We start from the raw sequence: 119,604 nt of genomic DNA on the forward strand, positions 1-119,604 counted from the left end.
TAGCGGCAAGTTTTGGAACTAATTTATTTCTACATGGTTTCATTTTTGCTACATTTGGTAATTGGATATTAGCCAAGTTTTTAACCCAAATTAACCAAAAAAATGCTAAACGTATTTTTTTTGTTTTTATGGTGTACGTTTTTTTTGCAGTATTTTTTTCTGTTTTTCAAGTAAAATTTTTGTAATTTTCATATGGTATTTTTTCAACATTTAATAGGGGAAAAAACAACAAAAATTAAAAGCTCTTCTTAAATTTTTACCAGTTAAATATTTAATTAATGCCAGCTAAATTTAAAAAAAAATCAAAACAATTTTAAGATGTAATTTTTACTGTAAAACTGTGGAAAAAAAGATTTGCTTAAGAAAAAAAAAAAAGAAAGACCGTGCACGCTTGAATTTTTGAATTTGAATTTTTATGCGCTCCATAAACGACGTTAAGGCTCCCAGGAGACGAGGTCGATCAGGTAGGATCAGGATTAGAAGCTGTTGATGAGACGGCCGCCACTGTAGGGTGCGGACATTGTAATTCTCTTCCAATTAAATTACACTTTTTAAAGTTGCCTTCGCCCCGCAAAATGAAACACTGGTAATTCGTATAAATGTATTTATTGGCGGTGCTTTCAAATTATAGTAATAATAAGGGTACTAAAACGTACTACGCCCTACAACGAAAGGTTCTAATTATTATAGCTGATAGTAGTTTGTTGCGAGAAATGACGGAGCGGAGCAGCTATGGGCAAACATAAAAATGAATTTAACTTTATTTGCTTACTTTCTTCCATTGGCTAATTACATGATCAAAGAGATTTAAATACCAGAGAACTTTAACTAAAAATGTGGAATTGGTTTATTGGTAGCAGCATGTCCATAATCGATCAGTCTCCGACACAGAACGGGTTCTCCTACCCACACACCCACCACTTAGACGTCGTCGTGTGTCTCTATTTACTTCTTGTTGCTTATCTTATCGCGAATATTTAGCGCCTGCTGCTACTTTCTGCTTTCTGCTACACATAAATATTTATCTACAGCTGTTTGCCTGGCACTATACAATTAAATCCTGTCCACCGCCAAGCTATGCGTTTCATATCGAAGCAACGAGCGGTTTACAAATGTCTCTTAAATTTACGTAATACAAACTAAATTTAGACCTTAACTAAATTAATAACGAATTGGTAGTCTCGCCATACAGCGCGAACCTTGCCCTCCCCTCCCCATCTCATCCCCTTTTAATTTGGCAGCATCTCCGCCAGCTGGCTCGTCAGGCTGGGCGGCAGTTTGTCGGGGAACTTGATGTCAAAGGCAACTATCAGATCACCGCGTCGCGACGGTTCCTTGGGGAAGGGCAGGCCGCGGCCATTGATACGTCGTGTGGTGGTGGGTTTGATGATTTCGTTGGCTGGATTCACAGGGATGCGATCGCCTTGTAGTGTTGGTACGCTCACTGCCGCGCCACACAGGGCCTGCTTGAGGCTGACCTGTGCGGTGTATCGCAGATCGCTGCCCTCGCGCTTGAACTGGCCGTGTGGCTTGTCGCGTATGATGAAAATGATGTCTGCTGGCACTTTGTTGGGCGCCTGGTCGCCCTCATTGGGGAAGGTGATCTTGGTGCCCGCCTTCCAGCCCGGCTTGACTGTGATGCTGAGTACCTTCTCCTCCTTGCGCGAGTTGCCCGTCTGCGTCATGGACATGCGCGAGATCTTCATCTTCTTGGTGCAGCCTCTGTCGACCTCCTCGAGCGTCACATACAGGTCGTGCTCAATGGGTGGATCCTGCTGCTGCTGGCGCTTCCTACTCGGCGCCTGGGCATTGAATGACTGGGAGCGGAAGGCACCGGAATTGGGATTGAAGCCCCCAAACATATCTTCGGCGCCCATGTTCAGGAAGACTTCGTTTGTATTGCCGCCAGGGACGCCACTGACGCCACCAAACATGTTGTCGCCGCCTCCAAAGAACACGCCAAACGGATCCGCTGCGCCAAAGAACTGCGCGAACGTGGCACGTGGATCGCCATGGAACTGATACTCGTAGCCGCCGCCAGGCTGGCTCTTGCCATCTGGTCCGGGCATGCCGCCCTTCAGCCCCTCCTCGCCATACTGGTCGAAGATGTCGCGCTTCTTCTTGTCCGACAGCACCTCGTACGCCTCGGCAATCTCCTTGAAGCGCTCCTCCGCCTGCGGGCTCTTGTTCTTGTCCGGATGATATTTCAGTGCCAATTTGCGATACGCCTTTTTGATTTCATCGTCATTGGCCTTCTTGCCAATGCCCAGAATCTTGTAGAAGTCTTTGGCCATCTTGCTCAGTCTCGCTCAGCTGAAAGCAAACGCAAGAGAATACACAGAGAATTATAGTACATGTGTACCAGTAGTACTGATTACCGATTGTTTTTTTTTTCTTTTTCAACGCCACTCGTATAATGGAATTTGCTAGAAGCCCAGAGAGTTGTGCAACGACAGCCCCATCCCCAGCCATTCTGATGTGCTGATGTGTTGTCATTTTTCCCCCTCACGAGTGACGTCCTCCCGCCCCTGCACCCCTTTTGCATGTGTCCAATATATAATATTCTCCCACACACAACACACGCACAGCCACACACATTGCCGTGCTAATATGCTAATTTCGAGTGGCAATTTCTTCACAAAACTCACCTAAAATGCTGTTTTTGCTGTTTGCTAAAACTATTTTTCACTTTTCACTTCAAATTTTCGTTTCTACGTATTTTATTTATATTCAATCTGAGCAGGTTTAGATGTTCTTGAAATAATAGATGACGTTCTCAATCAATTTTCTTTTTTTTCTCTCGTTTGCTGTGTTAGCACACACTTGTCGTTTCCTCGTTGTAAAATTTTTTCTATGTTTGTCGCCCGAAAGTTGCACGCCTTTATATAGATTTTGGTCGGTCTTCGTCGAAATTTCTCGATGTTTCTCGCTGTTTAGAGTTGCTTCGTAAAGACAGGGTTGCTTCGACCAATACCATTTAAATACCATAGTTTTTATCAATAAAATATATCGCCTGACCCACAGAAATATACCCAAATATACCATGCCATTATCAAAATATACCGTAAATATACTGACGGACACTACCATACGTTGATATTCCTCGATATTGATATTCCGTTTAATATTACCAGCTAGCTGGGACTCTCAGCCCTAAACAAATAATTTTATCCGATAGATACATACATTTTTTAAGAGATTGGCAAGTTTTCAGAAGTCCTTTTTATTGGGTTATTTACATATTAAGGTTCAAACAAAAACGGCCAAAGCATAAAACGTAAATGTTGACTAAATGTGACGTCAATGTTGCTGGTCAACCAAGTATCTTCTATGCGTATGTACTTTTGTATACCTTATTTCTTTCAATGGGTGTGAAAAGTTTTGTTCCAAGCTCCAGTGAAACATTATTTATGATTTTATCCTAGATTGACATGTTTTTTACCTCTTAATGCACATGTTTGTGTGTCATAAATACATTCATCCCGGTTCTGATACCTATTATTGGTAGTCGTGAGCTGCAAAAATTTGTTAAAATCTTTAGAACAGAGACTGAGTAGTTTCTGCATTAATTGGAGCCTTACAAACAATATCTCAAGTCCATAATATCAATTTTCCCAAGGTATGCAGATTGTTGCTCATTCCGTGCCAAAGTTGCACAACAGTGCTGCTAATTCATTTCCCCATGTTGCTGAAATTTTTCCCATACAAATTAAATGTATCATACGGTTTGATGTTTATTCTACGTATGGGCTTTGGTATACCTTATTTCCTTTAATTGATGTTAAATTTGTTGTCTCAGGCTGCTTTGAAACATTAATATTGCATTTTCGTAAGATTGAGTTATTTTTTACCTATCCATGCATATGTTTTGTGTTTCATATATACATTTATCCCGGTTCTGATACCTATTTCGTTGATGTCTTTTAATAAGAGACTGAGTAATTTCATTACTTGGAGCCTGAAATTACAAACAATATCTCAAGTCCATAATATCCATTTTCCAAAGATATTCAGATTTCGTGCCAAAGTTGCACAACAATGCTGCTAATTCATTTCCCCATGTTGCTGAAATTTTTCCCATACAAATCAAATCAGCTGAGCTGAGAGAGAAAACAGAGAGAGAGAAAATATTTGAGGAAATAATTATTCTCTTCTTATTCTGCTTTGATTCTTTTTCGTGCATTTTTGCAGGCTTTTTACCAACAACATTAGAAAGTAAAAAATCCTCTCTTTTTCTCTCTCACAACGTATATTTTCTCTCTTCTTAGTATTTATAAAAATTTTAGTATTTTAGTTTTAGTATTTTATGCTAGTGCTGGTTAGTGTAAACATACAACAACAAAAATACCATGCAAATATTAAATAAAATATATAAATATATATATAAATAAATAAATATTTTATTAAATAAAATATGGGAATGCTTTCACGAATTGAGAGCAAATTTTGAAAACTCTCCACTGGGCAGAAACCCCCGGCGTGCAACCTCTCCACGAATTGAGAGCGAAAAATGTTAGTATTTTTGGTGCGCTAAATTGAGTTTGGCGGTCAATTTGAAATGTGTCTTAATATTTGGAAAAATAACTTGATTTGTTTTGTCGAGTGACCTCAGAAACCGAGAACCAGTAACCAGTAAATACAAAAAAAAAAAAATTAATACTTAATACTTTTTTTTAGCCCTTTGATAGTTATTTAATTTCGATAGCACGACTATCGTCGACTGTAATATGTCCACACTTAGGACGGGTAGCAAACATACGATAGCACCAGTGCTGTAAAGTGTTAACTGGTGAGTGTTGATACGATAGTTCTAAGCGCCTAATTCAAATTCAAACCATTTAGATCAGCTGTTTTAATTTTTTGTTTGAAATTTTTTAAACAAAAATTTTTTTAGACGGTATTGTAAGGTAGATAGTGGAATTTTTATAAATTTTTTCTTATTTTTTCTTATTTTTCTTACATCTTGGCACCTTTTCCTTGTCCAAATTTTTACCAATTTGCTTTTGAACGAAGTCCCAACTCTATTTTCATTTATCTACAAGTTTGTCCTCTGCTTCATTATTGCTCGAAAAATTTTATTAAGTGCTTGAAGTTTGCTTAAAATAAACACGAAAAACTCTCCCGGAAGTGAAGTAGAACCTGTCGCTCACTTGGCATCCGCTCCGCTCCCTTTTGCTTGTGGACGAACTTGTTGAAAATATTCCGTGCTTCTTTGACACTTTAGCAAAGCCACCCCCTGCCACCTTGTACAGCCATTTTCTAATGTCTCTGTTCGGAAAATTTGTCGTTTGCACTGGGCAAATGTTTATTTATGTATTTCTTTCGCTGTTAACACCCATGCCACCCATTCCACCCATTCCACCCATTCCACCCCTTCCTGCGGGAGGTATAGAGCTGAGGTGTGAAAATGGCGCCGACTTTAACCCTGACAAATATTTCCTGTGGTAAACTTTTTGCTGGGTTTTTACTTTTGTTTAATTTGTTTTGGTTTTTGTATTTTATCGCTCAATTAACTGACTGCGAGAAGGTGAGGTGAGGGCGAGGCAAGTGATAAAACCGAGGGGACAACGTCGCAAATAATATCTGCCATTCAATGATTCCATTCCGAGATGCCGTTGCCAGGGGGTTATGGGCTATAAAAAGTCAGATCGACGCATACACACGGTTATCGCTCATACATTTCCATTCATTAGATAGGGACAGGGACAGGGACAGGAACAGCGACAGGGACAGATGACAGTGGATGGACAATAACTATGCCCATGGCCACGCCACGCCCCATCCAGGCAATTTGTAACGCCTTTTGCTGTCATCTCCTGTCGGAACGGAATGGTAACCATAAAAGTCTCTCTCCCCCAGTCTCCAATATTCGGCAAATTGTCTCCGTTTACTTTGCCTGATAATGTCTCAATAAAATCTGTTCGGTCGGCTAGATACAAGATATAGTAAGGATATATACATAGGTGTTTGCGTGTGTGAGTGTGTGTGTGTGTGTCTGTGTGTGTGTCTGTGTGTGTAGGTGTCTGTTATGAGCCTTTTATCTGAAATATCCCATGTTTAGCTCATGTTTGGCCCAACTATTTTGTAATTACAAAAGCTGTAAACTTTAATGATATTTTTAGCTTAGCTTCTGCGAAATCCCAGCATAGAGTTGAGCCAAATTGAAGGACAGGACATATTCCAGTGAATTCTAACTGTCTGCCCCGTCAGTTCCATGAAAGAGTTTTCCATTCGTTTATGATTACACCATCATCTGGTCTTAATTGCTGCTCAGTGCAGCTTTACATTAGCCGCAGCAGCCGCAGCATATTTGACATCATTTTAATAGGGGCACTCTTATTGCCTAGACAATTTTTACTATAAGTGGGAAATATTCATAGGTACTTTTAAATTTTTATTTACACTGCCCCTGTCTCCTGCATGTAACTTTGTCATTTGCATAATCGTATGGCTCTCTTTCTTGCTCTTTTTCTTGTAAACTTCTTACTCAGAAAATTGTTGCTCTTGGAAATTTTAGTTACTTAACAAGCGACTCTGGAGGAAAGGTACTTTTGGCTTAGTTTCTCTTGAGGCTCCCTCTTAAAGAAAGAATCTGTGTGCGCGCTGCGCACTGTTCGCGTCTTTAACTTTTCAGAAAGGAGAAATATGGAATGCATCTCAAGGCGAAAATTGTTTGCTGCAGTTTTCTTATGTCGCTGCTGTAATAAATAAAGTTTTAATTGCCCATTGATTTTTCGTGGAGGGACAGGACAGGACAGCAATCTTGGCATTCATAGATCATAATTTAAGATTTAAGATTCAATTAACTATTTGCGATACGAGTATGATATGGCTAGGAATTATGCCAATTAAGTGGGATATCGATTCCTTCGTTCGACCTCATCAAAATGCAAGTCAGAGCAGCAGCTCTAGAGTTCGTGTCTAGACAACGCACGAAGAGTTGGCCCCATAATTGCCTTGCCCCTGATAAAAGTTGAGTGATTTGGTGCAGGTTGTGCCCCTTGCCACAGCTACGTGACTGGGAGGAACCCTTCACAGTTAATCGAAACTCATAAATATTAAGATAATCAATTTATGGAGCTCGACACCTAATTTGTAGGCAAACAATGCGACAAATTCGGTTTTCAATTTCCATGCTGAGTTGAGTGTGTGAAATTTTCAACAACAAGCGTATCGGTATTAAATTCCGTTTTCCATGCGACAGACAAACAAATGGAAAATCTCGAACACTCTTTTGTCCTTGTCGTTCCGGTTAGGGCTGTCTTTCCTTCTAATTTCCTTTTATCGAATTTACGATTTGTTGGTCATGTCATCAGCTTGAAAACGACGACGACGACGACGACTACGACAAGGATACAAGAGTCTTCCAGGGGAGGGGGAAGTGGTGGGGTGGTTCGTACGAAATTTGTTTTTCCCTTTTGTGTCCATATTTTTTGCTGTTTGCTGCTGTTGGGTTGGTGGTTGGTGTTTTCTTGTTGCTGGTTGCTGCATCAATCTTTGATTTACAAATTATTTTGCATTCCACACAAACGATTTGTGTGTTTTATAGTGGCATGATTCCCATGAAATGGTTTTTTGTTTTATTTTGGGTCTCCTGGGACAAATTATCGCACAGAACGAGCAACAAGAACGTGTGGCAAAAATCTAGGTCTTTCGCTTAAAGAGCAATCACTGGAAATGTTTTTGGGGATTTCTTGGGATTTATTAAAGTTTGCAAATGATCCTTGTACTTGTGGAGGATTTATGAAAATTATACTCAACAGCAAGAGGTCTGACAGCGTTTTTTATACATACATATAATAAAATAGACAAAGGAACACTGAACGAAAAAAATAGTAAAAATAAAGACATCAATATTTAAATTAAATATTCGGCTTAAAAAAAAAATAGTGAAATAAAATAGAACTCACTTTGATTTAATATAAGGTTAATGAGTCTTTTTAATATGACACATATTTAATCTAGATATAAAACACTTTTAATTAAATATATTCTATTTTATTTGTCGAAAATATAGTAATTTAAATTGATCAATTTAATTTATTTTAAATATATTTAGATAAAATATTTTCATATTAAAATTCTATTTTAATATTTCCACTCTCGGTACAAATATAATGGCATAAATATTTAATTATATAGTGCTACTATTCGGATCTCAGGGCTTTTCTCTCTGGCTTAGAAAATGTGATTAAAAGAGCAGATAGAGTGGGGAGTGTGACAACACTTTTTGGAATATATAAGAGTATATGTGTCATCCACCCATAACACTGATTTCCATTATGTGGCTTCAGCAGGTCCCAACTTTTCAACTACTTATATAGATAAAGGTGGATTTCATGCAGGGTACGTGACCTAGTGTTTTTTATTTTTGTTATGGGGACTACGATTACCGCTCAAGTGGGTATTATCCCCGCCCAGGAGGGTGGCAATGAGAACAACAAATTGTTTCGTAAGTTTAGCAGCAGAAAACTTGTCTATTGTCTTGTTTATCCTAGACATGCACACGCAGGGTGCGCAGGGTGGAAAACAGATGCAGCCGACGTCATCGTCTGTTATATGGAGACACCGCCAGAATTTGAATTTGGAGTTTTTCCTCAGCTGCAGTTTATAAATGTCAGAGGAGCACGGAGCCGGTCTGCGTGGGCGTAAGGGTGGCGGCGGAGAGGCAGAAAAGGTTATGCGGCGCCACATGACATTTGGCAGGCACTGTATGCTGGGGGGAGGAATGTGTCCAGCGGCGACAGACGAAAGATTTCTCATATTTGAATGCCCATAAATAATAAATGCGAAGGAGACAAGAGATAAAGCCAAGAGTTATTGGCAATGTGGCATTCCTGGCTTTGTTTTTCACAAAGTTCAAAAATTGAATGATGGATCGACACACTTATTGACATTTATGACTGGATAATAATGAGGATTTAAGTGATGAATACTTTTGAGCAGCCAAGTCCCGGGGCTTGGCCTTAAATTTGGAGCTCCATGTAAGCCAGAAATCTTTCATGTTTTCGAGTGCGTGGCGTGGAGTGAAGAGCCCTGACAGCCAGCCAGATTGGGGCACGTTTCCATCTCTATGTGACCGCATTTGGCAATCGTTTTGGGTCCGAGCTGAGAGTACAGCTACAGCTACCAGATTGCAGTGAGAGGCGAAATAAATGTTTATAATTCAACAGAAATGCTTGGCAAAGGAAGCAGAAAGAAAGCAGCAGCAGCAGCAGCAGCAGCAGCAGCACCCACAATGGCTGCCGTTTACAGTTACACATACAGCTGTGCCTTTTTCATGTGTGTTTGGCGATTGTTGCGCTTTTTTTGTCGGATGAGGAAACATGGGAACTGCCTTATTGCCTGCCACAGGATGTGCCCGTGCCCTGCATTCGCCAGGACTCGTACTCGGACACGGACCACACTTAAGTGAATCGACTTTAAGTTGAAAATAAATTTCTGCCAGACATAGCCCCTCACAGAGATCGCCCCACACCGATATGGAAGCAAGCCACTTGGGAATGCAAATGAAAGTGGGGTCGGGGGCTGGCTGGGTGTCCGTTCTGACAGCCCTGTTTCGGATAAGAAATTTTTTGTGTACTTCCCTGACGTAAGTCCGCAATACACCCGCTGGCAATATGCTGGGCACCAGCACCAGGACCGGGACTGGGGACACATAAAAACCAGAAAATAGAGACTAGAACATGGCTCCATCTTCCGTCATTGCGGCGCACGGCATGGCCGGAGAGATGGCGCTCAGCTTTAAAAACTGTTGACAGCAGGAGAACCAGCAGCAGCAGCAGCAGCAGCAGCATCAGCACGAGAAGCATGTCCAGCATCGGAGGGAATCCGCTAAGCTGATTTGTTTAAGCGCAGAGCAACACAACACAACACCACACAAAGCGCGAAGCGTGAAGCTTTCCACTCAATGAAAGTTGCCGGAGTAGCAACAAGGAGCACGCGGTGTCAATGACTTTGCGTCCTGGTCGTGGTTCCTCCCGCTCTTGGCTAATCAAACTGGACAGGGGTGACGGCATCGGCCCCCCCAAGCAAAAGCGCTTAAGTCAATTTGATTTTGGCTCAGAGAGCGTGCAAGACAAGAGACGAAACGACAGGACAGGACACGACAGGAGAGGCAAGTAGAGAGGGCACAGCAGGATGGTACAGACTAGGGGCAAGACAACAAAGTTCAGCTGTCCGGGCGCGTGTTTCCGCTTAAAAGTTTTCTGTTCTCGCAACTGATGTCGTCAGCAAAAGATTCGACAGAAATCCTGAACGTAGCACTGCCGACTGTGGACTGTGGCAGCAGCTAATTGAGATTTAATGACGATGACAATTTGATAAGAGGATTTGCCGCATTGTTCAGACCGCCCCAAAAACAGCAATCGCAGCCACCATTACCCGCCCCCTGATTCTGAATTGCTCCCCAAATCGAATCAGCCACTGCGATGCGATCCGATGCGATTTGGTGCGAAGACAATGCAATCCACATGAGCATTTTACGGCACAGTGAACAAAAAGAAATCTTCTATAAAGAGTCACAGCCAGAGTCAGGCAACAGGAGCAGGAGGAGCAGAAAGATGCAGGGAGCAGTTGCTAGCAGTCGCCACATCCAAGGCGCCACAGCCACAGTCACCAGACAATGGCTGTAAAATAACTGGAAAAATTGGACATGAATTGAAATAAAAGCGATTGCAATTGTAATTGAAATTGAAAACCCGAGAAATTTTGGTGTTGCTGATTCTGTCATCAAAGGGAATTCAATTTGAGCGAAATTCGTGGAAGAAAAATCTTTCCTGCTAACTGAAATTTTATTGATTGTACAAAGTACTCAAAAGCATTTGATTCGCAGAAAGAGAATTTACACAACTACTATAACAAGAAAGGGGCTTAAAATATCTAGCTCCCCCTTCAATGCCTGCAATAAAAATAAAAGCCCAGAACCAACAATTAATGTGACTCCATTAGTTTGACTTTTCACCACTAAAATGGCCACGCAATTTCCGTTCAGAGGTCAGTCGAACTGTCAATAGTATCATACTCGCATTTTCATATGATTATGATTCATGGAGAGCAAAAGGCATCAGCAGCAGCAGCAGTAGCAGACCAAGAGGCTTTACTGTACAGAAGAAACTTCCATAAATTTGACTTTTCACCTTTTCAATTTCTCGACTTTTTCCAAACCGTTTTTATGTAAAGGGAAGGGGATATTAGAACTGTCAATAGCATTATATTTTCTTTCATTTACTCAAATTCTGTTGGTTTTTATTGAGATTTAGGCCAACTCGGCTACCACGCTTTCCCCCGAGAGGTTTTGGGCTTTGATGTGGGTTGGTTGCGAGTGAGCCCTCGCATATATTTGTAATTATTATTGGCATTTTAAAGAACGAACCCAAATATTCTGCCCCGTTCTTCCCCCTCTGTTTATGCTGCTTGAACGCTTCGTTTTGACCCTTTTTTTGTGTGGCCTCATGATAGCGGTCAAAAGCGCTTTTCTCTGTGTCAAATGAGTTCTGATAAAAACAGCAAATAAAAATAAAATTTGTTCAACCATCAAAGAGCGTACCAAATGGTTTGTTTTGGCCCCAAACTGTTTCGTTGTCTGTCACATTCGCGCTTTCAATTAATGCGACAAATGTGTTTGTCTTTTGTGATGTTTTTTTTTTCTTTTTCATTTTCCCACAAGTTCTCTGGTTCTTTTTTTTGGTCCTTCCATACATGACAATACGTGACTGGCCCACGCCCTCGTCCTCTAGAGAGTCCAATGACTTTTCTAAAGTGGCTTTGTTATGCCATTTTAAAGCGGGTCTTAGGGACAAACTTGGACAGCGTGCGAATCAATTAATACGAGTTTGTTTGGCTGCGATGGGCGAGCCAAGCGAATGCCGATAAGCCAGCTTCAGCTTCAGCTTCAACTGCCACACCACACACCAAACACTAGTGTAAGCGGGCGATATGGACCACTTTGAAATATTTAATGTCCACAAACTGTCATAAACTGAAAATGCACAGTAAAAGCCATAAGCACAGCGGGGAATGGGTTCAGATGGATGCGGAACGGAACGACTACGGGGGGATGTGGTGGTGGAGCCAGCTAAAGCTGTCAGCCTCAAGAATTGAAGTTCGACAGGCTCCTACTTGGAGCTGTTCTTGGGGACTGCGTGCTGTGTGTGTGAAAATACACTGAGCGAAAAAAGGGTGCGGGACGGCAGTTGCAGTTTTTCTTTTACTCTTCAGACAAAAGAGGCTTAAGAAAAGTCGAATGCGCGTACTTTTCCAAAATTCGTTGTACAGTGGCGGAAATAATTATCTTTAAATTATTAATTCAAACACAAAGTTTTAGCATAAGTTTTTACAAGTCCTTGGGATGCTCGACCAAAAATAAAAACAAAAAATTTTTGGGAAAGTGTAGAGGAGACGACCGCAGGCTGTAAGCGATTCGAACATACAGATATACATACATATATATCTTTATATGTATATATATACAGCCACACAAAAAGTCATACACATGAATAACCCGTTGGTCCTTGCTTGGTAACCGACATATCATCGCACATTCTGAGGGCTGGTTGTAGGGGTGTCCACAGTCCTCCACAGTTCTCTCGGTAGGCGGGGTGGGGCGGGGACGAGGCTGTCATTTTCCTGCGCCTGCAGCTTTCATTAGTTCAGCGTCAATGTTGTGTTTTGTGTCTTCGCCTTGGTCCGGGTCCCGGTCCTGGATCCTGGCTCTGACGCTGGTTCCACGCTACCATTTGTGTGTCTCTTATTTGCTCTCCTGTCCCGATGGTTTGATTTTCTTTTTTTTAATTTTAAACGCATGTTGTCCTCTGTTGCTGCTGTCTTTTGTCTGTCTGTCTGTCTGTGTGGCTTTCCTGCCACCTGTCTGTGTGGAAGCTGTGTGTGGCAACATGCTGCTGATTAAATGACAGGTTCAAGCTGCAGGTGTCCTGCATTAGAAATACTCGTACCAGCACCCGCTGGGCTGGGTCTGTAACTAACGAAATGCAAATTAAAATTGCTTTCTCGTGTTTTGTGTGTAAAATGGCAAATGAAATGCAGTTCCGTGAACCCATCAATTCCATTACATGGTGAATAGAAATCAGAGCGTCCTTAAAGTAATCTTCTAAACTTTAATATGCCCCAAGAAACCCCAGAACGTGCCCCTTGGCTGGGAAGTACTTGCCACATTCTGCCATTCCGTGCGGAAGTTTGCCCCAAAATTGCGCCTATTGCCCGGCAGGCCAAAAATATACACAAAGCAGCAGCCAGCAGCCAGCAACGCAGCTGATGGCCATCCATGGCAACAACTCCTGGCCAGTCCAGTCGTATGCAAACTTTATTAATTACGCGCCCCAATAACCAAGAAGACCAGAAACCAGTGTTGTGGAGTTTCCCGCGAAACTTTTGCCGTTCCGTTTACTATTTTTTTCCAATTGGAATTCGTCTACTTCCTAACCATTTTCCACATGCAATTTGCCCCAAGAGCGAAAATCAAACAGAACAACTTTTTATTTTAATTAAAAATTCAGCACTTTTCATCTGGAGCATTATGGACATGGCAGCACGTGGCAATAACAACGGAAAACAGAAAATTAAATGCTTTAGAAATTCAGGGGATAAATGCAGTTGAGTTGCAAAAAAAAAAACAACGTACCCATAATAAAATTTAAATACATTCATAAAATCAGGTTGGCAGCCCTCTCTCACTGCAACCCTGTTTCCTTTAAGCGTCGCGTCACATGGAAAATTTATTCAATTGTATCGGAAATTAGAATTCAACTCAAGTAAAAGCTGCATTAAATTCTGGTAAGCTGAGCTGACCTGAGACATGGCACCTTTGCGGGCCCACTAACTAATTAAAGGTTTTTCGAAGCTGTCATTTGGAAATGCAAAATAATTCACAAACCAATACGCAAAGGACACAGGAAAGCCCCGTAACACCCAGTGAGTTGACGCCGCCACAGCTAACGGAGATCGGTTTGCTCACCACCACGAGAATGTCCAAGTTGCAGCAGTTGGCAAAGTTGCGGACGGGCAACCACAATGACGAGCTCTTTGTGAAGCGGCCCACATTCAGCAAGCGTGGCGCAGCCAGCGTGAAGCCAGCCGCCTCGCAGTTGGGGGGTGAATGCCTGCCAACCGTCGACCTGGTGGAGGAGGAGAACATTCGCACCATTCGCACCCAAGTGGGGGCGTTGGAGCAACGCTTCACGCACTTCATGAATGGATTGAGAGCGCAGCGCTGGATGTGGAGCGAGTTTGCCCTGTCGTTTATCGACGAGCCCATTGCGGCCAGTGTGTGCTACGATCTGGACAGGTTCATGAAGGACCTTGGTTGCATGATTACGACCCGGACCATGCCACGCCGCTGCTGGCAGATGGTGCGCAATCCGATTGGCAAGCCGCGCCGCTTCTCGCGGGCCTTCATTGCCTCGGATGGGGGCGACTGGCAGAAAGTACGTGACCTTGTGCGGCAGATGCAGCAGGGCACATTCGATATAAAGCAGCACGAGACCAACTTGCCGCTCCTGCCCAGTCGCATACCGATGCCGCTGCCGATGGACGCCAGGGTGACCGCCTTTCTGCCGAACGGATTCGGGCACGGTGTCGTTGTCAGCCACGAGCCCAAGGACAACACATATCTGGTGCGGCTGAACATTGGGGCCGAGAAGAGTTGGCTGCACTTGATCGACACCCAACTGCAGGGGGAAATGGGCTGCGAGAGTCTGCCGCTGTCCATTATGATGGCCGTCACCGACGAACCTGAGCCCGAGGAAGTTGTCTACAAGCCGGAGGAAAAGGCGGCCACCTTCTCGAGTGCCGGCTACAGCCAAACGCTGCTGGAGTCCGTGGTGACGGTCAAGAATCTCCTGAGCATAAAGGACAAGACTGTCCGCGACTTTACCGCCCTGAACAAAGACTTTGAGAGTCTCTCGACTCAGTCGTCGAGTCGCCGCGATCCGAAGGCGGAGCGCGAGCAGCAGCAGCGTCGTTTCGCGGCCCACATGATCACTTTGCATCGCGTCAACGATGATATGCTGGAGCCGTTGCGTGTCCTGCATCAGTATCTGGACGAGTACAAGGACGTGGAGGATCAGAAGGCCAAGACGCTGTCGGCACGCGAACGCTTTCAGCAGTGCCGCCTGCAGGCCGACTTAGATCTGAAGGCGGTCGAGACTCAGCTGGGGCTCGTGGTCAAAGCGGATGCCACACGGGACTTGATTCGCACCCTCCACACGATCCTGTATCTGTGCGGCGCATTGAGCGGGGAAAACAGCTCCGACATTCGCACCATTATCAATGACATTGTGGCCAGCACAATGGAGAATCTGCCGCCCGTTCTGTGTGCCCAGTTCAAGCAGATGATCTTCAAGATTACACCGCTGTGCGAGTCCTTTGGACGCGTGCCAAAGCAGCCACAAGAGGAAGAAGATGCACAGCCAATGTATGCCAACGATTATGAAATGGTTGAGGAAAATTATCGATCCTATCAGCACCAGGGCCAACAGGAAACCTTTGTACAGCGCAACGCCCAAATGCCTTCCCAGCAGGACGTTGGCGTCTTTGAGGACATGATGGAGCCACTGCTGCACAATCTATTGGAGGAGTAGAGAGAGCGTAACAGTGTTCCCAGTAGTGCGCAATAAAGCCCTGCCATAATTTATGGCATAACTAGAAGCAGTGCCCAGTGCCGCCCTGTCTTTTGGAGGAGTTTAGTGCCATTTAAAGTCTGTCCTGTACACTTTGCAATACTCCCCCAAAGTATACATATATCGATCTGTGTGGGGATGGGGGTTCCAGCACATTTCTCACGTAGCCTGCCCCTAAAATAGAAGGTGCCTCAGCAATTGACAGATTGGCCAACAAATAACTGACTTAAGTGGGTTCCAGAGTAGGTTTTAGGCTAGCTGGCGCGGCTTGAGGCTCTCCTCAGTGCCAGCCTTAAGGAATATTTCAATTTGGATATTTTCGGAAGCATTCCCAACTGAAGCAGGCAGCTCCATTGGGCACTCAGCCTCAGCCCCAGGCTCAGCTGCATGCACATAAATTCGAGTTTAAAGTGTTTTCTTTTCTAGTTTTTAATTAGCAGATAGATGAGTGCTGGGCGCTCGTAAATTGTGTGGCCAAGTGCGTGCGCTTGCCATTTGTTGGGTCCGTAAAGACATCATTAATATGCCTCCAGCTTTCCCGCCTCGCCTTGGCAACGAAAGAAAAATGATCGGGCAAAAGACCTGACAAACAATGTGTGCTGTGGGTGGACACTGGCCATTTGGCTTTCACATGAGCCACTGCGAGGCGCCCTGGATAGTGTCCACTGCTTGGGGTGCGGATTTTGCTTGAGATTGGCAACTCGTAAATATTTATAATGCATTGCAGATGCAGGGGCGTCGCCGTTGAAGCAACTCCTACAGAACTTTTCGCACAGGACAAACAAAAATCTAACAAATGGCAGCAAATAAATTGCTGGGTCCACTGCTGCCCAGGAGGACATCTCTATCTGTGTGGCTTTTGGGTGAAGTGGCCACAGATACTCGTTGTATTTACTCAGAGGGCCACGCGTGCTAAATGGTTAACAATATGCCGCGCCCGCTCCCCACACAATGCATTCGAGATGACTTAAGTTTTTTGTTTGGTTGACACTTGATCATTAATTATATTTGCGCGTGGCGGGGCATCGTTTGTGCGGAATTGAATCGATACATAACTACTTAAGTACACATACATATATAATGCGAGTAGTATATGTATACATAGCCATAGCCATAGCCCTGAAAGCAATCATATAAAAACGCCAACTTAATTGATTAACGATGGGGGCTGTGCCGCAGAAGTTGCCGCCGCTGGCATGGTATGGCGGTATGGCCTACATGGCTTACTATAATCCAAATAGCAAAGAAACTTTTGTTCCCCCTCCACCTCCACCAGCACCATTTGCTTTATTAAATTGTCATCTTTGGTGGGCGTTGGTCCTTGCTGGCATTTGGTCCCCTGGTTAAGTCATACAAAATGTCGGAATTGGGTCAGAAAGTGCGCGGCTGCCTGCTGATTAAACTGGGGAGAGTGGGCGTACCCGTGTTTGCCAGCTCCTTTATCCTGTCTTCTGTCTTATGTCTCCGCTGCTGTGTTGCCATGGGTCGAAGCATTTATCACGCTGATTTCTGCGAATGTTACACTCAATGGCCAGGGTGCAATACGCTGATCGACGAGGATGATACCTGGTATTGGATAATAAAGGAAAGTAACTCAGATCGGATCATTATTATAGCCAGAGTAGCCCCCACCTCCTCCAGCAAGAGACCACGCCACTCATTCTCTTTCCCGCTCGCACACACTCTGCCCTGTGCAATGCACGAGCGCCTTCTAGCGGAGAAGATGTAGAATATACATATGTAGATAACAGATGTAGCAAAATATTTTAAAATTCTACATAAATCACAAGCTCACAAATTTATATAATGACTGAGTACCGGTATAAAAGTAGAGTCGCGTCCACAGAAGCGACTCACACGTTCCTTCTCTTTTGGTACATTATCTCATGGCTATGGAATATGCGAAGGTTTATAGAACGCCTTCTTGGGTCGTCGAGTGCTTTTGCTTTTAATTTATACTCGTAATTGCCAACGTGTTACCCATTTGGTGTTGCATATTAAATATAAAATTGATATTCTCATCGCCTGCCTGTAGGACTAAAGGGCACTGATACTGAAGCATTTTGTGTGCCTGTAAATCAAGGCGCGTGTGTGCGTGTGGGCGTATGGGCGTATGGATTGGCTTGTGTGTTGTCCTGTGTATTGGTGTGTGGAAGATGATTTATGAAACGGGCAGCAGTTTGCGGCGGCTGACGCCGGACACCGCCGGACAGTGGCATACAAATGCAAATGTGCAACAAAAAGTGGGTGCCACAGCAAACAATTGAAGGGTAAAATAGCCGGGGCACAGCCGGCGGGCATTGATGGCACAAAGCGGAAATAATGGCTTGAGTTTGGTTTGGTTTTGGTTTTGGTTACGTTGTCGCTTACGTTATAAATTACAATCAATGATTGAATTTGCGTGTTGCGGCTGGCGCTGCTTAAATTATTCTTGAAATATATCACAAATACACACGTAATACGTGTCACGTATGTATGTGTGTGTGTGTGTTTTTTGCATGTTCTGGCGAAAGAATTGTATTAAATATTTAACTTTAGCTGAGCATTCCTGACACACAATTAGGCGGCTGCAATGCTTCAAGGCCTCAAGCTTTCAAGCTGTCTGTTGCCTGTCCGTCCATCAGCTGTAAACGGGTTACAGGACACGATATGTCAGGGAGGATACTCCGTCTGGAATTGTATCAGAAAATGGATTGCTTCTATATTTAACTAAATTTCCAAGCGAAATGAAAACCCTGCAATGCTTTCAGTATTTTTTTAGTACATTAAACATGGCTTACTACACAGAGAGAGAGAGAGAGAGAGAGAGAGAGATAGGAAGAGAGAGAGAGAGTGGCACAAACAATTTCCAACAATCGCAACGCCTTCAGTGGATATGCAAAACGTTTATTTATTCAACTGCCATGTGGCTGGCCGGTGCCCCAACCAACCAGCCTTGGGACTTTTGCTGTCTGCACTGCATAAAAGCAAACATACATTTATACATAACATATACATATACATACATATTGTATGTATCTTTATATCTGTTCAAATCTTGCATCTACCAAATGAGTTTTTGGGGGACATTTTCAGACACAAATTATAATGTGCTATAATTTGGTTTAATGTACGCACATTGAAACCCCAACCGCCGAACAACAACAACAACAGCAAAAGGCCTTTATTGCCCCCCAAGGCTCCTGCGCTGCCTGCTGTTGCTGCTGCCCCTGCTGCTGCTGTTATGTGGCATTGGTCATACGCAGCGTGAGCCGGAAGCGGGGCCATGGGCCAATGCTAGGGCCTTGGCCGGTAAGGGAATCCTCCTCACGATAAGCTTGTGCATGCTATCTGCCATTTATGTACATATGATGCGGTCGACCAAGGTGCCACTGTACTGATTGTTGTCTCTGCAGCTTAAATTTTGGAATATTTTAAAGATATTCCAAGCTTAACCATGTTCATATTGCATAGTCCTCCTTAAGTGACTCTTAAAACCCGGAATCCTGTTCCACTTATGGCCCCTAATGGCCTGTGTATCTGTGGCTGAAGAACAATCAGAGGCCTCTTGCAAGTATCCTTTTGGCTTGCATAACCACTCAAAATCGAAGAGTCCTGCTCGTGTTTCGTTGCAGGTTAAACTAGTAATCGTTGTGTCATGCCCGTAGCCTGTATTTATGGAAATCTGCCTGGAATGCTTGCTTATACTTTGGGGTGTGGTGGGGTGGGGGGCATGCTTGTGATTCATGCAACAACAAAACGTTTCAACTGTGCTAAGCATTGGGGCTAAGCCTGTGATATGCAACTCTAAAGCTGCCTTTCTAGACCCTACTTTTTGTGCCCTCTTGCCGCCTTGCCGCATAATGCTTGCTGCCCATCAGTCAGCACTCGGAGAGATTATGCCACTGGGAACAGAGTGTGTAGGGGGTAGAAAGAAAGAGAAATCTGCAGGAAAAAAGCCAATCTAATCTTCCAACCAGGGTGGCTAATGGTCGAGGCTTGCTCCACACAAAAACCCAGAGAATAGCACAGGGGAATGGGCAATACATTTTCCACAAATAATTGCGCCTTGTGACCGAAGCAGCAGATGATGCTATCGGGGGGATGATTTATTTGCAGATATCGGATAATTTAAAGTTGCCACCATGCCACCAGATAATGTCCTAAAGAGAGAGAGAGAGGAGAGAAAAACCCAGCAACATGATTTAAGCAACTGTCGATGCCCCGAGATGCCCCTCCGGGCTGCTGTCACTAGTTCCCCCGTTCGCACAGCAGAGTGGATTGTGGCAGCCACTGATTAGCATATAAATCAAGTGGATTTGAGCCTTCTTTCTGCGAAGACCTGACCTGACCGTCTCGAGGTATTAATTAGGGGCAAAACAACAGCACCCCAGGCCACAGAGGGAGGTCAAGAAATTAACTTTCGTCTCGTAAACTTAATAAAAAAGTTTCAGTTTCGGTTTCGGTTTTTCGGTTCGTTTTCCGTTTTTTTTTTTTTTTTTTTTTTTTTTTTGGTATTTTGTGTGTGTTTCTGCTGGTTTGGGGATTAGAAAAAAGTTTGGCCAAACTTTGTGCTTAAAATTCCATTTCCATTTGGCTACTTGTATTGCTCTCGATGCCTAGTCGTCGAGTGGCATTTGCTTGTTTGTTGTTGCTTCCCTTCCACAGTTCTTTTGTTTCAGGCTTGAGAATGCAGTCCATGTGGATTTGCTTTGCGCCATCCCATCCCATGCCATGCCATCCATCAATGTGTGCCCCACTCGAATAAATTGAGAGCCTGGGAAAATGGAAAAAAAATTGTAAAGCGTTTTCCACTTGGGGAAATTGAGTTAGGCTGCCCCCCTACCCAAACACGTGCCACACATACATAGGTAGAAGGAGAGGCAGGAAATGCCTAGACATTTTTCACAGGGGACAGGCATTTCAAAGGGGCGCTGTGAGTAGTAATTATAAAGGACTTGTTACCCTTTTGTGCAGACTTTGATTTGAAATTTAATGCCAGCTAATAATTGAAGACTGGAAGCCAGGATCGTTTCACCAATCTATGAATTTCATTTATATTCGATTTATGGAGAGTCCAAGTTTATATTTTCCTCTCACACAAATTACCATATCAGAGGGCGGAAATCGCGTGTTGCTGGTCTGGCAAAAGACAGAACTTCCTCTTTGGCTTTTTGCCTTTGGCCTGGAGGCAGCAGCAGCAGCTTATCCCAGCACGGTCTCTGGAGCTTCGCTCCGCTCCCTCCTGCTTGTTGGCCAATTTGCGTTGATTTTTTTGTCTTTTTTAGAGCAGTGACTTTCGGGGGGGGGAAGAAGATTTTGACCGTGGGCCATTCAACAGAAATCCGTTAAATTGCGGCAGATTTCAAAGCCAAATAGCTGGCGGGTGAATGAGATTTAATGAATTTATGTCAAGGTGGCGGCTACAGACCAGACCCTACTCCCAGCTATGGCTCGACTGGTGGCTCTACCGCAGGCCAAGTGTCGGATTTGGTCCGCGAAGGCGACAGTGGCCTGTCAACAATAAAGCCCGAATGCCATTTTAATTGGCGCATCGGGCGTTGTCTGCTGACAAATACCAAATACCCCGTCCCCCCACCTCGCGCCTGATAGAACTAGCTAAGCAGCTCCCACGGGAATGGCTACAGGAGGTGGAGAGGGGGTTGCAGCTCGCTAAATTTGGCCTTTTCTCGTTGCGCGCAATTAAAAGTTGTCCGCGAACTGAACCACGGAACCGCAGCCAGGTCCTCCCGGTCTTGGCCAAAAGTAGCAAAATGCGCAAAAGTTTTTGTGCATAAAATGCATCGGAAACGTCGGCAGTCCTGGGGAGCCATCGGCGACAGTTTAAAAGTCAGGGGTCCGTCCTGGTAAAAACTTTCAATCCAACTTTGGCTTTGTCTGCTTGAAAGAGCCAAAAGGACTCTCGGCGGCAGATTCCCAAGCTACAAGCATGCCCTGAACTTAGAGCTACAAAAGATTGAGCTCACATCGATTAGGATTCGTTTATGCCAGCACACATAAGGATCGACAATGAACTTTGCACTAACACGCAGAGTACTGCGGATGGGCGGCGGTGAGGTGCTGACGCCCAACAAATTCAATGTCCGCCAATTGCTAAACACCTTCGACACGATCGTCTACGCAGCGGACGGAGTGCTGTGGCGCCACGAGCAAGCACTCAAGGGAGCTGCCGATACGTTCAACGCGCTAAGGGGCATGGGCAAGAACGCCTTCATCTGCACAAATAACTCGGCGGCCTCGTGTCTGGCCCTGAGCAGGAAGGCCAATCAGCTGGGCTTCATGGTGGCCGAGAACGAGATCCTCTCGTCCGCACAGGCACTCGCACGCTTCATGAGGGAGCGCAAATTCCAGCGTAAAGTCTACATTGTGGGTGGGCAGGGCATCAAGGATGAGCTGAGGCTGGTGGGCATCGAGAGTCTGCCGCTGGACCTGGCCTCCATGCAGGAGAACTCGATGGTGGAGCAGGTACAGAAAATGTATTTCGATGCGAATGTGGGCGCTGTCGCCGTTGGCATGGACAAGGATCTGAATGTGGTGAAGCTGACCAAGGCCAGCATTTATCTTAGGGATAGCAAGACCCTCTTTGTGGCCACCAATCGTGATCGTGCCTTTCCCGTGGCTGCCGATCGACATGTGCCCGGTGCGGGCGTCATGGTGGCTGCCATTCAGGCGGTGGCCAAACGTTCGCCCTTCACCTGCGGCAAGCCCAGTCCCTATGTCTGCTCCCATCTGATGCGTCAGGGTGTCATACAGCCAGAACGCACTCTAATGGTGGGCGATACGTAAGTTTCATCCGCCTCCTGCCCAGATTTCCACTTCCACTTCCACTTCATTTTCATGCATTTCCACAGCATGTACACGGATATGCAGTTTGGCTATAACTGCGGCTTTCGCACTCTACTGGTGGGCACTGGCGTCAGCAGTCTGAAGGATGTGCGCAATGCCCAGGCCTCCAAGCAGGCAATGGCCTACCAGCAGATACCAGATTTGTATCTGCCAAGGCTGTCCGACTTGTTGCCCTACCTACCCTCTCGCAATCGATAGGGCCCACAGTGCGGACACTGCATAGAGCGATAGATTCATGTTTTCTTTATTACATTTTCCCCCTACACTACATTTCAGTACTTCATTTACTTCATACTCTTTAATGAAAGCGAATCACTAAACACACAAAGGGAGCGACTGTCTGGATGCTCTGGCTGTAGTACTTTTGGTTCCCCTACATTAATTTATGTACCTATCATTGTTTAATAATTAAATTTATGTGACACTGAAGAGGCTTCCAAATCACATAGTTAGCACCTCTTTCGAGGATGCTGAGTGGGGTACTGCACGCCGCTGACTTATATTATTTCTTGGTGCTGCGCTTGCGCTTTGTTGGCTATATTGGGAGTATATCTGGGTGGGAATTCGCTTTTAATTTCAATCGCTGGCTCTGCTTTTTGTATCCGTTAAGCGCTGTTTAGATCTGGCAGCAGATTATCGCAAATTAGGAAATTATTCGCACAATTTCGAGGTATTTGTTTGGTTTTTTTTTAGGCTGCTTTTACCCAGCTATTTTTGTGTATAAATCACCATCTAGTACTTACGCAGTGCAATGTCAAGTGTTTCCCTTTAGGCACACAAAATACAAGTATTATAATTATTGTTTGAATTCGGAGCCATGTTCAAGCGGAGCTGCACCGATCTGACCAAAATACCCAAAGAGCAGGTGCGCCAGTGGCTGTCCACCATTGAATCGGTAATCTTCGATGCGGACGGTGTGCTGTGGCACTTGAACCGACCCGTCGATGGGTCGGTGGAGACATTTAATATGCTAAAGTCCTCGGGCCGAAAGACCTTTGTGGCGACCAATCATTCGGGTTTTCTTACCAAGGATCTGGCGGCGAAGGCAACGAAGTTTGGCTTCGATACAGAGGAGGAGCAAATGCTGAGCTCCGCACTGTCTGTGGCCAAGTTCCTAAGCTCGAAGGGGTTCAAGAAGAAGGCCTATGTGGTCGGGGAGTCTGCCATTGTCGGTGAGCTGGCCAAGGAGAATATCTGCAGCTTTTGTTTGGGCAAGGAGAAGCTGGTGAAGCCCATGGATCAGTTTGCCAGGGATATGGAGCTGGATCCGGAGGTGGGTGCCGTGATAATCGGCAAGGATGAGGGCTTCAATGTGCCCAAGCTAATACGCGCCAGCTCCTACCTGCAGGATCCAAATGTTCTCTTTCTGGGCACCTGTCTGGATACCGCCTATCCCGTGGCCAAAGACCGTATTATTGTGGGTGCCGGTGCCATGGTGGCTGCCGTGAAGGCCATCTCTGGCCGCAAGCCACTCATTTTGGGCAAACCGAATCCCTGGATGATCGATCAGCTGCTGCAGTGCGGCATCCTCAAGCCAGAGTCCACGCTGATGGTGGGCGATACGTGAGTGCCAGATCCCAGCTATATTTTATTCCTATCTAACTTCAATCCTATGCAGTCTCTATACGGATATACTGTTTGCCAGCAATTGCGGCTTCCAATCGCTTTTGGTGGGCACCGGCGTCAGCAGCCTGAAAGATGTGCGCCAGATACGCAACGGTGAAGAGCAAAACAAAATTGAAATGCTGCCCGACACCTATTTGCCCTCGCTGGGCCACTTGCAGGAGTTTCTTTGCTAAGTGCAGAAATTCCACAGCTGTTCGAATAAATTCAGGACAAGTCCAACGCATGTACCCCAGAGGCTTCTCTTTTGCTTGCTATTTGTTTGTATCTGTATTGTATTTGATCAATACTGATGACTGATTTAACTGTTATTTTTGACACATGCTGACACCTACGTACACAAATATCTTGCCATTATTATCCCAAAATAAACACACAAAATATACAAATTAAGTGTCTGCATTCAAGTCCAGGAATGGATGCCACTGTCTCCGTCTCCTGCAACATAGGTGAGCGTTGCGTGTGTCCTGTAGCCAGTCCCCTCCTGTATGGATATTTCTTTGGATGCCTTTTAGCTTAACGTCTGCCCCCAAGGAGTGGAGCATGTGCTCCGTCGTTTAACAGAAACAACCATTGAACCAGAACGGAATGCTGAATGGTAAAATGTCCAAATATAGAAAGCGAAATCACCGAAGAGTAGTCGGCACCGGCGGCAGCGGCAGCGGCGGCAGTCTCAGCCTCGCTCTGGCGTCTTTACTGCTATTTGTGCTGTGGTTGCAGCTATGTGCCGCCCGGAAAATGCGCCTCAAAAGGGAAGCCAACGCCCATCAACCATTGTGGCGCCGTGGCTATGACGGCGATGGCACCACACACGAACAGTTGGGGAAGGTGCACTTTCCGCCCGTTAAGTACTCCCAGTTCAAGCCGATGGTTAACTATACGAAGAGAGACAATGCCACCAGAGCGTTGGATGGCCTTTTAAAATTTTCTCGCACCTTTTACGAACAAATCTTTCCAGTGGATCCGAACATACCCAGAGGTGAGAGAGCATCCAAAACTATTGATTTTGTGGTGAATATTTTACATTGGATCTGTTGCCAGGCTACCTGCAGTTTGTGGGCACGGATCAGATGAGAATGGGACCGAAGGTGGATAGGAACGATTGGGCGTCTTGGCTATCCGAATACTGGATGTTGTGGCTGTGGGTGCTCTTCCTCGTTGGCCTCATTGTCCTGATACCCTTTCTAGGGTGAGTAGATCACGTTGCGTTCTCCTGGCAAGACCATTAATGTGTAATTAGTTCATTTTGCTCGCTGGATGATGGATGATCAGTGTCCTGTACTGCTGTCTATGCTGCTGTCGCTGCAAGGAAGGATGTACGCCCTGCATTACGGTTGAAAATCGCCGGAGACGCTATATCTGGGGCGCATTTCTGGCTCTTCTCATTATATTGATCGGGTAGGTAATGCCACAACGTCCCCCAGAAATACGGCATATCTGGATACTCTTCCTCTTGTTTCTCTATGCTTCACTCAGCTTGTGCATGGCCCTCGCTTTCTACTCGAATGGCTTGCTGGAACGTGGCCTGGAAAAGACCAAGACAACAATGGAAAAGGGCAGCGTGGATACTTGCAATTTCCTGTATGATGTCGAGGCACATGTCAATCATTTGTTTGTCAAAAATTGGGAGGAACTGGAGACGCATCTCATCTCCATAATCATGAGTATAATCGCATTGCACTTAGTTATTCGATTTACACACCACTCAATCTCCATTTATATGTACAACAGATGCACCCAGGCATATGGCCGCCGACTTGAACGATGCCTCGGACGCCAATTCCCTTGTGGAATTGAATCGGATATTTTCCAATTTGGAGTATACAATAGCATATCTCGATGTGGCCGTTAACTACGAACTGGAGATCAGAGTCAATGCCCAGCGACTAAGGGATGGTATGGCTTGGATTACTGCGCCAGAGTAGACCCTTCGATTAGCTTTGCACATTTTACAGCTCTGCGGGGAGTGAAGCGCGACGTTAACTTTGCGGCAACGGTGCTTTGTGGCAGTATGGAGTGCATCAAATTTCTGGGTCACTCCGAAATTGAATTTATCGACACATCCAGATGCTTGCATCCGGAAAAGGTGTGTGTGTGTCTGTGTGCCTGCTATAAAAATTTAAATTTAATTTGCATTCGATTCAATTTAGATGCCAATTATTACTAGCATACTGGACAGCATGAAGGAACTACTCGACGATGTGCATAGACCCGCAGAGTCGCTAGAACGGCTGCATAATATAACTGTATTGATCACGGAGGAAATGGAGCGCGTTGCCGAACCCATGATCCGGGATATACGCAAGGGCAAGAAGCTGTTTGCCCAGCAGGCGGTGCGCATCAATGAAATCATCGATGTGGTCATCAGTGACATCCATTTGGCCACACTGCGTTCAACGAGGGCATTCGACGATCTCTACGACAAGTTCAATGAGACACGTTACTATGTCGTGCTGTACATCTCAGTGTCGGTGATTGTGGTAGGAACTGTGCCGTGCCTGTACTGTGCAACCCAAACCCCTCACGTAACTGAGCCTTCCCTCCCCCTTGTCCTAGATACTCGCTATACTGATTTTCGCTTTGATCTTTGGCTCCTTTGGCAAACGTGTCACTGGCATGGAGGATGGTTTTTTTAGCCAAAAGATTGGTTCGTACCTCCTGTTATTGTGAGTCACTCGCTCGGTGTTTCGTAACTTCGTTTATCCTTTACCGAGATCCTGCCTCCCCTTGCTACTTGCAGAGCCATGTTGCTGATATTCTGCGTTCTATCCGTTATGTTTATGATGGGCCTCTTCTACTTTGTGATCGGCGGTGTGGCATTTAAAGGCGCCTGCTCACCACTTTTTGCACAGAAAGCGGCGCGCCGTGCGCTGCTCGAAGGGCTTAAATCTGGCAGCGATGATGAGCGCAATTTTACGGCTGAGGCGAGGAGTGGTGGCTCCGCCGGGGAAGCGCTCCGAATATCGAAGGTCATCAATGAGTGTGAGGGCGCGAGCATGATATTTAATTATTTGCAAGTGAATCGAATCTATGACATAGACGATCTGGCACGAATAAGCGTGATGAGCCCCATGGAAACTGAACTCAAACTCTTCGAGGATCTGGATCTATCGAACTTCTCGCTGGTCACCGAAGAGGACAAAGAGTTGTACTTGTCGGTGTCGAAACAGGAGATCGGACTTATCCATCACGAACTGTGGTACGATCACCTATGCTTCGAGTATGTGCCCATCGATTTTAATAAGGTTGCTAGTGGTCTAAAGAAATTGGCCCAATCATTGCCCTGGAAAAGCTATCAATCGGCCAAGGCTGCGTTCGCGAACGAATTTATCAATCTATACACATTCTATAGAGCATACGCACCCGTTCTGAACGATAACATCGAGCTATTGGTGGATGTAATTGCAGATGTTGATTCGGCCATTTTATACGAACAATACAACTTTGGTGACACCCTGCGTATCTTATTGAAAAATATTTTAAACACTGAGATTTTTATACGGGACATGGGCCAGAGCTACCTATCGAATATTGGCAAAAATCTAACGGCAGTGGTTAACGAACAAATCAATGACTACATCAAAATGATTGTCTATGAGGCAAAAACCGAAATCGGAAGCTGCCAGCCACTGAGCTACATCTATGAGCGCAGCCTGGATAAGATTTGCAGTGAAATGGTTGATCCCATTGTGAGTATTTATTATTATTATATGTGTACATTTGTATACGTATTTATGCGTATGTGCAGATCGGCTATTGGACGGGCATTGTGCTGTCTGCGTTCCTTCTGATGATCGTCCTCTGTATTGCCCATCGTCTGCAGTGTCTGTACAAGCAGATTCAGTTGATGCCATTCGTGCCTATTAAGGTGACATCGACAAGGTTCGTTATGCGCATAAATTTCAACAAATACAAAGACTTACCCCCTACTCAATCACAGCTGTCCGTTTTGCATTGGTCGATCAGAGAGGCTAGCAGCTGGTGAGCCGGCACAATATTGTTGCTGCAATCTCCCGACGAATGGCGCTGCAGGAACGGCAATTTACGATGTGGAACAGGCGATTGGAGCAACGGCGAATCATCCCAAAACTATCAGGGATTCTGAGTCCAGTACAGACGGAAAGAATAAGTTGGACTAGCAAATGGTAGAGACATGTTCAAACGGAATTTCGAGTGTGTTGCCCTGGCCAGGCCTGGCCTGGCCGAGTGTTACGTTACGGCCCGATCAAAGCCTGTTAAGTGCATATGTGAGTGAGTATTTTGTGACATAGAATAATGACAGCCAGCTGATAAGCTACGCAAAAGCACTTAAAGTACTTGCAAAGGATAAACTTTAAGCGTTTCTTGGAAAGTATTTCTTGCCGCAGCAGCAGCAGTGGGAGTGGCAGTGAAGCCTTAACTGCACAGCTATGCCACCCAACGTTAATTACATTTTTGACGCCAAACAGCTTCGATGGCACAAAGGCAAATAATTAATTACCAAACACCATGGCAGGGTCAACACTTTGTCATCGAATCATGTCACAAAAAACCGAAATAAAAATTCGTGTCATTTGTTAAAGGTTTCCAGGGCGAGAGGAGAGGAGAGGCATGGACTGGACTCAATACTTACTTGAATTCCGAACGCTAATCCTGGCAGCATTAAAAACGCATCAAGCTGATAAAGTCTGCAGCAGAAAATACTCTTGTTCTGGCCACGCTGGCTCTGCTGTTGACATTATCAGGGGCTGATTTATTATCATCCATTGTACTGGGTGGCAGAGAACACTGTAGCTGTAGCAGACTCATTGTAGATATTGTTTCTAGCAACTATCGCAACTGCTCATCGCCGCAGAGTTGTCAAAGGATGGACACTCTCTGGGGCAATGCTCCTGCCAGCACATTTCTACTTAAAGCAATCATAAATATGCAGCTTTCATGGGCTGGGCTCCTGTATTAATCGGCTTCTACTTGTACCCTAATTATTTGTGGTTATCGCAAATCCGTGATTACCTCCTATGGGATTAGGCACAGGCCTGGCTGGGCTCACGTGCCTACCGTAATTCACTTGGCAAAGTTGCTTCCCCTATCGGCGGGGTGTGTGTGTGTGTGTGTCTTATTGTTATGGTTATTATTTAAATTCCTTTGTGTGACGTGTACATTATTACCTGGCTCGTTCTGACTTAAGTCGACATCCTGACAACGTGCTCAGCCTGCGTAAGCAAAGGTGCCAAGTCCTCAGCCATTCCCGTCCTGTTTTCGGGAATGTTTCTTTACGGCTTGACACTGCCTTGACAATTATTATCCGACAGGCAACGGCACCGCCCCGAAGTTGGCCTTAATTGAATGGCAAGTGGTCGCCGCCGCCACCGCGTCCAAAGTGCTCGTTATCATTTCCAAAAAGGCTCCGCTTGGGCACCCCAAATCCCAACTATTAGGAATGTTTTGAAATTTGAAAATCTATGAAAATAGAGTCTGCGATTTGCCCATTACGAGGAACGAGGCACTCAGGCAAATGAAACAATTTCGGATTTTTCTCATCATCATTTATTTTGCTCAATTGTTGAAATTATTTATGACGATTACGTATTCGATACAACTATACAATATCAGAGCTAAACTAATTCTAAGTAAATAGATTTATGTATTTGTAAATGGGGATTCCAAATGCCCTTTGGGTTTCGGCGTGGGGTTTCCAATTTATAATAATTATGAGTATTTATTTATTCTTTTGCTTTTATTGCATATTTTTGGACACGCTTAAAACACGTTTTAATATATGTAATTTTGTTGTATTCATTTGCAGATCTCTGGTGAGTGAGGGAACTCTGATGGGACTTTGATGGTGGTGGGCTGTGGGCTTGGCTGACTTCGAATCCCCATTCCTGGACTTATTTTCAATAGCAAACCGGTAAAGTTTCTTTGGTATCATGATCATTTATGCTTGGCATAGGACACGCTATTTCTAAATATTTACAGAAAACTCTTAAATACATTTTTTTTTTATACAATAGGAAAGATTTCATATTTTAATTTGTTTTTTTTTATTTATTTTTATTTTCATTTGATTTATTTCCTTTTGTCTGAACACCTGAAAATGTCTTTTTCTTTTTGTTGCTGCTGTTGTTATTGTTATGGTTTATTGGTAATGCAGTTGTTGCTGTTAAATTGAGCTACTTAATGGTGCGACTTACAGGGCGGAACCTCTGGAACTCTTAGAGCTGACTTTGAACTTTTGAGCAGCGTTTTGAAAACTTTCCGACAAGTTGACAGATTGGCCACGCCAACACCCCCCCCAAACGCCCGCCACTCGCCAGTTTAAAAAAATAAAAAAACCCAAAATCATCCGAGAACAGCAAAAGGAACAAAATAGCCAAAAAAAAAAAAAGCGAAAAAAGGGAAAATCATCCATCAAGTTTGGTTGAGAAATGAAATACTTTCCAAAGGATATTTAATTAAAATCACCCAAAACTTGATAATAAATAAGGAACAGAAAAAGTTTTGTCAGTGAGGGGTAAAGTGGGCGTATAGTGGGGTGGGTGTTGGCTCCAAAATGATATTGTCCGACAAAAGTTTTGCTGACTAATTTAGTGCAAAATTGAAAGAAATTCGATTGATTGAGCAGAGTGTTCTCTGCACAGCAGATGGCCACAGTGAGGGCAGGGGCTTGCTATTTGGAGGAGTTCAACTAGAAGTAAGAGTAAGAGAGGAAGTAGGAGGAGCAGTAAACACTTAACGCTTATCACAAAGTAACGCAACGCTTGGAGCGCATAGTTTGATGCCTTCACTACGGATACGGATACAGTAACATGTCTTATATTATATTATATTATATTCTATTACATAATATTCGTTTAGATAAAGCCTGATCTCTTTATATACATAACTAGTGGAGTACACCCGGTGAGAATCACTCAAAAGCCCGATGAGACATGTCCCAGCTTCTTGCTGTCCTGCAACGTCCAGTCATAGCCAATGGCCGTATTATTGTTGGTCGCCGAATTGGTGTTCGTCGAGACGGAACGCTGCATATCGCGTGCCGGAAAGTAGACCACCGGACCCGGCGACGGTGCACGATTGCGCTTAATCTTGACCAGACCGGGCGAACCGGACACCTGTGTGAGTCGGACATTGTTCAGCTGAGAGCTGCTGCCGCCACTGGCGCCGCCGCCGACGGGACCGGTTGCCACCAGATAGGTGGTGGTGGTGCTCCGCTGCGTGCCGTGTCGTGAGAAGCGGCCGGACGAACGGTGATTGATGGTGCCATCGCCGTTGTTCGATATGGAGCTCTCGTAGTGTATAAGATCCGGCTGGTCGCGACTCAGGCGTCGCTTGAAAAAAATGAGTAAAAAAATGCGCTTAAATTTCTCCCCAAAAATAATGTAAATGAGAAAGTTGACGCTGCTGTTGATCGTGATCAGCAGATTGGAGAGTTTCGTCAGCTTGTGGTCGATCAGGTTGTAGAACGCCTCGGAGATGTTCAGCACCAGGGGCAGGAAGTTCAGCATGAAGAACACCACCACCACACACAGCAGCATGGTGGCCAGGCCGATCTCCCGCTTCTCGGAGCGCGACAGTCGCTGGCGCTCCCGATTCGCCCGCTTCACCTGCCTGTAGATCAGGCAGTTGAGTATGGCCAGGGTGAGGAAGGGTATGATGTAGTTGATGATCAGGTAGCACCAGTGTATGTAGATGTTGATGTACGCCTGATTCCTGCGCAGACGCGATGGCCGCACACAGTGCAGCACAGTATCGGACTCTGGCAGCTGATAGCTGACCGTCAGCACCTCCCAGAAGCGTGGCATGTTGTACGCCAATGCGAAACCGATGCACACAATGAAGTAGATCTTGGCCCGGCCGTAGGTGCAGAGGGCGCGCGCCCGCAGCGGATGGCAGACGGCCACATAGCGCTCCAGGGTCACCGTAAAGGTCATATAGATGCTCGACGTCTGGGCGATCATGGCGATGGGGAAGACCACCGGCGAGATGAACGGATACACGTTGTTGTAGTAGCCGAAAAAGTGCCCCGTATACGGATAGATCGAGGGAATGCCGAACAGCAGAATCGAGGTGAGGATCAGCACGGTGTCGCAGCGGGCCAGGCCCGTCAGCAGGTAATTGATGCTGGAGCGCATCTGCGGCCGCGACAGGATGATCATCGAGATGACGTTGCCAAGGATGCCGAGCAGGCCGACGATATTGATTAGGACGCCGCACACCCAGAACTCGATGCGATTGTTCTCCAGCAGCGGATTGTAGACCTCCTCGCAGGTGCGCGTCCAGTTCGGCTCCAGGTCAAAGTCCGCATCGTCGTAGTGCGGATAGAGCAGATCCGTTTGCAGATCCGTGTGGTTGGGATGCGTCGTGTAGTTGCCGCTCATCGCTGGCAGCCACTGCTGCACCACCTGCTCGTACAGGGTGGTGGGCACCGTGCTGCCCAGTATGTCGGCCAGCTCATAGCGCACCGCATCCTCGTGGCTCCTGGCCGTTGCTGTGGCCGTAGCCGTGGCCGTGGCACTGGCCAGGAACTCATCCTCGCTGATGGGACCCCAGTCGTAGTCGGTTGGTGGCGGGGGCATCACACCCGGTGCGGGCAGCTCCAGGCGCAGCAGCAGCCGAGCGGCAGCACCGCTCATTACGTGGATGGTCCGCTCCGGCGGCTACTCTCTGCTGTTGTGTGGCGGCACTCTTGCTCGGTTCCTCGTTACTAGAGTGGCGACCTGGTCTGGGGCTTGGGTAACATCGAAGCAGCTAGCCCAAAACTTTTGCCCAAACATCAATCCTGCGGCCACAAGTCGCTGTTATTGTTCCACCTGTCTGTCGCGGGGGTCACTCGCTAGGAGCTTTTAGCCTGCCACTTGGCCCGGTTCCGGGGCCACGCCACGCGTCGCTGACACTTTAAGCTGCAAAATAGGAAGTGAAAAATGGAAGGTCGTTTAGTTCAGGGCCAGAAAGGTACGCCGTAGCTTACGGACTATCGATTTCCAGGCATTAAGGAAAAGGTCTCGACATGCATGCCGTTTTCACGCCAAATGTGTGAGCATATGGCTGGCAGGGTGGCGGGTGTCAATTGCTCTTGGCTATTGTCCGTGTTTAACTGGAAATTCTTGTGGGTAATTTGAGTTAATTATGTTTTAATGAGCCGAGGGTTATTTGGTTACACAATGGCTTTGTAATTGCTTATCCGCCGCAGGCTGCAGATCCTTCTGAGAAGCGGCCAGAGAAACAGCCGCCACATGACATCCGTACCTGACCCCACTTTCGGTCTCGTGTTAATACAAGACAGCGGAGAGCAGAGACAACTCTGAAGGGAACTTTAAAGCCGTCTTTAAACATTACAATTTGATTTATTTGATTATTAAATAAATTTATTAATTAATTGTGGATAAAACATGTAAAATATATACATAAATATATGTATATATAAAATAGAAATATTGCAAGTTATGTATACTTATGTAGAGCAGTGAAACGCACTGTACTATTTCCGTAACATACATCTATAATTTTCTACCCGCAAATACCAATTATCTGCGTGTCAATCTAATCATTTTTCCTGCTGCATGAATCGGTTCAACTTTCAGTACAGAGACACAAGTAAATCAGTGCATAGCCATGGTACATACATAGGTACAATGTACATATATGTAGGTATATCCTTAACAAACCCAACCACAAGCTGCAACACAAATTGTGACAGAAAACCTGTTAGTGCGAGTTTAGTTCACATTTTGCTGTTGCCTGCGTAAAATGCCATCGAAAGTGGCTTTGTTAATTACAAATAAATTGCACAGCTACACAGGAGGAGTATACAATAATCCTTTAATGCAGGGCCTGTACCTGTACCGGTCACACCCTAATAATTTCATTCACTTGCACTCGCAATGTGTGTGTTGTTCATGGCATGACAACAACAAGTGGCAGCTAGTGGCATGGGGCACTAAATCAGTTAAGGATTCGATTCCATGCCATTCCCGACTGCTGGCCATTTGGACATTATTGTGCCACGTGTAAATGTCAGAAATGTCCCACACTCTGCGTGCATTAAGTGTCACATTTTTGACACATCAATCAAGCTTAAGTGGCCGCCCAATACACACAAAAAGCAGACACTCGTAGCATTCCCGCCCACCCCCGCCAACACACACAGAGCGATGCGTTCCGACTGACTGACAAACAAAGATACGGATACGGCCACAGTCCACTGACTGTCGGACTGTGGGAGGATGACACGAACAGGGAGAGGGACAGGGACAGGGACAGGGAGATGGGAGATGGGAGACCGACTGGCCCTTATGGCTTATCAAGTGGGCAAACAAATCGGAGCACAATACATTCACGCATAATACGGTATCTATAGCTAAATGTACACTGAAAGAAACAGGCATTGATGGACAAACGATCCCGTAATATACATATAACTAGGCAGATCCCTCCACCGCCCTACATTCCCTTTCCACATGTCAGCATGAACATTTATTATCCTTATTCGGTCAATGCATAATGAATTCATTAACCGATTCGAATGCCGAATGCCGAATGCCGAAACTGATTCTAATTCTGATTGTGATTGTCATTGTGATTCACCCTGATGTAATTTACGGCCAAGCTAAGCAAAACAAAGCACCGCAATTGTATTTGTGGTTTTGTGCATTTATTCAGGAAACCCCCGCCCCCCCCTCTAACCACAGAAGGAGCTGGAGAGGGTGAGAGGATAACACGTGGCCCAGGTCCCACGTGACGTATGCGTGTTATTGGCGACATTTGCATTTGTTATCTGTGCAGCGGGCAGTAAATTACATTGTGCCCCATTCATGCTGCCACGGTGCTACGGTGCCAGGTTGCATGTTAAGTGGTTAGCGATTTGCGGTCATTGTCCAGCAGAACACGCAACTTTCGACTGCAGGTGCACCAGTGCCAGTGCCAGTGAAAGTTGAACCACCCCAAGTGGTCCACAGGTCCTGTGTCCCGGGTCCCCGGGTACTGGCCCCTGGCTCTGGCTCCTAATGCGATTATCTCAATTAGAGGCGGGCATTGAAATTCTCCTTTTGGACCAACTGTCCCAACAATTATAGCTGCAATTAGTTTTAATGCTTGTGACCCTTTTGCCACTCTTGACGACCTGCACGTGTCCCCATTCGTGTCACACCAGTTACCGCCTCCGCACAGCCGGCTCGAGCATTCATTTTTTTGATGGCCCTGACATTGGTAAATCGCCCACACGACCAGTCCCCAAATTGCTTTTTCCCGGGCCAGGCTGGCTGGCCTGGGCCTCAGTTCTCTCGAATGTAGCCAACAGTTTTACCATTCTGCTGACACCATTTTGATTTGACCCTTTCAGAGGGTATTTCGACTTTGAAACGGAGGTTTTTGGCATAGAGAAGCAAGCGGAAAGATACAGAGATATCTGTAAGGGTATCTTAAGTATCGGCCTTTGCATTGAGCCTTCCGTTTCCTTCCGTTCTGTTTTTTTTGTCTGCTTTTGTTTGTTGCATTGCCATGCGTTTTTTCTGCTGCACTTTCTTTTGGTTGAACTTTTTCACTGCCATGCTAGCAAACCAAAAAACATCAAAGAATATTTCGAATGTTTCGGGCTCGGCTCAGACGACTATGAAATATTCTTTCTTGCGGTCTATCCAGCATTAACCCAACATTGAATGGTTGACATCCTCAATATCCAGTTGGGTATGCGCAGTGCGCTCTCTCTCTCTCTCTCTCTGCCTGACTGGCTTTCCACTAACACAGCACAGATTACGTGGCTCAAATGTCACAACTCAACTGAAGTATAGATGGGCTAAAGCGGGGTACACTCGACACTCAACAGCAACTAAAAAAAAAACCAAAGTGTAACCCTTTAAGCCCAACAAAAACCACACACACCACAGCTGACTTGAGTTGTGTGAACTCTGGTTAAACCAAACATTTTTTATCCGCCGCATTTAAGGTTTAAAACGGTTTCATACACGGTATTCAAAGCATTCAAAGGGGTATATTCAATGGGAAATAAACTTTGTAATGGGCATCTGCCTATTAGAGAGAGTCTCTTCTGGGATTATAGGTCTATGGATATCCGATTTAACTACTTTTGAAGCTTACAGAAATCCCATTGTTCAGATAATTATTATTGCTAGAATAATGAGGAAAATGTAGAGTAAGTGAAATCTTTTCTTGGCACTGCCTCTGTCCCTCCTACTTCCCTTATTTTCTGCTTGCCAGAAATAATCAGCTTAGATAGTTCTCGGCTATCAGGCATGGTAATCTTCTAGTCGAAATGTCAATTGTAACCTTCCTGTAACGTGTTCCCTTTTTTTTCCCCAAGGCCAGCACTTGAATTTTGATTGTTCAAACAATTAAAGGGAATGTGCAGCATTAAATGTGCAATTTTAAATGCGAATGTTATTTACAGCTAATTTGGATTTTTGTGGAATGGAGCCACATGTTGTGCGACAAATACTCGTAGTTTCAATTAATGTTTTTAAACTTAATTATATAGAAAGCAATTTGCACGTGGAATTTGTTTTTGTGTGTTGTGTTCTGCTCTGTTTATTTAGTTTGTTTAATTGTTAGATTGTTAGCTTTTATGCTTTCTAGCGAATTGCATTTTGGATGGTTTGTCGGTCCAACCAGGCGCCAACTTGTCTAGATGTCGTTGTCTTTGCCCGCCCTCTGTTATTTGTGGATGGGTTTTCATTTTTGGCATTCGCCTGGTGCTGTATTTCCGCTCTACATTTTTCCATATTCCCTTTTTTCTTGTCTCTCATGAATTGTATTTCAGATTGAAAAGGGATATGTTTGTGTGGGGGTAGATTATTGATTTTGTACTGCAGCTGGCAATAATCAATTAGAGGATCTATAAATTATAATACATATTGCTTCCCCTCTGTATGGTAAATATCACTGCTTGCCTGGCATTTATTCTTAAATTTATTTCATTAAAGCAGCTTAAGTATATTAACTTATTCCATTGTGATTCCATGTGCCAACGGAATTTATTCTTATATGTATTTAGATATATAGACTTTCGATTCAGACACACGCGAAAACGTTGCCAGACAAGACACAGAAAGAGAGAGAGAGAGACGAGAGATGAACATGCGGTTGAGCATATAATGCCAGATAAAACATAGCCGTATAAAAGTGGTGGAATCTTGTTGGCCGAACCCAAATGAAAACACACACAAAATTATAATTATTATACTTGTAGGCATGCGGCCAGGCCAGAGACAGAGATGGAGACTGCGGTTGAGAGAGAGAAAAGCAAGCTCTTTGCGATTTATTTTTAGTTGACAGTTTCAAGGCTTTTGCTTTTGCGCGGCGGAACATAACGAAAATGAAAAGAAATGCGACTTTTGCCAGGGACCAATGATGGGGGGAATGGGATGGGTTGGGTTGGGTTGGGCTGGGATGTCCCGACTGGGACTATTAGTTTGAGTTCCTGTTTGTTGCCGCTTTTGTGGCCGGCTGTCATTTACATATTTCTGTTGCAATTTAGATTTCAATGAGCGCATCCAGCGCTAGTCCGGCTCCATTTAGGCTCCTAATTGTAGGCCTTGTTTGTCGGCATTTGATTGTTCACTGGCTCCAGGTGCTGCTGTGCTCTTGGTACTTTGGTACATAAAAGCCAGCCTAGCTAGCCTAATTTATAGCTTAATGGGATGTTCTATTCCATTTAATAGCCCTGAATGCTGCGTTTAGGGTAAATAATCGCTGCATTGTTTGTTGCCAGCAAAGTACTCGTGCCACACGGCGTATACTTAATCATTCCCACATTAAGTAGCAAACAGAAGGCAGAATACTCGCATGTAGGTTGCAAGACAAGGCCAAGCCCACAAAGATGTGGCTGCCCCCCCCCCCCAAAGTACCTGGATATTCTCAGTCCCTGATATCTGTTTGCAACCTCATGTATCCCTGCCGCCCGCCTCCTAGAGTACCGTGCATGCAAATGAACCAAGAGTTTAGCTAATTAATATGCAGTTTGTGGCCAAGAACACATTTATATCTGAATGTGTGTGTGAGTCATTTTTAAAGGCAGCACCTGAGCGTGGGCCAAAACATTTTGCCGAATTCTATGCAAATTCTTCTGAGAAATTAGTTATGGCAAAGGAAAACGAAAATGTAAGAAATAGCCTCAGCTTATGGAAAAACTTACTTACATATGTGGGCTTGAGCGGGAAAGAGATAAAAAGAAAAAGGAAATCTTCACCATATTTGTGAAAGAAAACTAAAACCTAAAGAAATGCAATTTTCAAAAGTGTTTGCTTTAACTCTATTTATTTACTTTTCATTTATTTATTTTCAGATACTTTTGCTTTCACTTGGAACGGCATCTTATAGGGCAACAACTGGAACGTATTCTCGGTACAAAGAAGCAAAATCGATATTCTCTATGAAAATGCCTTTGACAGAAAACTTTCGCGAATTTCAATTTTGTTGCCATAATGGAAAATCCCTTTGAAATTCATGCCAAGTTAATGCTTAAGCGCTGGAATATTGTCTGCGAAATTATCTTCAACAAAGTAGTAGCAAAGGAAGTTGAAAATTTATACTAAATACTACAAGTACTCCAAGGATTCTCCCAACAGTTTGAAGCGCTAAAAGCCCATATATGGATGTGCAATAATTAATTATTTGCCTTAAATACAATTTCACACAGTGAGTACAACAAATTAGTTTCCAATTCAGTTCAATAAGCTCTGCAAAAAAATTCGTGCTGGGAGTAATTATTATTTTGTTTATTTTCCATAATTTTTGATTTGAATATATAATTACTTTCCGTCTGGCCCGCATTTTGTGTGCATTTTATATCCTTTAAATGTCTGCCACACGCCTCTAATGGGTTCTGTTGTGTAGGGGAGGGTAGGTCATTAAACGATCAAGTGATAAGAGCTTTTGAACCTTGCTGCTAATTGCATGGATGCTGTAGTGAGCCCATGCACGTACTGTATATAGAAATACATATATAGGCGCGTACATAAGCGCAGTGACATAAAATAATGTTTTTGTTACACATTCCTTTGCAACAGCAACGATCTGTAATCAGCTACCAAAACTGCTGATCAGGCATTTGCCCAAACTCAGCCAGAACCCAAACGCCCTCACACTGTGGCGATGGGTCTCCTCTCCCTCTCAACAAGCCGCTCAATGCTGATCCATTGGAGTCAGTGAACTCTCTTTCTGCGATGCACATAGACAAGAACAATTGTACCCCAGGCTAAGAACAGAAATATATTCAATGAACATTCCCAATCAAGCGACCAAACTGAGTGGCCTTGTCTCACTATGGACTTCTAACATTACAATGGATTCATTAGGCATTCGTTGCCTACATCTTGCGGTCAATACATTTGGTGTTTTTGGAAAGATTAACTCCATGGCGGACATACCATACAGGATATCCTTACCACTCCCAAAAGCAGCAGAAAACCACAGAGAGAGCCATGGCCATAAATAGGAAATAGCCATGCCAATCTTCTCTCCAGCTGGATTGACATAATTGTAGGTCTAGCGAAAGCCCCTCTGCGTGTTGGTAATTAATTAATTATATCAATTATTTCCTCAACTCAATGTGTTCATTAATAGAGAGAAAATAGTTGAATATTTCTGATAATTTCCAACACATAAATTATTTTAATTACCAATCATTTGATACAAGTAAGACATAACCCTCGCTAAAAATAATAGCCAGTGTCGAAGTTAACACACTTTCAAGGAAATATGTACTTTTGCTTATACTTATGCATCGATTAATGTCAGAGCACAGTTACACATCCAAAGGATGAGACGCCGAAGTTCTACTTCTTTTCTCCCATCAATAAGTCCAATAAAAATGTCTTTGTGAAATGTTGCTGTCAACAAGCCTTAAGGGAGGCATCCCACCAGCAATAAATTAATCTTTTTAATATTCAACATTCTTATCGACATGAAAATCGTGATGATTTTTCCCCACAAATGTCAGACCCAATCCCAATCCCAATCCCGAAGCCCAACCCCAACCCCAGTCGCAATCCAAGGCCTGTCTCACGGATGATAATAAAAACAGACACTTGACAATTTTACTTTCCTTTCTTATGGGAAAAGTCATTTTTTTATGACATGTTTTCTGCTGTTGTTGTTGATTTGTGTTGTGTGTGTGTGTGTGTGTGTGTGTGTGCTTACTGTAATAATCTTATTAAGATTTATTTGCTTACCTTGGGGAATTTAATTTGCAGTGCGTGCGAACGCGTGGAATATCACCCAAAAAAATGGGAAACGCGTACTCCCCGAAATCCTCAACTCATTTGCATATAAACGTATTGGAGGGGGAAGTGTCGACACTCAATGCCAAGGAGACTGTGCAGTTCGATGGGGTTAATTATATTTGGAGACACAAACATACATATGTCACATACGTCACTCGGCCAGAAATGATCTATGATCACGATTCGATTCTGGCTGTGAATTTTCAGAGGTGTTGCGGGGGGGCTAATTTAACAATTTGTTTTCACATTTCACTGGGAATTCTTTTCGGGGGGAGCTTTTTATTTGTGTTGTGCTCTCGCTCGCTTACACTCGGGGCGGAATATACTTAATATATTTATTTATAAATTTCAATACACTCCCCGGCTACACTTTCAAACAACTTTCGATCTGCGTGGCCAATGGCAATGGCAATGGGGGAATATAATCAACAAATTATCGGGATGAATGAGCATATCTACAGGGAGAGTTTCAGGGGAGATAACACTGCACTTTCACTCTCATTGGGCCACTTTCTCTGTGCTATATATTCTCTCACTTTTCTACAGATACCATATATCTCTCTCCTCAATATATATATTTCTCTGGTGTATTTCTCTCTCTTTTCTTTATGCCAGGTGATATTTTTAAACAGAACGTTTTCGTTTTTGAATCCAAATCCGTTTACCGATTCCGTACCGTTTTAGAACCCCGTCAGAGCGCACACTGTGAATGCTGAAAGCCAACTGTGTGCCGCCAGCCGAAAGCCAAATTCCGCCAGAATTTGCGGCAGCTCTTGGGCAACAATGTTGCCTCTTCGACAGCGGCGGTGGCGGCGGCAGGATAGGCGGCAACATTGTTGCTAACGAGCATGCGCCCGCCCCAATGCTGCCAGCGTTGGCATTGCCCCACAGCCCCCCACAGCTGATTCCTGGCACTATTCATTCATAAACGCTGGCGTCTGGCGCCACTATTACTGCAACCTGCATGTTGCTGCAACACAGCCATGCGGAATGGGGAATGATAGTGGCAAGCGGCAGCGGCTGTGGCGGGGGCGGGGGTGGGTCTAGTGGGGCAATAGTGAAAGCATTCGGACTATTTATAAGGCAAAGTAAATGCCAACGGGGCGAACAATCAAGTTTTATACTCTCCATAATGACCACAGGCGCAGCGGACGACCCACTTTGAGCAATTGAAGTACGCCCGACCCGCAGATACTTAGATATATTTCGGTTCGATTGCGGAAGTGCACAACTAAACATGGAGCAGGGGGTTGGGGGACGGTGTGTTGCAAGGTAATAGAAATTTACTCTTTGTGCGCACTGCCACGCGCCTGGGGAAATTAATTTCACGTTTATTGTTTCGAGTCGGTGTCGGAACTGGTCGACGGATAAGTAAAATGAGTTGAAAAGTTGAGTACTACAAACTCTAAACAGTTCTGTGGTTTTCCAAGAGTCAAAAGTCATTAGCGGCTTTTCGTTTAATTGATTTTGAATAGCTACCACACAAAACTTTAAGACTTAGAGGGGAAATAAGTTCGAGTATGTCTATTAAAGTTAATAAAACAGTTTGATTTATAGTTATAATTAGTAGCAAAGAAGCTATTTGAAATGAATAAAAATTAAAGTAAATGAAAGGTGAATTCCTGCAGAACTTAAAACATTTACTGGGAGCTAGCAGCATTTTCTTTTTAGAGTGAAGCTCAGAACTTTACGAATTATTTTCTTCTCTTTGGGTTCAAGTTAAAACTAAACTCTATAATTACTCGCAAGAATTGTTTACAGGCAACTAGTGCGTATATCCACTGCTAAAGGTGATTATTATAATGATTATTACTATGGATATGCAAGTGCAACTCTCTGCCCAAGTGCTCCTCAATTATGCAACATTTACAAATCATTGAGTCCTGGGTTTGATCTGGCTTGGGACACTGGCATCCGCCTTCATCAACTTTGCTTTCATTCCGCATCAACTGTGGAAGCCCTTAGCGTGCCCGTGCGTTGGCTTTAATTCAATTGAAGCTGCCATTGACGCAATTTCCCATATCCGCACATACATATGTACATATATGTTCCGTTTTTTGGCTTTTCTTTTGGGCTTATACCACCCACTGGATCAGTTTTGTGGCATGTGCGTGAGCTGCTTCGGCTTCTTTTGAGGCGCCACACAGAGAGAGAGAGAGAGACAACGCGGAGGATTACTCCATGTTGATTTATTTTCTCTTTGAATTCAGTTTTTCCTGTGATTGTCAGTGCGGTATCCCAGGGCTTCTTCAGAATTCGTATTTTTTTTTGTAATATTTTCATTTCTCAATCGCAAAATGTCATTCAGTCAGTCAGTTTTCTTTGCGGTTGCAATAACTTCTGAAAGTATCCTTTGCTTTCTTGGGGCTTGTCAATCAGTTGCAATTTAAGCAAACTTTTCACCACAGAAGGATGCTGGCTAAGAGAATTAATCACCGAGACATTTCCACTTGACTGGGCTGCTCCTTGCTCCCAGCTGGACTCACTGGAATCGCGCCATTACACAACAGAAAACGCTGCCAGGACAGACCGGAGTACTGATCAGAGACCAGAAACCAGAAACCAGGAGAGCGCAGAGCGGAGTGACTGTCGATTTATTGGCAGCACCACGAAAAACTTAATTCAGCGTCTGTGGCTGTTATCCCGATAGCAAGATTTACGGACGTATTCGTAACATGAGCCCAAAAACCCGAAGCGGATCGACCGGCCCGAAGCTGAGTTATTTGTCCCAGTTGGATTCGGCTTAGAAAATCCGACCCTAGAACCATAACCCCGTCCTGTCCTGTCGCAGCCTGTGAAATTGACTTAAACCCAAATTCCCATAATATTTTCATTTTCGGTTGGGAAAACTGCAAGCCGGAAAATGCAGCAGCAGCAGCTGTCTGAGTGCTGCGACAGCAGAATCATATATAATATTTGCTTTTTGTTCTTTAAACTGAAGCAGCTCACAGCTTGGAAAATCTCGACAGATTCCGGCAGCTAGTTGGCCGGATTTAGCCCCCAACCCCGACACCCAATATAGCCTCCATCCAATGGATTGTCAAGTGGATGGAGCCGCTGCGATGCGCTTTTCGAGAGTGCCAGAGAATGGCAGAAATTGTCATAGCCAAATGTTAGACGCCAGGTGGAAAAGGCAATTGATTTGTCATTGATTTGTCGTTAAACGAAATGGACTTCCTGCATATTTATTTTGGAATCAAACTCCACGATGGAAGGTTTTAATTAATGGCATTAGGAAGCTCACAGTTATCCTTTAAATGTGAGATTGATAGTCAGTAATTAAAGTCACTTATAAGCACTCTGCTAATGGGGTTAAAGAACAGAAGTTAGCCTAATCCTTATGCCATTTGCCGAGGCATATACCTCCCACACCCCTCCAAATTAACAAGATTTAGTGTGAAGCAAGGTAAAAGGCAAGTAAAAGCGCCTTACAAATGCTTCTCTTTCCTCTCAATATCTTTAGGGGCGGGGCGAGCTGCTGGGGGTGGTCAGTCCTCTTCCTTAATCAAACTGCCAGCCAGCCAGTAGAGTAAATACTTTGAATATTCATATGGCATTCCTTTTGTTGATTGAAAGGGTCACCATCACGTCGTTTTGCCAACAAATTGAGTTTTAAAATTCCATTTGATTGATAATTTCTTTTCAATTTATTCCTGCCACGCCCCGTTGCCGACTGGTGCCTGGTGCAGTGCCATGACCCCCGCCAACTGCTCCATCATTGTCGCCAACTCCTGCCACTGCCTCTGACTCAGCCGTAACCCAAGCCAAGCCAAGCCGCAGTGACCTTTCCGCATGGCTGCTCCAGCCACATCCCCCGAGGTTGGCTACGGTTTCAGTTTCATCCTTAGACTCGCCGTGCCGTGGATGCAATAAATTCCAATTGAAATACAATAAAAAACTTGGCACATCAACAAGAAAAGAAGAATACCAGCATAAAGGCGGAGCCCATAATTAAATGTACATTTTTGTGTCCAATAAACAATAATGCAGCAAATAAATAAACTATTTGCAGTTATAAATCCAGCAACTTCAGCATAGCCTGGCCCCCTTTGCCTTTGTGCTTTTTGCAGCAAATAGTGGGAGATTGGGGGGGTGGGGGAAATTTACATAAAAATGTCTCCAGGGATTTTGGGGGGGTCGACTCCGCGGAGCAACTGCGTCATTGTTTTGCAATGTGTCTGAAAAGTTTCGTTTTTTGCTGCTGCCTCCTCCAGCGACTTGTGCTCGGGCCTTTGCCTTCGGCCGCCATTTTAGTTTTATCAGGACGCCGCGCCGCCATCAACGCCGCTCCTGCCCCAGCCCCAGCCCCAGCCCCCAGACATTAGCACTAATATGCATAAGTATGTATGTCAGAATTATATGTATGTATGTATAATTTTTATGTTTATTACATTCCCCCAACCCAATGCCAAGAGTATAATAAAAGCTAAGGGCGAGGGCTGGGGGCTGGGGCTGTGGCAGGGCTTGATGGTTACCTTGGAAACTCTGTTTATTTTTTGTATTTTATGTGTGTAATGCCGATTTCAATTGCAGAATTTCTTACTGCACCAACTAGTGAAAGTTAAAGGGTTAAAGCGCCTTAAACAAATATCTCCAATACACTCCGCTTGCCAACGCAATCGATTTTCAGCCCTTACTCATATCAGATTGCTACCCAAGTCAATCAACAAACAAACACTGGGTTCTGCGAATTCCAGGTAAACCAATAACGAGTGACTCGTGCCTCGTGCCACATTCAAATTACGAAACGCTGCCAACGCTGCTTGACCCAAAATACAAGCTGCAATTGCCCTGGACCACGACCATCCTATCCATCCGTAAGTACGCGCTGAAGGCTGTGTGGGTTTGCCCGGTTGCTGTCGACACCCACCATACAGCCACCCACTGCCGTTTTTGGCCAAAGGCGTCGCATCGCGTCGGTCGCCGCTTATCAACTGGCCAAATGACAGTTTTATGATTTCGGCTGCTGCTTATCAACTTCACTGATGGCCGCGGTAGCGGCTGTGGATGTGGATGTGGCTGTGGCTGGCTGCGTTGCCAGTGCATTATGTTGCGAACTCTGGTGGCTAATCAAAAAGAGCTTACTACCTTGTTGTGACCAAATCCTTTGGGACACTCCCACGGTGCACACAGTAGAGATAGCCGCGGGGGCAGCCGCAGAACAGCAGCAGAGCAGCAGCAAAAGCAGGAAACGGATGCGAACCAAGTGCCTGGCCTGGCTCTGGTATTTTGCGTGCTCGGTTTACTCGGCGCGTGCGTGTCCTTTGACGTCCGCCAAGTTGGCCATAAATCAGCCGCAACTTTTGACGGAAATTCAAGACCTCAGGAGCCCGGACCAGCCAGACACGGGTTCCATGCGATGGCACTGAGAAGACCGGCAGCCAGGCGGCAAGCCGACTTCAAGGCGGCAAACTGAAATGAGCTGGAAAGGACAGATTTAAGCAGGTTTCGCTGAGAAGTTTGTGGAAGTTTTAAAGTTTTTTGTATTCAAAATATTATATTTAATATTGTTTCGATCTAGGCGGTTGAATTTATTCACTTCATGGCTAGGGGCTAAGGGAATCTTTCACGTTTCCATAGAATTTTTACTTCCGGCTGTTCTCTCTATCCACATAACGTGGCATCTTAGGTCGTGCCTTTTTTAGGGATCACAGAGCAAAGTTTCTCTGGAAAAATAATAAAGCACACCAGAAGGAGGAAATCAATAATTTATATCAATGTTTTCCTGGGCATTTTCTAACATATGTAGTACGAGTGTTGGTGGCGATCCCCCTCCCCACACATGCCAACAAATATGCACATAAATAAATAAAATAAACTTCGAGAGTGTTGCCGTTGCTGCCCCACAGCACAGACACAGACACAGAGTTCAAGCCGAATTTGACCAATTGGCAAGTGTATGTTTTTTTTCGAGCTTTCTTTGCTTCCATTCTGGCTTTGCTTACCTTTGTGTGGCCAGTGCCTGGACAGGGCTTGGCTAGCTCCTGGCCCATTGTTGTATTGTTGCGTGGACTGTGATTTAACAAACCCCCGCAAAGAAAGAAAACCCAAAAGACCGAAACCGTTTTCGAGTAGAGAAATCAGCACCTACTCAGCGGCACGAGCTGAAAGGAATCACCCACTGGGAGGTAGGAACTTCGAGCTTGGCCTTCCACCTCAGAGTTGGCAGTGGAAATATTCAGCTAGCGGATGTTGTGCGCAACCAGCCGAGTCATGACATTTGCATAACAAATTCCAAAATTCCATTCAGAGCTCCCGGATGCCCCCCGGCGGCGGGTGTGCAGGAAACATGTTTATTTTAGATCATTTCATTCGCATTCGCATTCGAATTACTTACCATTCAGCGACTCCATCGTAATTTCGGATATGTGTCAAAAATATCCAAAACTCAACCATTTGTGCTTCATTATTCAATCATTTGTTGCCGCATCCCCGTAGAATGTGGGGGATTTTAAGCCAGGAGCAACATAGGTTTGAGGCCAACCCCCAATGAGGTGAGGAATCAATGGAACGCTGTGCCGGAGGGGCGGCTGATTGGTAGGACTGTGGAGGCTGTGGGGTCTGTGCGGTCTGTGGGTGTGTTCATCTTGTCGAATCATAGCGAGTACCAACGACACAAAAGTACCATACCATTTAACAGTGGATTGATAAATGAAACCTCAGTGAAAAATGTCATTTGAATTTTATTAATATTATTTAATGTATTGAAAAATCTTTTTAATACGTCCCATATTGAAGCTTAATATAAAACATTTGCCAATAAATATAATAAGTTTAATTTGTAGCTTAATATGTTCAATTTGATATTAGAAATATTTATTTTAAATGCGAAATTCATTTTCATATAATTTCTGAGCTTTTTTTCTCAGCAAATTCAGATTACTGAGTGCCCAATATAGATTGTAGGCAGATTGCAATAAATATAATGTGAGCTAAAAGAAAATATGGCATTGAAATAGCACCCAATCCGATGAGTTCCAAAGCGTTCAAGGAGCGTGCTGTTTTAACACAACCTTCAGAGGATTAGTTCCACTGTGCCTGTCGTTTTGGTTTATAGGCAACACCCTAACGGTGACTACAAAACCAAATGACTTACGGGGGTTTTCCTACAGATTTTTTGTGTGCCTGTAACCGAATAATTTGCCAGTCGAGCGAGTGGCGGGGCTTTGAAGTCGAGACGCTGCTGGCTCATGGCATGGGCACATATGAATTTAAATACTCGAAGTCTGCTGTAATTTGTTTATTTGCTCTGGGTGATTCATTTTTTGTTTTGGTTAGAGACAGACTGACTGGCGCGAGCTCCTTGCTTCCTGTCGCATACGTGACAGGATCTGCTGAGTGGGTGGGGGTTGTCAGTGCAAAGTCTGGGTCTGGGTGAAGGGGCAGGCGCAGTCAAAGATGTTAATTCAATTAACTGCGAAAAGGCTCAGGTGCTCAGGTGCTTAGGTGCCTCACGTAAAGCTTGTGGCTGCCTGCAGCTTGACACGGGTCAGCAATCAGGTGACAGTTTTTGGGGTCTCCTTGCCACCTAAGCTTTTTCTGGGTGTACGGGTCCTTGGCGCGTGCTCTAGTCAACGTGCTCCTTTTTGGTGAGATCCTCAGCCTTGGCCATGATTTCCAGGCGCAGCTCGTCGAAGGATCGCAACAGACACACCGGCACCTGCTCGTCCTTGCCCTGAAACAGTGTCTCACCCTCAAAGGCGACATAGCCCTGCCTGCGAGCCGCCAGCAGTGTGCCCATCAGCTTCTCCGAAATGCTGGTGTAACGCTCAAAGAGCTCGCCAAAGGACAGGCCCATCTGTCCCGTCTTGGGGCTGGGCTGGCCCAACTTGTGGATCTCCTCGCACAGCTGCAGCACTTCCTGCAGCGCCTGGGCATGGGCCAGCTGCGACCTCTGCTCCGATCTGCTGCCCGCGGGCGCGTGTCCATAATCCTCCTGGCGGATCAAGCGCTTGGGCATCTCCCGGACGGTGTAGTGGGCAAAGGGATTGATGACCATCCAGTTCTGGTGCTCCTCCGCCCGCTTATTGAACAGAGTGATGCGCGACGAGACCGAAGTCTCCTGCAAAGGTAAATCAACTGTCATCCCAGAGTGATTACCAGAGAATCGCATCTGATCTTACCTCTTCAAAGCTGACCTGTTTGGCTGACATTATTTGTATGGTGAATTTTTATGGTGAATTTTTATGATGAATTTTGATTGCGAATTTGGTCTATTGCGTGTGTCGAAAATGTTCAGTTACAACATAATTTCGAAACAAATACAGATTACAAAATACCGAATACAGAATACAGACTAGAGCCAGAGCCAGAGCCTGCTACATGTGGCAGCTCAAGCCAATCAATGCCATCGCATTAGCGTGGGATTTGCATTAGGCAAAAGAGCGCGACTTTGCCCAGTCAGGGATAATCAATCAGAGTGGCTGCCCCCCCTCCTCCGCGAAAACCACCGCTGCCTGTCGCTGCCACAGTGGCAGCCATGTGGCAAATGCGGCGGAAACAGCTCACCAACTAGCTCCATAAATTTAAGCCACGAATGGCGCGCAAGCTGCCGGAAGTATTTCGAGCTACTCGCTCACTGCAACCGGAAATACAAAACAAATTTCCCAGAGACACACACACACACACACAGAAAGAAACTTGCTAACCAGTGCACTATGGTCCCAACAACCACTTTTGTTGGCCATAATAACAAACGAAACAGCAAATTAGTCGTATCGATATATAATCATAGAGTCAAAAGGGTGTGGCACCGCCTTTGATAATGCATATAAAAAATAGTTAATGATAGGGATAGGAAGTAATTATAACAGTTTTATAAGAAATTAGTTTAACTAATTTTATTAAAATTATAAAGGCGTGGCACGCATAAAAACAACACAAATTTTGTTTGAAAACAAAAAATTTTTGTAATTGTCCACCTAGGAAACCCTTGTGTCAGGGTGGAAAACGCTTTTCCAGGGTGCTCGTTGGGTCAGAAAGTTGCGGTCACTGGGTCTGTACAGTCTCGAATCAATTAAGCCTCTCTGGCATTCAACTATGTTAGCACAAAAAAGAACGCCAAACAACTCTGTATTGTTGATTTGAGGTTATATTCTACTAATGAAAATTTTAAGTTTGTGGTCAAATGTGGTATTCTTACTATATACATTCAACAAGATTTATTAATCTACATCACACAATAGTTTCAAGGTGGGACTAGGTGGGACTCACTAAATATACGTTTCAAAAATCGTTTCAATCAAAATTGGCTAAAAAAAGGACTCATTTTAACCTAAAAGTACTAAGACATCACAACTACGAGTACAGTTAACAATACAAAACACGTAGTAAAAACCCAACAATTAAGATTCAATCAAAAATTTGTCGGTTAATCGTATTAATTATGGGTTTAAACTGTAATTAAATTGCCACTTTCACTGCGCGTGCTATTCAGCAGACGCTGGGTTGCACAGCTGATTGGATGTGGCACCATCTATGGACATTTCTGGTACGCAACTATAAGCTCACTCTAATACAGGTGATCAAAACCAGGGTTATTTTTTAACTTGAAATGGGTGGCCAACAAAAGTGGTCTGGGACCATAGTGCAGTGGGGAGATGCAGAGGGAGGAGTGTTCAAGAAATTAATGAAACAAAACGAGAAATTGTAAGCCAAAACATAATGAAAAGAGCTCCGGCAAAAGAACGAGCGAGTCGAAACTTTGATGTGCTTCTTTCTTCTGTTGTGTTCTTGTTTTTTTGTGTGGAAATTGCGTGGAAAACTTGAGTGTGAAGATTGTAACTTGCAGGAAAATGATGCCAATGCTTGAGAAAAGTTTTTTCATTCATTAACTTATAACTGTGCAAATGATATGAAGCATTTCAAAAATAAACTAAAGATGAAAGAAAATACTTGAAACTTTGAAATTGAAATTAAAACAGAAATGAAACTTAATTGTTCTTAATGATAACTTGAAAATTCAGTCAATTTATTTTCTCCAGAGTAAGAGAATATTAAATAGAACAAACAGAAGGAAAAAGAAGTACGTTTAATAAGTATATGCGGCTCTACGGAATAATATGTTAAATAACTGCAGCTGAAAATATATGAAACTTAGCTTCAAAGCTACTACTAAACTTTCTTTAAATGCCCGTCGCTACTTTTTCCACAGATTCAGCTGCAAATAGAGCTCGAAATGCCTTAACATAAGCCATAGCATAATTATTATTCTTTTCCTGCTGATAGCCACCACTTAAGTTCCATACCCAAATCTCTTAATCCAATTATATCGATTCGGAGTGGACAAACCAATAGTTTCGCCAACTGAGCCTTCGGGCAGGACACACACTCTGCGAAGGGTATTCCAGACCGTATTCCGGCACTTTCTCCGTTTGCTCCGTTTGCTCCGCTGCCCTGCGCTGCAGAGCTGAAAAATGGCAAAATGGCGCCACTTCCACATCCGTTGGAGCAATAAACATTAATGCGCAATTAATGCTGGGTGTCTGTCTCGAATCCCCCATTCCACCGGATTACTTTGGCTTTGGGGTTCCCCCGATCCATGCTGGTGCCGTGGTAGTCCCTCTGCTCTCTGCTGTCTGCTGTTGATTTTCTCAACTTGCTGTGATTAACGTTTGGCGCCCTGTCCTGCCCTGCCCTGTCCTGTCTTATGGCCATTGGCATTGGTGTGACAAATGAAATCAAGTGGGTTGTGTGCGGGCAAAGGGCAGAACAATGCAAAGAAGCTTATTTGTTGGCCAAGACAGTGACTAACTTGCCCTTTGATGTTCGTGGAACGTAGGCAGACGGAAGTGAAACTTCTCCATATGGTGTGAGCAGCTTTAAGAGTGGGAGAGTGGGCGAGTGTTGACAGCTTGTTATGCTAAGCCTCGCCAGCTGTTTTGGGAGTGTCAGCATCCTGCCCCTCGCTTCTCGCTCTGGCACTTCCTTACGCTGCCGCTGCCGTTGCATGTTTGCATTTCCCTCGACACATTTCGGGGCCTGCAATTCGTGTTCCTTTCCGCTTTCCGCTTTCCCACACAGCTGCAGATCTGCTGCCACTCGTGTAGGTTGCTGCCACTTAAGATTCGGCAATGTCTGCATATGGCCCTACGTAGTAAATTTATTGCTTGTTTGTGCACCCCTCATTCAATTCGGTTTTCGGTCTGTAATGTAAAACAATTTTCTACAGAAAAGCCAAAAATAAGAAAGAAAGAAAGGCAAGCAACTGTCTCGCTCGAGTGAATTTTATGTGTGGCACGTTTGGCAATAAATTTGTCAGCGGGCGGGCGGGAGGCGGCGTCTGGATTTACAAATGGCTGCTTAATCCTCCATTTGCCATTGAAATGGGCTGGAGATGGATTTATTTGTGTCTGCGGTTAACACCTGTTTTTCGTCTTCCTTCCTGTCTGCCTGTGTTTGTGTGTGTGTCGCTGTGTCTGTGTGTGTGTGTGTGTGTGGTGTGCGGTAATTTGATGGGTTTTTCCTTTTGAGAACACTGCATGCGGTTCTCTGTGGTTATCTGTGGTTTAATGCCCCCAAAGCGCCCCCACACCATGCCCCATAATGTTGACAATGCTTCCTTAACCCTTAACTCTGATACGAGTATCTGTCGCTGCCTTGCTGGCTGTCCGCTCTTTCCCAGTCGGACCTTGTAGAAGTGGTTGCAACATAGTACTGGTTCTTCACTACTTCCCTGGCAGGCTTAGTAGAACCGATTCCACAAAGAATGGTTCTATCATGCATATTTTTGCACAGAAAAATATGGAATGAAACCCAAACCGATTCCCGATCGTTCGTTTTTCACGAAGCGGCCACCTCTATGCCAATAGAACGAGAAGTTCACGCATCGAAAACGTTCGCAGGTAGACGTTTTCGATGCGTGCTTTCCGCTTTATTAGAGGCATAAAAATGTTTTTGAAGACAAATTCGTACCCTCGGTAAAGCGGTAGGACAACAAAAAAATAACAAAAGGGAACATGCAAGAACGCACGCGGTTTTTTCTCGACTTCTTTTATTTCATCACTTGCGTTTTGAAGCCGGTGAAAATTGTGCGTTTATCTGTGCCCTCTGCCAACAATTGTGAAAAAGCTAAACTTAAGTGCCTAAAACCGTTTATTTTACCACGTAAGTATTGGCAGATTGTTTTGGCAGTTCGGCCTGCACCCTAAGAATATTAAAATAAACAATAAATAATGCATAATATACATATTTCTCTTTGAACATGTACATGTACATGAACATAACCTCAACGATGGAATGCGATATACATAAGTTCTTCAAACTAAGGAGAACTAAACGCACTGTAAGTATTAATAGTGGTGTAAATATATGTTGATACAAGTAGAGAGATGTTTCAATGTTCACGATGTTCATGCAGTGAAATTTATTTATGGTGGACCTTGTTCGGATTTTTAATGAACTGATTAGGTGGACATAAACATTAAAAAATTGTATTTGAAATTAATAAAATTTTGCCAAAATTAATAAAACAATAACAAATTTCTTTTTGATAAGGACGGCATTCTCCAAAGGAAAGAATCGCATTTACTCGGTCTCCTGCCTTGAAGGAAACATGCAGCACCGACAGGAACGACGGCAACAACATCCCCGAGAAAACAACAACTACAACCACGACAAGGATTTCCTCATAGACGACGACGGCAATTATTTAATTTTTTTTATTTTAATTTTATTATAATTAATTTTCTTTTATTTTTTTTTCATTTCTTTTTTATCTTTTTTCAGTTTTATTTTTTCTTAAATTTTTTCGTTTTTTTTATTTTTTCTTATTTTTATTATTTTTTGTATTATATTTTAGTAAAGAAAATATTAAATAAATCAAATTCGAAAAAATTTATAGTTTTGTATTTAGGGTTAATCTCGCGATCTTTTAGAACGCTCTTTCATGCATGCATGCATGCATGTCATACCTTCTCAAGGAACGGTTCTTGAAACATTCCAGGAATGTGATAAGGAATGATTGCATTGGAACAGTTCCAGAACGGTTCTTAATAGGTTCCTATGGAACGATTCTCGATGCATGCCAAATATGTGTTCTGTAATGCTTCTTTCGGAAAGTAAAACTGGAAGCGAAACCCGAGCGTTTCACGAAGTTGAAATTACAACAACCACCAGTTCCCAATGCGTTCTAAAGGAACGGTTCCTACCTACTTCCAAATGTACCGGTGCTGGCGTGTTTCACCCTGTGTAATTTGGAAACCAAAACGTCATGTATAAATCACTGGTGCTTGCAGGAAAAAGAACCGCTCTAGAAGTGCTTCTTGGAAGGTATAAAGTCCGACTGGGTTGTTCCTTGTTCTGTGTGTGGTTGTGTGTGGTGTGTGTGTGTGTGTGTGTGTGTGTGTTTGGATAGACAAAGCATTCGCAAACTTGCCTTTCAAAATTTGTGTCATTTATAACCCTTGGCCAAAACGACGAAACGATTTATTTTCGTGATTTCGTTTCGTTTGTCTGGCGCCAGTCAAATTTTGATAAATGAACGCATTTCAGGGCAGAATTTCTAGCTTTTTGCATACTCCACTCCGCACTCCGCACTCCCCATCTATGGGTATTTTGGGGGACATCTGGTCGTTGCATTTTTTCAGCTAAATTTGGCAGATGGCAGATGGTTTTGGCTTTATGGCTTATCGCTGGCCATAATCACAGGCGGCGGGGCGCCATATATGCAGCGGCAGGGGCAGGCGCAAATCAAATCAACGTTTGTCATGACAACAGACAGCTGAATGCTGGATGACCCCTAAACCTAAGCCCAAACTAAAACTACAACCAAAAGCAAATAGAACCACAGCAACAAAAATGCGCCAGCAAGTCAACACGGGAGGGGACACAAAAAACAAATACACAAAAAACAAAAAGCGAAAAGCGTTTTGCCAACGTCAGTGCAAATACCGCAGTGGTTTTTATTGCCTTTTGTTTTTGGGCGGAGTTTCCCCTCCCCCATGCACGAACTTTGTCTTGTGCTCGAAAGTATGCAACAGCCGGCGCCACGAATTCGTCATATGTGTGCGCGTGTATGTATGCGTCTCCCTGTATCTGTGTGTGTGTATGTGTGTGTGTGTATTCCCTAGCTAGTGAAAAATTGCTGGCCTGTCCTCTGTCCCTGTGCCTCTCCGTCCTCATTGATTTGATTGACACTTTTATTGACACATTGCTGTTGCTGTTGCTTGTTGTTGTTGCTGTTGCTGTTGCTTGTTGTTGTTGTTAGCCAGAGTTTTACGACCTGCGAAAGCCTTTAAGCCAATCCACCATTCACGGCCTGGTACACAGCGATTCAATGAGCTGCTGGAACGCTTTCAACGAAACTTTCATCCATTTAAAAATACGAGTACTACGAGTACTACGAGTACAACGAGTATGTGCGCTTTTATCGTCAATTTGAAACTTTACTTTTTAATACTCTTCGTCGCACATCAATCGGAATTAAAGTAAATGCCGTAAAACAACAAAATATATTATTTGCTGACCCCACCAACACACTCAAAAGTGTTCTGCAAAATGTTTTGACCCAGTCGAGTGGAAAATATTTATAATTTGTATGGGCTTTGGGGCTTACTTGGGCTTACTTAAGAAAGTAGAGACACATGGGTTCTGCTTCTAGAAGGTGCTGTAAATTTAAGGCGCAGCACCTGCTAGAGCTTGAAACCTCCTGCCCACATTCCATTGGGTTTTAGCCAGTGCCCCTGCAACTCCTGCAGCTGGAACACCGCACCACAAGAAGCACCGTAGAAGCTAATAAAATGCTGGTCTCACCATGAATTTTCATGGTCGCAGCTCAATGTTTTTTATGCGTGCCACCGGAACAATGGCCTGGGCCAATGAAGGCCACAGCCAGGCCGCCCGAGAGTACCCATAAAATATGACATTTGCTAGCCTTTTGTTAGCATTAATCCATAGTAAAATGTACGCTGGATAAGGGGTCTAGAGGGGAGGCGGAGGGGGCCCTACAATCGCCTGGCAATTAATCAGGCTTAATTTTCACTTAATCGCGGGCATGATTTGCACGCAATTGTTGCCCGCATTTACCAATGGTCCATGGCCTATTACGGGTATATATTTTAGGTATATTTTACTGCACTCGTCTTGCGGCTATTCAATTTTCATTAGCCTGGTCGTGCTGCTGGTCCTGTGGTCCGATGAGGTAATCGACAAGCCGCCAAAATTATATTCGGACGTCGGTCAGTCCGGCGGAAATAAAAACTCATTATAATATGCGCCGCCTGGCAACTGCCATTTGCTCTGGCAATTTATTGTTCTACTTCCCAGTCTCTGGCTCTGGCAACTTAATTACATATTTAAATTCCAACTGTGCGGACTCTCAATGGCGCGCACAAAAAGAGAGAACCACGAGCAGACAGCAGAACAGCAGAAGAGAACCGCGATTGTGGTTGTCATGTTGCGAGCCGTCGTTATGAGAAAGCATAAACAACATGGCGCCAACAAAAACAGGAGGGGAAGTCCAGGCGGGAATAAGAAGTGGAAAATACCCTGTCTAACATATTTGGTCCCCATTGAATATCAAAAATTTCGATGAATGTAGCATATTTAATTGGCAAGCCAAATAAAATTTTTTCACCCTTCAAGGGATCTCTTCAAGGATCTGTGGCTTATAGTACCCCATGACAGGGTATTGAATGTCCAAGGTCAAGCCTATTGAAACTTTTGAGTGGTCGGGCCACTAAAAGAATTTGTCTGAAATCAGAAAGGGCATAATTTAATATTATACAACTCATAAAAGAGGGAAGAATCGAGGCGGGAATTGAAAGTAGTTTCGTAATGTGCAGCAAAATATGACAAATGAAATAAAGTGGAAAAATTATTACAAACAGTTACTGAATAATACAAAAATACTAGCAAGGAATAATAATAATAAAAAATGAGGCATAAAAAAAGGACATGACCAAAATTACAGCAAGAAAAGATTTATAAAAATGAAAGGAAATTCCTATTTAACAGATGAGCAAATGCCAAATGTACAAAATCATATTTTATCTAGATATCTTAGATAATGGATAGCAACGTTTCTTATTTAGTAATAAAAAATTAAACCAAATCTGTTCATTAGTTATATAATTTGATAAAAAGTTTAGTGGTTCAGTTGTTACCAAATAAACCAAAAAAGGATATTAATTCAATTAATTTTACTCACGTCAAAACATGCCAGTTTTATTTCATTTCATTGTAAATAATTCTGTAATTAATTGTTCTTATTGTTTAATATTCTACATTGCATATATTTTTGTTACTATAGAAGTGTGACAAAGTGCAAAAAAGTGCTGCGGGAAATTATACTAAAAATGTAATGGTTTTTTGAGCTTTTCTTTTGTATTCAAAAATTGGAATGGAAAAATTAAATGCCATCAGGTACAGTAGTACATCCTTCCATGTAACAGAATAGTAACTAACTTTCCGCCATCAGTTGTCTGCCTCTCAATTTCAACGAAAAATTCAACGCAGAAACCCCATTAAATAATAGAGTCCTTTCCCCCCTCACCCACAATGGGTAACTTACTGCTTCAATCAGCTTACTCACACATTAATTCTGGGAGGCAGGGAAAGGCTTCCATTTGGCAATCCTCCACCTCCTGAGCAGAGTCCGCTCCACATATGAAATTAGTTGTCTGGCAGGGGCATTACACGCACATTAGGGGTATCCCCCGGGTACCCGCCGGTACCTCATCGCATCTGCATAAATTTTTGAGGTTGGCTGGCTGTCTGTAGGTTTGGAAATGGTTGGCTTTTAGGATTTTCACTGCCTGCAATTTGTGCGCCGCTTTCTGCTCTTTCTGTGCGCGCGGCTTAATTTACGCGGGACGTGGCTCTGCTTGGCTCTGGGGTTCTGTTCCGTTCTGTTCCGTTCCCTATTGATTTATTTAGGCCTAGGCCCCCATTCACGCCCTCTCATAACTGCCTCTTGTCTTTGTGTGTGTGTGTCAGTTTGTCTCTGTTTGTGTGTGTGTGTGTGTTCGTTTGAGTCATTCATTGTTCGCTCACGCATATCGCTGCCTTAACCGCCATTTATGGCCCAGTAGTCTCAAGTCTGGGTTGGCTTTCCCCTGCCTTTGGCTCTGCCTTACGCTATGTTCCGCGTTCCTTCGCATTGATTCATGGTAAATTTATGCAAATTGCCTAGTATTCCGTTTCCCAGGAAGAGACTCCGCCTCCACATTCGCTACATCCACTCCCACTGCTACGTTTGTGTGGGAGCTTCTAAAAATAGAAGCATCCACGCACGTTGATTAGCCCTGGCCCAAAAAAAAAAAACCAAACAAAAAATGTGCGAGTTGGTTTTTGCCTTTCAATTAAATGGTTAATTGCTTGCAGCATTTACAAGCTGCATCAACAAAGCTTCTGTATGGCTTTCGCCTGTGGTCTGGCTGCTGTGGGGGTTAATGGTGTGTGGTTCAAGGAGGACACACAGGACAGGGCAGGGCAGGGCACAGGGGCGTATACGTCATATACATTTTGCACGCATCAATGGCTCTCGGGAATGGCTCGGCAGTTGGCGGTACAAAACTTTTGATTGCTATCGCGGGGTCTCCTCGTGGCTTGGCGGGGGTGTGTGTGTGTGTGTGTGTGTGTGTGTGCTTTTCTGGGATAACAGTTTTTGCTGTTTTGTAGTCGAAAACCCGCACAAGCACACACACACACAATGACAGTGGAAACATGCTGCTTGCCACACAATTTCTTGGCCAGAAGAGCCAGAAATCTGTAAGGCAACTTGATGACGTGGACAACTAGGGGTCTGGGGTCTTGGGTCTGGCATGTGGATCCTTCAAGCTGAAGGTCAACATACTCCACGCTCTTAAGCACTTTATTCAGCTATGTTTGTATGTGTGTGTGTGTGTATGTTTTGTCTGCATGCTTGAGTTTGTGTTTTTTTGTGGTAAACACTGACTCCACTTGGAAAATGGTCGCGTCATTGGTATCCAGCGGATTTCCACAATCTTTGCGGTTGTAAAATCAATTCCCTTTGCACTTACAGTGCTACGTAGCCTTGCTACCCCACACCCCAGTCCACACCCCAGTCCACACCCCGGGCACTGCAACCGAGGGGATGCATTGAGCGATGACTAAATCCATGGCAACAACAGGCGAGTAGAAAATGTCAGACATTCTAGAACTCTGGCAGTAGCGAACCGCTCAAAGCTAAAGCGTAATGTAATTACAACAATGAAATACGAGACACTTGACCCAGATCCCAATCTCCATCTCCATCTCAATCCCAAACCCCCGCCCCTCACGGACAGCCCTCGGAAAACAAGTGACTTCCGCACGTTTGGCCAGCTGAGGCAAGGATATAAAAGGCTTTTCCTTTGCGCCTTTTGTAATATGGTTTCTAATGAAATCCAGAGCAGACCTGCCAGACCTGCAGAAAGAAACCAGTAGAAGCCGGACAATATACGTATGATGAGGTTGGTAAGGGGTGGGGGGGGGGCAGTCAACAGAATTATTGCATGCCTTGCAATATATGTACACGGGACGAGGTCAATGTGTTTTCCCTTTTTTGGTTTATGCCACCCACACCCACTTACAGCAGGCCTTACAGCCAGCCAGCCAGCGCCCGTCCGTTGGCCATAAAGTGGGCTAGCAAACGAGAGTGAAAGAGCCTTTTACGTGCAACACAGCCAGCCACAGACACAGCCATAGCCATAGCCATCCGCACCCATACATACATGTAATGGAAAGTTACGCAGTTGCGAGCGGCTGGCTCCATCATAACTTCTGCTCGGAGCCAGGCCCTGGGGCACCGAGAGCAACTCCCCCCTTTTGGGACACAGCGTCAGACTCAGGCTCTGGCTCAGCCTCAGACATTCGCAATGTTCATAAATCAAATGTTGTTTTGGAGTTGCCCCACAAAAATGTAACTATATATAGATGAAGACGAAAATAAAAGCAGTGGCAGAAGGGGCCAACTGCTGATCGATGTGGGTGTACCCTGGAAACACACACACAAGCACATACACGGAAATGTAGTAGAATTTTCAGTTGTGTCAAATGGGAAAAGTAAACTAAAATAAAAACATAAATTTCCCAAGCGAAAGACACCACATAAACAATGAGCGAGTCAGCTGCCATGAAGCAAAAGATTCTCGCAATGACCGCGGCGCATGTGGATCAGCTATATGTGATGTGGTGCCACATGTTCGATGCGCAGACATGCGAGAATTACCTGCACCAACTAAAGGAACACGCGGAGGCTTTCTACAACGATCTGCTGGCCGAGTCGCGGGAGAAGCAGACCGCCATCGAGAAGGACATTGCCGCACTGCAAGCCGAGGAAAGTCAACTGCATGGACTGCTCCATGGGAGCGTCCATGTCGAAGAGAGACCACAGCATGTGCCGCTGGCTGTGTGGCAGCTGAGGCTGGAGCACAGTGTAGAGCAGCTGCGCGAGGAGCTGCCCAAACGGCGTGCGGAAATTGCCGAGCTGCTGCTGCAGCAGGAGCCACTCTGTCAAGAGTTGGGCGTGCTGCCACTGCCACTGCTGACGGATCCGCTGTCCCTGCCACAGGAGCTGACAGCATTCCGAGAACATCTCGACCAACTGCAAGCCGAGCGCGTGGCACGCACAGAGCTAATGAAGGAGCTACGCCAAAGCATCGAGCAGGAACTGCAGCAGCTGGAGAATGAAGCGGCAGAGCGGCGTTGGCTTAACGAGATAAATCAGGATCTAACGCCAGAGACATTCGAGCGGCTGCGAACGCTGCATCAAAGATTGGCTGATCAGAGGCAGGAGCAGCGCGAACACATCGATGCCATGCGCGAGAAGATCCTTGCGCTGTGGGAACGCCTCCAGGAGACAGACGAACCCACCATGCGCCGTGTGCGCGACGCCACTGAGTACACAGAAGGCACCTGCCGAGTGCTGCAGGAGGAGCTGCAGCGCTGCCAGCTGCTGCTCAGTGGCAACCTGAAGACCATCATCCAGCAGCTGCGTCTGGAGATACACGAGTGGTGGGATCGAACGCTCAAGAGTCGCCAGGAGCGCCTGCGCTTTGCCAGCTACTACACCGATTGGTACAACGAAGAGCTCTTGGAGCTGCACGAGCTGCAGCTGGACGATTTGAAAGGCTTCTATAGCAATCACAAGGGAATCTTCGAGCTGTACGCAAGTCGTGCAAAGCTATTGGCACGCATGGAGGTCTTGGAGGCCAAGTCGAAGGATCCCATGCGGTTTCAGAATCGCGGCGGGCAGCTGCTCAAAGAGGAGAGGGAACGCAGAGATATCACATTCAGGCTGCCCAAAATGGAGCTGCAGATCACTGAACTGGTGCAGGCCTATGAGGTGCAGTGCTGTGGCCCCTTTCTGGTGCATGGCGAGAACATATTGGAGCTGATGGCCGGGCAGCGCATGGCCAGGAATCAGCAAAACTCTGCGCCCAGGAAGACGCCATGCACCAAACTGAAGGCTCCTGCCGCTGCTGGAACACTGTTGAACATGTCCAACGTGTCGTGCCGAAAGCCGCCTGCGACTCCAATTATCAAGAGCACAGGAATTCCTCAAAAGCACAAGCCCCTGCATCCATCGGTCACCAGCGGCTCTGGGCAAAAGGCCATCGGAACGGGCTGCCTGAAGAGCACCTCAAATGGGGCAAACTCTGCCCTGCAGCGGGTGCGATTGGTAACCCCAGGCACACGCACTAAAAAGAATCTTCCGGACAAGTCGCCAATAAAAGAACCTTCAATGGATGTGACGGATGAGAACCAAACCGTGATTGGGGACTCCTTTGGGCAGTTTACGCCATCAAGTCGCTCCTCGCTGCTGCCAGTTTCGCGCAATATTTTGGGTGTCCTCCACAACAACAGCAGCAACAATAGTTCGGTGGCCACAGTGACTGGACAGGAGGCGAAGCAGCAGCCTCGTGGCGGCAAACCATTCAAACTACCCACGCCCCGCAGCAGCCTTATGTGGCTGAAACCCATCCCTAAACATTAATCAAGTTTTTCTCTGTTTTGTTTTTGTTTTTTTTTGGTTTCGTTTTGTTTAATTTTTACTGTTAACAAACTAATGGCACATTGAATATACCCCTTCAACCACACATAGACTACAGGGCATAGGCGCTGAAGGAGTTTTTATTTGTTTATATAAAAAAACAAAACAAAACAAATGGCAACTAAAATTGCATGCATGTTCCATGAGGATTCGCGTACTGCGCCTCGAGGCGCCACCAAACGCGAATTGTGGCGCTTTTGCTTCAGTGAATTGCCAAAGTTTTTGGCGCCAATGTTGAATTTTTGTTTTTTGTGATATGTTGAAAGTATGCAAAAGTTTCGCCCGTTCGGCCATTATACATAGATGGCATTTCCGAATGGGTGCCCCTCAAAAAACCTATTCGATCGTCTCGCTTTGTGATTTGTGGTGAGTCGGGACAATCAAAAGAGCGGCACACGAGCTGTAAATTGAATTAACCTCCCCTCCAGTTCGGGCATCGATGTACACCGACTGCTCGTAAAGGGCACCCTGTAGCGTGTTCCTTCCGCTTCCGTGGTCACACCCAAAAAAAAATGACAACGAAGGGCAGGCAGAGATAGAGAGAGAGAGAGAGAGAGAGATAGATGGAGCTGAAGCTGAAGCCGGGCCCAGATAAAGTCCTGGCAAGTGGCTGAGCGATGGCCTGGGAATGATAATACTCGTAAAAGTGTACCCCAGAAGTAAAGTGGAAATGTAAACACGTATGTACATACATATGTATGTACTACTATGCCGCATGTGTGACGAGACACAATTGACTCGACTCCCCACGGTTGCTGCACAACAATGGCCGAGGCTTGGCATGGCTTTTGAGGCTCAAGTTAATTGTGTTGGCCCCTTGGATGCCTGGCTGGCAGTTGCATGGGGTTAATCGCTTGAACAGGACGGAACAGGAGCGTAGCTGTAGCATGCTCCAATTGCCACATAGTAGATAGCGCACGAGACCATTGTGTGACTGACATGTTAATTAAAATTACTCATACGCCCTTCCCTGCCCTGCCCAGCCAATTGTATCTAAGCACTCGCCGCTCCCTGGCAACATGCCGCCAGGCGTCATGGCACCCAACAAGTGTCTTTGCAGCATGTGGCCAGCCGCAGTGTTGCTGCGCCTGGATGGATGGCAGCAATGTTGCCACGCCGCTCTTTACGGGTTTCTGTTTTGCCGCCCAATCTGACTCATTGACCGCTGAATTTTCTGGCCCACTGCCCAACCCAGCTGGGCGACAGCGAAATCAATCCTCGTATATTTTTTCCTACTCCTCTCCTTCCTTCAATTCTGTCTCTGGTTTTGTTCTGCTTTCACTTCCGCTGCGGACTCATTGAATGTTTGTTAATTTTAATTTTATAAATAATTACCCGCAATTAGAAATGATTTTCCTGCATCTCCTCTCCGCCCATCGGCTCTCGGCTCTGCTGGTGGCATTTATAGAGATTGCTTTTGCTGTTCGCGCCCGAGCAAATGTCCTGGGGCAATATCAATTAACTTGAATGCCAAATGCTTTGTAAATACAGACAAGAGCTGCTCCAAATTGGGTTTCAAGTGCCCTGCCAGCCACCTGTGCAGACATTTTCCCCGAATCGCTCATAAATTGTATGTTAATTACCCGACAACATGCTTAAATACAACACATAAACACAAACACAGGCCCCACACATGCACAAAACGGTATTTGTTAACTTTCATTCTGGAAATCGGTTAACCAAAGGCCCAGGTGCAAAGAAAACAAAAAGAATTCCTAAATATTATTTACATTGTCTTTGCGTGGACCGTGAAAAAATAAAGCTGAGAGATTCATATTCAGAAATGCGTGTGCTCTCTTCTCTATTCTTATCTCTTCCATGCTGAGCCGCTCTTTTCTCTCACATTGCAAATTTGCTTCTTCTTCCCTCTTCTAGCACATGACAGCACACGCTTTACAGTTAGAAAGCAAAGCAACAAGCAAGGAGTGCCTGCCTAGCGTGTCGACGCTCTCTCGTCCCAAGTGTCGCATCGCAGGGTGAGTCATTCCAAATCTTGGTAACCTGACTCTCTCTCTCTCTCGTTGGTTTGCGCGCTTGATCTTCAGTCCGGTTAGGCCTCACCTTACATTAACAAACCCAACATTTTATTTCGAGTTCTTTTGCGTGCGCTGGTGCGTTTGCGTTTTCGCTCCGTAAATCGTTTATTCGTTCGAATCGTCGCGCGTTTAAGTAGTCCTTTTACTTCTTGCGATGTAACCATGGAAAAGGAATCGTCGGCTTCTTATGTGTGTAAAAAAGGAAGAGCAAAATGCAGCAAGGAAAACGTAGCGGCGCTAAAGGTAAGCGAGAGAAGAATATTCCCTTACTGTTTTTTTGTTGTGTACTTCTTGCATGCGTTTTTGTTTCCCTTTGCTCTGCCTCTTATGTAAATGCGGGTGTAGGGTGTCAGGCGAATCTCTTTTGTTGCGTGATGGCTGCTTACAATGTTTTCCCATTAGTAGAGCTCTCTCGATGAGATCATCCTTACTGGTGTCACTGGTGTTGTGCATCGTTGAAATGACTGCCGCAACTCTTCTGAAATCGTTAAAGTTTTGGCCTAGTAAGGACTTAGGGATGCTATGGCATGCACTATAAGCATAAGAAATGGGCGCTCCTTCAAAGGCACCACAAGGAAACCAACCCGTAATTATGGGCAGAATATGTAATACGACTGTCACTGTCTTTGAGTGTAGTGTGACACATGCGTGTATATTTCTCATCTCTTTGGGCAATTGTTATGCCTCAACACGTGCCCCAGCTCCTGTTCAGGCCATTAATTTGTCGAGTGTCATAATTGGGTCGCAGCTTGTAATAGACCAAACTGATTTCCATATTAATTGGTCATTAGGCGAGGTGCGGAAGTGTGCAAGTGTCCGCTCCTTTGTGGAAAGTGCATTAACATGCGGCATGTGGCAGTTGGTTGTTGGCGAAGTGTGTGTGTGTGTTGGTGGGAGGGCGGGAGGTAAGCGGAAAGCTGTTAACTGTTTTGTGGCTTGCGGTCACCTTCACGGCCCCAATGTTGTTGCTGCTGCTGCTTTGGCAACCGCAAATTGAAGTCCCACCAGAGGGAGGGGTGCTAAAAGTGCTAAAATCGCTTCTCATTTTGGTCCAGGAACCAGGCGAACATTTGGCCATAAATCAGTTTGTGGCTAACTTGGGGAAAAGCGTTGGCAAAAAGTTTGTCTGTGGCCTGTCCTGTCGGTGGCAGCAGATGCCAGGGGAGGATTTTAACGAGGCCTAATGGAAACCGCGGGCTAATGAGGCGTACACGCAGCGAAGGTGGACTCGCCGCGGTCCAAGCATAAAATTAAATATTAATATTCAATTAGAAGAATAATTATTGATTCCCTCCCCCACCACCCATTGCAGCAGCGTTGTTCCTTCGTTGTTTGTTGTTTGCTTTTGGTCCAGAATTTCGATGGGATGGACAATGGGAAAGGGTTGATGAAGGGCAGACGATGTACTCAACGTAAAAACAACAAATGCCACCGTGGCGTGTCTCATTGCCGTTTAGTTGGAGCTCATCTGCATGCGATGCACGTCAGGACTTTTTATTACAGCCAGCCACATGTCGCCTGTCCTCGTAGTGAGGCACTCTTGCCACAACTATATACGTAACTAACGTGGTATGATGAGGAGCAGGATGCGGAGCAGGGAACACTTAGATGGACAGACAGTCGAGAGTCTCATTTTTGAATAATTTAATGAGCTGGCTCTCCGTCCGCACTATGTAGTGCCGGCGTATGCGCAATATTAAATCCTGGCGACCGCACATTTATCATGCTCCCATCCACCCACTCACCGTCCCTCAGACAAACACGCCACATGCCACACAGGCCATACAAATCCCACATCCCTTTATGCGGCGTCAGTTTAATATGTTTTTAATTGTCCGCCACTGGCAAGGAGAATCTACTTGACTTTAATGACCTCCATCGGAGTCAGAGTAGGGGTCTCTCCGCATCCTTTTGTGCGAGGAGGATGTGTCTCCGATTTAATTTTTTAATGCCTCTCATTAAGGCCAAAGGCGAAATCGTATATCAGCTTGCAATCTACAGCAGCAGCAACAAAAACAGCCATGGGCGAACCTTTAAGCAAGTTAATTAATTTTTATAGCAGCGAGCAACGAGCGACGAGCATTTTCCGCGACCCGTTTATAAGCGTATGGCCCAAAGGCGGGCAACAAAAAATTTGGCTATAAATCAACTGATAATGTCAGCACATTTAGCGACAGACACTTCCAGCCCTCCTGCAAGGGCCGGGGCTAGGGCAATATTTTGATAAACTTTCGCCATGTTTAGATGCGAGTTCTCGATTGACGTGTGTTCGTTCGTATTCGTATGCGTGAGGGAAGGGGGCACAAATCAAAAGACAACAACTTTTCCACCAGCACAGCACTGACGATAGTTTGGTTCGGTTTCAGAAGGTTCGGGTCGCCCCATCAAGTTTTCTGGGTCAGCATGCGGAAAACCTTTAATCAGCAAGAAACGCCTAATGCATGGGGTTTCCTGCTTTTTCCAGGGAAAACAAGGGGAAGTCACGGCATGACTTCACTCCACTCCACGCCACGCCACTTCGTGTGCAAGTGCTGTGACAATGGAAGGACAAAGTTTGCTTATACAAAAGGGGCTTTCCACTCAAAAAGGGTCGATGCTTTTGTTAGTTTTACTTAGGAAATAAGTCCGTCCGTTCCGTGCCTCAAAGAATAAATACTTAAAGAATTCCTTTTTAGTTTTCTTAGTTTAAAATTGAATTAGTTGTTCATTTTTACATGTTATATGGCCAGGCTTTTCCTTCGATTGGCTAATCTATTATACTATTGAGCCAGAAAAGCTTTAAAAGGCCATGGGAGACACATGGTTCAAATATTTTCAGTCAATATAATCTATAAATTGTAGAGCTTGGAATAACAAATTGCATTTCAGACACAAGAAGGGGCATACATTGTAAAAGCAGCAAAATAAATCTCTTTCTTGGTTTAAAGTTTAAAGCCATATGTATGTGTGGGTGGGGGATGGCGATGGCGATGGGGCAGGGTCTCCTATTTCTTCTCCCTGCTGCCGCTGCCGCTGCTCTCCTTGATGACGGCACATATTTTATCGAATGCCGATTCCAGGCTATCAATAAACACCTTGCCCTCGGCCTGATTCTTGTACGTCGTGACAATGGCGCCCGCAAACTCGTTCTGAATCGAATAGCTGCCACACAAAGAGATACGACAAGAGTTCAAAAGAGATTCGAGTAAATCTTAGCGGTATTATAGACTTACCCAATGCCAAAGCCATTCTTGACTACTGGGCCAAAGGAGCCCGCCAGCAGGGCATCCGATCCCAGCGTCGAAGTGCTGATGATGTTGTTGTTGATGCGCTGATAGGCGTCAGTCTCGTATAACTCGGGTATGGGCAGTCCCTCCCGTTGGGCGGTGTTCCTTAGGGCAAACAGATGGCGATCGAAGCCCTGCCCCATGGCCGCCTCCTTGGTGAGCTGGCCATGCACCTTGCTGCACTTGTCGATCATGGCACGCAGCTCGCCCGCACTCGGTTTGCTCCTCGCTGGCTGGAGGACAGCCTCGCAGAAGTCACGCGTGACCGTCGTACAGGGACGCATCGTCTCAGTGCGTCCATGGCGGAAGGCGGAGGTGCTGCAGGACTCGTAGCTGCCCACATAGCCGGCGAAGGCCTGTCGATGGGCCAGCTGGAAGGACAGCTGAATGATGGAGTCGGGACTCAGGCCGTACTGCTTGCAGGTCAGCTTGTTGAGGTGCGGATACCGGAGCAGATGCATGTCCAGGCTGTCCACAATGCTGGCATTCTGGGCATAGGCCTCCGCCACGGCCGATCTGGTCACGTCATCGATCTCAAAGTTAATGGGCCGCACATTGCCAAAGTCGCCCTCCGCGGGTGTGTGTACGGTCTCCGTAGACACGAAGGGCTGCCGCAGGGTGTCCTTGTAGAGCTCGTTGAAGTAGCGCAGCACAGCGACGCCATCGCCCCACGAGTGCTCGAAATTAATGGCCGTCGTGCCGTCCGCGCTGATCAGCAGCGAAATGGACTTGTCGAACCACCTACAAACCAAAAAAAACGGATTACAGATTAATCCAATAAATGGTGGAGAGGACGGGGGCTGTGTCCTTACCGATTCTGCGCCTTTCCTGCCAGTAAATGCTTCAGAAGCGGCTCCTGGCTGTTTTCGTTGTAGACTCCATCCTCCTCGGCATCCAGGCACACACAGAAGAGAGCGGCATCCACCTCGCTCTGCAGGAGATCAGCGTTCTTCGGGTTGCCCACAAAATTCGCCCTGTTCTGGGCCCACACATCGCGCTGTGAGGCAGTCAAGACGCCCAGGGGAACTGCGGCAGCCTCTCGCTCCACGTCCAGGCGCAGCACAGCCTTCAGTCTGCCCAGAATCACACTGGGACTCTCGATGTAGCCGCTGGAGTCGAGCACGTTCACCGCGTACATGTGACCGCGTCGCATCACGAGAATGTGCTTCGAGTCGGGCGCCTGCACGAGCTCATCCTTGCCCAAGCGGGGAATGCGCGCGGTGCCAAACAGTCGATTGTACTGGCTCATGTCCAGGGGGAAGGCCTTGAACGCGTAGGAGGCGTATGTGGCAAAGGCCTTGGGCGCCACCTTCATCCAGCGACGATAGCTGGCCGTGTCACTCTTCTTGGCGTTCATGTGGTACACCTCCGGCTCCAGCAGATCGGCCTGCAGCGAGCGCCAGAAGCGCAGCGAACTGATAATCAGATTGGTGGCCCGCACCACTTGTTGCTGGTACTCCGGTCGCGTGTCGCTCTTCATCACCAGCAGCGGATTGTAGTTGAGGGGCAGGGGCACACGATCGGCCAGGTACATGTCGAACCACGGCTGTGATATGTAGCTGGTGTGCTTGTTCTCCGCATCGTTCGCCTTCAGCTTGGCGTGCAGCTCCATGCCGATGCCCTGGCGGAATTCCTCCACCACCTGTTGCGTGCGGCCATGCTCCTGCGGTGTGAGCAGTGGCTGGACAGCGGCTAGGAAGCGTTGGCAAGTGTTCTCCAGCAGAGGTATGGGCAGCCGGGGCAGCGAGCGCTGAAAGTAGAGCGTCGGCAGCTTCGAGCACTGCAGGTACTGGTAGTGCTGGCCGTGCGTCGTCGTTGTTCGCGACGAGTTCGTGGATAGGAAGGAGAGGTTCCTGTTCACCTTTGCCCTAAACATTTTTGCCTATTTATTCAGTGTTTAAACGTCGACTCAAAGTCCAACCTGCAGTGGCAGCAACAACAAACAAGACAAGCGAAAAAAAAGTCGAAAGCAACAGCTGGTCGAGATCCGGTCGATCAGCTGATCGTTGTAGTCGATATATCGATTGCATGCGATGTATGCGCGCCACATCTAGGGATGGCATGAGAATTTGAATTTAAATTTGAATTGAATTAGTGGAAATTGAATGTTTAAATTTAAATATTAGATTTAAATGGATTGGAATTTAATTTAATTAATTGAAATTAATGTTAAAATGCAAACAAATGCCCGACAAAAAATGCTTTTGCTGCATTAACTATCATTTCTGGCTGCCACAGGCAACTTCAAGCAGCAAATAGAATTAACTCTTTAAATTCCACGCAGCCAATAACAATTACCCATCGATTTGTACGATTTGTTCGATTTGAAGGTGCCTCAAAGTGCTTAAGCGTACCTTCACCTTTTGCGAAAGAGACTCGCCTCGCATTGACTCGACTCTGACCTGACCCGTGGATAAACACGTTTTTGTTTGCATTTGCCGTGGCAGAAGGAATGAAATGCCGTTTATTTGTTTGCATTGCTTTCCCCGTTTGGTGTTTGCGTCCGTCTGCCGGTCAAGGAGCTGCTCTCCTGCTGGTTTTTTTTTATTCCTCTGGATTTGCCGGTCGCTGTACCCAGGTGTGCCAAAATAAAATTAGGTGCGTACCGGAGAGGAGCCAAAGCGACAGCCACAGCAAAAGCGGTAGAAATGAAAATTTGAATAAAAATGTTTATGCTCTGTCGAATTTAACGAGCAGCCGTTTGCTCATCGATTTCTTTCGCCGTACAATTTGCACTCGCGTTCTCCCCACAATCGCTTAAATTAAGCAAAGTGTCCAGGGGCATCTCCCAGCATTCCCATTTCCGTTCCGAAGCTTTGCATAAATTGTGCATGAGAGACATTTTGGGGGGATGGGGATCGGATGCCGAAGCTGGAGATGCGGATGTGGATGTGGATGCGGATGGGTTGCAGTGTAATTGGGCGAAGTGAAATTGCGTTAATATTTAACCAGCGAGCGAAAGTGCAAAAGTGAAGCGCATTAAAACGGAGCACGGATGCGGCTGCCCGGGCCTTGGCGGAGAAGTGCGAAATTATGCGAAAAGAAACGCCAAAACCCTTTTCCCCCTGCATTATGTATATGCGAGGGATATATAAATGTGATGTGATATTAGTGGGTTATGTGAAATGTTAAATGTTAGCCAAAAGGTCAGGCATCACGAGGCTGGCGCCACGGGGTGGCACATGAGTGTGCATGAGGGGGATGTCAATGGGTCCAACGAAAACAAATGAAATGGATGACCGAAACGCGAATCCTCGCGTCTGGCATGGCATGTGATTTCACTGTGAAATGGGTTTTCCATTAATGTCAGATTGAATTTATTATGTTAATGCGCCACAAAATCAAGTTAATTCAAAATGATTTTTGCCTGCAACAAAACGCCAATCATTTCCGTTATGTGATGACATAAAATGTTTATATTTCAATTCAAATTAAACTCAAATCGACTTTAATAATAATCTCAATAATTATTCGAACAAGAAATTCATAAAGAACAAATATCGAACATTTTTTGAAGCATAATTAAGTTTGGGCTTCGTTAAGTGAATACGAAAAAAGAATATGGTACACTCAGGGGGAAAAGAATTATGTGTGTGTGTGTGTACCAAATTAACTCATTTATTATTTATCATTATTTATTTCAACGCGATTATTAATGAGCGCCATTCAAGAGCCCTTCGCCCAGTGTGGAATCTATTCAAGGTAATCCTTGGTAAGAAAAAAATAAAATGAAAAATAAATGAATCCCGGAGCTCATTAACAGCAACCAAAAAGAAGCGAGAGAAGAGGTGGAAAATGTTCATCTGTCGCTGGCAGATGTGGGGAAAATGCTATAAAAAAAGATCTAAAAATACGCATTTTTTGTATAGCGAAAATCAACATTTGTTTCAGTCCCGTCCCAGTGCCAGTCCCAACTGCGGGGACAATAAACTGTTGACCATTCCAGGACGCAAAGCTTGAAAGGGTCTCCGCGATTGGGATACCTTTTATCCTGGATTCCTGCCCATGGCAGGGCGTGGCTGGCAGCTGCGGGTTGGCAATAGCCGTAAAAACAACAGCCCAGAAGGTGTTCCAGGTGAAAGAGTTAACAGGAAAATTCCATTTCCCCACTCGTGATGACAATGGCAAATGGCGGACAGACCTTGTGGCAGACACGAATTTGCATAGATGGCTCAGCATATTTGCTGGTATGTATTCCATTCAAGCAAATCATCGACTGCGACATCGGCATCGGCATCGACATCGCAAATGGCAGCGTTGACAGGGACAAGAAATTGTGGCAATAACTCAGGCCAGGACACACTGTACCGAGGAGAGGCGAGCCGCAGCAGCAGCAGCAGCAGCCAGGATTAAAAAGCTAAATCAAATAAAGTGAGAGAGAGGGGGAAAAATGTAAGGCTGAAATCCTGTCGAATTCCGGCTTGTTCCGCTGTTCCATGTTGCCCCTGCAGGCAGTCGGAAAAAAATCAAATTTAATTCCTCATCTTGTCTGAGAAATAAAGCTCATGGATTAAGGCCTGCGCCCACCCACGCACTTGTCGATGTCGTGAAGATTGAAAAATAATGAACTAAAATATTCCGGGGGTACCGCAGTCTGTGGCCTTTGAGCTGGCAGTCTGCAATTATGCCAAATCCTGTTTATTTTCTGTTAAATTTACCTCGCTACACCCACGTCATTTCATTACTCTCACCCGAGTAAATAATGCTTATAATTGCAGCAACACTTAGTGGACTTTGAACCTGCTACGGTCAAGCGACACAATTTGCTATTAATTTATGGCCAGCAGCAGACGATGACCAGCAGCTGAAGCAGCAGCACCAACACAATTAATATATGCTGCATGGAATATGCCGGGCTCTAGGGACAGAGTTCAATGTCACCGCCAATCAATATCTGCAGGCCACAGAGTTTATTGATACTCGCATGTATCCTGCCTTTTGTCTATCAATTATGGCCGCGGGAAGGGTCAAAATGGGGCGGGCCATCAACAATAAATGTGGAAATGTAACCTTTAAAGTCACATTATTGTTGGTTAATATTGTAATTAATTTGGTATAGCAGAAACAAAAGCGTTGTCTAGTATTTTATGGTTTTTTTTTTTTCATATTTTATTATTTAAAGTGTCCCAAAATAAAATTTGATTAATTTTCAATAGAAACTGCAAATTGGTTTGGCATTCCAATTTAAAGAGAATTATATCTAGACAATATTCAGCATTCAAGTTTATATATAGTTTATATTCCGCACCGTTTTTTCGTACCATTAAATGCACCTAAAAATGCTGGATTCAATTATGATTAGATGGTGAGAGGGGAAATTGGTGCAATTTAGCTTTAAGATCTATTGGGGATAACCAAAAGCAATCACAAGCCAACCGAAATTTAAGTATTTATAGTATTCAAATGAGCGCCCAAGCGATGGAACACAAAAAACTAATGACACACCCAATTACGCCCCCATATCGTATGTATAAATTGTTCCTCTAATAAGCCGCATACATGTATGTGTATGTACGTGGGAGTATGTAAATGAATGCAAAGTTTACTGCCATTTCCTAATTTTATTGTTGCTGTGAAGCCATTCCTAAGTATGCCTGCCTTAGACCCACGCAAACACCATTTTTTGATAATGATTTTCCTAGAAGGCCAGACAAATTGCTCCTTTCGTTGAGTTGAGTTGAGTTTAGCTTCGTTTCGGTTTTTGTTTTTGTGCTCGACTGGGCCGGGCAGATTGCCTCTGCCATTGCCATTGCCTTGTCTTTGGGACGGGGAGCAAAAGCGAAATCATTTTTCACAAGAGCAGAACACAATCATTACGGCAAACAACCGAAGACAGAGCGAGCGAGCGAGGGGCCACACATTAAATTGTTATAAAGCCATCGTTGAGACCCATAACGCCCCCAAGGAAGCGCCGCCGCCGACATGTGAAGTAGCAGTCCCCAGACCCTGTCGATGTTCCAGGCGCAATCCCAGTCCCAGTCTCTATCCACCATTTCAGGCCCCCAAGCCCACCCCGTGACGACATGTAACTGATGTTGTTTTGTTGTAAATTTAATTTTCCACAGCTGAGTGAGCCCCAGAGCAGGCAGGCCCTTCTGCTGCTGCTCATGCTCGTTAGTGTAGGTCCAGGGTCCAGTGTCCTAGCCTGTCCTGGCCTGAACTTTCATCTCGGCTCCACGTCAGATTGAATTGTTTGTTTTCTGTTTTGCGGGACGGGGCCGGGGGCGAGGCGCCGGCGCCTTGCGTGCCGACAAGCGTTTTTCAAGAATTTTATGGTCAGCAATTAACAGTTTGGAGTGCGCTGCCCCCTGGAGGCACCGCCAACACTCGTGCCACATGTCGTGCAGCCAGCCATCAATCTGGCTGCGGCGTGCAGGAGGTGCAGGTGGGGAGTTGGAGGTGTGTGTGTGGCACAGCAATCGTAATGGCAATCGGGAAAAAGGCGGAAATGCGGAAAAATAAATCAAGTTCAAATAATTTATGAAAAAAATAACTCGAGGCCGCGCCGGAAGCGTTTGCTCTGCTCGCTAAAAATAACAAAAATGGCTGCCTATATGCGTCACTCTCCCACACATACTCTCTCTCTCCCCTTTCCACCAATAGCTGTCTGGAATTTTCAATACTGGGAATTCGCCACGCCATGACGAGACAGGACATTCGTTATTTATTCTCGCATATTCACGATCATTCAAAATATTTGGAATTATTTACCCGATGATATTTTTGCACCCGCCGGCGGGGGTATCGGAGAGCAGAACAAGTGACGCCAGCATACGTGCCTTGCTGGGGATTTTCATGACTGTCTGAATGTGGGAATCCCGGGGACTGTCTGAATGTGGAATCCGATTGATCCAAATGAATTTGAATGGCCATCAATTGCAATGGGGAGAGCATTTGCCGCAATAGCTTTTCATTTGGATTGTTCAATTGGGTGAAAATCAGCAAGAAAGAAAATGGCAGAGAGTGGAAGAGCCCACAGATTTACGGGAGTTCAGACAAAGTTTGTTTCTTCCTTTTTGTTTGTTTGTTTGTTTTGTTGTTGGTGGCGAAATGATTATTGCGGTTGGTGTTTGAATGCTTTGAATGGACCTTTTGAATGCTCTGGTAATTGATTTGAATGCGAGTTTGAAATTGAGTTTGAAATTAAACTAATCAAATGAATTCGAATGCAATCATTAAATCCCCCCATTAAAATTATTCATAAATACCACCTTTAAGGGAACAAAATTTATTGATAGTCTCCTGCAGCCATTCCATAATATTTCGTATTATTTTTTCCCTTTGGCTAACCAAAATAGAACACGGAGCCAATCAATTTCAAAGCCGCACAAGCCATTGCCATTTTTTTATAGAAATAAATAAATAAACATTTACATGCAGATGGAAAATAAATGGAATGTTTTTTTTTTTTTTGTAAAGAGAGCTCCTCCGATGGACTTCCGTTGAATTCTGAACAGTCCTGTTCTGGCTCTGATGAATGAATCGCATTCAGTTGCAGCTTAATTTCCGCAACAGGAGAAGCAAACAGAAGGCCAAACGGAAGACCCAACAAATTGAAATGCAATCAAACAAATAAGAGACAGATACAGAAATGGTCGGCACTGAATTATGTATGGAAAAGGAGTGACTGACTGCCACTGGTATTGTTACTGCATTTTTCTGGTAGCACGTGAGTGCATCTTTGCGTGGGTCCATGCATTTATTTGCATATTTACCGCAGCTCCTTCTCACTGCAGATGCTTCAGCATTTACTGGATTTTGCATTGACTCCGGTATGCCGATGCTGGCACGGCTTCCACTTACACATGTCGGACTTTGACTCTGACTCGGCCTGGTCCTGGGCCTCGCATGCAAATTGCTTCGTCCTGCCAGTTGTCAACTTAACTCTCTCTTTCTCTCACTCTCTCTATATCCTTCGAGCAGCAATCAATCCGACTAAATGGAATGCTCGAGTTTCTCCATTGAGAACTGATTTGCATGCGTTCCATTCGATGTGTGGGCGGAGGAATGTCGGTACATCGCACAAACAGCACATCAAAATAATTTAATGGTTAAATAGACAGCTGTCGAATAGGCAAAAAGGAATTTGTACTCAATTAGAATTGGGGCAGTGATGATTAGGCATCTAAAGGCATCCAAGCCACCCTAAGCCAGAATATGAGTTTATCTTGAAAGTAATTAATTTAAATATATTTAATATCTAAAACAAATATGCTTTATAAATATAAATTATTTATCTAACATTAAAAATAAATATTTTCATATTTCATATTTTCGATAAATTTATGCCAAAAGCAAAGGGAATTCTATTTAATTTAATTTTGGTTGTATTTAAAAGACTTATAGTTCATCTCAAGTGTATTTTATTGAGTGTATTTATTTTCACTTTTCCATTTTCCCTGCGTACAGCTCCTTGTGGCGCTTTAAACACTTCTTAAGTCATCTTTGAATAAGAAACTTTTTCAAAAGTGTCTGGAATTCATCTTCACTTACCTGGCTCGCAGTAAATGTAGTTTGTATAATTTTGGCCACAATAAAGTTACCCGTTGGGCGTTGCATATCGCCCGTAAAGTTGGTAAAGTTTTTGTGGGTCTGCCGCTGCCACAGAGATGGGTAAAGTGCGAGTATTTGCATTACCTTCTTGTTGCCACTGGGTTTAGTATAGCAATTGAGCGTAGTTGGTGTTACTGCTGCTGGTGCTGCTGATGTCCTTGCTGTTGTTGGTTTCGCTCTTCATTTTCTCTGTAAATGTGAGAAGGAAAAACGAGAAACCGAGGCACCAAGGCACCAGCACAAGTCGGAAAAGATGCCGCGAATAGAGATGGAAATGGAGATGGAAACGGGGCTCCTGCAGCTTAGCGTTAATTCCCATGGAATTCAAACGAATGTACAGGATAGTAAGTAGAAAAACACACACACAAAACACACGCACACACACACACAGAGTGAGTGAAAGAGAGCGAGTGGGACACGCATAACTAGGGTGTATCAAGTGCCATTTTGCATGACTAAGTTGGGAGCGAAATTAAAAAAGAAATTGCATGAAGAGCACGCAAAAGGCGGAGAAACACTGGAATAAAGCGTTAGCTTAAAGTGCAGCGAATTTAAAATTGCCCAGCACAAAAAAAAGGTTGTGTAAGATGCCTGAAGTGCTGGCAGCAGCGCCACTTGCACTTAGCCGAGCTGCCATAGCGAGTAGCCTTGGGGAGGGGAGCTGCAAACAAAGCCTGCGGCGCACATACAGTTTTTCACACCCCACACAAGCACTTCCGGCCGGGCTGTGGGCTGTAGGCAGTAGGCCGCGGACATGTCTCCGCCTCATGTAATCTGCATGGAAATTTCGCCACGTCCTGGGCCCGAAATCGATGCCCCTGTTCGTTGTGTCTTTTGTTCAGGTTCTGAACGGTTTAGACATTCTTGGTGAAATTGCATTTGCCTTGGACTTGCGGCCCGAATTTTCCCAAATTCATTTAAACAAAATTGCTTGCCCCTTTAGGTAAAGATTGCTCAAGGCTGACTCCATTTGCTTAACCAAATTTGGATTAAAAAATGCCAATTTCTGCTTGAATAACTTTCGAAACTGTAGCCCAAACTCAGAGATTAAATAGAGGAATCCATAGATAGGCAGTGGGCACAATAATGTATTGTTCTTTTGGCAAATAAAATGCGGCCTAAACTGGTTAGAGGAATGTCCCCAAAGACAACAAAAAATATACCCCTTAGTGGCAGTGCAGAATAAAGTCCCAGAGTCGACATATGTACATTTAGCCAGCACGTGCACGCCCACAGACCACCCACCATCCTTGGAGGATGGCTTTGGATCAAAAGGCAGCCCCTGCAAAAATATACGCATCCATATACACCCATATTAACTCCATTATGGCCAAGACAATCCAGCTAATAGAACCGAAACAGAGCCATAGTGAGCGAGGGGTCAGTCTTTGCTTTCTGCTTCTGTTGCCTTTTATGTTGGGTTGGGTTTTCCCCAGTGTTCCCTCCATTCCTAATGCGACACTCAATCGGATTTGTCCAGCAATGCTCCGGGAGATGGACATAGATGAATTTTGTTTGTACCACTGATTACGCATCAAGTGCCAAGGCGGATAAGCAAAGAGCAGTGAGCAGAGCTCCCACAGCTACCTCGAAACATAAGCAAATTGTGGACAAATGGTAAAAATACACTTTCTATTCCATTGGGACTGTGTGTGTGTTTGTGTGTGGGTGGAGTATCCCTCTGTGTGCATTGTTTGCCATTCTTCGCATTTGTCAATATGTGAGTGGACATTCCATCCGACGTGGTCAAACATGAAAGGACCTTCCTTCCCATATGTATGTAAAAAAAATAAACAAATGAGTGCGGGAGCCCGGAAGACATTCTCCTGTCTGTTACTTGACTTGACTTCCGTTTAATTTTGTGTGTGTGTGTGTATTTTTTGTTTATTAAAAAACCTTGCACATTGTGATTCGCTTTAATTCGCTTAGAAAGCAAACATCTCTTCAACTTTATTTGGTTTTCATTTAATATCATTTCCTGTGAGGTGCCTCGCATTACGCACATACGGGGCTGGCGGCTCAATCGTCTGCCAGGTACGGACGGATGAATCTGCATTATTACTGCCGTAGAATAATATCAGGAAAATAAGGGGTGTGTACTTCAAGCAGTACGGGAAGAGTGCGCCTTTGCCTGTGCTGTTTTCCTCGGGTTTCCTTCGCGTGCACTCGAGTGCAGCTCATTTATCACGATGCTTGATGCTCTTCGCTGGCCCCTTTCCGCCCCTTTGCTCCTCTTTCAATGCTGCCATTTTGGCCATTTCCATTCGGCTCTTAGACAGCTCCATTGTCGTTGCCTGCAAAATGATTTCACGAGTGGCAGAGGGAGTGGAAAATATTCGCAACCTGTAGCCTGCTTTAATGAGCCCCCACTACTACTCTACTCTAGTATTTTCTGGCAGCTCTAATTGGTCAATTAGCGGAGGGATGCGGGGAAGCAAGTAGCAACAATTTCTTATGCAATTCAGTCTGCGCTAAAATATCACTAAATATATCCAAGGCAACAGCCTTTCCTGCACGAGTAGTCCTTGAATATAAATATATAAAAAAAATGCGAGCCAAATAAATGTCTGAAAAAAAGCAGCTGCCAAACAGAAGAAAGAAAGAAAGAAAGAGTGAGAAAGAGAGAGCGATATATAAACAGCTAAAGAATATTCATGTGCCTCAATAAACCCCAAAAGAAAAGATGTCCTTTTCGCCCAGTCCTCGTTCCCGTTTCAGTCCCAGTTCTGGAGCATTAAAGTGCTGCCGGGGATGATAAAAGCAGGAAAAAAAACAACAAAAAAATAAAAATAAATATAAGGCACGATACAAACAAAGGAAACGAAACGCGCAAACAGCAAACGTGCATTAAAAATATTGCAAGGGACACACAGCATGAGGAAAGGACTTGTTGTGGTCCCAGAACTGGGACCCACTAGAACGATAGATAGATAGATAGATAGATAGATAGATACAGTGTACAGGGACAATTAAAGTCCAGCTGGGCGAAGGAAAAGAAGGACATTTAAAGACAATGGCCGGATGAATGGCTGGCTGAATGGCAAAATAAATAAAATTGATTAGAAATGGGATGCGAAATCGATGCCAGGCTCCCCATTCAGCAACAGCTCCGCCTCTGGCTCCTTATCTGACGGCCATTTCATTATTTTAATGCAGCAGATGAATCGTAGCACCGCTCAGGCCAACCAACAGCAAAACTTATCCAGAATTGACTGACTGACTGACTGACAGCAGAGTATTGATTGATGGGGGGCTCCGCGCCGCATCCTGTTGGCAGGAGTTGACAGCAGTCTGTGTACAGATATATTCGTAGTATTTATATTTTATTCAACATTTAGCCCTATTTCTCGTTGACATTCTGCAGCAGCAGAAAGTACTGTCCACTTGTCCGAACCATCTGCAAATCAATCACATGAAAATTGGGAAAATCGAAGAAGCGAAGAAAGGGAATCCACTCCACTCCACTCACCGACATCAGGGTAGGCAACGACATGGGCAGGAACCAGGACACGTCCAGCCGAAAGCAGCGATTCGTGCGCATCAGCATCATGCGAATGAGTTGCCGGAACTCACGGGACTCCTCGTACCATTCGCACGCATAGAACGCCCCGGCAATCTGTTCGCTCTGCCCAAAAGCAAAATCAAAAAGCAAAAGCCAAGAGGATTAGTCGTTGGTAGAGCCCAGAAACCGAGGCTCACACACTCACAGCTGTCACAAATCGCTGGCCATTGTAGCAGTAGACGACAATCTGATAGCCGGCGGCCATCAGGTACATGGTCATCCGGATCATGGTGATGCTGCTGCTGTTGCCCTGCAAAGAAAATCGAATATGGAAAACCAAAATCTTTGGCCACAGGAACAACACCGCCCCCCCCACATCATTCATACCAGGCCAACACTCATCTGGAAGAGGGCCAGGCCCCAGCCGAAGAGGCTGAACAGGAATTGGGTGAGCGTTATGTGACGGAAGCAGTCGTTGACCTCCTCTGCAAAACTGTTGGCAAATAGCATTAGGGGGCATACATGCATCAACCGCATGCCACTGCACTCACCTTGCCACCCGCTGGTACTGATAGATGCAGCAGCGCAGGTACTCCACACGACGCTCTGGCGGCACTAGCGGCGACGTGGCGCCGGCAATCATTTCGATGAGGGACTCCATTAGGCCCACACTGTGCAGGCACAGCACAATGAAGATGCCATCGAAGCTAACGGCGCCTGTGGGGCGAGGCATCCACAATTAGTAAATCAGAATGGGGGGAACGACTATGCATGACTTGCATACTCACACATGCCGCAGATGTAGAGGGAGCAGGACTCGAGATACATTTGAATGTGGTAGTAGGGAAAGGCTAGACCCTTGTCCTGCCAGCCCGGATAGAGCGAAGGCAACGCTGCAACAGCCACAATGAATGCTGTGTGGCAAAAGGGGAGAGGGAGATGCTTTTTGTTTTTCTACTCACGCAGAGCAATGTCGAAGCTGCCGGCTGGTCGGGTGAAGTAGCGGTACAGATTGCTGGCGAACGAACTGATAAAATAGTTCGAGGTGAGGGCTATGCAGCTGTACAGATAGATCAAAAGTTGCCGTCGTGTGCTGCCCCAATAATGCTGCATGATGTCCTCCACACGCTGACGTAGAGACTGAGCCACAGGCAGATCTAAATGACGGAATCCAGACTGAAGAGTGGCCAAAACACTGACTACTGGCTCTCACCCGAAATGGCGGCAAAGAGCTCACAGCGTTGCAGCAGCTCGTGGCAGCGGGCCTTCCTTAGCAGCTCGTAGATCCTGCGATGGGCAAACAGAATGTACCACATCTTGGCAATCGAAGTAAGGAACTGCAGGGCAGTGCTGACGGTCTGTCCGGACACAACTGAGTCATTAGTGTGGGTACAGCAGAAAGGAGACTGGAGGACACAAGGTCTCTGAGATCTCACCTCGACTATCTGCGGAATATCCCCGATATAATGCAGGAACATCTGCGAATGGCCGTACAGGGAGGCCAGGCTGCTCAGGCTGAGCACGATGGTCCATCTGGAAAGCTGCTGGAGATTAGCCTGCCACCCACACTCATCCATCATACATACACTCTCAGTGCCCGGTCCCATCGTGTGGGGCTCATCAGGTTGAAGCCGACCGTATAGGAGAGACGGATCATCTCCCTGATGCTGTGAAAGTTGCGCTTCTTCAGCGCAGCGGCCTCTTCCGGCGAGTACATGTCCACTAATTGACTGACAGCTAATTGTCCTAATCGGCCATTTATAACCCTCTGATTAGGCATTAATTATGCATTGGGAGGTGTGACGGTGAGGCGGTGCCCCGCCCCGTTACGTGAGCACAAAGTTGCATTAAATAATTGAAACACTTTTCTTGGGGCTGCTTCATGGGATGTGTCCGCCGAGTAATTAGTATGCCTCATAACGAGATCTACACCCCGTGAAGGCACGCAGGATACGGCAATTGAAACAAATTAAAGTTCAACGGACATTTGGGAACCCCACAACCACTCCCACTCGCAACTCCCACCACAAGTTGGATTTATTTTCACCGAAAGCTTGCAAGCGAGAAGCTTTCCAAAGCTTGTCCTTGGGGTTTTTTCCTTGGTTCTTATGCCTAGACGCTCCACAACACTAGACCAAAGCTTTTGCGTAAACTTAAAATTGAATAATTACATGACCAGTACATGGCCAGAATTTTACATAATAATTCAAGTAGAACTACAGTCGATATTCAACAAAGTATTTACTCTAAAATCTGTTTGGAATATGTATGTCCAAAATAAAGCAGAATTTCCCGCCCAAAAAGACTCTCCATAAGTAAAGAAAACCCAAACGAATATTTAAATGTTTGCTCAATGATTTTTAGTATATATTTTCATGACCTTTCGCTCATATAGATTTGAATACGTTTGCTTTTTGTTTTTGTTTTGTTTTTTTTTTTTAATAAATTTGTATGCACTCGTCAACGATTTTATGGTATTCGGTATTCACTTTTTGCTGATTTACAGACTGACGTTAAAATGTACTCGTACTATGTATACATACATATAGTATAGATACATATGTATCGTTAGGTATGTAAATAATTAAAATATTAATAACATTTGTTGCATTTTGTTCGCGTTGCAGCTAAGTCGTGTGTTTTATTTTTCTTAGCTTTCTCTTTTTACAGAATATTTCATGTCAATAATTTAGCGGGTGTAAAAATTAATTTAAAACAAAATAAAATAAAATAAAAACTGAAACTAATTAAATCTTTCTGGCTCTCAGGGGTTTGTTTTTGTACGAATATATTGTAGAGGAAATAAAGATATTATGTACAAAAGAGGTTACAGGGTTACAATTAAACTTATGGTGTGGCGGAATGTTGCCGGGGGGTGTGTGGTGTGGTGTGATCTGATCTGGGCAATTATAAACCTAAATGAAATTGCTTACAAAAATTCTTTGAATGCGATTCAAGCATTTGTCAATACACACATACATTGTACAATGTACATACATATGTACATTATATTTGCTTAAAATTTGTATCTATATTAAATCGATTTTTCTTGGCTTTATAACTACTATACATATAAGTATGTATGTTGTATATATAGTTTTAGAATTTTTTCTTTTTTCATTTGCTTTGCTTTTGGTTTTGTTAACGATTCGAAAAGCGGACGTTGAGACTCTCTTAATACCGTGTCTGTCTCTTAATAAAAGTGCTGTTTCCATTTATTTTTCTTTTCATTTCTTTTCTTTTCTTTTCTTTACAGTGTAACTGTGTGGCGTGTCTCTGTGTCTATGCGTGTGTGGGTGTACAGGTGAGTGTGTTATTGTTAGTGTCAGTAGTAGTGTGAGTGAGCTCGTATTCCATTACATTGATATGTTTCTAAGAGGCGGCTAACATCTTGCATACTGGCAAACGAAACGATTTAGCAATTGGACAAGTTCGATTCGGTACGGTACGGTATGGTACGGTACGGTACGGTTCGGTACGGTTCGGTTTGTTCTGCCTTATAGTAGAGGTCATAAATGCTGGATTGCTGACTGCTAACTGCTGCTATCTCTTCTCTAACACAAGGCCAAATATCATTTTTGCTACAGAATGGAGGATCGCAGGCGCGAACTTTTGGTAGTTCAACGGACGCAGGCGCACACGCACACGCGGACATACGGATTGTGGAATGTGAAAGGGTGGGGCGCGGGGCTAATTGACTAAATACTTTCGAAACTGGGGGTAGACCCATGGGGAGGTCTTACAATTGTATTGCTTACGTATTCGGATAACGGACTAGCTAAGTAGCCAAATATACACATACATACATTCAGACACACACACACACATGCAATTTCACTCAATCAGTAAATGAACATTTCAGTACAGTGCGTTACAAAACTATATTGAATTCGATTGAACGAGGTGGCTAACGATTCTACACAACTAACAAACATTACATTAGTGTGGGGCGGGGGGGCAGGACACAGAAATACATATTTATGTAATATGGTAACCCTACATATAACAACAACAACAAAAACATATCTATTTATGTGTAACCAAGCAATCGCATGTATCCTTTAGCTCCTTTATTCCCTACATGGCAACCAGATAGACAGACCTCAGGCGAACGTATAGCAGCGGGTGTGGGGGGGTGGTGGGATGGTGGTAAAAAGCCAAGCACCTAACCGGTAAGCCCTTAAGCACACGCACATGCATATACATATATATATATATGTACATAATATGTATTTTATATAGATATAGAAACGAACGATTTTTGGCTACTTTATGAATTTGAGAACTCGAACGATTTACGATTTACGATCTACGATCTATGTACATACAGATACAGTTACTATATGCATTAGCCTCTATGCTGATTCTACTTTATATGGTGTTCTTCCCCCTCTATCTATCCATCTTTCCAACTTTCATCCTTGAAACATTCTATTGGTTTTCTTTTGGTTTTGCTGTTTGTTTGTTTGCTTTTGTTGGCGGCTTGATTTGAAAAATAGTATCTAATAGATTGTATATATATATGCATATATATATACCATATAAATATACGAACTTTTTGCAATTGCGATGCGTGTATATAGTATATATACTCCTCTATATATTGTATGTATATTTTTGTTATAAGTTGCATTCAAAATATGAATATATTTCCTTTGTTTTTTTTTTTTTTTGCTATTTAGGCTTTTGTGGTGATTCTTCTTTATATATCTTTACGCGCATTCTCTCTCTCTCGCTCTCTGGTTACTCTCTGGGATTAGGTTATAGCGCAGTGTTTCTCTGAAGGCTGTAAATGTAAATAAGGTTTTGCTGTCTGTACACGGATTGGCTCTGCTCTACTCTGCTTTGGATTGGCTCTTTGCTATTATTTACACATTATTACATACAATTCGTTTAAGCGTTATCATCAGCAGTAGTAAGTAGTATTACTATTGTCTTGTATGTATGTATATAATGTTGTATTCCTAATGCTATACTCCCTTCGGCTCAGCGACGATCCTCCTGCGAGTCGTGCGTTTCATCTCTACACGGGTCTCTCCTCCTACTTCTCCTGCATCTCCACTCCATCTCACTAGACTAGGATACTGTTCATTGCTTTTATATAATTCACATTCCATGTTTGCTAACTTTGCTATCACTTTGAGTTTTCCCTTTTGTATCTGTTTCTGTTTGTTGTGTTTGTTGTTTTTGTGTTTGTGTTTGTGTTTGTGTTAACTAATTGCTACGTGGGATCGCCGCCCCTGGCATGGCCATCTCCGCTGGTATCGGCACCATCCCGTCGCTGAAGCAGCGCCCGTTGCTCATCATTGGCTTCTGCTTCACCTTCGGCCTCAGCTTCGGCCTCGGCCTCGGCTTCAGCATCAGCATCAGCTTGGCGATCCTCTGTGTAGGGCAGAGCAGCAGCAGCAGTGACAGTGGCGGCAGCGATCTCCTCTCCTGCTCGACTGCTCACTGGCGAGGTGAAGGTCGTCTCGGAGTCTGTGTGGGAGGCAAGACGAACAGATTAGTAGTCTGGCAATAAATATATTTTACAGAAGTGCTTCAACAGTTACGATCAATGCTATACAATAAGCAGCGTATGTGTGTGTGTGTGTATGATCAAATTCTAAAGCTTTTTAACGTCGATCTGTCGATGGAAGGACACCACAACAAATAACAGAAATAGAAATGGAAATCGTATCGTGGTGCAATACGGAAATCTGTGTGTGGGTGAGAAGGGAAACCTCCTGCACTCGTAATCGTAATTCAAAGGAGTCAGTGCTCAGTGCTGCATAAGTACACGATATCGAGTGCATATCGCTATCGTTTTAATCGTTATATTCATCGATTTTTGAATACTAACAGCTTCTTGCTCGCCTGTCACTCTTCCATGATGAGGTGTTTTTTGTGGTGTTTCTGTTGGTGTCTGTGGAGTCTGTGGATGGGGGAATGTTGGTTTGGTTGGTTGGTTGGTTGTTTTGTGGGTTCAGAATGTAGCATCGAAGAAGTTTGCTGGGGGGGAGGGAGGAGAGTAGAATAGGTACAGTCGATGATCGATGTATGGGGGGCAAGTGCGATCCAGCAAGCGAGACAAATAAATATATATAGATATGTATAGAGAAAGAAAGAGATACAGAGTAGGTTTCGTTTTGTTTTTTTTCGTTTTTTGTTTTTGGGGATTTGGGATTACTCAGAGACGCACTCCATTTTGTGGAATGGAATAGATTAGGAAATATAGAGAATAGAAAGAGTAGATGCCACCTTCCGATAACCTACCCAGACTGCTGTCCCTGGTGTGATGTCCATCCGTGGAGCCAGCGGCAGCCTGCGACGCTGCCGCACTGCTGGAGCGTGAGAGGAGCGGCTTCACCTGGCGCAGGGCCTGCTCCTCGGGATAGCGCGGAGTCTGGAACTTGGTTGGTTTCGATGATGATGATGATGATTGCAATGTCGCAGGTCCTGAGCGTTGGTGCATTAGGGTACGGTGCCTGAGGGGTGGTGGGGATATAGACTTGGCTAAAACTGAATGAGGTAATTTATTCGGTGAGTAATCGCTGCCAGATTCGCCCTGCAATTCAAAAGGATAACGAAAAGGTTTGTGTGAGCTGCCAGAAACTTAGAGAGAGAGAGACTTTAAGAGAGAGACTCACCATAACAGTGCCGTTGTCGGAGACGCCCGAGCCGGACATGTTGTCCGCCAGGAGGCGCTCGCTCTCCGGATCGGACAGGACGCGTGAGATATCAGACTTGTTTTTCAGTATCGACTTGGAGCGCCTGTGATGCTCCAGATTGGGTGACGCATCAATCGAGTCTATTGATGAGGAATGCTTGCTCTCGAACTTGGCTATGAAATAAAGTATACAAAAAGATCATTAAGGATACTGTCTGCGATGCGAGGCAACGCACCTTTGGAGCCGGCATTCTGAATGCCAAACAAATGCTGATTGATCAGTTTGGTGGCAGTGGCTAAGCTCTTGCCCGGCGTGAATACCGAACGCTTCTTCTTTGGGCCCCCGCCGGCGGCAGCACTTCCGCTGGCCGCAGAACTGCTACCCAATCCGCCGGATCCATCCAGCCGGCCACACGCATCGTCGTCCAGCCTGGTGTCCTCGAAGCGGGCACGCGGACGTGCCACACTGCCGCCGCTCGGACTGGGCCGCATCGCGGTGAAGCTTTGCTGGAACCGCGTCTTGCGGTGCTTTGGCACAGAGTTCTCGTTGAGACTGACGCGGCTGCCACGCTCCTGGACATCGAAGTTCTGGTAGACATCGTCCAGAGGACTCATTCCTCCGCCACCGGCGGCCAGGTTGCGCAGCGCCGTGTCCCCCGAGGCGCTCTTCTTCACCTGAGCGCGTAGACCCGTCGCCGACGAGGAGGAGGAGATGGTGGCTGGCAGGCCCACAATGAAGCCCGTCGAGCTGCTGATGCCATGGTGGTGGTGGTGGTGGTGGTGGCCTTCGCGCTCCAGCGGATTTATGTACAGATTGTCCATGTCGATGTCCAGGGCACAGGCCTCGTCGTTGAAGTCCGCCGTGAGGTCGCCCTGCGACAGGAACGGATGCGTCTGGCAGCTGGCGTACGTGTCGGAGCTGTCGACGCTGGCCAGGTCCGCATTGTTGTTGTTGTTGCTGCTGCCGCTGCCGCTGCCCGCCCCGTAGTGGCTGCTGAAGTTTCCCCCAAACAGGAGCAGACCATTGGCGCCGCCCATGCCGCCAGCAGCGCCCACTGTGGTGGTGGTGTTGAAGTTGTTGTTGTAGTTGTGGTTGAAATTGGCGGCACTGGAGATGGTCGCACCGAAGCGCATGGACGCGTCCAGGGGCAGGGCAATGGTCGTCGAGGTGGTGGTGCCATACGACGACGATGTGGACGACGACTGCGAGATGATGGGCATGGCACTGCCACTGCCACTGGTGCTGGTGTACACGGGCAGCAGGATGCCAGCGGCGGGCGGTGGCGGTGGCAGGGACATCAGCGGACCCACGCCCACCGCCTGGTGGCGCTGGTAGCTGTGTGGCGGTGGGGCCAGTTGGGGGGCAAGCAGGCCGAACTGGTTGGCCTGCCGATTGGCCGCCGCCAGACGCATCTCCAGGCAGATCGGCTTGTGGAAGTCCGAAGTGGGCAGCGCGATCACCCCCTCTGCGTCGGTGTACTCCTTGAAGTCCTGCAACGAGTTATGTGGTTGGTAGTATTGGTGAAACGGGGCTCAGGGATCAGGGATCAGGCCAGGTCCTGCTTGGATTGCTTTATTGTTGATGTTTGGTGTAGTACCTGGTCTGGTCTGGGCTCTGGGTTAGCTTTTTGTGTGTGTGTGTGTGTGTGTGTGGGTGTGTGCGTGTCACAGTGACTGCGATTTGTTTCGTTATGGCGGTGTCGCTCGTAAGAACGTAATAAAACATGCAGCTAGAAGGCGCCAAGTAAAACGCAAACGTGCAGCGCTAATTATTCATAATTATTCGTAATTATTTTTAATTAAAAACCTAATTGGAAACGTACACTGATAAACAGAACAAATGCGGTGCGATTCCTGAATGCAAAATATTTCAAACCTTCAGAAATTCCAACCCTACTCAAACCCTTTCCATATTTTCAGCTACAAACATTTTACTAGATCAACAACAAACTGTAGTGGCATCTCTATAAATAATCCTTTAAGAATTAAACTTAAGAGTTAATATTTCATCAAAATATTTCATTAAAATATGGAGTTTTCTTCTTTAAAAAGTTCTGATTTGCTGCTTAATCTGGATCTCTCCCTTAACCCTTTAGAAGGCCCCGACAATATACCGCTTGAACCCGATAATTTTACGTGGAAAATTCATTAAGTTTCTATTCATTTTTTTTTATTAACAATTTTGAAAATGGTTGTGAAATTCCCATAAAAAAATGCATACAAAAATATTTAAAATTAATAAATTTAAAAAAAATAATAATAAAACAAGTCTAATAATTCATTAAAATTGAATTTTTAAATTAGAACTTGAACTTGATCATTGTGACAAATAAATTAGGCCGATCTTTGGTGGAGTGACTAGGTGCCCAAGTAAAGTTTTTGTTTGCATTGCTGAGAAGAATTAATAAACAATTTAATACAATACACGAACAATAAAGAGCAGCATTAAAATAAATGAATGAATTTAAGCATTAAACCTGTCACAAGTTAAAAAAAACATCACAATAGCAAGTTGCCATCAAAGGGTTAAGGTTGGCTCTATGATCTACCTGATCTTTATCTACTGAACTTATGCCCCGAGATGAGTCTTTGCGCAAATAAAGATTCGATTCCGAGTGCTCCAATACTTACCCGCTGGTTGCTCCACTTCCACATGGAGTGCATTGTGCAAAGTGGTGCTCCATTGCTCAGGGGTTTAAATTGAAAATATCTAATCGAAACGACATTGAAATTGATATGCAAACCGAAAGTAAAGGAGAAACATTCTAGACGAGCAATACGGAAAGTATCAGCAGGCGGAAGAATAAGTCGAGAGAGTGCGGCGGATGAATAAATTCGATTCATTGTTTGGTATTTTTTATTGCAAGATTTTTGGTTCAGTTTGGTTCGGTTTGTGTGCTGGCTGGCTGGCTGGCTAGCTGGCTGGCTGCCTGGCTGCTTCGCGTCGCTTCGTTGAGTGGTAACAGAAATAAACAACAACTAATAATGTATAATGTATATAGAGAGCGTTAACATTTGTTCATCAAGTGGCTATACTGTAATGTGTATACGTGTAATTGATTTATTGATTTGTTTTTCTCATTTTAATAAATGATTTTCGCTGATTGGTTTTTCCCTTATTGTTTGTTGGCGTTTCTTGTGACTAAGTAATTTGTGGTCTGATGAACCCATTTGCTAGTATATAGGATACGATTAGGCTAGTTGTAATTTATCTAATTACGTGCTTAGTGCAAATAGTAGAACGATCCGATCGATTTAAACTTTCGCCAAGCCCTCAAGCTCCCAGAACAGAGTCTTCGTTTCAATAATACACTTTAAATAATATTAACACATGCGCATGCGCTTTGGCTTCATCTTCATCTTCATTTCTGGTTCGGTTTTTTCTCCCATTTTGTTTTTGTTGGAGTTGTGGTTGAGTGTAGAGATTATATATAGTAGATAGAGATTATAGAGATTAATTTAATTAAATTCTTCGAATTTTCTATGTCTTTGTTTAGCTTTCACGTCGCGCCGTCCACATTCCGTTTCGCTCACGATGTTAACAGATAAATGGATAACACAGTAGTAATCATAATTAACTGGTATTAAATCGTAGTTGGTTTAAAGTTTAAAGCTAATTAACGAGTAATCCGTACATTTTCGAGGCTCTCCTCCCCGCTGGGAGTAAATTTTGGTTATTGTTTTGTTTTTTTTTTTTTTTGTCTATTAGTATGTATGTAAGTATACCCAAATTTTTGTATTATACTGCTAAACGCTATTCGCGCGCAATGGAATACACTCGCCTTGGCATCCTGGCAAGCCCTTTAAGAAAAAGAAAATGAAAAAGAAACAAAGTCAACATAAAAATTTCCATTTCCAATTCGCACAAGTTTTTCCATTCTCACACAAAGCCAAAACACAAAACAGAGAGAAAAAAACACAAAACGGGAGAAAATCACAAAGAAAAAAAATTATTGAAAAATATGAAACGGAAACGATCTTCAAACAAGGGGGGCGTGGGACAAGGACAAGGACGAGGTGCTTTGGCGTTACCATCTTCGTTTTGCTCAGACTTTTCATAGATAGTATATGTCGATGGTGCCCTCCTCTAGCATCCGCTTCAGCGCCAGATAGTTTTTGGGCGACGGCGGTGGCCGCACCAGCCGCTGCATGCTGTACTCCCGGTCGTGGAACACACAAATGCGATCCTGCAATCAACAACATCGAGACGCCCTCAATATCCCCAACCAACTGGATGGATCAAAACTACTACACACACGCGGTTTGTGGGTGTGTGTGTGTGTGTGTGTGTGGAGAGATCGCTAGCCTCAAGCTGTTACCAAATCATAGAAAGGAGGAGTCTGGAGATTTTCAGCTCAAATTGCATTTTGCTTTTACGGGTTTAACAATTTCTTTGACGGTCTGCCAATGTGTTTTCAGCCTGGTTATTATTATTACACTTTTGCGCATGAATTTATTTTCCTTTGTTTTGTTTTAGTTTTTGCGGTTTTAGTCAAGTGTGTGCGTAAATCGAATTCGTAATTGAAAATTAGAAAAAAAAAAAAAATGGTGCAAAAAGCATGCGATTAACACATAGGAAACACATCCATAGTGCCATACAGTGGATACAGTAAAAGCATTCCATAATAATAAAAAAAAATCAATTGTTAGCATACAGTTACAGTGACAGTTATAGTTACAGCTAGAGTTTCAGAGTTTTTTTTAGCGGTATTAGTCTTACCTTGGTGGTGCAGAAGCAGCACTCGAACTCCACGGGCACATCCTGCTCCAGGTTGTCCATGCGCTGATTCTGCAGATTCTCGAGCGCCACTTGGCGTCGCAGTTCGGCCACTTCCTATAAATAGGATTTTGTTGTTTTGGGTTTTGCATAATGTAAATAAATTGGTTCAGCGACAGAAAACAAATTGGAATAGTACGAGTACATATAGAAATATATATTTTATATACAGTAGAGCAGAGTAGAGTATGGGAAATGCACCACCCATGCAGGCAGACCAGACAACATGCAGCATACAAAGATAAGACGGGGATTAGGTATAGTTAGTACTAGTTGGATTAGTTAGTTGGGCAACTTTTTCTAAGTATTTGCTGCGCATGCGGCCTGCTTGCTAAATGATGCTCAAGCTCTGTGTGTGTGTGTGTGTGTGTATGTGTGTGAAAGTGTGTGCCTGAAATTTCAAAATGTTCAAACTAAGCAACACCTTTTGCTGCTCTCAAAGCAGAAAATACACTCGACTCCAAGTCGTCTCATCTATCATTTAATTGTGCTCCAAATGCGCTCTAAAATTCAACTTTCTATTTGTGAGTATAAGCCACTAAAGCGACCAGTATAAGACCCCTTAAAACCATCTGCTATTCCCCCCGGCAGTGTTACTTGCCACTGTCCTCGGTGCAGTAGGCACAACACACGGCTACCCCAAGATCGATGGCCCATGGAGCCGTCTGAGCGACGACTACGATAATGGCTATGTGGACAGTCGATTGGGGGGCTATGATGGCAATGGCGAATATAGGGAAAACTGGGCGGGCATTACCGTCAGTCCCGACTGCATAACCCTAGAGCCCAGTGCCCAGAATCCACCCATAGAAAGCAATGGACCACTGCTGACGACTACGACCTGTTACCCACCGCCGGAGACCAATCCAGCAACCCCATCGCCACCGCCAGCCACCACCACCATTTGTGAATATCCACCTCAAATCGCATCATCATCGCCGGAACCGTTGCGTCCGGCCTGGCATCAGGACAATGTTGATGAGAGCGAGGAGCGACGCAAGGAGCTGCGCATCATGTTGCAGCACCTGTACGTGGCCCAGGCTCGGGTGCAGCTGGAGGCCACCGAGATTCGGAAGGCACAGGGCGTGGCATCCTCTGCGCAGGCTCAGCTGGAGGAGTCGACCAATAATGTACGCACCATCACAGCCTCACTGCACACGGCCCAGCAGTCGGTGGCCGCCGCGGCCATACGCGCTCAAATCTCCCAGCTTCAGCTGGCGGCACACGATCAGCTGCTGTTTGCCGCACGCCAGGACGTGGATTCGCTGTCCTCGCAGATGGTCGGACTGCAGGCGGCCGAGGGCATTGTCCAGCCGAAGCTCAGCGTTGATCTGCGCGCACTTCTGGACAAGCTGAAGCAGCCGCTGCAGCGGTTTGACAAGCCAACGCCCGTGCCGCCCATCATCACCAATATGCAAGGACTTGGGTTTTATCCGCAGGAACAGCAGCAGCCGCAACAGCAACAGAGTCAGTCGCAGGGACAGACGCAATGGCAACCGCAGTGGCAACAGCAGAATGAAGTCGGTGGGGGGCAGGTGCTATTTCCCGGAGACACAAGCGCACCAACGGGCGGGCATGGTGGTGGGGATCGCAACAAGCCGGTTGCCCTCCCCAACGAAATGAATCAGGGGCCAGGTCAGCCGAATGTCGAAAGTTCGGACAAGAAATGGTACGACTTCTAGATGGATTTATATCTACCCAGTATGCGTCTCCAGATGTTGCATTTACTGCATCTCCAACTATTTCTTCACATATATTTTCCATTAACTTTGATTCGTTTTGTGTCCTCTAAATAAATTGATGGATACCCTTAATATCTCCTTCATGTATGTTTCTATCTGTGTGTATGTTAGTGTGTGTGTTTCTGTGTTTGTGTAGCTGTGTGTATGTTCGTGTGTGTGGTCAAGAGAGAGAGAGAGATATAAAATTCGCTGGCTGAGGGTTTAACTGATCCAATAAAATATATAAACGAGACTTACGAAGGCGATAGATAGTCGAATGAGAGTTTTATTTAGTTATTTAGTTAGTTCATTTTGGTAAAAATTTCATTTGGTTTTCTTCTCAATCATTAAGAAAAGACATTTAAAAAGTTAGTAGAGGCGCATTAATATAAGCTAAAAGTTGACATTGGCATACCGGACTAGCAAAATATTAAAGGAAAATCTAACAAAGAGAATGAGAGAGTAAGGAGTTGAGGTCCTTCATCTATGACAAAGTATTGTATCTTTTAAACCCAAAGCAAGCTAACCGCAAAAATAAAATTACCAAAAAAAAAAAAGGAAAAGTATAAAGAGTAAAAATTGAGAAGCTGACTTTTTACAGGAATACGAAAACTGATCAAGAGTACAAGAGTACATACTATATGTACGATTAAATGGGATAAAAAAATAAGAATGTGATGCAGATTTGAGCTGGCATTCGATTGGCTAATGCTGCCGGCAAAATCCTGATGCAGCCAAATCGCCTCCAAGGGGCTCAAAAAAAAAAAAAACTAAAACCAAAGTTGTATAAAAGAACCAAAGATCTAGGCGTAGTAGTAGTAAGGGGCTTAGCATTGTGTGTGTGTGTGTGTGTTTCAGCCACTGAAAAACGAATCATGTAATCCGCAATATCCATATATTTTTAGCCATATCAATTTCATTCAAAATCAAGGCTCATAATTGGGAGAGAATGGGCAAAGAATCATTCAGTACATATTAAAGAGTAGATGGAGTATATTGATTGAGTAGCTGTGGTGGCATTCGTATTCGAGTTGAGAGTAGAGTAGTAGAGTAGAGTAGAGTAGCTTGAGTTCTTGTGTATACTTTCAATGTACCTCCTTACTGCGTCCCCGTAAAATCTAAAAAGTTGAAATGTGTTGGTAGTTGTTAAAGATACTTTAGTTTTGGCTCTTTGTTGCTTCGTTTTTGCTTGCTTCTTAAGAGTCTTAAGGTTTTTTTTTCATTTCAATTCTTTTCCAAATTGTTTTTGTGGGTTTCAATTCAATTCAATCGAGTGTATAAATCAAAGAGTACATGAAGCTGTTTAAACACTAAAACTCTAAATACTGAAAAGACTAAGGACTACTACATAAGAGGCCGACGAATCACAGAAACGAAAAAGAAAAGGAGTTACAACCAAGGATATATATGGGGATATTCAACTGTAACTGAAGAGGAAATTTCCACGGCTAACGAGTCGGTGGTCGCAAATGAGAAGGAACCAAAAGTGAGTGTGTGTTTGGGGGGTTTTGTTTCGTAAAATAGAGTTATTTGAATATATTTGGATCCAGTTTAATGGCTTCACATTTACTAATACATAGGATTACGATTTAGGAACTTTGAAAACATTAAGATATTCAAGATATACGATTACGATTATGATTATCAATACTGGGACTGGCCCAGGCCATGGCCACATCCACATCCATGGCCCCTGACCGATTCTATTCCCCCATATCCACCCATCGGTTCGCTGACTTACCCCGGGCGTTATCATCATCTGAATGGGCAGACCCTTCTGGTTCGATGCACTTGTCATGTCATCCTCCGCCTGGGCACCATCGGGGGGGCTGCTGCTGCTGGCCGTGGCCACTGCCGTTGCTGCACTCGAGGCAGCCACCATGGCCAGATTATTGGCAACACCGCCACCTGTGGCAGATACTCCTGCTGCAGCCACTCCTACTCCCGCTGTGGCAGGCGGCATCTGTGGGGGCTTCGGTTGCTGCTGGAGCAGCGCTTGCTGTTCCTTTTTGTAGCTCTCCATGGCCATCATTGAGGTCTGTCTGGCATTGGGATTGTCGAAGCTGTACGGCGGCACAGCATCCTGCTCAGAGCTGGATCCGCGACGCTGGGGCAAGGGAAAAGAAAGATAGTTAAGTATCCAAGAGATGCAAAAACAGAAGGAAGATACACTAAAAATATGAAATAAATGAGAAGTACTTACAACTCGCTTACATAATGATTGTTTGTTTGATTAAATTTTGAGCTAAATGAATAAAAGGATATGGTGCTCAAGTATATTTAACTTAGTTAAGCCTGATTAAAATCCTTTAAATTTGATGAATTTTGAATTAGTTGTATGGTTTCTTGGAATAACTGATCTGATATACCCCTTCTGAGTGGATAGGTATTGATCTAAGGCATAAGAATGCCTTTTTTTATATTGATCAAATTCTATTAATTGAATTTACATTAAAAAAAATTTTCCTCTACTGGGGAATCTTGTAAATATCTATTCCCCATTTTGAGTTCTTCTTTCTCACTATATGGATGAATGAATGATATCACTTACATGTTGCAGACTGTTTCTCATGTTGGCTACGTGCTCGTAGTTCTTGTAGCAGCCGGTGCCGGTGGTTGCCGGATTGCGGCTAACGCTGGTCGAATCACCTTCGGTGCTGTTCCCGTCCGTCTGCGATATATTGTGGCCTGTGGGCGATCGGCGTAGCGCGTGGGTTAAACGGTGCCAATTTTTCAATGATCTTGTGTGACTCTCGCGCTTTTCTGCATTGCATTTGTATGTGTGTTATGTGTGTGTGGGTGTGTTTATGTGTGTGTATGTTTGGGTTATTTATTGGGTTAATTGGTTCACGTTCAGATCGATTGGTTTTGGGTTGTGTTGATGTCGTTTGGTTGGTTGGATAGCACACACAAAAGGAAGCCATGAATGCATTTTGTCGCCAGTTTTTTTTTTTTGTTTTGTTCGCAGTTTCGCATTTGTTTAGCCGACGACAGAGACATCAGTGAGAGATATCGGTGAAATATATACACAGGGATATATATGTATATTTTGTATATATGTTTTGGTTTTTTTTTATGGATTTGATTAGATTTTGATATTGTGTTTTTGCAGCGCAAATGAAAGTTTTGTGTCAACCAAATTAAAAGAGGAAAAAAGAAAGAAAAATATGAATTTTATGAATGTTGGAAAAACAAACTGTTTGGTTTTTGTTGTATATTTTTTTTTGGTTAATAATTGTTAATACGGCGATAACGACGGGCGACGACGTACACAAGAAACGTTGAGGATTAATTAAGCAACGATACGTTTATGATAGGTTTTATTTACTTTAGTAGGGAGCGGGGTACAGTACAGTGAGAACAACATTGATGAACGACGTCTATAAGTATGGGTTGGGGGTGGGTTTTAAAGTATAAGAACAACATTTATTTTCAGTAGCTAGTAAACACAATTGCTGAACCATTATCTAATGGTTAGTTTTAGTTTCGGTTTCCGTTAGTTAGACAGTTTAAAACATCGAGTTAGTAGAACAAACTATAATTAAAATATTTGTACTAGAAATCATAGATCTAAAGTGGAAAATGAAGAGTGAAAATTTAACTAAAAAAAACACACAATTGAATAATGGAATTATGTGTACCTCTAAAATTACAATTGAAGTCTTTCGTTCTACCAAAATGACATGAGTAATCAAACTATGTACGAATAAGTGTGAGTGTTTTTTATTTGGGGTGGCTGTCAGTGCAATGATCGCGGGCACTGGACTCGGCGAAACAAATGTGCGAAACACAGCAGTTGCCATACAGAATTAAAGTATGGCCAAAATCCCGATTCATGTTAACTTACGTCACTCATTTGTGTGTATGTGTATGTGCGTCTGTATCTGTATACTTGTTCGTGAAATGGAACGTAACGAAACTAATGGGAAAGTACGAGTATCTCTCACCTTTGACTGGACAAATGGGATACATTTTAGTTCGATGTGAGTTTTTTTTTATACCTTTGCTGCGGATCAATCCCTGACCCCCAGAGTCCGGTCAGGCATTAAACACCATTATATACAGGGTATACATATATGTATGCATGTACATATGTATGTATATGGTATGTATGGAAATGTATTCATATGTGTGTGTATTTGTTTGGAGTTGTATAATGAAAATAATACAGCGCTGTTTGGTTTTCGTTTTATTGCTAATTTCACAGACACACAAAGTTGTTTACGTTTTTAACAGTGGTACACAAAAGTATGAGTACAGGACAGACAGTACAGTATAGTACATTGGGAACAAGTACGAGTACGAGTGAGTATTCATATTCGCGAATACAATGGCTTGAGCATAAAGAGAGCGTACACATTTTTCTATAGATTAGATCATACATATATCATATCATATCATATTTATCGGGTTAGAGCATGCAGCGCGTTAGATTCCAAAAATAAAGAGCATAAGAATGTAGGAAAGAAAAAAAAGATCTTGGGGAGGGTGGGACACACACACATAGATAGATATAGGATATCGGATATACATATATGTACATATATCTTTGAAGGAAAAAGAAATACGAAAAACATTAAGTAAAAGGCACGTAAAGGCTTCTCGGAATGGCTTCTCTTCGATCTGATCTGATCCTAATCTTTTCTGTTCTGTTCTGGTTCTCTAATGCTTTGTTGTTGTTTTGTTTTGTTTTGTTTTGTTTTCTTTTTTTTTTTTTTTGTATGGCGTCCTTGAGCGCAATGATAGAAATGTTTGAACTATGCGGGGGAACGCGATGCAAATTATATATAATAAATTTTACAAACATCCACGACGCACAAAAACATATCAAACGGGATTCTGAAAATCCTGCAGCCGTGTAAAACATTGTATATCTGTATGTATGCTCGCTTTGCTTACATCTAAGTACTAAATATTGTAAGTAATATATACTGTATCTATCGGGCTTAACACTTAACTAAAACGCCGACTCCAATGGTTTTTTTTTTTGGATCCATCCTTAAACATGTCAAATATATCGCTGCAAACTAGGAGCATTCTTTTGCTTTAAATAAGGCATTTTTTATATCGTTTTTTTGTTTTGTTTTTGTGCTTCATTTGTTAGGAACGTTTCGCCAGCATTTGCTAAGTTCTCTCTCTCGTTGCACTATGCGAGTATATGGAACGAGTATATTTTAATATGTATACATACATATACATATGTACTACCTAGTACTATACATATATATGTTGCTGATGCTCGCTCTCTCTTTCTAAATTATAACTAAGCTTACTCCCTCGCTCACTATGTCACAGCTATGTATGTAGTACAACAACTAATTTCATAAATAAGGCTGACTCTTTATATATATTTATTTTATATTTATATATTTTTAGGGTCTTGTGCTGCTGCGGCTGCGGCTGCTGCTGCATCCCTCCATGGAGGGAATTTCACTTATCGCTTTTGACTAGTGCGCTCGATAAATGCCTGTCCTGTCTTGTCTTGTCTTGTCTTGGAGTACGAGTACACGAGCACGAGTTAAGGTAAGGCCTAAGTTAAACGCTAAGTTTTAGACTAAATCAAAATTGTGCTTACGCGGATTGTTGTATTCAGAGTTTTTACGGCTCTCTCTCTCGAATGGCGTGTGGTGTTAGCATTCTCAGGGGTTTCTTTTTGTTTCTTTGATGCACACACACTCACGCTTTCACTCACACACAAACACACACACACAGGCGGTATCCTTTGCTGCTGCTGTTTTTTTTTGGTTTAGGGTTTATTATCTTGAAAGTTTTGCTTGGGGGGAGAAAGACAGATTTTTCGCGAACCAAATGTACTATGAAAATCAGGACAACAGCTCAGACAAAAAAAATAAAAAAATATCAGCAAATTTTTAGCAGATCTTCGTTTCCATTTTTAGAATTAATTTACTTTTGGTTTTTACTTTTATTTTTTAATATTTTCTCTCATTTTTAGTTATATTTTCAAGTGCTGATGGGTATCTGGGGAGGGCAGTTAGCAAAACTTTCAATACGCGATAACGATAGTTAGATAGGGAGATAGAGTGAGAGAGGGACAGGGACAGGGACACGGAAAAGGAGAGAGGAATGAGGCACAACGCTACGTATGCGCAATGCGCATAGATTTTTACTTTTTGGTTCGAAAAAGCAGCTCATAGCGTGGTGTCTGTGTGTGACGTATGTGTGTGTGTGTGTGTGATGTGTATGTATGTATATTATGGCGCCTAAAAGCAGTTACAATTAAATTTAATCACAACATTCAATTGGAAAGGAGGCGGGGTGGAAGGGTCTCTGACCCAACCAATGAACTAAATGGAAGCACGAGTACATAATTTCATTTCATATATCCTCTTTGCTTTTTTTTGGGTTTTTTTTTGGTTTTGATTGACTTTAAGCTTTAAGCAGCAAGGCTTTTTCGAGACGACTAATGGGATTAATGGTTTGGTTCTACATAACGGTCAATTTCTTGTTTACTGGAAGTACTTTTCTGTGTTTTTTTTTTGGTTGGTTGGATTTCCTTTTTCGCACTTAGATCTACGACTAATTACCGGTCTATGTCTATGTCTATCCCTCGCTCTTTTTGTGTGTGTGTGTGTGTGTTATTTGGTTGTGTGTGTGTTTTGTGTGGGTGAATCTGTGTCTGTTAAACAAACTAATTTACAGATACAATAACAATTGTATGGGTTTTTGTTTTTCTTAGCTACGTTTCGCTTAGTGTGTACTAGTAGACCCTTGGGTTTTGTTGGTTGTTTGGTTGGTTGGTTGGGACTAGGGGCTGGGCTGGGCTCGGCTGGCTTGGTTCCTCCCAGCGGCTGTCTTCGTTGTCACTGGAACTGTTCTGCTGCTGGGCATCCCGCTCCTCTAGCAGGCTGCGATTTAGCTCCTGGATGCGTGCGGAGAGTGCCCGCCGTCGAGGCGTGCCAAACGATGGCGGCGGTGGCGCCTCGATCAGTGTGTTTTTTTCGCCTAGGTCAAAATCAGCCGCATCAATCAGTTTTTAGTTTAGGGTTCAACCAAAGAGTGGATCAAAGTTTGGGGTCAAATATTGGGTGGGTAGATGTGTAGGTGTGTGTGTATGTGTGTGTGTTTTTTTTTACATGGTTTTCAGGGTGTGGTTCGGTTGTGGATTTTGTGAGCAGAAAGTAGAAAAAGAAGAGCAGAGAAAAGAACAAGTTGTAGATACATATACTCGCATCTAGGGCGTTCGGATTCAGGTTTGGGGTTGGGGTTGGATCGCTCGGGATAGGCTTATCACTCGTGGTCGGAGTATAACCCTATCCCCCACTTGGGCTTAGCACAAGACTAGGCGGGTATTTCGGTATCGAAACGCTAATTTACAAACTACTTTTCGCTAAGAGAATGAGCATATGTATATATATCATATGTATGTGGCTGTGGCTATGTCTGTGTGTGAATGTGGGTGTAACTTATGTAATCAGCACTTGAAAATTTTCTAAAATGTTTTTTTTTTGTTTTTATTTTTTAATTTTTATTTTGTATTTATAAATATTTGTATTTTAATATAGTTTGGTATAAAATTCGAAATGGAAACTCTAGAATGGGCATTCAAATTCGCTATTTGTTGTTGTTGTGTGTGTGTTTGGTGTGTGTGTGTGTAGCAGTATCAAATCAAGAATCAAGCAATGATTAGCAAATTTTCGTTTCATTTATCATTTATCTTTATCATCATAATTCCAATATTCCATAATTCTTTTTTTGCAATTCCAAATGCAAAACTAATTCGTCAATAGGCAATAACTCAACTTGAACTGAAGGCAAAACTCAAAAGCAGAGTAAAAGTAACAAATCGCAAGATCTAAGCTACAACTGTGTATCCATGGGGCTATATTCCATTTGTCGGCTTAACTCGAATCGTCTCCTAATGGCAGCTAGGCGGGGGAGGGTGGGGTCCGATATTTACACAGTACACCAGCACACAGTGCGTTTCATAGCTGTTGCATGGAACATATGCCTGTAAGCGTGGGTGGCTGTTTAGTATTTTCCATCAAACTTTTAAGATAAATTTCATGGATTTTCGTTGGTCTCGAATTTCCATCTGCAGCTATGAAACTCACTGTTCTGACTCTTCTCTTCGTGTTTCATTAAGCAGACTATAAATGTCGAAAGGTTGAGCAAAGCTAAAGCTAAAAGTGGATACTCTCTCTTCGATCTGGGATACTGTGGCTATACCAAGATAATATCTCAAGAGACAAAAAACAGCTAAGAGCTAGAATTAAAGAGAGATGTATATAAAAGGGGTGTAGTAGAGATGTGTGTGTGTGTGTTAGTGTACTTTGTGTGTTATATAAGACGCTACGGAAAATGCGTTTTGTCAAAGGCTACAGCGATGTTGGCCCGGTTACGGGTGGCGGTGGGTTGTGGGGGTTAGTCACCTGGAGCGCTCTGCACATCGAGTGTTTGCCTGCCTATATTGGGGTTGCTCTGTCTTTTGCCCTTCGGATGCACGACATTCGTCTGCTTGCCTAAAAGAGAACACACACACATTGATGGGCTGGGTTTATAGGGGTGGGATCCGTTGCCTACTTCTAGGCGCTTAATGCAGCAGCGGGTGTTTGAAGGGTGGATTGGGTGGGTGGATTGAGACAGGGTGCCTTTGGCTTTGTACACGGGTGTAAACCTCACTAATTTGTCGTTAAATGCGCTAAGTACAAAAGCATTTGCCTAATTGACCATTTAATTAATCTTCCGGTCTGGTGTGTGTGTGTGTGTGTGTGTGTCTGTGTATATACTTATTGTAGAGAGTTTATTGTGTGTGTGGGCGGGGTTAGGGCTACGGAAACTTAAGAGTAATTCAATTTAGCTTAACTATTGATAGTTTACAGCGGATTAAAGATTGTATATGGTATAGTTGGTTCAACAATTTCTATCATCTTACGGCTCTTTTTTCGTACTGATCGGACACGTTCCGTCAAATGCTATTTACACGCCTCCTCCAAAAAGGAAAACTCAAACAGATGTACAATATAAGAAGAAAAAGCGAGAAACAGCAAGAAAGAGCGAGAAACAGAAACACAGTGCATGCCACAAAAGATCTAAAGTAAGCAAAAGGCAAATAATTCAAAGGAGAGGCAATGTTGCATGGAAAGGCACTCAAGGGGTTAAAGGGTTAAATGCTTCTAAAGCAAGGCATACTTCATACTACACTTTATTTATATACATATTAGTAGTATTTTAGTTACATATATATATTATTTTTGATTGATTGTTTGATGTATTGACATCAATTGTGGTTTTTTTTTTTTTTTTGTGTGGAGAATAATTGTCTTACACCCACACACACACTTACCTGTGTCGACAATCACATCGATGAGATCCATGGACTTGGCAAAGGCATCTTTCAGATTGATATGATGAAAGGAGACAATGCTGCCCTCACGCTTGGCGCGATCGAGTGCCTCACGGCGCTTGAGGGCCTTTTCGCGTCGCATCTGATTCTTATAAAATTCAGCAAAATTGTTAACGATGATGGGAATAGGCAAAGCGATTACCAGAACACCGCATATGCAACACACAGTACCAATAACCTTTCCCAGTGCAGTTGTGGGATAGATGTCCCCGTAGCCAACAGTTGTCATTGTAATACCCGCCCACCAAAATGTTTCCGGTATTGAAACGAATTTTGTATCCTTTTCATCCTTTTCGGCAAAATATGCCAGCGAAGAAAATATGAGAACGCCCATGGCCAGGAACAGCATTAGTAGACCGAGTTCCTTATATGAGTTACGCAGCGTAAAGCCTAACGACTGCAGGCCCGTTGAGTGACGGGCCAGCTTAAGGATTCGCAGGATGCGCATAATGCGAAATACTTGCACCACCCGGCGCACATCCTGGAACTGGTCCGTTGCATTCTTATTCGTTTCCAATAGAAATAACGAAACAAAGTATGGGAGTATTGCCAATAGGTCGATTATGTTAAGGCCGCCCTTAAAGAACTTCCACTTGTCCGGCGAGGCGCTAAACCTAAGTATGTACTCTAGAGTGAACCACGTGATACACACGGCCTCAACCATTGCCAATTGCGGATTATCCTGTGGTGTACCGTTGTCAATGTGTTGTAGTTGTGGTAGGGTGTTCAACGTCAGGGCTATGGTAGACAGGACTATGAATAGTATGGATATCACTGCGATAACCTGTAAACGGTAAAGAACAATCGAGACTTGTCGAAGACCATCATTCAGCAAATGGATATTTTCAGTTTTCGTATCTTATGTATATCGATTACACAACGATAACACGTTTACGATAACGATTATACGATTATACGATTACGATAACGATTATAGGATTTTTGGATAGGATAGTAGACGTAATCGGTAATTGGTAATTGGTTTCTATTTAGGTAGTAGTAGTAGTAGTAGTTTTTACGACATATTTCATTCCACACACGACGACTATGCAACATGTTCTTTAAATTGATTGTTTGATTGATTGATTGTTTGTTTGATTAATCCAACAAAACATGGTTACAACATTCAACATCAGCAAATCAACAGCGAGTAGCAGAGAGTACTACTCCTCATGTCGAGAGTTCAGAGTTCACTGCGATTCGTGGGTGGATGTATGGGACGTATGGGGGGGTTAAGGTTAAGCAAACATTCAGTTAGCTTCAACTTCAACGTTAAGTTTTCATTTTCTGATCGTCTTCGATCGGAGAGAGGGGAATTTTCGATTGATTTTTAGTCAAGTTGCTGCTGTCTTTGGTCTGTTAGAGTGAGAGATAGATTGAGAGAGAGATATTCTGGGGCTTTTGTTGTTGGCTTTCCGGATTTTTTCCCGGACTTTTAGTTGTTGTTTTCGTTTTTGTTTGTACCTTTCAAAGGCTGCTGTACTATATGTGAAGTATATCATTTTTTTTGTTCAGTTTTATCTGTCGTGAATCCTTCTCCATAATACAAACTTAACGTTTAAATAAAATAGAAACATATATAAACATAAACATTTTGGATTAAGGGGGTTTCTCTTTCCTTTTTTGGAGCTCGTCGGGCTCAGTGGATCAGCAGCGATGAAGGGGGGGAGGCTAGGGAGATCTCTGATCATGTTTATGGTCTAGATCAACTCTATCTCATGTTACGTGGTGGGTTTTGTGTGTGTTGGTGTGTGGCGGTGTGTGGTGGTGTTTGTGGCGTGTGGTGTGGTGTGGTGTTTAGTTTGTGTGTGTTTGAGTGGTGGTTAGGTGGTGGTTAAGTGGTGTTTAAGTGGTTCTAGTGGTTCTAGTGGATAGTGACTGAGGTTGTGGAGTTTTGTTGGTTTGTGTGTGTTATGTGTTTTGTTTTTGGATTGTGGGACAGATCACATGACGCAACACAAGGACATAACACACCTACATACATTATTTATTCTGTATACGAGTGTGTGTGTCATCTATAATTGGATCGATTATATTATGGTATGAGGGTGAACCAGGGGGGGCACTCCATCGTCAAATAAGAGACGCTATACCCTTGGGGTCTGCAGTCGACATTTTTATTATTATTAATCTATATTTGTTTAGTTTTTGTTTTCTAATCATCTTCATCCTTATTCTCATCCTGCTTAAATCTAACGATTGGACAAACAATTTCTCACGTGTTTTTCGATTCTCAGTTTTTTATTAGTGTTTATTTTTGTTTCTTGGCGGGTTTTCTTGGGCGGGGGGTTTGGTTTCGGAAAATGATTGAATAGATAGATAGATAGAACATAACTCAATGGTTGGTTAAATCAAATTACGAGTACATCTAGCAATATTCATGATAGATCTAGCAAATATGACAAGAAAAACGAAAAACTGAAGAAGAAAAGACAAAGTTAAATTTTAAATTCAAATCCAAATCCAAATTCTAATTCAAATGCATAACTTTCGTAGCAAACGAGCAGAGAATTACGAGTTTACGAGAGAAAAGATTCCAAAAAAAAAAAAAACAAAAAACAAACTCAAAACTCAAAAATTGAATTTAAAATTAGAAATCAGAAATGAAAAAGTTGAGGACTCTCTGGCAAGGATCACATCTCCAGTGCGAAGCGTGCCATTTCAATTGCGCTGCCAGAGAAGCCCTCAATAAACAATTTTTGGTCTTTAAATAATTTATGTAATTTACCAAAATACTGCCAATCCCATGGATTACGAGAGACAGGTCCAGGGGTCATAGGGCCATAGGGGACAGGAGACAGGAGACAGGAGGCCTGTCTGCCTGTCAGAAATGCAAATGCAAATGCAAATTTCAATGCCAGATTGGATTGTTTATGGAAGAGTTAGGATAGAGCCAAAGTCGTCTGTCTGCTGATTGCCACATTAGGTCACAAAACAATTGCAAAATTTTCGCCCCGCAATCTATTGGTTGGTTGGTTGGTTGGTTGGTTGGTTGGTTGGTTGTATCTGTGTACAAATGTATGTCTGGCTATGCATGTCTGGATATATATGTATGTATAAATGTATCTGTGTCGGTGAGTGTGTGCGTGTGTGTGTGTGTTTTGTGCGTGTGAGAGTGTGACTGACATTTGACTTTCTTGAGCAGCAGACTCTGACAAAGAGACAGAGAGAGGCAGAGAAGAACAGAGACTGACTGTGTCCTCTCCATCTCTGGTTCTGAGGGCTTTTAGATTGAACATCTTCGACATGCTACCGCCCCCAACTATGCTACCACTTTTCTTTTGGGGAACGGCATGTGGCATGATTAGCTGATATATATATATAGTATGTATCGTACGAGTATATATAACACAAAGGTGCCTCTCTGTGTGTGTCCAGATCTACCATAGTAGGCCACTGTACGCAACCACGCTTGGATATGGATTCGGATCTGGAACTGGAATATAGTAGTTGGGGAATATTTAGGGATGGATAGTCGGGTTGTTTGGGTTTAAATTTTCATTGAGTTGAGGTTGAATTTTCATTGCATTGTGGTTGAATTTTCCTTCAGTTGAGAGCTACAATTTCGTTTTGGTTTGAGGTCTGAGGTCTGGGGTCTGAATTTTTCTTTCATTATGATGAGTAGTTGGCAGGGTCACGGGCGGACGGGCGAGCGCTCTGTTCTTTGGTATGGCTTATGGTATTCTACATATACAGATACAAAAGTTAAAGATAGTTATGCAGTTATTAGACAAAAGATACTTAGTCAAGGAGAAGTCATTACAAAACATAATAAATACGCACTAAAAGATACACTAAACTAAAAGAAGGAGACACAAAAAAACAACCGAAAAATCATTTTAATGGTGCTTTTTTTTGGTCAGCTAGAGCAGCTTCATACGATGAGCAGAAGATAGATAGAGGAGTGAAATAAATACATAGTACAGATACAAAGAGTGAGAGTTACAGATAGAGATAGATTTAGTGGGTGGGAGAGAGTTCGCGAGGGCAGATAGACAGACAGAGAAAGAGAGAGGGATATGAGAGAGAGAGAGAGACATCTACTGATTGCAATTGAAGTGGTCTTTGATTTTTTTTTTGTTTGTCAAACTTCGGGAAAGTTAATTAAATTTCCATAATTAAATTCCATTTCAGGAGTTGGTTTGGCTGGGCGGGGGGGGGTTCGGGGCTTGGGTTGGATAGCTGGCAGGGGTGTGTGGGAGGGGGGGTTACAACTTTCTACTTGAGATGGCGATGAAAGTTTTACAAACTAATTTTACTTTCGATTTCTTATTTCGCTTTCGATTGAACAGAATGCATTGGAGAGATGGTTCGAAAACAAAAAAGTCTTGTGCGAATTTTACTCTTTTTTTCTTTCTTTCTTTCATATTTCATGTTTTTTTTTTTCTTCTTTTTTTTGGAACTGCTACCATTGCTGCTCAGTCATGAAGGTGGTTTTGGGGGTAGGGTTGGGGGAGTTTTCGCTTGGGGGGAGGTTGAAAGTAAAACATGATATCGCAAATACTCAAGTCGGCTCTTAGAAGATCGATCGATTGTCTCTTCTGAACAGAATGTAAAACATAAAAATGCACAAAACTTACAACTACTACAAAATGTTCAAAGCGCAACATGTTGCAAAAAGCCTTTGGGGTGTATGGTTTTTTTTTTGGCCTACAAAAATAAAAACAAAAATTTCCATTCTATGAAAGCCGCTGGAGAACGTGAGCCACAAGATGTACAAAACTCAAAGCGAGATAAAGGAAGGCCAGCCGCCTCGGCGTATGCCGATGCATCAAGATACGCTTGCAAAAAACGGGGGACAAAATATGGAAATTCGTTCAAATGAAAATTTGGTAATATTTGCTTTGAATATCTAAAAATATAGATATAGAAATATAAACTCAAGAGTTATATTTTCTTTTTATTTCGGACAGACCCTTTGCAAGTGCATCTAAAAAAAGGAGTACAAATTTCAATTAACTTCCCTGAACCTGGCTGAAATCCACTTGAATTACAAGTAATGAAAAGTTTTCTTTTTTTTGGATGGATAACAGAACAAGATACCAGGGGAGGGCAATGTGAAGTACAGTGAGAGCACAAGATAGTGGTGAGGGCACGGTGGAGTGGTGTTGGGCTGAGGTGAGTTGGGGGGGAAGAAGAAAAAATAATAGACAAAGTCAAAAAACAGTCAAAAAACAATTCATGCCACAACGCAAAAATTGATAGACAAGAGAGTTTTCTCGTAAATATATTTAGAGAGGTGTGGATACAATACTAAACATACAAATTTACACATGGTATACAATCGCAAACAGCAGTCTTCACTGTACATAGTACAAAACATAAACAAAAATACTAAATCTATATTAAAAAAAAACGAGACAAAAAGGGTAGAAACTTGAGTTCGATAATAATATTAAAAATTACATTCAATTTTAATTAATAAAATTGGTGCAAGACTTAAAATTGTGTTTTTTTTTTGTGTGTGTGTGTTTGTGTGTGTGTCGTGGATAGGGTCGGTGGGGTTATGGGTCTCTAATTTGACTAAAAATATATTTAACATATATTTTTGAATCGAGTTTCTTGTGGGTTTTGTTTCTGTGGAAAAGTGGGTTGGTTTTTGTGGAGGGAGTGGTTCTAGTTGGACTCACTAAAAAACAAACAAAATTCGATACAAACGGCTATGGTTACGTCTATATAGAATTGCGCATGAATCTACAACAAAATTATATATCTCTAGGGGCATTGGAATGCAGCATATTTTTTTGTGGGTGCAATATTTAAATATTGAGAGATATTTGTTCCATAGATAAATATATAGTATCAGAATGGTTACGGGAATTCATAAAAGACCACAAAACAGTATTACTCTAAATGAAAGTTTACTTTGATTATTCTGTGATTTTTCTGCTTATTCGTACTGATAAGATTCTGGATGACAGAGAGATTTTTCTAATAGAAAGACATTGGGGAGGGACTATCGTTTCTTTGTATCTGTGTGAGTGTGTGTAGGTTGCGTGTATTTTTGTTTGTGTGTCTGTGTCTGTGTGTGTCAGTGTTGAAGATCGTAAGTAACCAATGCAATGGTCGAATAGTTTTTACAACAATCAAAGTCAAAGAAAGTTGATTAAAAACACAATTACAACGAGAGAGTTAAACAAATTTTCTTCCATTTACAACATCAAATACCGATATAAAAAATACATACATATATACGACAGAATTTTCGTACATATATGGTACTATATATACACACACACATTTCATATCATTAAACATCGCCAATAAGAAATGAAAAGTTCAACACAAAAGGCAAACAACCAACAATAATTTTCTTTGGATATCATAATGTTCAAAACCAAAAATTCGAGTATGTATACTTTTCCTTTGTACGAGTATTTGGTATTTTGTTGTGGTATATTTCTTGAGTAGTTAGTGGAGTAAAAGTAGTATTTTTTGTTGGGTATTTTGTTTGTCTTCGCGAGAGGAGACTGCACCTGAGTATTTCTGAGTTTCGGATGTTAACTGCTTTTCTTTTATTTCATTTTTGTTGGTATTTAGTTAGAATCAGAGCTAAGATAGTTTTTTTAGTTCTCATATTTATCATTTCGTTGAAAAAAGGATGTGTTTAGGCGTGGTATTAAAAAGAAATAAAAAATATACAGAACTTAAAAGATCCTTTTGTTAGTTTCATATTCGTTTCATTGTTCACCCTGACGGAAAATCGAGTTAGTTAGTTGTTGAAAAACAACGGAATAAATAAAACTAAAAAAAAAGTACAACTGGCAAGGAGCTCGGGAAATTTTTCATTACCTTTGGAATAAAACAAAAAGTTTAAATCATAGAGTTCAAAGTTCTGAAAATCTATAGAAATATCAAGAGAGATTCCTAATAAAGTTTCAAAAATAAATAAAAAGAAATAAAAACTTTTAAATGTTCCTAAAATGTTGAGAAAATAAAAAATACATAAATTCAAATGAAAATCAAACTGAAAATCGAATGAAAAATTATTGGAGATGCACCCAAAATATGTTGTAATTATTTCCATTTTCCCTTGATTTCCGATTCAAGCTGAAGCTAACACAAGAAATCTGGGCAAATTATTGGCTGTATATGTACAAAAGCTAAAGCCAAAAATTGCGGGTGTGTGGGTGTGGGATTGATTTAATGGTTCTCGTGTATACAAGGGACACATGGTCCGAAGGATCATATCATCCATCTGAAGGATATGTGTATGCTATAGAGATATTTCCCCTACCTAGCAAATTGGAAAATGGAAATGTATTACAACACCGTTTTTGGCCGCTTCTCCCCGGAGCCCCTGTTCGTTACAATATTTTCGAGGATTTCTACAGCACACCTGCCGCCTGGTCATATCGCTTATTGCCCATTCCCAAACATTGTTACAGTGGGGGAGGGGGGATTTTTTAGGGGTAGATAAACAGAGATATTACTTCACCATCATCATCAACAATTAAGAGATATATATATATATATAGTAGATATGTATATTAATTATTTTCAGAGTAGATATATGTATATAAATATATAGTTGTATGTATACTGTGTGTGATGTTAAAAAAAGGTTGGATTAGAGAAACGATTAGTAAAAAAATGTTGGTAGTTTCAATGGATCGATCGGCCTTAGATGATCGGTTTTTGGTTTTTTTTTTTGTATTTTTTATGCAGCTGAAAACTTTCCGCATGTCGTCTAAAACGCAAAATAAAACTCAAACTAAAACGAACATAGAATGCATCTTAAAGTAAGCAAAAGTTTTTAAGTGGTGGGGAAAAACAGGAAATTAAAGACTATGTTCGGTTACAAGTGTCTCGCGTATTGCGGCAGCTCCCCTCGTTTGGTTTCGTACTTGAATCCGCGCGGAAGAAGCTTAAGAGCCGAATGGGAGTATTATTCTGAAAGGAATCCCATAACTTTGGGAGACAGGACAGTCCGGTTCTGCTCTGCACGTCACATGGCGAAAGCATATATGTACATATTAATATATACATAGATACGAGTACATATGTTGGTATATACAAACACTGAAACACGGTTATCAATGGATCTTATCAACGTCTGAACATATTTCAAACGAACAGTCGCTTAATGGACATAGAAAAACATTCGTAGCGAGTAGTGAGTAACGAGTAGCGAGCAACGAGTAAACGGATTTCTTTGTGCAAGCATCGATTTGAATCGCAGAAGCAAAATACTTGTATATGTAGTAGCTTGGTGATATTTATTATGTGGGAGGAAGGCAATTAATTGTACAGCATTTGAGATAGATTCTTACACTATATATATAGTACGAGTATGTACGTACGTAGTAATACTCTGTGGATCTGCATATCGACTTGATTGAGGTTTTTATATGTACATAGAATATATTACAGAGTGCACTCTGCAGACCCTAAGCCAAAATTTGCTATAGCTTTCTGTTGCGATGGTGTACAAAATAATAATGATTCACAAATCCAAAAAAAAAGGTAAACAACAACAAAATAAAAAGAGAGTTATACAAAAGACATAAATAAGGGGGATTATCGGGTATTATCGGGAGCTGGAATATATTTCTTACGCTTTTTGACATTGACACGGTTAAACGTTTAATTAAATATACAATACAAAAAAAATACACATCTATGAGAGGACGGAGATGCAACCGATTGGACTTACCCGTGCCGCGAAGCTTGTTGTCGGTTTCTCGAGCAGCTCCCACAGATACTTTTGATATTCGGCGCATTTACCTTCGCCAAATTCCTCCTCATCCCGCTGACGCAGCGATTCGGCCTCCTTGCGCATCTCCTCATGGACATTCTCCTTGCGCTGATGGTACTTGTGCTGACAGCACGACTCCAGATACAGTTCGTCAACGCCCCAGTACTCCAGATCATCACTAAACGCAAGCACGCACATCTCGTCCACAATGTGCAGCTTCCCGGTGCGATAGAAGTTCAGAATCGAACTGAAGCTCTTCGGATGGCGGTCGAAGAAGTACTCGTTATCGACGAGCGAATAATCGTCGCACAGCTCTGTGATGGCCTCGTGGGTGGTGCACTCCCTGAGCCGCCCCAGCCGCGTATGTGGCAACCGCTCCAGCGTTCGCCACAGCACCTCATGCTTGACGCCGCCAACGTTGATGGAGACGCGGCTGTTCAGTGCCTTCGATTGGGCTATCATGAACGGCTCGGGGGGCGGTATGGAGGACATGGATCTGGAATGTGTCCGCTGTAGTGCACCGGTGGTAGTGTTGCTTTGGCTAATACCGCCGACGCCAATGCTAATGCCAACGCCAATGCCGCTGACGCCGGCATTAGATGTGGAACCGCCAGCGGGGCCGCCAATGCTGCCACCACCTGGGACGCCGCTGGCTCCACCACCACCGGATGACCCAGCGAGTGCCATTTGCTGCTGCTGCTGTTGTTGCTGCTGCTGCTGTTGAGCTGCCGCCAGAGTCTGCTGGGAAGTTGTGGGATTTGAATGCGTTGGTGATGTAACTGGGAATGGAGCGTAACGAACTTCCTTGCCAATGGCACCGCCACCGCCGCCGCCGCCACCCGATCCGGATACCGATCCCTGTACGGACCCGCCTCCGCCGCCAAGTCCTGCAGCAGTAGATGGAGCAATAGCTCCCAGGATGCCAACACCGCCGATGGATGATGCTGGGGCGGATGGGCCAGCAGGGTGGCTGCCATCAGCATAATCCATGTGGCGATTGTTGAGGACCATTGGGCCGCCGGCAGCACTTGGCCCAATGTTATAAGCAGGGCAGCCAGCTGCTGCCACAGATCCGAGGCCGATGCCACCATATGCACTAGCTCCACCGGTTCCCATCGCTGATCTCTCCCAATCGACATTACCGCTTGTATCGTAGTAGGGCTGATTATCGCCGATGTCGGCAGGTCCGGTAGCTGTAGCTGCAAGCTGCAGTCCGCGTGCAATTGCCTCGTGATGTTGCTGATAGAGCAGATCCTGTTGCAACTGTTGTTGTTGTTGCTGTTGCTGCTGCTGTTGCTGCTTTGATTGCTGCAGCTGTTGGTTCGATTGTTGCTGTTGTTGTTGTTGTTGCTGTTGTTGGCCAGCAGCCTGTCCACCATGCAATTGCCCGACCATTTGTAATACTCCATTATTGTGTTGAAGCGGTGTTAATTCACCCGTTGCCCAGCGTACCGCCTCACGGTCCCTGTCGCGTTCGCCGACCATAAGTCTGCTATAAGTTCAACGAATACATATACAGATAAAGAGCTTGAGATTGAGATAGATAGAGAGAGAGTGAGATTTATAGATATTTACCGCTACATCGCGTCAATTGTCGTCATTACAGCCTCCTTTGGGTGTCGTGTTGCTGCTGCTGCTGCTGCTGTGCCACTGCTGCTGCTTGCCCCACTCTCCTTTGAGTTTAAATCCTTTTTTGGGGCAATTGATTTCTGTGGCTGTATCTGCAGATCTCTATATAAATTGCAGCTGCCCTTCTCTATCTTTATGGCGTATCTAAATATCTATCTATATATGTGTATATCCCTCAATTGCGGTCTGGCAGGGTCCTGTGTGCTGTGTCCTTTGTCTTGCTGTACTCCTTCATGTCTGTGGCTCTGTACTTTTTGCCCTCTCTTTTCCGCTCGTTGTGGTTGTTGTTCTTGTTGTTGCTATGTCTATGATCACAGTTTTGATTTCCGTTTTCTTTGTTTGTTTGTTGGTTTGTTTGTGTGGCTTGTGGTTGAGGCTCGGGATTCGGGCTCAGGCGTATTTTGGCAGCATTTTGGTGTAGAGAGAGATAGACGGAGAGGCAATAGCTATAAAGAAAGATAGATTACAGATTATATGTTTTTGAAAGCAATTGATATTCGAATTACATATATTTTTATGGCTAATAAAATTTCTATAAATTACCGATCACTATTATCTTAATAGTGGAAATCTTTCCTGAATTATTTACTGAATCAATAGTTAGATAATAGCTAGAAAATGAACTACGTGGAATGAAAGACATTTCGGGCGCTCTCGTCTTCATTCGTAGCATACTTTTTGGGGCCGCGCAATGGCGAAGCCAAAGCCAAAGGCAATTATCGCATAATTACGCAATCACACACACACATACATGCACACATTTAACTGCAGCTATACAATATCCATACATATAGATGCGTGTGTGGAAATCGAAACGTGGGTCTGGGGTTCGCTACTTTCTCTTATTTATTACCATTAATTTGCAATTGCCGAAGGCTAAGCACAAAAATTGCAGTTGCCCCCGTTTCCCGTTTGGGTTTCGTTTGTGGCATGCGTTTTGTTTTGCTATTTTTGGGGTCAATGCAAATGCCTTTCGATGTTGGCCTTTGCCTAAATCGCTGCCGCTGTAGTTGCAAATGCAAATGCAATTGCAATTGCAGTTCGTTTTTCCTGTTTTGTGTTTTTTTTTGATTCAGTTTCTGCCGCATTGCAATCAAATTTGAATTTTTACGCCCCAAAGGAAATGGCGAGTAATAAGCCGAATGGCTCTCGAGCATTTTTCTAATGGATTGCCATGTGCGTGTGTGTGGCCAGCAAAAAGTTAACTGGCATCACATGGAAGCCATAAAGCAGAGGCAGAAGCAGAGGCTCTGCATGCAATTGTGCCCCAAAACGACTTCATTTCTTATTCATTTACCCCCCTCCCCCATTCATGCACTCAATAATGAGTATTCTGATGTGGCAGTTCCTTAGTTCTACTCCTCATAGCGGAAGCAACCTCTGAAAAGTATCACTATATCGTATGAGGAAAAATATCCTGCAAAGCGAGTATGTCTCATAGCAATCGCATGGCAGATTTGTGCGCCACTTGTCACTCTGCCCTTGCACGTCGCGTGTTGCACCGACTGCCACTCAAATTATATAGTTTTGTTTGTTGCACTTTTGTCAGAATAAATTGGCTATTTATTAGCACAATTTCAAGGGGAATGCCACGTGCTTACCCCCGAGAATTTTAAATGGCAAATGTCAAGTGGGGGGGAATGGCAATGGCAAAGCGCGAGTAAATGTCACTTTTGTTGACAAGATTTCCGGCACGGCAAAAATTTTGTAAGGAATGCAAATTTTTGGAATATTTTCTATGCAGCAAAACTTTTCAAACTTTTCCCTATTGTAGCGCCAAAATAGTGTTTGAATATGCTAAAGGTGTATGCAACACTGTATGAATGTATATCAATAACGCACCTATCGATGTCGACGTTTCGTTGTGAATGGCAACTGTCATTTGACAAGAATCCTGTCACATAAATTCACATTTATTTAAATTCAGTGCCAGAGAAAGTGTTGAAACTATGCAGGAATTGCAGAAGAGCAACGATTGTCCGATGCAGGATATGCGGGATAACCACAAAGAGAATACTCCAAGCCAGGAAATGCAGGAAAAACAACAAGAGAATATTCCAAGCCAGGAAATGCAGGAAAAACAACAAGAGAATACTCCAAGCCAGGAAATGCAGGAAAAACAACGAGAAAATACTCAAACCCCAGAGATGCCGATAAACAAAGAGGACTCCCCCCTTCAGGACACAGAGGAACCTGTAAGCAATACCCATGCGATCGACAAGAAGCTCAAAAATCAGGGCATAACAAAGAAGGTTGGCATGGAGATTGCAAAGCTCAAATCCATGATACGCCGCACCTTGGTGGACTGTAAGTGACGAATCTATGCCTTGCATGAATTTATACCATTTCCTGCACTATCCCTGCAGGCGGCACCATGGCGAATTTGATGAAGCGCATGCAACCAATTCTCGAGGAGCAGCTCGCCCTCACCCATGTCATTGAATCGAAGTTTGCCTCGTACTCCAATGAGATCGAAAAATACTTGAATACGCGTGGCGGGCTGTCGGCAAAGGTGGCAGCTAATCCGCGCAATGCGGCCAAGTATCGTCGCCACATCCAGTTGTTGGACAAGAAGGCGTTCCGTCGGCAGCGTTCGATGATCTGTGAAATGCGCGTTCATTGGCGTTTGCTGCGCAAAATCATCGTCGAGCAACAACAGAAGGCAGTCGCCAGCTCCTCTGCTTAATTGTAGTCGCGTGCAGCTGAGAAAACTTAAATAAAATACATAATACATGCATGCCCCAAAAGGTAGCTGCAAATTGCACGCAAATTTGTTTTTTGCTGTTTGCGTGGCATGCAACATGTTAGCCCCCACAGGCCGCCCCACTCTCGACAATTAATTCTCGCTTTTCCTCGCCCGACGTGATGGTTGTTGCTGTGTGTATGTGTATCTGTGTGTGTGTGTGTGTGTGTGTGTGTATGTGTTGGGTGTGTGTCAAGTGGCACAACTTCACCTTGGAACCTGTTGAACATTGAGTTGAGGCCTTGAGGCAAGTCAGAATGCAATTAATTTCTCATTTTAATGAGGTGAGACCTTTTCGTTGTTCTAGCCAACAACTTGGCCAAGAGCGAAAGTGGCAAGGGAATGCAAGAGAATGGGAGAAAGAGGGACAGCGAGACAGCGAAACAGAGAGGAGGCCTTCTGGCCTTGTCATAAAAACTCTGCCAGATAATGGACGTCTAAAATTTATGACTAAACACCCACCCACCCACAACACTCACCCGCTCTGACACTCACTCGAAACACTCAATCATTCACACCCAAACACTCACTCGAGCGGATAGACAGGGGAGCATTTAGTGGTGGTGGGTGGCTGTGTGGAGAGGGGGCGGGTAAAATTACAAAATGGCAACTTAATTGCCCCTCAAAATGGTTGTCCATCGAATGGAGGACGAGGCGGGACTCTCAGGTTTCTCTAGAGAAATATTATAAAGTTCTGCCTCTCTCTCTCTGTCTCTCTGTCTCTGTGTGTTTGTAACCCCCAACTTGATGACAAAGCTGAATGTTTTACGAGCGGAAGGAGCGTAGCTGCTGCCACACATGTGTGATTAATGATTTCTTTGCTTTCTTGACGCTAATTGAAAAATGTTTAGGAGCAAACATCAAGGAAAATAATTAGAAATGATATTAAGAAAGCAGAGCAAAAGACTGCAGAAAAAAACAAAGGAAGGGGGTGGGTTCCAAACCAATATTATGAGAAATTAATTAAATTCTTTAACAAAAATCAGCAAAGAATAAAAATACATTTGACAGAAAGTGGAGAGGCAGGCAGGGTTGTATTCACGCTCGATTAATTATTGAATGAAATCGATTACTATGCTTAGAGACACAGAGAGAAGAGACCAGCTGATTCATGTAGAAAATGTATAAAAAGACGGCTTAGGATCTTCAAAGAGAATGATGCAATGATCCAAATTAGCCAAATGCTTCAGGATTCTAAACCAAAACCAAAAACAACGTCAACTTCAATCTGCAGGACTTCAAGCACTTCATTAAAGATACAAGCAAAAATTTCAACCGCATAAGAACGCTGCCCCAAGCAGCACAAGGAATAAGCACTTCACTTCACTTCACGCTACTTCTACTGCCACTTCCTTCCCCCATTCTCTCTCCACGGCACGCCACGCCACTCTCCACTTGCAGCGCCAAGATACATGCATCAAATGCCAAAATTCCACTTAAGTGCTAAAAGCGGCAAACTCCAAGCTTCTGCCATTTGCATATTGCATTGAAGGGGGAGATGTTTCCTGCACTGCCCTGCCCTGCCATGCCATGCTCTGCCCCAAAAGCCGTAGAATAGATAGACCTTCCGTCAGAGATGGAGAAAGAGGCAAGAGACAGAAGCGTGGAAGAACTAAAACAAGAGAAAAATGCAATACAAATATAGTGGCACAGAGGTGGGGCACGAAAAGCGTGTCAATGTTGTTATAGCTGTTAGGTTTTTCATTGTTGTTGCTGCCACACTTTTGCTGCATAGACGGGGTTGCAAGTGGCAAGCATTTATTGCCGACTATCCTCTCGAGTCGAGCGTCGCCATTGCCATTGTCTAAATTTATGGGCGCCATTTTTGTAGCAAGTCAAGTGCATTTATTTTTAAATGTTCCATAAGCAGCAACAAACACACTCACGACACACACACAGACACACTCAAGAGTAAAAGTGCTGCGAAGGGCGTTGTTTGAGTGCGTCAGCGGCAACCTCAACACTCAACGCGAAAGAAACCCAGCCGCCGAGGACATGTGAGTATGGTATCCTTTCGGAGCGTTTCTTTTTCCAACACCCACCCCCCCGGCAGCCCACCAAATGGACGCCATCAACATCCGGCCACAGCCACATCCGGCACATCCAGCGGCAGTGGCCTGACCTGACCCTTGCCCTGACCGCTGCCCCAATTTCGCTTACACCCAGGAGGCACAAGGGGTGTGAAAACTGAAGTTAGAACTGCAACACTTTCCATTTTGTACATTTTAAGCAAGTTTCTCTCTAATTGTGTTCAAAGGGAAACCCCTTTTGTTTGCATACCCTGGGACACACCCCTGAGAGAGGCTCTTATGGGTTTAAGTACAGACATCTTTTCCGTAGTTTCTCCAGGGTACCAGAACATTCGAGCTGTTTAATCTAAATCTAACTTTCTCCCACAATCTTTGGCTATGTTTTTTTTTTGCGTGCCAAAGCGACTTATTGGCCATTGGCATGCAAGCGCTGGCTGCTGCTGCTGCTTCTGCTGCTTCTTTCACTTCTTCTTGACCAACTTGACTTGGCCTTGGCTAACATTGGTTGTGGACGACGAGTGGGTGGCAACAATGGCTACCCTCTCAATTGTTGCACTTGGCAACGCAAAGCGTGGCGGAGAGTACCTTTGGTTGTTGGCCACTTACCGCAGGCGGCTTTCGTGTATTAACTTAATTGCTTTTATTGGGCATTACGCGCGGGTTTTTATGGCTGCCAGTTCGGGCCAGGCTGCAGGAAATGCCCTCTGCCTGATGTCATTCCTGGACACCTTTCGAGGGGGGGGCTAAAATCAATAGCCAACACACACACACACAGGTTAGGGGTGTGGGTGTGTGCCAGACACGTGTCATTAACCCTGCGTGCCATTGTCTTAGTGCCTGCGATGAGCTGTAATGTGTCAGTGAGGTCTTAGCCAGGTCTCCACCGCGCCGAGTCTCTACGTTTAAGTTTGCTGCAATTTGTGCTTCCTTCTGCAGCTCCTTCCTCAGCTCTGACTCCTTCTTCTACCCCCCTTCTACCGACTGTTCAACTGTTCAACTGCGCAGTTTGGTCAAAAACAAATGAAATATTCATAATCAAGCAACCATTTGGCCATTGGCCGTTAACGGGGTTTTCCCTGCCTGTGCCCCACTGCCCCCCCCTCCCACCAATCACTGATATTTCTCATGTGTGATATTGATTTTCGATTATGGACAGTGTCTCTTTTCCGTCTGCCAACCTGTTAGCCATACGTGCACGTTTAGCCCAGAGAGACAGAGAGTGGGTGGGAGAGTGAGTTAGTGGGTGTTGGTGGTGGTGGGGCAAGGTGTATCCAACTGAATAATGCATTGCAATCGAATCGAGTTGTATTTATAATGCCTGCGATTGGCTCTGCCTTTGGGCTTTCCAGGGGGGAAAAAAAAGAACATTTATCAAAGTTCTGGCATCATGAATGTCTCCAACTGTCCGCAGTCCGCACGGTTCCCATGATAATGATAAATGGATCCTACATACAATGCTCGTACGTGCCACGTTCTGCTGTAAGTTCAATGCTGGCCAAGTTCTTGTTTTGGTCTGGCCATTTTATTTTTAGCTACGATCGGCCCCCGGTTTTTCCGGCATGTAAGAAAAAATAAATAATGACTAGCAAATCGCTTAAAATTCCCCACTCTGGCCACACTCGCATACGCACGAAAATTTCTGCTTTGGAGATTAATTGAGCGTCCAAAAATAGTTTTGTTGGCGGAACAACCCGCTGAGGGTTCTCCCGCAGATTGGAGATTGGGTTTTTTTTTTGCTGTGGGGGCAAGGCATTCGCGTGCCTGTTCACAATTAAACCTCCAGGCGTATACTTTTGGCAGAGCACGTGCTCTGCTTTTTGACCCCAAAAAGAGTATATTCCGCCCACTCTTCAACGTCTTCGACTTTTACTTGCTTGCCAAATGCAAATCCAAATGCGAAAATTGCTCAGAATATTTTCTGAGATTTGCATTCAGAAATCATTTTAATTGCAAATTAATTGGCACTCTTCAGGGGGTGCTTCATCACAGCGGGAGGGATTCTTTCCGTTTGGGGAGGAGAATATCATCGGAGGAAAGCAACAACAAAGGGATCTTTAATTGCAATCTGGGGGATATCTCTGTGAGAAGTTGTTGATCTCATCAGAAAATACCAAAAAATATTCGAAATTAATATATATCATGACATAGTAAAATAATACTGGACTTATACCAGAAAACTACTAATATAATATCATTAATAAAATGAATACTCTGTAAAAACTCCTAGAATTATATTATTATTTTCTGGAGCTCCTTACAATAAAAGTCTTTTCTTTTCCCAGAGCATCTCTCGTTCGTTGCATTCTCTAGCAATTTTCCAAATTTCCATGCAATTTGTTCAACAAATGACGCCGTTAATATTTTTTCCTGAATTTTGCTCTTTGTCTTTTGTTTTTGTTTTCTGGCGAATCGAATGCACACAGCCACCAAAATGATTGCTGCAGAAATGTATTTGGAATGCGGCAGAATGTAAATCTTTGAACTCATAAAAATCGATGAGCGCGTGTACGCAGCAAAATCCATTGCATGTTTATCCATCGGATGCACAGATTCAAAGCAATATATTTTGTGTGATCCCTCACTCTCTCTCTCTCTCTCTATATATCTATCCAAGTGACGTCATTAAATAACGAGAGATCAGATAGGGAAATGTTTACAGCATCGGATTTGGGCTAGAGGAGAGAGAGAGAGCAAAAGAGACGCATGGCGCCTCTTTCGGTTCGAATGGAGGGCATGGTCAGTTTCTTTCACTTCTGCCTGCCTCTGGCACTCAGCCAGGAGAAGCCGCCGCATCATGGAGCAGCGTCAAATTGCCTTCAGAGATGGAGAGTGTCGAGGTTGAGGCTGAGGCTGCACAATGCCATATCCTGCCACTTAGATGCCTTCTCTACTGTTCTTGTTTCTTGCTGCCGCTGCTGCCGTCGCAATTATGCCAGGGGGAAAATATTGCTCAAGTTTCGAGGCACTGATCTGGAAAAACCAGAACATGCCACACACTCAAATCCCCCCCGCCGAAACCCACACACACACACACACACGCATAAAGGACATTCATATACACAGACAAAAAAAAAAAAGACGGAGAGAAAAATCTTGCCGCCGGGAAAACTGTGAGCACAAAAAAGCACAAAGCAAAAAGAAAAGCAGCAACTAGCGCCGCCATCATACATAAAACAAAATATAAATTGTATGTAATGCCAAGGACGATGACAACCAGCAGTCAGCGGCACCAGGCTGATGCCACAAAAATCCGCGAAGTTATTTATTCATCCAGATACAGCCTGCCTACATTCTTAACCTTCATCCCATAGATATAGAAC

General features: G+C 44.0%; 13 protein-coding genes and 2 long non-coding RNA genes across 35 annotated transcripts; 9 read left to right on the plus strand and 6 right to left on the minus strand.

The window, feature by feature from the left end:
* Positions 1-735: 735 nt before the first annotated feature.
* On the minus strand, positions 736-2,870 carry LOC111070907 (dnaJ protein homolog 1). Its single transcript, XM_022361949.2, has 2 exons — positions 2,649-2,870; positions 736-2,313 (listed from the first exon to the last, which is right to left on the minus strand). The coding sequence occupies exon 2, from the start codon at positions 2,292-2,294 to the stop codon at positions 1,230-1,232; it is 1,065 nt and encodes a 354-aa protein (XP_022217641.1). The 5' UTR covers positions 2,295-2,313; positions 2,649-2,870; the 3' UTR covers positions 736-1,229.
* A 10,823-nt stretch (positions 2,871-13,693) lies between these two features.
* On the plus strand, positions 13,694-15,662 carry LOC111064824. 2 transcript variants are annotated; one of them, XM_022352620.2, is made up of 2 exons: positions 13,694-13,791; positions 13,859-15,662. In XM_022352620.2, exon 2 carries the CDS (start codon positions 13,872-13,874, stop codon positions 15,594-15,596), a length of 1,725 nt encoding a protein of 574 aa, XP_022208312.2. In that variant the 5' UTR covers positions 13,694-13,791; positions 13,859-13,871; the 3' UTR covers positions 15,597-15,662. The 2 variants fall into 2 exon arrangements, with proteins under 2 accessions (XP_022208312.2, XP_022208313.2); XM_022352621.2 differs by having other exon boundaries at positions 13,724-13,791; positions 13,848-15,662.
* Positions 15,663-21,580: 5,918 nt separating this feature from the next.
* Positions 21,581-22,898, plus strand: LOC111064843 (glycerol-3-phosphate phosphatase). Its single transcript, XM_022352653.2, has 2 exons — positions 21,581-22,417; positions 22,487-22,898. Exons 1-2 carry the CDS (start codon positions 21,645-21,647, stop codon positions 22,677-22,679), a joined length of 966 nt encoding a protein of 321 aa, XP_022208345.1. The 5' UTR covers positions 21,581-21,644; the 3' UTR covers positions 22,680-22,898.
* Positions 22,899-23,219: 321 nt separating this feature from the next.
* LOC111064840 (prominin-like protein) lies at positions 23,220-25,671 on the plus strand. 3 transcript variants are annotated; one of them, XM_041594102.1, is made up of 5 exons: positions 24,300-24,553; positions 24,620-25,083; positions 25,146-25,293; positions 25,377-25,506; positions 25,581-25,671. In XM_041594102.1, the coding sequence occupies exons 2-4, from the start codon at positions 24,693-24,695 to the stop codon at positions 25,504-25,506; spliced, it is 669 nt and encodes a 222-aa protein (XP_041450036.1). In that variant the 5' UTR covers positions 24,300-24,553; positions 24,620-24,692; the 3' UTR covers positions 25,581-25,671. The 3 variants fall into 3 exon arrangements, with proteins under 3 accessions (XP_022208343.2, XP_022208342.2, XP_041450036.1); XM_022352651.2 differs by lacking the exons at positions 25,146-25,293; positions 25,377-25,506; positions 25,581-25,671 and adding exons at positions 23,220-23,754; positions 23,830-24,044 and having other exon boundaries at positions 24,100-24,553; positions 24,620-24,800; XM_022352650.2 differs by lacking the exons at positions 25,146-25,293; positions 25,377-25,506; positions 25,581-25,671 and adding an exon at positions 23,221-24,044 and having other exon boundaries at positions 24,100-24,553; positions 24,620-24,800.
* A 587-nt stretch (positions 25,672-26,258) lies between these two features.
* LOC121403780 (prominin-like protein) lies at positions 26,259-30,098 on the plus strand. 3 transcript variants are annotated; one of them, XM_041594094.1, is made up of 6 exons: positions 26,259-26,584; positions 26,661-26,770; positions 26,845-27,793; positions 27,853-27,986; positions 28,045-28,355; positions 29,890-30,098. In XM_041594094.1, the coding sequence occupies exons 1-5, from the start codon at positions 26,285-26,287 to the stop codon at positions 28,241-28,243; spliced, it is 1,692 nt and encodes a 563-aa protein (XP_041450028.1). In that variant the 5' UTR covers positions 26,259-26,284; the 3' UTR covers positions 28,244-28,355; positions 29,890-30,098. The 3 variants fall into 3 exon arrangements, with proteins under 3 accessions (XP_041450028.1, XP_041450026.1, XP_041450029.1); XM_041594092.1 differs by having other exon boundaries at positions 28,045-28,351; positions 29,890-30,097; XM_041594095.1 differs by lacking the exon at positions 26,259-26,584 and having other exon boundaries at positions 26,661-26,751; positions 28,045-28,351; positions 29,890-30,097.
* A 630-nt stretch (positions 30,099-30,728) lies between these two features.
* Positions 30,729-41,027, minus strand: LOC111064842 (FMRFamide receptor). The gene is made up of 2 exons (XM_022352652.2): positions 40,271-41,027; positions 30,729-32,986 (listed from the first exon to the last, which is right to left on the minus strand). The coding sequence occupies exon 2, from the start codon at positions 32,717-32,719 to the stop codon at positions 30,998-31,000; it is 1,722 nt and encodes a 573-aa protein (XP_022208344.2). The 5' UTR covers positions 32,720-32,986; positions 40,271-41,027; the 3' UTR covers positions 30,729-30,997.
* Positions 38,394-97,337, plus strand: LOC121404495. The gene is made up of 3 exons (XR_005968041.1): positions 38,394-38,735; positions 81,930-81,977; positions 97,197-97,337. It is a non-coding gene; the product is annotated as an uncharacterized LOC121404495 (long non-coding RNA).
* On the minus strand, positions 47,547-48,610 carry LOC111064826 (actin-binding Rho-activating protein). The gene is made up of 2 exons (XM_022352623.2): positions 48,445-48,610; positions 47,547-48,383 (listed from the first exon to the last, which is right to left on the minus strand). The coding sequence occupies exons 1-2, from the start codon at positions 48,472-48,474 to the stop codon at positions 47,889-47,891; spliced, it is 525 nt and encodes a 174-aa protein (XP_022208315.2). The 5' UTR covers positions 48,475-48,610; the 3' UTR covers positions 47,547-47,888.
* Positions 52,393-52,865, plus strand: LOC121404494. Its single transcript, XR_005968040.1, has 3 exons — positions 52,393-52,426; positions 52,575-52,604; positions 52,817-52,865. It is a non-coding gene; the product is annotated as an uncharacterized LOC121404494 (long non-coding RNA).
* LOC111064825 (protein regulator of cytokinesis 1-like) lies at positions 59,280-61,376 on the plus strand. Its single transcript, XM_022352622.2, has one exon. The coding sequence runs from the start codon at positions 59,379-59,381 to the stop codon at positions 61,257-61,259; it is 1,881 nt and encodes a 626-aa protein (XP_022208314.2). The 5' UTR covers positions 59,280-59,378; the 3' UTR covers positions 61,260-61,376.
* LOC111064788 (carnitine O-palmitoyltransferase 2, mitochondrial) lies at positions 66,193-68,564 on the minus strand. The gene is made up of 3 exons (XM_022352559.2): positions 67,431-68,564; positions 66,565-67,359; positions 66,193-66,493 (listed from the first exon to the last, which is right to left on the minus strand). The coding sequence occupies exons 1-3, from the start codon at positions 68,492-68,494 to the stop codon at positions 66,337-66,339; spliced, it is 2,016 nt and encodes a 671-aa protein (XP_022208251.2). The 5' UTR covers positions 68,495-68,564; the 3' UTR covers positions 66,193-66,336.
* On the minus strand, positions 78,512-80,390 carry LOC111064865 (odorant receptor 63a). Its single transcript, XM_022352683.2, has 10 exons — positions 80,260-80,390; positions 80,110-80,206; positions 79,887-80,031; positions 79,636-79,830; positions 79,462-79,566; positions 79,225-79,390; positions 79,061-79,166; positions 78,879-78,983; positions 78,641-78,796; positions 78,512-78,568 (listed from the first exon to the last, which is right to left on the minus strand). The coding sequence occupies exons 1-10, from the start codon at positions 80,388-80,390 to the stop codon at positions 78,512-78,514; spliced, it is 1,263 nt and encodes a 420-aa protein (XP_022208375.2).
* On the minus strand, positions 83,507-111,804 carry LOC111064875 (potassium voltage-gated channel protein Shab). 16 transcript variants are annotated; one of them, XM_041594062.1, is made up of 12 exons: positions 111,458-111,804; positions 109,841-111,374; positions 101,125-101,968; positions 100,211-100,300; positions 94,372-94,508; positions 93,562-93,927; positions 90,043-90,156; positions 85,559-86,813; positions 85,303-85,496; positions 84,929-85,220; positions 84,516-84,587; positions 83,507-84,151 (listed from the first exon to the last, which is right to left on the minus strand). In XM_041594062.1, the coding sequence occupies exons 2-12, from the start codon at positions 111,365-111,367 to the stop codon at positions 83,895-83,897; spliced, it is 5,148 nt and encodes a 1,715-aa protein (XP_041449996.1). In that variant the 5' UTR covers positions 111,368-111,374; positions 111,458-111,804; the 3' UTR covers positions 83,507-83,894. The 16 variants fall into 16 exon arrangements, 9 of the variants coding, with proteins under 9 accessions (XP_041449996.1, XP_041450000.1, XP_041449997.1 ...); XM_041594066.1 differs by lacking the exon at positions 100,211-100,300; XM_041594063.1 differs by lacking the exon at positions 100,211-100,300 and having other exon boundaries at positions 94,372-94,583.
* LOC111064876 lies at positions 90,513-91,913 on the plus strand. Its single transcript, XM_022352711.2, has 2 exons — positions 90,513-90,623; positions 90,691-91,913. Exons 1-2 carry the CDS (start codon positions 90,596-90,598, stop codon positions 91,779-91,781), a joined length of 1,119 nt encoding a protein of 372 aa, XP_022208403.2. The 5' UTR covers positions 90,513-90,595; the 3' UTR covers positions 91,782-91,913.
* Positions 111,805-113,391: 1,587 nt separating the features above from the next.
* Positions 113,392-114,272, plus strand: LOC111064877 (potassium/sodium hyperpolarization-activated cyclic nucleotide-gated channel 1-like). Its single transcript, XM_022352712.2, has 2 exons — positions 113,392-113,818; positions 113,878-114,272. The coding sequence occupies exons 1-2, from the start codon at positions 113,461-113,463 to the stop codon at positions 114,195-114,197; spliced, it is 678 nt and encodes a 225-aa protein (XP_022208404.2). The 5' UTR covers positions 113,392-113,460; the 3' UTR covers positions 114,198-114,272.
* The last annotated feature ends 5,332 nt before the right edge of the window (positions 114,273-119,604 follow it).

This window comes from Drosophila obscura, unplaced genomic scaffold (genome assembly GCF_018151105.1).
Source record: "Drosophila obscura isolate BZ-5 IFL unplaced genomic scaffold, ASM1815110v1 contig_208, whole genome shotgun sequence".
Taxonomy (NCBI): Eukaryota; Metazoa; Arthropoda; class Insecta; order Diptera; family Drosophilidae; genus Drosophila; species Drosophila obscura.

Coding starts and splice junctions, on each gene's coding strand:
- LOC111064788 (XM_022352559.2), bottom strand. CDS start 68,494: ATGTTTAGGGCAAAGGTGAACAGGAACCTCTCCTTCCTATCCACGAAC. Junction 67,360..67,430: donor GCAGGAAAGGCGCAGAATCG/GTAAGGACACAG, acceptor TTTGGTTTGTAG/GTGGTTCGACAAGTCCATTT. Junction 66,494..66,564: donor AAGAATGGCTTTGGCATTGG/GTAAGTCTATAA, acceptor TTTGTGTGGCAG/CTATTCGATTCAGAACGAGT.
- LOC111064842 (XM_022352652.2), bottom strand. CDS start 32,719: ATGAGCGGTGCTGCCGCTCGGCTGCTGCTGCGCCTGGAGCTGCCCGCA.
- LOC111064843 (XM_022352653.2), top strand. CDS start 21,645: ATGAACTTTGCACTAACACGCAGAGTACTGCGGATGGGCGGCGGTGAG. Junction 22,418..22,486: donor ACTCTAATGGTGGGCGATAC/GTAAGTTTCATC, acceptor GCATTTCCACAG/CATGTACACGGATATGCAGT.
- LOC111064826 (XM_022352623.2), bottom strand. CDS start 48,474: ATGTCAGCCAAACAGGTCAGCTTTGAAGAG. Junction 48,384..48,444: donor AACAGGTCAGCTTTGAAGAG/GTAAGATCAGAT, acceptor TTACCTTTGCAG/GAGACTTCGGTCTCGTCGCG.
- LOC111064876 (XM_022352711.2), top strand. CDS start 90,596: ATGCGCTCTAAAATTCAACTTTCTATTT. Junction 90,624..90,690: donor TAAAATTCAACTTTCTATTT/GTGAGTATAAGC, acceptor TCCCCCCGGCAG/TGTTACTTGCCACTGTCCTC.
- LOC111064824 (XM_022352620.2), top strand. CDS start 13,872: ATGCAAAATAATTCACAAACCAATACGCAAAGGACACAGGAAAGCCCC.
- LOC111064840 (XM_022352650.2), top strand. CDS start 23,299: ATGTTCAAGCGGAGCTGCACCGATCTGACCAAAATACCCAAAGAGCAG. Junction 24,045..24,099: donor ACGCTGATGGTGGGCGATAC/GTGAGTGCCAGA, acceptor AATCCTATGCAG/TCTCTATACGGATATACTGT.
- LOC111064825 (XM_022352622.2), top strand. CDS start 59,379: ATGAGCGAGTCAGCTGCCATGAAGCAAAAGATTCTCGCAATGACCGCG.
- LOC111064865 (XM_022352683.2), bottom strand. CDS start 80,390: ATGTACTCGCCGGAAGAGGCCGCTGCGCTGAAGAAGCGCAACTTTCAC. Junction 79,831..79,886: donor GCTCTTTGCCGCCATTTCGG/GTGAGAGCCAGT, acceptor TCCGTCATTTAG/ATCTGCCTGTGGCTCAGTCT. Junction 78,797..78,878: donor GCCAGCGATTTGTGACAGCT/GTGAGTGTGTGA, acceptor GCTTTTGGGCAG/AGCGAACAGATTGCCGGGGC.
- LOC121403780 (XM_041594094.1), top strand. CDS start 26,285: ATGAAGGAACTACTCGACGATGTGCATAGACCCGCAGAGTCGCTAGAA. Junction 26,771..26,844: donor GGTTCGTACCTCCTGTTATT/GTGAGTCACTCG, acceptor TGCTACTTGCAG/AGCCATGTTGCTGATATTCT. Junction 27,987..28,044: donor ATTAAGGTGACATCGACAAG/GTTCGTTATGCG, acceptor ACTCAATCACAG/CTGTCCGTTTTGCATTGGTC.
- LOC111064875 (XM_041594062.1), bottom strand. CDS start 111,367: ATGGTCGGCGAACGCGACAGGGACCGTGAGGCGGTACGCTGGGCAACG. Junction 93,928..94,371: donor TGAGAAACAGTCTGCAACAT/GTAAGTGATATC, acceptor CCCTTGCCCCAG/CGTCGCGGATCCAGCTCTGA. Junction 90,157..93,561: donor AGATGATGATAACGCCCGGG/GTAAGTCAGCGA, acceptor TCCTATTTATAG/GAAGTGGCCGAACTGCGACG.
- LOC111070907 (XM_022361949.2), bottom strand. CDS start 2,294: ATGGCCAAAGACTTCTACAAGATTCTGGGCATTGGCAAGAAGGCCAAT.
- LOC111064877 (XM_022352712.2), top strand. CDS start 113,461: ATGCAGGAATTGCAGAAGAGCAACGATTGTCCGATGCAGGATATGCGG. Junction 113,819..113,877: donor ACGCCGCACCTTGGTGGACT/GTAAGTGACGAA, acceptor CTATCCCTGCAG/GCGGCACCATGGCGAATTTG.